Source organism: Lynx canadensis, chromosome C1 (assembly GCF_007474595.2).
Source record: "Lynx canadensis isolate LIC74 chromosome C1, mLynCan4.pri.v2, whole genome shotgun sequence".
NCBI classification, from domain to species: domain Eukaryota; kingdom Metazoa; phylum Chordata; class Mammalia; order Carnivora; family Felidae; genus Lynx; species Lynx canadensis.
In genome coordinates this window covers 169,987,972-170,132,150 of record NC_044310.1, presented here as the reverse complement: position 1 = coordinate 170,132,150, position 144,179 = coordinate 169,987,972, and the positions used below count along the sequence as shown (strand labels likewise).

The 144,179-nt window shown below is 36.6% G+C and overlaps 1 protein-coding gene across 1 annotated transcript; it reads right to left on the bottom strand.

The window, feature by feature from the left end:
* Positions 1–59,235: 59,235 nt before the first annotated feature.
* DNAJC10 (DnaJ heat shock protein family (Hsp40) member C10) lies at positions 59,236–112,736 on the bottom strand. Its single transcript, XM_030325057.1, has 23 exons — positions 112,307–112,736; positions 110,496–110,844; positions 108,887–109,052; positions 107,216–107,266; positions 93,971–94,053; positions 93,544–93,675; positions 92,820–92,913; positions 91,698–91,775; positions 88,164–88,207; positions 87,380–87,517; positions 83,483–83,572; positions 82,617–82,730; positions 80,040–80,154; positions 75,083–75,228; positions 74,672–74,788; positions 70,998–71,099; positions 69,807–69,962; positions 68,728–68,861; positions 67,599–67,652; positions 67,188–67,335; positions 63,781–63,900; positions 61,858–61,962; positions 59,236–60,533 (listed from the first exon to the last, which is right to left on the bottom strand). Exons 2-23 carry the CDS (start codon positions 110,697–110,699, stop codon positions 60,522–60,524), a joined length of 2,403 nt encoding a protein of 800 aa, XP_030180917.1. The 5' UTR covers positions 110,700–110,844; positions 112,307–112,736; the 3' UTR covers positions 59,236–60,521.
* Positions 112,737–144,179: the final 31,443 nt, after the last annotated feature.

Genomic DNA, 144,179 nt, shown 5'->3' with positions numbered 1-144,179 from the left:
TGACTAAAATAGATGAGACTTAGGCTGGAAACTTTTTTTTTTAAATAACAAACAGCAAACCTTATTTCTTTCTTCTGTCTCCCTCTATTCGTTCTGATACTGGCAAAGCAAAATGACAGTTGTTTTTTTTTTTTTTTTTAGATTCAGCCATTTATTTGATGTGAAAATTAAATTTTCCTTTCCTTATTCTTGGTCCTATTTCTACCTCACCTTCATAGGTAATGCATTTTATAGCTAAAGAAGAAATTTTTCTAAAAAATTAAAATTCTAATGGAACAAGTACAAACTCTAACTGGGTTATTAAAGATTTAATCAAGAATTTAAACTCTGATATTAATATTAGCTATATAATTGCATTATCAAGCCAATAAGAAAATAATAGTATTATTCAATAATTGAAAGTTATCCTGTACAGATCATTTGTGACTTATCAGTGACATTCTGCCAGTTTCACTGAGACTTAATTTTTGTTGGATTATCAATATAAAATTTATCCTTTGACTAGTTCCTGGTCCCACCTCCCACCCTCTCACAGAGCTTTCTTTCTCTTTTTCTCTTTCCTGTGTCTTAACACTCTCCCTATGGGTTATTTTTGCCTCCACATATAACCATACTCAAGATGTTCCCAAACTGAAAACCTTTAGATCCTGTCTACTCACTGCTGTATCTTACCTTGTCTTGCTTTCTCTTTTTTTTTTCCCTTCCTGTCTCCATTTCTCTTTTTCTCCACAGCCCCCCTTTCGTTTCCCCCTTCTCTCTTCTCCCACAATGTCTCCCTTTAATTCACTCATTAGGTAAGTACTGTTGAAGGTAGGGGTGCTGACAAGGTATCTAACATTGTAGTGAGTTCTAGAAAACAGGAATATACTGGAAAGACTGGGCTAATTGACATCATGGGGCCTAATTGACAAAGAAGACAAACATTCCATAAAGAAGCAGTCGAAGATCCTCACTTCACTTCTTACCTCATATCTGTTGCAACTTGGCTTGATGCTCCAGCCATCAATGACCTCTCAGTTCCAAAAGCAATGAACCCTTTTTGTTCCACTTAAACTCTGCTATGAAATTAAAAGTTTATCACTTTATTCTTCTGGAAACTTCTTTCTCCTTTGCTTTGCATCGCCATTTGTCAATGTTTTTCTTATTCTTTCTTTTCCCCCAGGGCCTTTTGGTAACTTTTCCTATGCTCATCAATAAAATGGGTGGCATTTCATGATGTTCTATGATTAGTCCTTTTATAATATTTCTTTTCTGATTTCCTGAGGCAAACCTTTCATTCATTCTGCTGCAAACAATGCACTGGGAATTACATATTCAACCATACCTCTTTCCTAAAGACGAGTTCCATCTATTTAACTGCTTGGTAGCATCCTGTCTCAAACTCAGCAGGTTATAAGTTGAACTCATTTTCTTTAAAACTGTGTTTCCTGGGGTGCCTGGGTGGTGCAGTTGGTTAGGCCTCTGATTCTTTGTTTTTTAATTAAAAATATTTAAAATTTTTATTTATTTTTTTTGAGAGAGAGAGAAAGAGAGAGAGAGAGTACATGTAATTGGGAGAGGGGCAGAGAGAGAGAGGGAGACACAGAACCTGAAGCAGGCTCCAGGCTCTGAGCTGTCAGCACAGAGCCTGACATGGGGCTTTAACTTGTGAATTGCTAGATCATGACCTAAGCTGAAGTCAGCTGCTTAACTGATTGAGCCACCCATGTGTTCCAAGCCTCTGATTCTTGATTTCGTTTCATGATCCCATGGTTGTGAGATCGAGCCCACATCAGGCTCTGTGCTGAGCATGGAGCCTGCTTAAGATTCTCCCTCTCCTCCCCTCTTTACCCCTTCCCCAACCCATCTCTGTCTCTAAAGAAAACAAAAACAAAAACAGAAAAACCCCTGTGCTTCCTGTCTCATTTTAGAGAATCACTGTACACACAATCACCTAAACTAGACTGGGTTCTTGTAAAGAAGAGCAGCAAGATTTTCAAGAACAGACTTTTATAGGTAAGACTCAGACTGAGATTTAAATGACAAGAAGGAGCCAATTACATAACTACCTGAAAGACAAAGTATTCTAGGCAGAAGAAACACAGTGCAAAGGCCCAGAGGTTGAGAGGATGATTCTGAGGAATTCACAGGACAGAAAGAAGGCCAGGGTGGATGGAGAGTAGTGTAGAAGAGGGAGGCCAGTGCCAGAGGAGGTTGAGAAATTGGCAGGGGTTGCATCAAAGTTGTTCTCAATTGCTGAAAAGGTTTAATTTTATTCTACATAAAATGGGTTGCCATTGAGGGATTCTTCAGCCAGAGAATGACATTTGATTATGCTTTATGAAGATTACTTCTACTCAACAAATAACAAATTGTGGAAGGGTAAGAGTACAAACATGATGTCCAGTTAAGAGGCTGTTCAGTAACACAGGCAAGAGATGCTGAGAATTGTAACTAGTAGTACAGTATTTCCTTTTCTTCCAGGGAGGAGGAGGCAGGATATATTTGGGAAGTAGCATTAAGAAGATGTGCTGACAAATTAGACAATAGAACCTGAAGTGAACATAGGCATCAAAGATTATTCCTGGTTTTTAGCATGAGCAGCTGTGAAGCCATTTTGCTGAGATAAAAAGAACATGGGAGAAATAAGAATTTGGGGCGAGGGGAAGGGAGATAGAGTTTTGTTTTGAATATGTAAAGTCTGAAATACCTTTAAGATCTCCAAAAGGAAATGTCAAATAGGCGGTTGGATAAATGAATCTGGAGCCTGGTAGAGAAGTGAGAGCTGGAGACCTAAACGAGAGAGCCATTGACAAATAGATGGTATTTGAAGTCCTGGGAATGTATAAGATTGTGCAACAAGTGAATGTAGGCAGAGCAGAGGACAGAAGGACTGAGGATGGAGTCGTGTGTTACACTGATGTTTAGAGGTTTGGTAGGAGAGAAGCAGGTGGACTAGAGACAGGGACAGTGAGGAAGCAGAACAGGAGAAGGTAGGGTCAACGAAGCCAGAGAGCAGTTTGCTTTACTAGAGAGTCATCAGTGCTACTGAGAGGTTAAGCAAATGGAGAGCAGAAAATAGAAGCAAATGGAGACCATAGGATAGTTTGTCAGTGACCTTGACAAAGCAGTTTTGGAAAGAAGGTAGTCCCGCCTTTGAAAGTGAGTTCTTCAAATTGCCCTGATATACTTCACTTGTATTCTTCTTCTCTAAGTTTACAAAAGGTTGTATTAACATTGTTATAGTCCTTTAAATAGCTAATAATAGACGGGGCGCCTGGGTGGCGCAGTCCGTTAAGCGTCCGACTTCAGCCAGGTCACGATCTCGCGGTCCGTGAGTTCGAGCCCCGCGTCGGGCTCTGGGCTGATGGCCCGGAGCCTGGAGCCTGTTTCCGATTCTGTGTCTCCCTCTCTCTCTGCCCCTCCCCCGTTCATGCTCTGTCTCTCTCTGTCCCAAAAATAAATAAATGTTGAAAAAAAAATTTAAATAAATAAATAAATAGCTAATAATAGAATTAATGAAAGCTTATTAGAATAGTGTGTGCAAAGGCATAGACACCTAGAAATTGGTATGGTCTTTCAGGAGCTGAGATGAGGTGAATATGGCTAGAGGCTATAGTATGTAGAGGAAAATGAAGGTGGAAGAGGATCAAAAAGAGTGAAAGTGAGGTTGGAACATGTAGAGAGGACAGATAAAAAAGGATAAAGTTTTATAGTTGTATAGTTTTTCATTGTTTTGTCATTTTCCTCCTATAGATCTTCTGTATATTTTGTTAGATTTATACCTAAGTATTTCATTTTTAGGAGTGTTAATATAGATGATATTGTGTTTTATTTCAAATTCGACTTGTTCACTGCTGGTATATGGGAAGTGATTTACTTTTGAATAGTAACCCAGTATTCTGCAACCTTGCTATAATTGCTTATGTGAGCTTTCTATAAGGAGGTATTATTTGTTGATTTTTTAGGATTTTATACATAGATGATCATGCATCTGCAAACGAAGGTGTTTTATTTCTCCCTTCCCAACCTGTATGTCTTTTCTTATTGCATCACCAGGACTTCTGTTACAGGGTTGAAAAGCAGTAGTGAGAGGGGAAATCCTTGCCTTGCTCCTCATCTTAGTAGGAAAGCTTTCAGTTTCTCACCGTTGAGTATAATGTTAGTCATAAATTTTTTGTCTAATTTTAAAAATGAGGTTGCGGAGCTTTCCCTCTATTCCTAGCTTACCAAGACTTTTTATCATGAATAGGTGTTAGATTGTTTAAGATGCTTTTTTTTTTTCCCCTGCATCTATTGATAAGATCTTGTGATTTTTCTTTTTTAGCCTTTGATGTGATGGATCACATTTACTTCTTTAACTTTTAATGTTCATCCTTAACTTGATTTTTGAATGTTGAACTAACCTACCTGGGATAAATCATATTGGGTTATGGTGTATAATTCTTTTTTATACATTGTTGGATTTGATTTATTAATGTTCTACATAGGATTTTTATATCTATGTTCATGAGAAATATTGGTGTGTAGTTTTTCTCTTTTAAATATTTTTTAACATTTATTTTTTGAGAGACAGGAGACAGAGTGTGAGTGGGGGAGGGGCAGAGAGAGACAGAGTCACAGATTCCAAAGTAGGCTCCAGGCTCTGAGCTGTCAGCACAGAGCCTAACATGGGGTTTGAACTCACAAACCGCAAGATTATGACCTGAGCCGAAGTCAGATGCTTAACCAACTGAGCCACCCAGGGGCCCCATTGGTCTGTAGTTTTCTTCTAATGTCTTTGGTTTGGTATTATGGTAATGCTGGCCTCACAGAATGAGTTGGAGAAGTGTTTTCCCTGCTTCTATCTTCTAAAAGAGATTGTAGAAATGGCATAATTTTTTTTTCCTTTCATGTTTGGCAGAATTCACCAGTGAACCTATCTGGGCCTGATGTAATCTGTGTTGCAAGATTATTGATTATTAATTATTGATTCAATTTCTTGAATAGATACAGGGCTAGGCAGTTTATTTCCTCTTGTGTGAGTTTTGGTAGATTGTGTCTTTCAAGGAATGGTCCATTTCTAGGTTATCAAATTTGTGGACAAAAAGTTATTGATAGTATTCTTTATTATCCTTTTAATCTCCATAGGATCTGTAGTGATGTTTCCTCTTTTATTTCTTATATTATTAATTTCGGTTTTCTTTTTATTTTAGTCAGGTTGGAAGCTTATCAACTTTATTAAATTTTCAAACATATTTGGCTTTTGAATTTTAAATTTTCTTTATTTTGTGTGTTCAATGATTGCTGCTTGAATTTTTAATTTTTCTTCTGATTATTTTAAAATTAATTTTCTCTTCCTTTTGTAGTTTCCTAAGGCAGAAGCTTAGATGATTGATTTGTAGATCTTCTTTTTTAATGTGTACATTCAATGCTATAAATTTCCAACCACTACTTTTGCTGCATCACACACATTTTATGAAGTTGTGTTTGCATTTTCATTTAGTTCAAAATATTTTAAAAACTCCTCTTGAGATAGCTTCTTTCACTCATGTGTTGTTTAAAAGTGTGTTCTTTAATTTTCATATATTTCAGAATTTTTCAGTTATCTTTCTGTGACTAATTTCTAGTTTAATTCCATTGGGGGTATGACAGAAGATATTGTGTGATTTATATTGCTTTAAATTTGTTAAGGTGTGTTTTATGACCTTTAATATGTTCCATCTTGGTGAATGTTCCATGTGAACTTGGAAGGTGTATTCTGCTGTTATTGGATGAAATAGTCTATAAATATTTATTATATTTAGTTGATTGATGGTGCTTAGTTCTACTATTAGTGATTTTCTCTCTGCTGGGTCTGTCCATTTCTCTCTTTTTAAAAAAATTTTTGATGCTTATTTTTGAGAGAGAGAGAGACAGACAGAATGTGAGCTGGAGAGGAGGAGAAAGAGAAGGAGGTACAGAATCTGAAGCAGGCTCCAGGCTCTGAGCTGTTAGCACAGAGTCCAATGCAGGGCTTGAACTCACGAGGCCTGAGATCATGACCTGAGCCAAAGTCGGATGGTCAACCAACTGAGCCACCCAGGCACCCCTGTCCATTTCTAACAGCAAAGTGTTAAAATCTCCAACTCTAATAGTAAACTCCTCTATTTCACCTTGCATTTCTATCAGGTTTTGATGCATGTATTTTGATGCTTTGTTGTTATGGCACATACATATGAAAGATTATGTTTTCTTAGAGAATTGACCTCTTTGTCATTATGTATTGCCCCTCTTTATCCCTGATAATTTTCATGGCCTGAAGTCTGCTGTGTCTGAAATTAATAAATGACTCCTGCTTTCTTTTGGTGTTAGAATGGTATATTTTTCTTCATCGCTTTACTTTTTTTCCATCAATTTATTTTTAATCTATATAGAATTTTATCTTTAAAGTGGGTTTCTTGTGCACTTAGCTGGCTCAGTCAATAGAGCATGTTACTCTCAATCTCAGGGTTGTAAGTTTGAACCCCAAGTTGAGTGTAGGGATCACTTAAACATAAACTCTTTAAAGTGGGTTTCTTGTGGTGCCTGGGTGGCTCAGTCGGTTAAGCATCTGACTTCGGCTCAGGTCATGATCTCGCGGTCCATGAGTTCGAGCCCCGTGTCGGACTCTGTGCTGACCGCTCAGAGCCTGGAGCCTGTTTCAGATTCTGTGTCTCCCTCTCTCTCTGAACCTCCCCTGTTCATGCTCTGTCTCTCTCTGTCTCAAAAATAAGTAAACATTAAAATAAAATTAAAAAAAAGTGGGTTTCTTGTCCAGTCAAGTCATTATGATGTATATCTTAAATTTCTATAGTGCAGTGTGTCAATTATATCCCAATAAAATGAAAAAACAAACAAACAAAAAGAACAAGTGTTCAGGATGTGGAGAAAAGGGGGGTGTCTGGGTGGCTCAGTCAGTTAAGCATCCGACTTTAGCTCAGGTCATGATCTCACAGTTTGTGGGTTTGAGCCCTGCATTGGGCTGTGTGCTGACAGTTCAGAGCCTGGAGCCTGTGCCAGATTCTGTGACTCCCTTTCTCTCTCTACCCCTCCCCTGCTCACGCTGTCTCTCTCTGTCTCTCAAAAAATAAATAAACATTAAGAAAAATTAGAAAAAAAAAGAAAAGAGAAAAGGATGTGCAGTGTTGGTCAGAATGTGAATTAGTGTAGCCACTGTGGAAAAACTGTATGGAGTTTTCTACAAAAGTTACAAATAAAACTACTTTATGACCCAGTAGTCCCATTTATGGGTATATATCCAAAGGAAAAAAAACCCACTATCTCAAAGAGGGGAGAGGAATAATAAAGTGAGTTTCTTGTAGACAACCTATAGAATATTTAATTATTGCCATAACTTTGTCTTTAACAAATTTAAGTCTCAGCCATTATTAAAGCATGTTAAGTGTTTAATAAATGTTAGAGTTAATGAGTGATGTTATTGAATTGCCATCAAAAATTTTGAATATCATTTTGAATGAATGTCATTACTGAATGAATATTATTAATGAATGACAAATGTCTTTAAAAATACTGGGTTTTTTTAATTGCTAGGTAAAAAAAAAAGGTATTGTGGTTATATTAATGAAAAGGACTCCTTACATGAAATACATGTCAAATATAGTTGATTCATTATTTGTGGATTCATATTTATGTATTTGCCCACTCACTAAAATGGGTTTGTAAACCCAATATCAATATTCATCATGGTTCCATGGTCACTCCCAGACATGTGCCGAGTAGCACAAAATTAGAGAGGCCTGATGCACATATTTCCAGCTGTCGTTGAACAAGGTGGTTCACTGCCTTGTTTCAGTTCTCATACCATAAAGAAGTGTCCTCATTGTCTATTTAGTGCCATGTTTTTCACATTTAAGTGTTTTTAGTTATTTTGCTGTTTCAAATGGCCTCCAAACATAGTGTTAAGGTGCTGTCTAGTGCTCTGAAGCACAAGGAAGCTGTGATGTACTGTGCAGAGAAAATACACCTAAAATAAGGTCATATATTGACCAGTTGTCAAAAATGTGACCTGAGGCTCTCAGGAACCTAATCCTATGTTCCCCTGGGAAGAATAGTTCAGTACTAGGTAACACAATGTGATGAATTTATAGAAAAAAAAACTACACAGAAAAGAGAGAATTGACTGTATTTACTGATGAAGTGTGAAGTGATGGGGGTTGCTTAAAGTAATTCAGGAAGTACAGGCAATTGGGTTGAGGCATAGATGAAACACACAGATAATGGGTTGAAAATTGGTAAAGCTGTGTGATGGGTATCTGAGGACTCAATACATTATTTCCTTTCTCTTGGTATATGTTTGGCAATTTCAATCAAAAAAAGTTGTCTTTAAATTTCATTATAAGTATTTAAAGACTGGAATTACAAATATTTTCATGAACATTTGATGTTTCCAGTCAATATCAGTACTTAACAAAATTTTCATAAAATTTTTTTGTCATCCTGTTTCCTCCAGCTTTATCCCATTGTGCTGTTAAAAGAGAAAGTGAGAAGAAGTTAGAATACAATCTGAGGACTTTGAAAATAGTGTAACTGAATTGCACAAACCCAAAAAATTATGTCTTGTAAGGTTCTGTCTGGCTCTCTAGAACAGTTGACACATTAAACAAGGTGCTGCCACAGCTGTTGTTTACATAGCTCTTTTGCCTACCAAGGACTTGGTGACATGCTGTGTTCTTTTGCTTTTCTGAGAATACAGAGTCTCTAAGGGAACTCTCCTGGTAAGCATTAACCCTTCCACACTGGGTCCAGCAGTAACTGACTGAGAGAGTTTGTTTAACTTAAACTACAGAACATTTTCTTCTTAGTTTTATGTGGACCTTGACCAAAAGTATAGAGGACAATCTCAGGACTGTCCTTGATAGATGAAGAATGTATAAACTAACCTGTAAGGTTGACTGACAGGGGAGAGGGTTAGGCCACCAGTTCTGTTTGTTTGTTTGTCGTCGTCATCATCATCATCATCATCATAATACAGAACTGAGAGAAACAGAGAAATACAGTGGAAAAAACCTGTAATTACACTTTGTGCTTTCTAATGTTTCTTGCCTGTAGGGTTCAAAATAATCTCCTAACATTAACTCAAACATCAGTAGCTCTGAGGTACAGACAGGACAAACATTATTGCCTTCATCTGAAAGATGAGGTTAAGCAGGGCGGGGAATTGATAGCCAAGATTAGGACTCAGAACTTGGTTGCTGTTCAGCAACCAGCAAAGTTAACTCCAGAGCCCCTACTCTCTGGGTGGTTCTTCCTTCCTCTCCTTAGTTGTAATCCAACCCTCACCACAGGCCTCTTGTGATCTCTCTTCTCTCATCAGTGAGGCCTTCCCAACTACCCTAAGTAGTGTCCCTCCATCCCTCACAGCCTCATCCCTCTCTCCCCTTCTCCAGCTTTGATTTCTTTTTGCCTTTATCATCTGGTACATTGTTTATTCCTTGTTTCCCTTCATTAACATGCTCTATGAGGGAATACTGCAATAGTGTGCATCCAATGTCTGCAGAGCCCAAAGTGGGTGCTGAGTAAATATTTATTAACTCCCTTCTTTTATTAAAACCTGTTTTTAGTTAAAATGCAATAGTTACCTCAAGGTGCTTGAGACAACTTAATATAAGGCCTCTTCTGGGGGTTGCTTTCATCATAGTAGGAGAAACCTTGCTGTGAGTTAGCCAAAGGAACAAAGCTCTAATTCGTAGCAACTGATAGTTTCAAGAAAGTATTTTTGCACAGCAAGAGATCCTTTTGATAATCTCTGGGCAAAGCCCAAGGCTAGTGTTCCCAATAGCTATCATCAGAGACAGAGTGAGAGGAAAAAAGTAGACGAGAAATAGACTTTGCGTAATGCACATCAGCGGTGCTGAGAAATCAGAGGGATGCTCCTTTAGAGGCCCAGACATTCACTCATCAAGGATAAAGCAAAGAAATCCTTCTCCTACTGGCTTATGTACTGATTAAGAGTTTCATGCAGTTTCCCAGTGGCAGTCTTTGAACAGTTAGGTGGTAGAAAGGGTGAATCTTTTCTCACAAACTCATCAGGACAAATTGTAATTAGGAGCAAATCAGAACATGATCATACTTCTAGTAGCTTCTAAAAGGTTGACGTGCCAGGTTCAAGCCTACTTAGATGCTAATCCATACTATGGTTACCGTGTAAGTTTATTTTTATAAAAATTAATACTTTCATATTGATTACTTGTAATTGATTCTTAATTGCTACATACATGTTGGCATTTTGTGTTCATCTGCTTTTGTTTACACCCAGCTTTGTTCAAGGAAGCATTTAAAAAGGCTTACATACAATAAAAATTTTAAATTGGTGAAAGAGGAAACCAGTATAAAGGAAACCCCACATGATTGGTACTATTATTCTCTCCATTTTATGGATGAAGTAACCGAGGCACACAGAAGTGATGGAGACTATACAGGTAATAAGTGGTAGAGCTCTGGAGCTCAAACTCAGCCATTCTGGCTCCACAATACTTTCCTGATTTAACAATGAAGCTGCAAGTGAAGATAATACACAAAGTAGAAATTGTAAGATCCTGCAGTCCTGCTAGAGACCAACCACAAATTTACCTCTAAGATTTTTGGCAGACAAGATCGAGAAGGAAAAATGGTCAGTTACATGATTCACAGTGTTTAGGAGATAAAAACAAACTAGTTGCTCAAGGGTAGCATAATTATTTCTGGTTGGGAGACCAGGAAGAAAATTCTCTTACAAATTCTCACAAAAAAGTCACTATGTAATGAAGTGGACACTATTCTCCAGAAAGGCTGTCATATTTTCATAGGGCTGTTTCTTACAACATCCTTCACTGTGTCATGATGTATAACTAACACCAAAGCCAAGTTCAGTAAAAAGCAATTCTACAGGGGTGCGGATTTCAGAAGATGTGGTCAGGTTTGTGGAGCTCTGCTGGTCTGGCTTAATTTAGGAAAACATTTTAGACTATTTAGAGGGAAGAATGGACCGTAGATCCTGCAGGCCACTGTCCATAATTATTATTTCTCTCAATTGAACTTTTGTAAAATTTCGAGTGGTAGTGAGTTGGAGGTTATTTCCTGACCAGGACCTGACTGCAGCTCTTCTGTGCTGCTGGTTAAGTGTGGAGATTTACCAGCCAACAGAGTTGGGTGAGGAAAAGATTTTTTGGTAAAAGCTGGGGACATGCGAGAATACTGTTGAAATAAAGGGCCACCCAGTCTGCACAGGACCAGATTCAAAGGAATAGAATCTGAGGCCTTGACCACCCCCAAAATATTAGAGCCAGAGTGACTTTGTGGAGATCAAAAATTTCCTCATAGAGAATTTCAATCTGGAATTCTTGAAAAAAAGTTTTATTGAAGAACCATTGACGTACATTATTGCATTAGTGTTAGGTATGCAGCATAGTGATTTCATATCTTTGTGTATTATACGATGGTCACCACAGCAAGTCTGGTTACTATCATCATATTACAACATTGTTATGTTATTGACTATTGCTCACTATATTCCCTATATTCCTTATGCTGTATATTACATCCCCATGTCATAGTTATTTCATAGCTGGAAGACTGCATCTCCTCTCCACTTATTTTGTCATCCCCCATCCTACTGTCCTCTGGCAACCATACACTTCTCTGTATCTATGATTCTGTTTCTGTTTGTTTGTTCGTTTGTTTTTCAGACTCCACATATAAGTGAAATCATAGGATATTTGTCTTTCTCTGTCTCACTTAATCCGCTTAGCATAATACCTTCTAGGTCCATCCATGTTGTCAAAGTGACAAGATTGCACTCTTTTTTTATGGCTGAGTAATATTCTGCTGTGTGCATACACCACATCTTTATTCATCTGTTGTTGGGCATTTAGGTTGCTTCCATATCTTGGCTATGGTAAATAATCTTGCAATTAACATGCGGGTGCATATACATTTTTGAATTAGTATTTTCATTTTCTTTGGATAAATCCCTAGAAGTAGAATTGATGGATTGTATGGTATTTCCGTTTTTTGTTTTTAGGGGAAGCCTCACACTGTTTTCCACAGTGGCTATGCCAGTTTACATTCCCACCAACAGTGCAGGAGGGTTCCTATTCTCCACATCCTTGCCAGTGCTCATTATTTCTTGTCTTTGTGATACTAGCCATTCTGACAGGTATGAGGTGATAACTCATTGTAGTTTTGATTTGCATTTCCTTGAAGACAAGTGATGTTGAGCACCTTTTAATGTGCCTATTTGCCATCTGTGCATCTTTGGAAAAAAAAATGTCTATTCAGTTCCTCTGCCATTTTTAAAAATGGAATTGCTTGGTTTTTTGTTTGTTTGTTTTTGGTGCTGAGTTTTAGGAGTTCTTTACATATTTTGGATGTTAACCCCTCATTGGATACATCATTTGCAAATATCTTTTCCCATTCTGTAGGTTGCCTTTTGATTTTATTGATGGTTTCCTTGACTGGGCAAAGTTTTTAGTTTGGTGTAGTTTCATTTGCTTATCTTACTTTTTTATCCTTGTCTGAGGAGACCTATCCAAAAAAATATTGCAAAGACCAATGTCAAAGAGCTTACTACATATATTTTCTTTCAGGAATTTTATTGTTTCAGATAATTAAATCTTTAATCCATTTTGAGTTTACTTTTGTGTATGGTGTAAAAAAGTGGTCCAGTTTCATTCTTTTGCATGTTGCTGTCCAGATTTCCAACACTGTTTATTAAATAGACTGTCTTTTTCCCATTCTATATTCTTGCCTCCTTTGTTGTAGATTAATTGACTGTAGAAGCAAAGGTTTATTTCTGGGTTCTCTATTCTGTTCCATTGACTTATGTATCTATTTTTGTGCCAGTACCATACTGTTTTTATTACTGTTGCTTTGTAGTATAGTTTAAAATCTGGGCGCATGATATCTTTAGCTTTGTTCTTCTTTCAGTTGCTTTGGCTCTTTAAAGTCTTTTGTGGTTCCATACAAATTTTACGATTATTTGTTCTAGTTTTGTGAAAAACGTCATTGGTATTTTGATAAGAATTGCAATGAATATGTAGATTGCTTTGAGTAGTACAGACATTTTAGCAATATTAATTCTTCCAATCCATGACCAAGCATTTCATTTATTTGTATCTTTTCATCAATCTCATAGTTTTCAGAGTACATGTCTTTCACTTCCTGGTTTAAATTTATTTCTAGGTATTTTCTTCTTTTTGATGCAATTGTAATTGTGATTATTTTCTGAATTTCACTTGATAGATTGTTATTAGGTTGTAGGTATGCAATAGATTTCTGTATATTGATTTAATATCCTGGAACTTTACTGAATTCACTTATTCTAATAGTCTTGGGTGGAGGCTTTAAGGTTTTTTATATATAGTATCATGTCATTTGTGAATAGTGACACTTAAAAAAATTTTTTTAATGTTTATTTTTGAGAGAGAAAGAGACAGAGGGGCAAGGAGAGAGGGAAACACAGAATCAGAAGGAGCTCCAGGTTCCGAGCTATCAGCACAGAGCCTGACATGGGGATCAAACTCAAGGGCCATGAGATCATGACCTGAGCTGAAGTCAGATGCTTAACCAACTGAACCATGCAGGTACCCCATGAATAGTGACACTTTTACTTCTTCTATTCCAATTTGGATACCCTTTATTTCTATTACTTGCCTAATTTGTGTGTCTAGGACTTCTAATACTAAGTTTAATAAAAATGGTAAGACAATCCCTATCTTTTTCCTGATCTTAGGAGCAAAGCTTTCAACTTTTCACTGTTGAGTATGTTAACTATGGGTTTCTCATTCATGGACTTTACTATGTTGAGGTATATTGTATACCCAATGTATTGAGATTTTTTCATGAATGGATGTTGTACTTTGTCAAATACTTTTTCTACATCTACTGAGATGATATGATTTATATCCTTCATTTTGTTAATGTGGTGTATCATGTTGATTGATTTCCAGATATTAAACCATCCTTGCATCTCTGGAATAAATTCCACTTGATCATGGTTTATGATTATTTTAATGTATTGTTGAATTTGGTTTACTAATATTTTGTTGAAGATTTTTACATTATGTTAATAAGGGATACTGGGCTCAAATTTTCTTTTTCTATAGTGTTTTTGGCTAGTTTAGGCGTCAGGGTAATTCTGGCCCCATAGAATGAATCAGAAGCATTAGTTCCTTATCAATATTGTGAAATAGTTTGACAAGGATAGGTATTATTCTTTAAATGTTTGGTAGAATTGACCTGTGAAGCCATCTGGTCCTGGAGCCATCTGGTACTGGATTTTTGTTTCTTGGGACTTTTTTGCTTATTGATTCAATTTCATTACTAGTGATTAGTCTGTTCACATTTTCCATTTCTTCTTGATTCAGTCTTGGAAGATTTTATGTTACCAGGAACTCATACATTTTTTTCTAGGTTGTTCAATTCATTGGCATGTAATTGTTCATAGTAGTCTTTCATGATCCTTTGCATTTCTCTGGTTTCATTTGTAACTTCCCTTCTTTAATATCTGATTTTATTTATTTGGGGTCTTTATTTTCCTTGGGGAGTCTTGCTAAAGGTTTACAATTTTATCTTTTCAAAAAATGAGCTTTTAGTTTCATTGATTTCTATTTTATTTATTTCTACTCTGATCTTTTTTTTTTTTTTTTTTTAGTGTTTGTTTATTTTTGAGAGAGAAAGAGAGCATTGGCAGGGGAATGGCAGAGAGAGAGAGAGGGACAGAGAATCTGAAGTGGGCTCTGCATTGACAGCAGATGGCCCAGTGTAGGGCTTGAACTCACAAACTATGAGATCACGACCTGAGCCAAAGTCAAACAGCCTCAAACCAACTGAGCCACCCAGGTGCCCTCTACTCTGATCTTTATTATTTTCTTATACTAACTTTGTGCTTTGCTCTTCTTTTTCTAGTTCCTTCAGGTGTAAGTTTAGATTGTTTATTTGAGATTTTTCTTCTCTTTTCATGTAGGTGTCTGTTGCTATAAACTTCCTTCTTTAAACTGCTTTTTACTGCATCCCATAGATTTTGGAGGATTCTGTTTTCATTTTAATTTGTCTCAAGGTACTTTCTTTGTTCCTTTTTTGATTTCTTCATTGGCCCATGGTTATTTAATTCCATGTTGTTTAGTCTGCATGTGTTTCTTTTTATTTTCCAGCTTTCTTATAAATTGATTTCTAGTTTCATAGTGTTGTGGTCAGAAAAGATGCTTGATATGATTTCAATCTTCTTAAATTTATTGAGACTTGTTTTGTGCCTCAACATGTGATTTATCTTGGAGCATGTTTCATGTGCATTTGAGAAAAATGCTGCTTTCAGATGGAATTTTCTGTATCTTTCTTTTAAGCCCATCTGGTCTAATGTGCCATTCAAAGCCAATACTTTCTTATTCATATTCTGCCTGGATAATTTCTCCATTGATGCAAGTGGAGTGTTAAAGTTCCCTATTATTGTATTACTGTCAATTTCTCCCTTTGCAACTGTGAATATTTGCTTTATATATTTAGGTGTCCTATGGTGGGTGCATAAATATTTACAAGTTTTATCTTCTTGCTGGATTGATTCCTTTATCATTATGTAATTCTCTTCTTTATCTTGTTACAGTCTTTGTTTTAAAGTTGATTTTATATTATATATTACTACCCCAGCTTTCTTTTTACTTCTATTTTCATAGACTATCTTTTTCTATCCCTTTACTTTCAGTCAATGTGTGTCTTTAGATCTTAAATGAGTCTCCTGTAGGCAGCATATACATTGACTTTTTTTTTTTCATCCATCAGGCACTCAGTCTTTTGTTTGGAGAATTTTGCCTATTTACGTTTAAAGTAATTATTGACAGGTATGCATTTATTGCCATTTTGTTAATTGTGTTCTAACTTGTATAGCTCTTCTCTCTTCTTTTGTTCTCTTGTGATTTGGTAACTTTCTTTAATGTTTGGATTCTTTTCATTTTTTATGTATCTATTACAGGTTTTGTGTATCAAACCACAGGTTTGTGGTTTCTGTGAAGTTCATATATAACAACCTATATGTATAGAAGTCTATTTTAAGTTGGTGGCTCTCTAGTTTGGATGCATTCTAAAAGCATTACATTTTTTACCCCCGACACACATTTTATGTTTTTGATGTCATATTTTATATCTTTTAACTAATTATTGTAGATAAAGTTTATTATACTTCTTTTGTCTTTGTAATCCTTATACTACCCTTATAAGTGTTGACCTGTTACCTTTTCAGTAGGTTTGCATTTACCATTGAGATTTTTCTTTCATATATTTTCTTTTTATTTTTTAAGAATATTTATTTATTTAGAGAGAAAGGGAAAGAGAGAGAGCATGCAGGGGAGGCGCAGAAAGAGGGAGAGAGAAAGAATCCAAAGCAGGTTCTGCACTGTCAGTGCAGAGCTTGACATGGGGCTTGAACCCATGAAGCAGGAGATCATCACCTGAGCTGAAACCAAGAGTCCGATGCTTAACTGACTAAACCACCCAGGTGCCACTCTTCCACGTATTTTCTTATTTTTAGTTGTGACCTTTTATCCATTTAAAGAACTCTTTTTAATTTTTTTTTTTTTTTTTTTTGTAAAGCTGGTTTAGTGATGATACCCTCATTTAACTTTTGCTTGTCCGGGAAACTCTTTATCTCTCCTTCAGGTCTTAATAATAACCTCATCAGGTACTGTATTCTTGGTTGTAAGTTTTCCCTTTCAGCACTTTGAATATATCATGCCACTGCCTTCTGGCCTGCAAAATTTCTCTTGAAAAATCAGCTGAGAGTCATATGGGGAAATCCCTTATATGTAACAAGTTGCTTTTCTCTTGTGGCTTTCAAAATACTCTATCTTTAATTTTTGATATTTAAATTATAATATGTCTTGGTGTGGATTTCTTTGGGTGCATCTTGTTTAGTACTCCCTGTGCTTCCTGGACGTGGAAATGTGTTTTCTTCCTCTGGTGAGGGAAGTTTTCAGCTATTATTTCTTCAAACAAGTTTTCTGCCTCTTTCTCTCTCTCCTCTTTCTGGGAGAAGAAAACTTTGCTAAGAAAGCTTTAGCTGAGAACTTTGCTAATCTGGGGAAGGAAGTAGACATCCAACCTCCCATTAAAACCAACAAAAGCAGGCTGAGAGCAAGATACATTGTAATTGAATTTGCAAAATACGGCAATAAAATAAACAGACTAAAAGCAGCAAGACAAAAGAAGTCCCTAACTTACGAGGGAAGATCCATAAGGCTAGCTGCAGGTCTATCCACAAAAACTTGGCAAGTAAGAAGGGAGTGGCACATATTCAATGTGCTACCTGGGAAAAGTATGCAGTCAAGAATACTCTATCCAGTAAGACTATCATTCAGAATAGAAGGAAAGATAAAGAATTTCCCAAACAAAAACTAAAGGAGTTTATGACCACTAAACGAGCCCTGCAAGAATTATTAAAGGGCACTTTTTGAGTAGAAAGGAAAGTCCAAAAGGGACAAAAGAACAGAGAAAAATCTCCAGAAACAATGACAAAACAAGTAATAAATGGCACTAAATACATAACTTTCAATAATTACTCTGAGTGTAAATAGACTAAATGCTCCAATCAAAAGACGTAAAGTGTCAATAGATTTAAAAAAAGCCCATCTAATGCTGCCTACCTGAGACTTATTTTAAACCTAAAGACACCTGAAGATTCCAAGTGAAGGATGGGGAAACATTTATCATGAAAATTGATGTCAAAAGAAAGCCAGAGTAGCCACACTTACTTTAGACAAACTAGATTTTAAACCAAAGACTGAAAAAAAAAGAGTGTCTCAACCAAAGACAGTGCCAAGAGATGAGGAAGGGCACTATATTTTAATAAAGGGACTATACAACAAAAATATCTAACAAATGTGAATATTTATGTCCCCAACATGAAAGCACCTAAATATATAGAACAATTAATAACAAACATAAAGGAACTAATTGATAATGTCCCCTACTATTTTTGTGTTATTAACACCACATTTACCGTAATGAACAAATCATCTAAGCAGAAAATCAACAAGGAAACAATGGCTTTGAATGACACACTGCACCAGATGGACTTAATAGATATATTCAGAACATTACATCCTAAGACAGCAGAATATATATTCTTTTCAAGTGCATATGGGACATTCACTAGAACAGATCACATACTAGGTCACAAATCAGGCTTTAACAAGTACAAAAAGATTGAGATTGTACCATGCATATTTTCTGATCATAACACTATGAAACTTGAAGTCATCCATAGGAAAAAAAAATGGAAAGACCACAAATAAAGAGATTAAACAACATGCTACTAAATAATGATGGGGTGCCTGGGTGGCTCAGTCGGTTAAGCATCTGACTTCGGCTCAGGTCATGATCTCATGGTTTGTGAGTTCAAGCCCCGCGTCGGGCTCTGTGCTGACAGCTCAGAGCCTGGAGCCTGTTTCCGATTCTGTGTCTCCCTCTCTCTCTCTGACCCTCCCCCGTTCATGCTCTGTCTCTGTCTCAAAAATAAATAAACGTTAAAAAAAAAAAGAATGAGTCAACCAGGAATCAAAGAGGAAATAAAAAAATACATGGAAACAAATGAAAATAAAAACACAATGGTCCAAAACCTTTGGGGTGCAGCAAAAGTGGTCCTAAGAGGGAAATAACTAGCAATATAGGTCTCCCTCAAGAATCAAGACAAATCTCAAAAAAAAAACAACCCTAACTTTACATCTAAAGGAGCTAAAAAAAGAACGAACAAAGCCTGAGGCCAGTTGAAGAAGGGAAATAATAAAGATTAGAGCAGAAACAAATGATATAGAAACTAAAACAACTAATAGAACAGATCAATGAAACCAGGAACTGGTTCTTTGAAAAAATCAATAAAACAAATTAACCCTTAGCCAGACCCATCAAAAAGAAAAGAGAAAGGACCCAATAAATAAAATCACAACAGAGGGAGGAGAAATAACAACCAACACAGCAGAAGTAACCATTATAACACAATATTATGAAAAACTATTTGCCAATAAATGGGACAACATGGAAGAAATGGGTAAATTCCAAAAAGCATATAAACTACCAAAACTGAAACATGAAAACATAGAAAACTTGAAACAACTTATAACCAGCAAAGAAATTGAATTAGTAATAAAAAATCTCCCAACAAACAAAAGTCCAGGACCAGATGGCTTCACAGGTCAATTCTACCAAACATTTAAAGAAGAGTTAATACCTATTGTTCTCAAACTATTCCAAAAAATAGAAAAGGAAAACTTCCAAATTCATTCTATGAGGATAGCATTATCAGCAAAGCCAGGCAAAGACTCCACTTGAAAAGAGACCTATGCAACCAACAGAATGGGAGAAGATATTTGCAAATGACATATCAGATAAAGGGTTAGTATCCAAAATCTATAAAGAACTTATCAAACTCAACACCCAAAAACCAAATAATCCGGTGAAGAAATGGGCGAAAGACACGAATAGACACTTCTCCAAGGAAGACATCCAGATGGCCAACCAACACAGGAAAAAATGCTCAACATCATTCATCATCAGGGAAATACAAGTCAAAACCACAATGAGATACCACCTCACACCTGTCAGAATGGTTAACATTAACAACTCAGGCAACAACAGATGTTGGCAAGGATGCAGAGAAAGAGGATCTCTTTTGCATTGTTGGTGGCAATGCAAGCTGGTGCAGCCATTCTGGAAAACAGTATGGAGGTTCCTGACAAAACTAAAAATAGAACTACCCTATGACCCAGCAATTGCACTACCAGGCATTTATCCACGTGATACAGGTGTGCTGTTTCGAACATGCACCCCCATGTTTATAGCAGCGCTATCAACAATAGCCAAAGTATGGAAAGAGCCCAAATGTCCCTCGATGGATGAATGGATAAAGAAGATGTGGTATATATATATACAATGGAGTATTACTTAGCAATCAAAAAGAATGAAATCTTGCCATTTGCAACTACACGGTTGGAACTGGAGGCTATTATCCTAAGTGAAATTAGTCAGAGAAAGACAAAAATCATATGACTCCACTCATATGAGGACTTTAAGTGACAAAACAGATGAACATAAGGGAAGGGAAACAAAAATAATATAAAAACAGGGAGGGGGACAAAACAGAAGAGACTCATGAATATGGAGAACAAACTGAGTGTTGCTGGAGGGGTTGTGGGAGGGGAGATGGGCTAAATGGGTACAGGGCACTAAGGAATCTACTCCTGAAATCATTGTTGCACTATATGCTAACTAATTTGGATATAAATTTTAAAAAATAAAAAATAATAAATAAATAAAAAGAAGTAAAAAACAAAAAAAAAAAAAGAGAGAGAGACCTATGGACCAACATCCATGATGAACTGATACACGAATTCAGTAAAGTCACAGGATGCAAAATCAATATACAGAAATCTGTTGCATTTCTTACCAATAATGAAGTAGCAGGAAGAAAAATCAAGGAATTGATCCCATTTACAATTGTACCAACAATTATAAGATACCTAGGAATAAACCTAACCAAAGAACTGAACCTGAAAACTGTAAAGCACTGATGAAAGAAATTAAAGATGACATAAAGAAAGGAAAGAGAGGCGCACCTGGGTGGCTCGGTCGGTTGAGCATCTGACTTCAGCTCAGGTCATGATCTCATGGCTTGTGGATTTGAGCCCTGCATCAAGCTCAGTGCTGACAACTCCTAGCCTGGAGTCTGATTCAGATTCTCAATCTCTCTCTCTCTGCACTTCCCCTACTCACACTCCTATCTCTCTCTTCTTCAAATATAAACAGATATTTTAAAAAATTTTAATAAAGAAATTAAAAAAGACATTTCATGCTCATAAATCAGAACAACAAATATTATTAAAATGTCTATACTACCCAAATCAAAATACCAACAGCATTTTTAACAGAGCTAAAACAGACAATCCAAGAATTTGTATGGAACCACAAAAGATTCTGAATAGTCAAAGCAATCTTAAGAAAAGTGAAGCTGGAGGCATCACAATTACGGATTTTGATTTATACTACAAAGTTGTAGTGATCAAGAAAGTATGGTACTGACACAAAAATAGACAAATAGATCAGTGGAACAGAATAGAAAACCCAGTAACAAACCTGAGAGTATACGTAAATTAATCTTCAACAAAGCAGGGAAGAATCTCCAATGGGAAAAATCTCTTCAAAAAATGGTATTGGGAAAACTGGACAGCAACATGCTAGAGAATGAAACTGGCCCCCTTTCTTACACCATACACAAAAACAAATTCAAAATGGATGAAAGACCTAAACGTGAGACAAGAAATCATCAAAATCCTAGAGGAGAACGCAGGCAGTAACTTCTTCAACATTGGCTGTAGCAACTTCTTACTAGATACGTCTCTTGAGGCAAAGGAAATAAAGGAAAAATATACTACTGGGATAAAAAGCTTTCACACAGTGAGGGAAACAATCAACAAAACTAAAAGAAAACTGATGGAATGGGAGGAGACATTTGCAAACAACATATTTAATAAAGGGTTAGTATCCAAAACCTATAAAGAACTTATCAAACTCAACACTCAAAAAATAATCCAATTTAAAATTGATAGAGACATGAATAGGCATTTTCCCAAAGAATATCTATAGATGGTCAAAAAAGCACATGAAAAAATGCTCAACATCATTTATTAGGGAAATACAAATCAAAACTATAATAAGATGTCACCTCATACCAGCAAAATGGCTAAAATTAGCACAGGAAACAGCAGATGTTAGTGAGAATGTGGAGAAAGGTGAACCCTCTTACACTGTTGGTGGGAATGAAAACTGGTATAGTTACTCTGGAAAACAGTATGGAGGTTCTTCAAAAGTTAAGAAAAGAACTACCCTATGACCCAGCAATTGCACTACTAGGTACATACCCAAAGGATTAAAAAATACTAATTTGAAGGGATACATGTACCCTAATGTTTATAGCAACATTATCAAAGATAGCCAAATTATGGAAAGAGCCCAAGTGTTCATCAACTGATGAATGGAGAAAGAAGATTTGCACACACACGCGCACACACACACACACACACACACACACACACTGGAATATTACTCAGCCATAAAAAAGAATGAAATCTTGCCATTTGCAATGACATGGTTGGAGCTAGAGAGTATTATGCTAAGATAAATAATTCACTCAGTAAGACAAATACCATATGAATTCATCCATATGTAGAATTCAAGAAACAAACAAAAAAAATGAATATAGAAGGGGAAAAAAGAGGAAAACCCAGAAACAGACTCTTAACTATAGAGAACAAACTGATGGTTATCAGAGGGGAAAGCAGTAGGGGAATGGGTGAAATAGGTGATGGGAATGAAGGAGTATACTTGTGGTGATGAGCACTGGGTATTGTATGGAAGTGTTGCATCAGTATATTACACATCTGAAACTAATATTACACTGTATGTTAAATAACAAATTTCAATAACAATGTAAATAGAAAAAGTATGGCTAAAAGTAAGTGACAATCCAATAAGATAAAGGGATTCCAAATGAAGACATTTTCAATGCATGAATCTTCTTCATACAGAAATTAAATTTATAAAATAAAAAATAAAAATAAAACCAAAGTAATAAATATATCAGCATTTTAATAATAAAATAGTGTAAAGAAGCTTAACCAAAAAAACAGTAATCCTTTATACCAGTCCTTTCCTTTCTTGTCTTACCAGACATGGCCACTGAATTTTTTTTTTGTTTTTACGTTTTACGCAGATTCACCAGTTTTTCATGTTTTGCTACATTTGCTTGATAATTTTCCCACTTTACATACAAATATGGAAATTGATAAAGATAGACATTAATTTTTGAACTACTTGAGTGTAGTTTTGTGGATTGTAGCCTTTTACCCTTAAATACTGTAGTATGTGTATTCTAACCGCAAGTTGAATATTCTTTTACATAACCACAATCCACATAAAAAGTCACTCTTTAATATTTTATTTAATTTATAGTTTATATTCCAGTTTCATCAATTGTCCCAGCAATGTCCCTTAGAACATTTGTTCTCTTTTAGTGCAAGATTAAATTGTATTTATTTGTTATTCTTCTTAACCTGTTTTTCTGAAATAATTCCTCAGCCTTTCTCTTTCACAGTGTTAACACTTATTTTTATATTACTTTAAAAAACTTTATTGAGATAAAATTGCCACACAACTAACTGTATATAAATTGTATGACTTGGTAAGTTTTGAAATATGTATACAAGTTTCCATATGTCCATTGTAATTTCTTCCTCCAGCCATCCACTGTTTCCCATTTTCCGTACAACTAGTGATAAGTTTTCTGCTATTTATATTTTTAGTCTTTTATATAAATGGAATGATGAAGTGTATGCTGTTTTCTTCCAGCATAATTATTTTGAGAATCATACATTGTTTTTATTGTTGAGAAATACTTCTTTGCATATTAGCATAGATTGTTTACCCATTCTCCTGTTGTTGGACATTTGGATTGTTTGCAGGTTTTTGCAGTTACATATAAAGCTATGAACATTTATGTACAAGTCTTGTGTGGACATATTTCCCTTCTAGGTGTACAAGGAAATATGTGGATTACATGGTAGGTATATGTTTGACTTCTTAAGAAACTGCCAAACTTTTCCTAAGTGATTGAAATATTTTACATTCCAACAGCGTTATAGAAGTGTTCCAGATCCTCCAACTTCTAGCTAACCTTAAATGGTTATTACTTTTTCTTTTCTTTTCCTTTTTTTTAAGAAAGAGAGAGAGAGAGAGAGAGAGAGAGAGAAAGAATATGAGTGGGGGAGGGGCAGAGGGAGCGAGAGCGAGAGAGAGAGAGAATCTTAAACAGGCTCCACACTGAACTCAGAGCCTGACATGGGACTTGATCTCATGACCCTAGGATCACAACGTGAGCCAAAATCAAGACATTCAACCAAGTGAGCCACCCAGGTGCCTCTAAATGGTTAGTCTCTTTAATTTTAGTTAAGTGCATAGAAATATCTCATTGTGGTTTTAAGCATTGCCCTAATAACTAATGACATTGAGTTAATTTTGTGTGTTTGTCATATATATATATCTTTTTATATATATGTATATGTCTTTTTATATATATGTGTATATATATATATATATATATATATATCTTTTTGGTTAAGTGTTTTTTCAAATATTTTCCTTGATACTGAGGTTTTTGAATGTTTTTCAATCTAAATTTGTCTGATTTCTTTTTTTAGATTTAGGTTATATGTATTCAGCTGGAATACTATAAAAGTAATATTTCCTTCTCAGAGCATCCTGTCTGGAGGCATACTTTATTTCTCTGCTCTACATTCATAATATCAACTCATCAACATGTGGCCGATTCTTTCCACTTCATAGTTCCTCTTTTCTTCCTTGGAACTAATAAGGAATCTGTGGGGAAAGACTTTGAGACCCTGGAAATTGTCCTGCTCTTCATCAAATTTCCCCCTGGATTTAGTATCCCTTGATGATTACTTCCTGAAAATGTTGGTTTTAGGGTCTCCTGGGGGGCTCAGTTGGTTGAACATCTGACTCTTGATTTTGGCTAAGGTCATGATCCTAGGGTTGTGGGATTGAGCCCTATGTCAGGCTCTGTGCTGAGCATGGAGTCTGCTTAGGATTCTCTCTCCCCACACCCTCCCCACCCCGCATCCCCTGCCCCTTTGCTCTGTTCACGCTTGCTCTCTCTCTCTCAAGTGTGCGTGTGTGTGTGTGTGTGTTGATTTTATGAGCACTCCTTCTACATTTATTAGTTCATATTCTACTCTAAGAGCCTGCTGATGTCTCTCTCTCACTCTTTCATGTGCACACTCTCCCTTTCTCCTCCCTTTTCTTTCATGGATTTCTTATGTTTTCAGTGAGTTAAAATTCATTACTGTCCTTATACTGATGCCCCAGATTTGGACAGGGTGTGACCTCTCAAGCTACCTTATGTGTCCTTATGAGAAAGGCCCTCATCATTTTTAAAAAAATTTTTTGTTCATTAATTTTTTTGAGAGAGAGAAAGCAGGGGTGGGGGCAGAGAGAGAGGGAGACACAGAATCTGAAGCAGGTTCCGGGCTCTGAGCTGTCAGCACAGAGCCCAACGTGAGGCTTGAACTCGCTAGCTGTGAGATCATGACCTGGGCTGAAGTTGGATGCTTAACCTACTGAGCCACCCAGGTGCCTGGCCCCCATCATTTTTTGATCACTCCTTACTTTGTCACAGAAAGATGTTCTAGGCTTACCATGTAACTTTCCTGTTGCAGCCCTGAAATTAGTCATTTTTCTAAGTGGAGAATGATATTTAGAAACTAAGATCTGAACAGTACATGTTCTTATTTCCACTAGCATGTAATTGCTTCTAGGCCTTTTAAGGAGATAGAGCTAGGAAACCTATTCATCTATCATTTATTAATGAACTGGAAAGTTTAATAACTACCCAGTGGGGGAGGGGCAGGTAGGGATGGAAAGCCTTGATTTTTAGCATTTGCCAATTTTCAAGGTATAATCACTCCCACTGTGGGTGGTTTCAAGCTACCATTATGAAATCACTAAATGTGTCTGTGGAAAGAAATGGACGATTGACTTTCATGAGCCAGTAGAAGTGAACTCCAGTATACCAACCTAGATAATCTAGTTAATCTATCCAATTGCCTATCTATCCACCCATGTACCTAATTCCAATCCAACCCCACAGGGTTTTTTCTTGACTTCACTCATTCCATATTTTAGCTTCCCTTCTTCCATAGTGAGAATCTTGTCTCTCAATAACATTAACATGTGAACTCATTTGCTCATTCCTACCAAATACAAAGAATTATTTAAGAATGGCTACATCCATATCACTATCTAAAACAAACCAGTTAAAAATAGTTCAAGATTTATTTGCATTTCCCCTAGACTGTATAGTTGAATCAATTTTTTAAAGTTCCTACAGGAGTGCCTGGGTGACTCAGTTGGTTAAGTATCCCACTCTTGGTTTTGGTTCAGGTCATGATCTCACAGTTGGTGAGTTTGAGCTTCATGTTGGGCTCTGTGCTGACAGTGTGGAGCCTGCTTTGGATTCTTTCTCTCCCTCTATCTCTCCCTCCTGCCACCCTCAAAATAAATAAACTTAAAAAAAAAGTTTCTAGGATTTGTTCTCCCTTCTCCTTCAATTCAGTTATGTAGTTTATTTGAAGTATATTTGGGTTCATTTATATTTGTATTAATTTTGAGGGTTTTCATTTCATCTTAGACAATTCTATTTTTTGAACATGTGGAACATTAACATGATTTCAAAAGTACAAAAAGGTATACTCGGAGAAGGTTACTGTCTCCTCTATCCATTCTACCCCATTCTACCATACCTCATTTAGGTCTCCAATTACCTTAATTTCTCATTCATCCTTCTTGTGTTTCTTTTTGCAAAAATAAACATGTATATTCTTAATTCCTTGTCTTTCTTAGACAAAGGTAACATAATACAGATAATCTTTTGAAGTTTGCATTGTTGTCTTTATAATATATCCTAGAAATCACCCCATATCAGCTTATTATAAATCTTCCTTTTAAAAAAAAACAAATTTTTTTCACAGCCAACTAGTGCTCTATTGAGTATACACTATAGTTTATAAATTCGGTTTCCTATATGTGAGTATTTAGGTTGTTTATAGTATTTTGAAATTACAAATAATGCTGTAGTGACAAAATTTGTGCATATCTTCAGTGTAGATTTTCTAGGAGTAGGGTTGCTGGGCAGAAGACAAATGCAAAAGTAGTTTTGGTATATGCTGCGAAACACATTGTTTTATGTTTATTTACTTTGAGAGAGACAGAGCAAGCAAGAGAGGGGCAGAGAGAGGAGGAGAGAGAAAGAATCCCAAGCAGGCTCCACACTGTCAGTGCAGAGCCCAATGTGGGGTTCGAACTCATGAGTTGTGACATCATGACCTGAGCGGAAACCAAGAGGTGGATGCCTAACCACCTGAGCCACTTGAGTGCCCCTGCTGTGACATACTTTTTAATTAACTTCCCTATTGTAATTCATCCTCAGATACTTAGCATGCTTATGGCGCTTTAAAATACATTAATTTAGACATTGACATTTGATTTCTCTTACAATAGGTGAGGATTTAGCACACCCAACACCTCTTTTCTTCCTCCTCCTTTCTTCTACAGTCTTATCACTGCTCTCTGACCTAGAAGGAATGTTATCTTTTGTAATTTCCCCTAGACTCCTCCTGAAGTCGACACAAATAGTATGCTTGCAGTGTCATTGCAGCCTTAAGACAGATCCCCTAGCTTGATTTCAGTAGATGGCCCTATAGTGTCCCAAAGCTGCTGATGCTGGTTCAGCTTCTCCACTGGTCAAGTATTACCTTCAAACACCTTTTTTTGCTCTCTGCTGTAGCAGTGTCACAAACTGGAAACCCCAGGTTGGATCTGGCATTGTTTGACCTTTATAATATTTTTTAATGCTTTTTAAATTTTATTTGTTTTTAAGCAGGCTCCATGCAGAGGAACTCCCCAACAGAGGGCTTGAACTCACGACCCTGAGATCAAAAGTCAGATACCCAACTGATTGAACCACCCAGGCACCCTAATATTTTGTAATATTTTAAAGTAGTTGACAACATTTGAAACATTTTTCATAAAAATCCAGACTCTCACTTTTCTTGGGAAATTGAAATCTCTAGGTCTCGGTTTCTACATGCCCATAATATTTTGGAGCTGAGAAACTGCTGCCCCATTTAGATAGGGCATGTACTAACGGCCCTCACTTATTTCACCTACTGGGCTATGTGACTTTGCAATCCCTGAACTACAAAGTCTCCCTTCTCTCTGGAAGGTAAGGACATTAGTCCTTTCCCTTTATCCAAGCCAATGTATATTTTATATTGTTAAGCTGAAAGTCAATAACAGTATTTGCATTTTTATGAAAAATTTATTTGCTTTATAAAAAAAACAGCCCACTGAAAAGCCAAGTGGTAGGCTAGAATTAGATTTTCTTACTCTGTAGGTTTACTGGCATCATCACTTAGAGGAGAGTCTGAGGGCATTCTTCAATTCCACATTTATTTCCTATGTACCCAAGTTTTTCTCAAGCCTACAGATACAGATGTGCCCCAGTACTTCCTCCTTATTACTAAGAGACTTCTTTCCCAGGTCCTGTCTTTCTGGCTCCAATCCAACCTGGATCATTTTTAGTCTTTCTTGCTCCATTATTGTCCTGTGATTGTGCTTCATTGCTCTATTGAGTTAGAGCCATTGTTAACTGGATTTTATGTATCTTTGTTTAAGACTTCATTCAGTGGAGGCATACTGTTAACTAGCCACCTAAGAAAAAAAATCTTCATTGTCTGCCTGCTATTTGTGCCTGGGTAAGCGTGTATGGAATTTTAGATTTAAAAATTTCTTCTCAGAACTTTGAAAGGCCTCCTTCCACAGTTTCCCAACATATCCAGAGTTCTAATTACATTCGGATTCTTGTTCTTCTGAAGGTAGCTGTGTGTGTGTGTGTGTGTGTGTGTGTGTGTGTGTGTGTGTTTCTTCAGAAGATTTTAGGATCTTCTGTTTGGTTCTAGAATTTGACAATTTCACTTTGAGTAAAAGTTTAAAATGACCTGCAGAGCCCTCTGTGATCTGCCTTTTTACTCTCAGTTTCTCCTCAACTCCTATCATTCTCCAACTACGTTGCTCCACTCTGTGGGAGGCTACTGTGAACTTGAACTTGCCAAGCATTTTTGGAGCCTCTTCTTTGGCTATTCTTACTTTGGATATTTTCCAGCAGCAAATATCCCTGTGGCTATGTTTTTCACCTCCATTGATGTCCTTTTCTCCAGGAGACCTACCCTGCCTACCCTGTTTAATACTGATACTCTCTTGCTGCTGCCCCTGCACACTTGATTCCTCTTCCCCGTCCTGCTTTTTTCTTTATTCCATAACCTATCTCCTTCTAATATGCCATAACATTTCCTTCTGCTAGGACTTTATTGTCTGTCTCTCGCTGCTAGAATCAAATCCTCATGAGGTCAAGAAATCTAATTTACTACCTGAAATACATAGAACAAAGCCTAGTCTCATTTAAGTGCTCAGTGAATTTTTGTTGAACAATATGGGTTCATGTTGACCTCATGCAGCTGGCTCATAAATGACATCTATTCAGGCAGGCCAAAGGAAAGGTGACAAAAAGGATCACAGTGTCCCGTTAGTGGAAGAGTTGAACCTAGCATCTACTCACTTTGCAATTACAGGCCTGCAATTTATCAAGAAAGAAACTGGGATGCATTTTAAATAGACTGCTATAAGCCAATTGGCCTACAATCTGTGGGTGTAAGGAATTGTTCTTTCAAGAAATGAGATAGGTGAAACAATCCATTAGATGGGACTTTTTCAGATATTAACTTGAAGTGCCAAATAGGAAGCTATCGAAGAAACCAATCAACTCTACCAAGGTTGAGAACAGCCCTAATGAAAATTTTTTAGGAAATAAAATTGAATAGGTCCTTTACGTTATTTTTGGACTTTAAACTTTTCTCCTGTTCCACACCCTCTAAACCCCCCTTACAAAGATCACCAGGAACACTAGTATAATTTTAGTTAGTTCAGTAAACAATATACTTCAGTTAGTGCATTTAATTATAGTGAAAACTATGAAAGATTATAGCAGACTTTGAAGAACAATTGTTCATTGATAATTTATGTATATTTGTGAAGATTGCTTATAAGTGGACTTCTACACCTATTTTTCTTTTATTCATTTAATCTCCAAATAAATATTGAGTGCTGAGCCCATGTCATAAAAAATGAACAAGATACAGTCTTGGTGTTCAAGTTTCATCTAGTCTAGGTCAGGGAAACAGACAAATAAACAGGCCTAAACTTACAAGGTAAATGTTTGAATCTAATTTTCTGATTCTCTAGAATATCGTTTAGGAGTATTGATATCAAATTTAAAATTTGTGCCTTCTACACTTTGCAAATGCAAAATATAATTTAAAACACTTTAAACATTCACTCTTAAAGTGCACTTTTGACTTTTAAACATCTGTTCTATACCCGTGTTAGAATTAATTAAAATGCGATACTAAAAATTCTAACTAGAAATCTTATTGCTTAGTTATGATGATTAAATTCCTGTTTTTAAATTGTCTTATATATATTACATTGGAATGTCTTGAAACACTGCATACAATTTGTATGCCTGGATGCTGATTTATTAATCAGAAAAGAAATGAGAGGAAAAATAATGTATAGTTTTCAGTAAACAAAGTACAGCACTGTAAATATATTTTCCTTCTGATTTTTTAAATAAAATTTTCTTTTCTCTAGATTTATTGTAAGAATACAGTATATTAATACATATAACATAGAAAATGTGTTAATTGGCTATTTATCAGTAAGGCTTCTGGTCAACAGTAGGCTATTAGTAAAGTTAGTAAACAAAGGTTATTCAAAGATTTTTCTTTTTTCTTTTTCTTTTTCTTTTCTTTTTTTTTTTTTTTTTTAGAGAGAAAGAATATGAGGGAGAGGGGCAGGGGGAGAGAGAGAGAGAGAGAGAGAGAGAGAGAATATTAAGCAGGCTTCACACCCAGCACGGAGCTGGACACAGGGCTCAATTCCCCAACTGTGAGGCCCCATATTCATTGATTTTTTTTTTTTTTTTCTGACTGGGGTCAGGGGGAGTTGGTGTCCCTGGATCCTTCATTGTTCAGGGGTCAACTATAGTCATTATTGGTGCCAGGTTTCACTTGTTGAGAAAAATTTCATTGGAGAGGCCAGTTTGAATAGTGTCTTGAATATAAGACATGGAATAAAATCAAGTTGGAATAAAAACCAGTTATATACTTGGTTCTGCTAACAGGTATAAAATCATCATGGGCAAATCTGTTTACCCCAACATAGTGTCGGGATACACATTGGCTTCTAGCTGGGCTGAACATTCAAGATGTTTATGTGTCTTTAAAATTTCACTGGATTGCAACTCATTAGATACTAACTTGGGCAAAATAGTATTGAAAAATACTGTGTATAAATGGCCACCTGAACACATTTCTCTCTTAAATGCTAACTCTGGAGGTTGGGGGAAGATTTTTTATGTTAAGGCTTATTCACACCAAAGCATTCCAGCTTTTGTCGCCAAAAAATTATGATTCAGTAGGACTGAAAACTAGGCTGTGGAGTTTCTTTAATTGGAGAATTACTACTTGGATTCAGTTTTTATGGCTTGATCCCATCATGGATGAATTGGCCTCTTCTGACAGAACTCATTTCATGTAAGGTAGATCTGTGTGTGGGTATTTATCCAGTGGATTTATAGAGTTTATACTTTATCCCAAAGAAAGAATGTTAAAAATATTTACTTGAAAACAAATCAGAAAGTTTAAAGACTAGAATAGAAGTTTAAATACTAGAATAATGAACAAGGGTAGAAAGAGACAGGAGAGAAATGAATATGATTAATTGGAAGAAGTAGAAAATAAAGGCAATGTCAAGAAACAAATCATATTAGCAGGCAGTGTAACTGATATATTAAGCAACTAAGGTTATTTGATATTTGGTGCTGGAAAGTATAATTATTACTGTTGTAACCTGAGAGAAGGGAAAATATGCTTCATTAAATAATGGCTTTTACTTTTGCCATTTTATATACCAGATTTAAATGCATGTAAGTATTCAGGTCTATAAAGCCAAAGTATTTACATTGCAAACTTTTCAAATTTCACATGCAGGAAGTCATGCAAATTAAGTGAACAAGCTACCAAGTATTTAGTACCCGAAAGTATTTCAGTGGCTCTTGAAGGTTATAAGTATAAAACACATTTCTTTTGCTCTTGAAGACCTAACTATCTTGGAAGACAACATATGGAATAATTGGAGAATAATACAGGGCTGAATAAAAGCTAATGCTTTCTTATAAACAAAAACAAAGCTATGTGGTAGAGAGTGAAATATTTTTAGAAATTTAGAAATCAATATAGAATAAGGAAGTCAATAAAGACTTCATAAAGGAAGATGGAGTTTCTATTTCAAGGATGAGGTGAAGGATGTAAAAGGGATCCAAGTGGGACAATACTATGAAGCAAGAATGAAAATATAATTTAGCTAACTTCTCATAAAATATTTTGGTATGAAAAAGTAATAATTAAAAAGCTGTAAATGTGCAAATCAAAACCACAGAGTATCACCTCACATTCATGAGGGGGCTAGTATGAGACAGAAAATAGCAAGGGTAAGTGAGGATTTACAGAAATTGGAATACTTGTGAACTGTTGGTGGGAATGTAAAATGGGGCAGCTACCATAGAAAACATTATGAGATTCCTCAAAAAACTAACAATAGAATTACCATATGATCCAGCAATTCCAATTCTAGGTTTATATCCAAAAGAACTGAAATCAGGGCATCAGAGATATTTGTATACTCATGTTTATAGCAGCATTATTGACAATAGCCAAAAGGTAGAAGCAATCTAAGTTTCCCTTAATGGATAAAAGGAAAAATAAAATGAGGTACATAAATATAATTGAATATTATTTAGCCTTAAAAAAGAAAGAAAACTCTGTGGGGCACCTGGGTGGCTCATTTGATTGAGCGTCCAACTCTGATTTTTGTCTCAAGTCACGGGATCAAGCCCTATGTCAGCCTCCATGCTCTTGTGGAGTGGCTCTCTCCCTCTGCCCCTCTCCCTGACTTTGCTCTCTTTCTCTAAAATGAAAGAAAGGAAATAAAAACTTTGATACATACTACAATATGGATGAATCTTGAAGACACGCTAAGTGAAATAAGCCAGTCACAAAAGCACAAATAGTGTACGATTCCATTTATATGAGATACCTAATGTAGCCAAGTATATAGACACGAAGTGTCTGATTTAGAAGTAGGACTCACAGTTCTAGGAATACTGAGGGGTTAGGCTGAGGCTGGTGTTTAGGTGAATATGTTCTCTAGCTGATTCCAGCTAATAGTTTTTTCAATGAAAAAGATTTTTTTAAAGATAATTCTTTTTTGGCTGGAACTTTACCATGTGCATCAGCTACCACCCCTGTTTAATATTTTGTATTGCAAAATGAGACAGGTGAACATTATCAAATTACCACTATCACTAATTCTTCCAAACCCCTGGTCCCTATTGCAGACCTGCTCCTCATTCCGACCCTTTCATTCCCACTATTTCCATTGGAGCTCTCATCTCCTGATTTGAGTGGCACTATGAAGAGAACTTCATAGTAACTAAAAATAATTATTCACAGACTGTTGTGAAATCTGAAAACGATATTATAGCAAACATTAGGTGTTTGAATCCTTCTCAATTTTCTCCTCTCAAACCAAAGGAATTTCCTCCTTGATCACTATTAAACTTACAGGACTGAGTTTGTGCCTCCAACTTGGGGCACTATGGCTTACCTAAGAATGTCTCTGGGCCCAATGTGTATAGGTGCATCTGTACCTCACACTGGGATATGAAAGAAATCCTGAGCGTTGTTCCTAGGTTCTCTGGAGGATTGAATTCAGGTAACATCAAGAGGAATAATGGGCTGTACTCATTAACACAGGGAGAGGGTAGGAAGACTGTACATTCTAAGGATTATGGAAGCACATTCAACGCCAGAGGAAGGTCTGTGCTCTGCCTTGGAACACAGAAAGGAATTAAAGGGGCAAGGGGTGTATATTACAGATCAGAATCCATGCGAGTCCATTTCAGTCATTAATTATATAACTATGTACTGTTGTATCTATAGTGCCTGTGGTGTACCATGTTTCTTAAATAAGCATTATTATTCATTAGTCTTCAGAATCATCTGTACAATTCACAAAAGTCTCTTAAAGAGCTGTTTAAAGGAAAGCCTTGTTTCTTAGAAATACAAGTTTTCATATAGAAGCAGTACTGTGATAATAACACAAAGGTGTTGAGCTGCAGAGAGAGAAAGAGATTGATTGATCCAGGACAGGAAAGAGCAATTTAGATTAGGACAAAGCATCCCTGAGATGAGCAACCACTGATGGTGGCTCTTTGAAGCCGTGGTATCCATCCAGGATGCTGTGGTATATCCATCAAGGACAAGTGCTAAGGTGCTGCCAGCCAAAGAAATGGTCCTTGGGAACAGGAGGAATGGTTACTTTAGGACCATGGTGTGCCCTGCCTTTTCAGGCAGATTCAGTTAGATTGCCTGTGCAGAGGATGGTGAACCTTTGTGTATAATCAGTCTTTAGTTTTGTTAGTGTGGGTTGACTGGAAAATCTCTAGTTAATTCTGTTGGAGAATTCAGTCTTATGACCTGAGGAGGAAACAGGATCATAATTTTCAGGCATTCTGATAGCTGGAGCCAATTACATAGGCTCTAAATAGTGAAATGGCTCTCAGGTTCCAAATTGGGAGAGAGTAATGAAAGGAAAATAAATTGTTCATACTCTCTTCCAAAGTAGTCCTACTTAGTGCCAACCAATTCCATTTTTATTCTGTAATTTTCCTACCTCTCCTAATACACTGATTTACCTGGCAAACAGATGATTATAAATTTGTCATTTGGAGTTCTGCATAAAATTTCAATAACATCTTAGTTATAAAGACAACACTTTGCCTTTTAAAAGCTAACATTAGTCATTAAGCTTTATTATGGAAACTTTCAAATAGAAAAAATAGAATTACATAATCAACCCCTATTTATCCATTATTCAGCTCCAATACTTAGGATACAGTCAATCTTGTTTCAAGAGGTGTTAACAACCACCTCCAATCCCTGGATTATAATTTTTTTCCCTCCTCTACATCACCTCCCTTCAATGTCCCAGTTAGGGATTATTTTATTTTAAATTAAAATAAATTTTTTTTAAAACTCATTTTTGAGAGAAAGAGCATGAGGAGGGGATGAGCAGAGAGAGATCTGAAGCAGGTTCTGGGCTCTGAGCTGTCAGCACAGAGCCTGACCGACACAGGGCTTGAACTCGAACTGTGAGATCATGACCTGAGGCGAAGTTGCCCGCTTAACGGACTGAGCCACCCAGGTGCCTCAAATTTTATTTTATTTTAAAGTTTGTTTATTTAGTTTGAGAGAGAGAGAGAGAGAACAAGTGAGGGGGGGGGAGAGAGAGAGAGAGAGAGAGAGAGAGAGAGAGAGAGAGAGAATCCCAAGCAGGCTTTGCACTGTCAGCGCAGAGCCTGACATGGGGTTCAAACTCACAAACCATGAGATCATGACCTGATCCAAAATCAAGAGTCTGACACTCAACCAACTGAGCCACCCAGGTAATCTGGTCAGGGATTATTTTAAACAAATTCCAGACATTGTTATTTTGTAAATATTGTTGGCACACCTGAACACCATTATTCCCTCTTCCCAAATAATATTTGGTTAATATCAAATATCCTGTCAGTGTTCTAAATATTCTCAAATGTTTCATAAATTTTTTGTGGTCTGTTTCTTCAAGTCAAAATCCACATAAAGTCCACACATTGCCTTTGACTGATACGACTCAAAAGTGTCTCTCTTTAATTTCTCTTTTAATGTAGAAGTTACTCTGTCCTCTTTTTTTCTTAAAAAAAATTTTTTTAGTGTTTATTTTTTTCAAAAAAAATCTTTTTTAATGTTTATTTATTTTTGAGACAGAGAGAGACAGAGCATGAATAGGGGAGGGTCAGAGAGAGAGGGAGACACAGAATCTGAAACAGGCTCCAGGCTCTGAGCAGTCAGCACAGAGTCCAACCCGGGGCTGGAACTCATGGAACGCGAGATCATGACCTGAGCCGAAGTCGGACGCTTAACTGATTGAGCCACCCAGGCGCCCCTTTAATGTTTATTTTCGAGAGTGAGAAAGAGAGCAAGCAGGGGATGGGCAGAGAGACAGAGAGAGAGAGAGAGAGAGAGAAGGAGACACAATATCTGAAACAGGCTCCAGGCTCTGAGCTGTCAGCGCGGAGCCTGATGCGGGGCTTGAACTCGAGAACGACAAGATCATGACCTGAGCTAAAGTTGGACATTCAACCACCCAGAGCCACCCAGGCACCTCTTTCCTCCTTTTTTCCCTTACCTTTTTCTTTTTTTTCCCATTAAGAAAACTTATCGAGGCTCCTGGGTGGCTCAGTGGGTTAACCTTCTAACTCTCCATTTTGGCTCAGGTCATGATCTCATGATCTTGAGATTGAGCTCCCTGTTTGGCTCTGTGCTGGGCATGGAACCTGCTTAAGAATCTCTCTCTCCCTGCCCCTCTGCCCCTTCCCACTCCTGCGTGTATGTGATCTGTTTCCTACCTTCCCCCACCCCGCTCCACTCTACTGCCGCGCAAAAAAGAAACTATGTCGTTTATCCTGCAAAATCCTCACATTCCTGATTTTTGTTGCTTGCATAAGTTTTTCTTAAAAAGACATGTTGTCTCATTTTATCTACATGACTACTTGATTAACTAGTTTTGTTTTTTGGGTTTTTTTTTTGTTGTTGTTTTTTGCCATTTAGCATATGAGTTTATCAGGATATGGAGAGATGAGACAAGCAGTTTGTCCAAACTTAGAGTTACTAAGTAGTTGAACCAGGGCTAGACTGTAGGAAACCCATTTGTTTGACCAGAGAGCTCTTTTTATTCAAACAGTGGGCCTCATGTTTCATAAATTATAGTAGTAGTAGAAATACCAAAATCTCTGAGGAGAATTTTGAATATTTAAAAAATGAGGTATTATCAGTATAATTTAATAAATGTTTTATGGCTTCTTAAAAGTAATCCATGTACACTTAGTTATCCAGGCACCATTTTTGTGACTGGGAATCCAATTAGGCCTAATATAGGTCCGTATGTTTATCTGTCTACAGTAGTATATGTGCCTGTAAGACCTTCTTGAATTTATTCTTTCATATCATTCATTCATTTACTTATTTTTGGCTTGTTTGCTATACTAGACTATACATTTTGGGATTCAAATTACAGTGTTAGTTTCTTTGCAATTTCTTATGGTCAAATGTACATGACTGATATTCAGGATCTTGATAGTGAAAAACAAAGGCAAATTGGGCTGTGTAAGTCTCATTCACTTCTAAGGTAGAAACAGCATTTTCTAGGAGTAATGAATTATCTTCTATGTCTCTGCTTATTTTTCACTGCCATCTGCTGGTGCCTGATGTTGCTTTTCACTAAAATCTTTTAGGGAAATTTATCAAATGGACTTCTACAGAGAAAAAAATTATGAAGTCATAAAAATCAATTGAGAAAATGCCCATTGAAGGAATAATTGCTTTTTTGATAGGTAAAGCTAACTTAAATATACAATAGAAAGCACTAACTTCTAAAAAGTGTCGATTATATCTACTGCAATACTCCCTAAGTATTATTATAAGGGTTGTGAATTAAACATACAGACAATCACCTACAACTTTTAGGCATTAAAATATTTATAACCTCTGGCCAACAATTCTTAACACAATTGAATTGCTGACAAATTAATTTTAAACAGATTTAACAATATTGTACAACACTTGTGGTTGTTAATTAGAGTATACACTTTGTGTGTTAAGTTCTAAAAACAGAGGAGGACATAAGAAAGCCCTGGCTTATCCTCAGAGAAGATAATTGTAAATTATGGGATGGGGGGGGAGATGGAAGAAATTTCTGATCATTTAGATTTTTTCTAACTTTATTTTTTTATTTTTTATTTTTTTAATATGAAATTTATTGTCAAATTGGTTTCCATACAACACCCAGTGCTCATCCCAACAGGTGCCCTCCCCAATGCCCATCACCCACTTTCCCCTCCTTCCCACCCCCCATCAACCCTCAGTTAATTCTCAGTCCTTAAGAGTCTCTTATGGTTTGGCTCCCTCCCTCTCTAACTTTTTTTTTCCTTCCCCTCCCCCATGGTCTTCTATTAAGTTTCTCAGGATCCACATATGAGTGAACACATATGGTATCTGTCTTTCTCTGTATGATTTATTTCACTTAGCATAACACTCTCCAGTTCCATCCACATTGCCACAAAAGGCCATATTTCATTCTTTCTCATTGCCAAGTAGTATTCCATTGTGTATATAAACCACAATTTCTTTTTTTTTTTTTTTTTAATTTTTTTTTCAACGTTTATTTATTTTTGGGACAGAGAGAGACAGAGCATGAACGGGGGAGGGGCAGAGAGAGAGGGAGACACAGAATCGGAAACAGGCTCCAGGCTCTGAGCCATCAGCCCAGAGCCCAACGCGGGGCTCGAACTCACGGACCGCGAGATCGTGACCTGGCTGAAGTCGGACGCTCAACCGACTGCGCCACCCAGGCGCCCCTAAACCACAATTTCTTTATCCATTCGTCAGTTGATGGACATTTAGGCTGTTTCCGTAATTTGGCTACTGTTGAGAGTGCTGCAATAAACATTGGGGTACAAGTGCCCCTATGCATCAGCACTCCTGTATCCCTTGGGTAAATTCCTAGCAGTGCTATTGCTGAGTCATAGCGTAGATCTATTTTTAATTTTGTGAGGAACCTCCACACTGTTTTCCAGAGTGGCTGCACCAATTTGCATTCCCACCAACCGTGCAAGAGGGTTCCCGTTTCTCCACATCCTCTCCAGCATCTATAGTCTCCTGATTTGTTCATTTTGGCCCCTCTGACTGGCATGAGGTGGTATCTGAGTGTCTTTTGATTTGTATTTCCCTGATGAGGAGCGACGTTGAGCATCTGTTCCTGTGCCTGTTGGCCATCTGGATGTCTTCTTTAGAGAAGTGTCTATTCATGTCTTCTGCCCATTTCTTCACTGGGTTATTTGTTTTTCAGGTGTGGAGTTTGGTGAGCTCTTTATAGATTTTGAATACTAGCCCTTTGTCTGATATGTCTTTTGCAAATATCTTTTCCCATTCTGTTGGTTGTCTTTTAGTTTTGTTGATTGTTTCCTTTGCCATGCAGAAACATTTTATCTTGATGAGGTCCCAATAGTTCATTTTTATTTTTTTTTTAATTTTTTTTTTTAATTTTTTTTTTCAACGTTTATTTATGTTTGGGACAGAGAGAGAGACAGAGCATGAATGGGGGAGGGGCAGAGAGAGAGGGAGACACAGAATCGGAAACAGGCTCCAGGCTCTGAGCCATCAGCCCAGAGCCTGACACGGGGCTCGAACTCACAGACCGCGAGATCGTGACCTGGCTGAAGTCGGACGCTTAACCGACTGCGCCACCCAGGCGCCCCTGTTCATTTTTGCTTTTAATTGCATTGCCTTTGGGGATGTATCAAGTAAGAAATTGCTGCGGCTGAGGCCAGAGAGGTTTTTTCCTGCTTTCTCCTCTAGGGTTTTGATGGTTTCCTGTCTCACATTCAGGTCTTTCATCCATTTTGAGTTAATTTTTGTGAATGGTGTAAGAAAGTGGTCTAGTTTCATTCTTCTGCATGTTGCTGTCCAGTTTTCCCAGCACCATTTGTTAAAGAGACTGTCTTTTTTCCATTGGATATTCTTTCCTGTTTTGTCAAAGATTAGTTGGCCATACTTTTGTGGGTCCAATTCTGGAGTCTCTATTCTATTCCATTGGTCTATGTGTCTGTTTTTGTGCCATAGATTTTTTCTAACTTTATACAAAATTTATCAATAAAATAAATTCAAAATTTACTCAATGTTTATTGTAAAATAGGTTTTCTTTCTTTGTGTTTTGAGCTTTTTATGTTTAACAGAATTGAATTAACTTTACAAAGCCCTAATATGGTGATTTAGATTTAGACTTTTGATATATCCTATTATTGAGTCTTGTGTTCTTTTGTGACTATCCTAGGGAGAAAAAATTGCTGAGGTATTTTTAAAAACAACAGTATAGTTGACATATTAATATCCTCAGTTTTTTTTTAGTAAACTACATGAGATGTTCCTGTTCTAAACCTGGACATTTTATTATATAAATTTACATATGAAGTTTATAAATCATTAAAAAGTTTTTCAATCCTATAGCAAAATAGAAAGGAAAGGATGTTTAAAATACAGAACTAAGGAGAGTAAGCTGGAGACTAGTTAACAGAAGTCTAAATTTACTCAGAAACAACGGAAAGATGGTGCAGACTTTACCTTTATAATTTTCATGGTAACTAGAGAAAGAGAACATACGTGTTTTATAAATTAACTAGTTAGTCATTTTAACACATGTAGGATAAATTGTCTTATTTTCTTGTGTTACTGCCTCCATTGGTGATGGCTCCTGATACACATACACACCCACATACACATATATTACATATATATATATATATATATATATATATATATATATATATATAATACATATATAGTGTCAGAGCCAAATACTTTATCCAAAGACCTGCAACAGATACTTCAATGCATAGGTGGGTCTCTTTGCAGGTTAACTGGCCTCAGAACCATGTTTTTATTGCCCAGAGTTTTATCGTTTTGTAATATGGCCACAAAGGATTTGAGTTTTTTGAATACTGATTTGATATCTTCCAAAACCCAGCATGAACTCATTAAAAAATGAGATATAATGACATATAACATTGTATCAGTTTTAGGTGTGCATCATAATGATTTGATATATGTGTGTTGTGAAGTGATCATCATAAGTCCAGTTAACACCTATCACCATACATAGTTGAACTTTTTCTCTTATGATGAGGACTTTTAAGATTTACTTTCAGCAACTTTCAAATAGGCAATACAGTATGGTTAACTACAGTCACCATGCTGTACATTACAACACCAGGACTTATTTATTTTATAACTGGAAGTTTGTACCTTTTGACCACATCCACCCATTTCAACCCCCTCTTCCCTGCACCCTGCCTCTAGCAACTACCAATCTGTTCTATGTATCTAAGATTTTCTTTTTTTCCTAATCACATCAATTTGATATATGACATTTGCATAAATTTAAATGTGTTACTTTGATACATTTGTATATTGTAATATTACTGCCAGTGTAATGATATATATTACATTATTATAGTACAATATTGTCTATATTTACCTTACTATGCATTAGATCTCTATACCTTGTTTAGTACCTGTTAGAAGTTTGTACCTTTACTTTTTTTTTATTTATTTTTTTTAAATTTTTCTTTTCAACGTTTTTATTTATTTTTGGGACAGAGAGAGACAGAGCATGAACGGGGGAGGGGCAGAGAGAGAGGGAGACACAGAATCAGAAACAGGCTCCAGGCTCCGAGCCATCAGCCCAGAGCCTGGCGCGGGGCTCGAACTCACGGACCGCGAGATCGTGACCTGGCTGAAGTCGGACGCTCAACCGACTGCGCCACCCAGGCGCCCCAGAAGTTTGTACCTTTAAATGACATCAGTCTTCTTCCTCCACCTCCCACCACCTGATCCACCAGTTTACTCTGCTTTTTTACAGGTTCCTTTTTACAGACCTTTTTACATTACACACATTTAAGTGACAATCACATATTACTTGTCTTTCTCTATCTGACTTATGTCACTTGCCATAATGTGCTCAAGTTCCATCTATGTTGTTGCAAATGGCAGGATATCCTTCTTTCTCATGAATGAGTGATAATCCATTGTGTACATACACCACAGCGTTTGGTCCATTTATCTGTCGACAGGCACTTAGGTTGCCCTCATATCTTGACTACTGTGAATAATGCTGCAATAACAGAGGAATGCATACATCTTTTTGAAATTCTCATTTCCTTCAGTACATACCCAGATATGAAATTGCTAGACGATATGGTAGATATATATTTCATTTTTTGGAGAATCTCCTTATTGTTTTCCATAATGGTTGGACAAATTTATATTCTTGAAACAGTGTATAGGTGTTCCCTATTAACCACATCCTTACCAGCGCCTGTTTTCCCTTATCTTGATGACAGTCATTCTAGCAGATGTGAGGTGATATCTCATTGTGCATTTCCTTGGTGATTAGTGATGTTGAGAATCTTTTCACATGTCTCTTGCCCCTTTTGATGTCATCTTTGGAAAAATTTCCATTTAGTTCTGCCCATTTTTAATTGGATTTTTTAAAAGTTGAGTTCTTTATATTTTGGATATTAACCCCTTATCCTATATATGGTTTGCAACATTTTTGTGCCATTCTCTAGGTTGTCTTTTCATTTTGTTGTTTCTTTTGCTGTGCAGAAGCTTGTAGGTTTGATGTAGTCCATTTATTGGTTTTTGCTTTTGTTGTTTGTGCTTTTGGTGTCATGTCCAAAAAAAAAAAACCATCATTAAGGGCAAGAATGAGGAGCTTCTTCCCTATGTTGTATGGCATCAGATCTTATGTCTAAGTCTTTGATCCATTTTGATTTAATTTTTATGAGTGGTGTGAGATAGAGGTCCAATTTCATCGTTCTGCATGTGTTTCTCCATTTTTCCCAGTACCACTTGTTGAAGACGTTATCCTTTATTCATCGAGCTCCTGGCTACCTTGTCAAATATTAGTTGACTCTATATGTCAGAATTTAATTCTGGGCTTTCTTTTCTGTTCCTTTGGTCTATATGTTTGCTTTTGTGGCAGTACAATACTGTTTTTGTTACCATGACTTTGTAATATAATTTGAAATCAAGAAGCAGAATTCTTCTGGCTTTGTTCTTTTTTTCTCAGGATTGCTTTGACTATATGGGATCTTTTGTGGTTCCACACAAATTTTATGATTGTTTCTTCTATTTCTGTAAAGAATGCATTTGGTATTTTGATGAGTATTGCATGGGATCTATAGATGGCTTTAGGTAGTATGGATATTGTAACAATATTTATCCTTTCAATCCATGAACATAGGATATCTTTCCATTTGTTGTGCTGTCTTCCTTTTTTTCCAGCAAAGTCCGGTAGTTTTCATTGTACAGATCTTTCACTTCTTGGGTTGAATTTATTCATAAGTATTTTATATCATAAATGGATTTTTTTAAAGATGATTCATCATTAGTGTACAGGAATGCAATTAATTTCTGTATGTTGATTTTGTATCCTGCAACTTTACTGAAATTTTTACTTTTTTTCAGCAGTTTTTTTACTCTTTGGAATTTTCTATATATAACACATATCATCAGCAAATAATAATAATTTTATGTCTTCCTTTCTAACTTGGATGCCTTTTATTTCTTTATGTTGTCTAGTTGCTCTAGCTAGAACTTCCAGGACTATAGTAAATAGAATTGTGGGATTGGGAATCCTGACCTTGTTCTGGATCTGAGAGGAAAAGTTTTTAATTTTTTTCCATTGAATATAATGTTAGCTGTGTGTCAAATATGGAGTTTATTATGTTGATGTATATTTTTTGTATACCCAGTCTTTTAAGAGTTTTTATCATGACAGAATGTTGTATTTTGTCAAATGCCTTTTCTGTGTCTATTGAGATGATTATGATTTTTGTCATTTATTTTATTGATGTGATCTATTATATTTATTGATTTGTGTATGTTGAACCATTCTTGCATCTCAGAGATAAATTCCACTTGGTCATGGTGTATACTCCTTTTAATGTGTTCTTGAATTCAGTTTACTAATATTTTGTTAAGAATTTTTGCAAGTATATTCATTGGAAATAGTGGTCTATAGTATAGTGGGTTTTTTTTTTCTTGTGGTGTTCTTATCTGGTTTTGGTATCAGGCTAATGCTGGCTTCATAGAATGAGTTTGGGAGTGTTCTCACCAACTCAGTATTTTGGAAGAGTTTGAGAAGGATTGGTATTAATTCATCTTTAAATGTTTGGTAGAGTTCCCTTGTGAAACTGATCCTGGAGTTGGGTTTTTAATTTTTTTTAAATTTTAATAGATTTTTTTTTATTTTAGAGAGAGAGTGTGAGGAAAGGTAAGGGGCAGAGGGAGAAAAAGAGAGAATCTTAAGCATTCTCCATGCTCAAGCAGAGACCGATGTGGGTGGGGCTTGATCCCATGACCCTGGGATCCCATGACCTGAGCCAAAATCAAGAATCAGATACTCAACCAACTGAGCCATGCAGGTGCCACTGTGTTGGGTTTTTGATTACTGATTTAGCCTCTTTAATCATGGGTCTGTTCTAAATTTCTTTTTCTTCAGGATTCAGTCTTGGTAAGTTGCTTATTTCTAGAAATATATGTAGTTCTAGGTTATCTCATTTGTTGGCATGTAATTGTAATAGTTTTGTATGACCCTACGTATTTCTGTTGTATCAGTTGTAATGTCTCCTCTTTAATTTCTAATTATAGTTGAGTCAAATTCTTTCTTTTTTTGTCTTTATTTTATTTTATTTTATTTTTTTAGTATAATTTGTTGTCAAGTTGGCTAACATACAGTGTATACAGTGTGCTCTTGGTTTTGGAGGTAAATTCCCATGGTTCATCGCTTACATACAACACCCAGGCTCATACCAACAAGTGTCCTCCTCAATGCCCATCACCCATTTTCCCCTCTCCCCCACCCTACCACCATCAACCCTCAGTTTCCTCTGTACTTAGAGTCTCTTATGGTTTGCCTCCCTCCTTCTCTGTTTATAACTATTTTTCTCCTTCCCTTTCCCCCATGGTCTTCTGCTAAGTTTCTCAATTTCCACATATGAGTGAAAACAGAGATATCTATCCTTCTCTGACTGACTTATTTTACTTAGCATAATACCCTCCAGTTCTATCCACATGGTTGCAAATGGCAGGATTTCATTCTTTCTCATTGTCAAGTAGTATTCCATTGAATATATAAACTACATCTTCTTTATCCATTCATCAGTTGATGGAAATTTAGACTCTTTCCATAATTTGGCTATTGTTGAAAGTGCTACTATAAACATTGGGGTACATGTGCCCCTATGAATCAGCACTCCTGTACCTTTTGGATAAATTCCTAGCAGTGCTACTGCTGGGTCATAGGGTAGGTCTATTTTTAATTTGTTGAGGAACCTCCACACTGTTTTCCAGAGTGGCTGCACCAGTTTGCATTCCCACCAACAGTGCAAGAGGGTTCCCATTTCTCCACATCCTCGCCAGCATCTGTTGTTTCCTGAGTTGTTCATTTTAGCAACTCGGACTGGTGTGATATCTCAATGTGGTTTTGATTTGTATTTCCCTGATTATGAGTGGTGTTGAGCATCTTTTCATGTGCCTGTTGGCCATCTGGATGTCTTCTTCCCATTTCTTCACTCGATTATTTGTTTTTCAGATGTGGAGTTTAGTGAGTTATTTATAGATTTCGGTTATTAATTCTTTACCCGATATGTCATTTGCAAATATCTTTTCCCATTCGGTCGGTTGCCTTTTAGTTTTGTTGACTGTTTCCTTTGCAGTGCAGAAGATTTTTATCTTGATGAGGTCCCAATAGTTCGTTTTTGCTTTTATTTCCCTTGCCTTTGGAGAAGTGTTGAGCAAGAAATTGCTGTGGCTGAGGTCACTGAGGTTGTTGCCTGCTTTCTTCTCTAGGGTTTTGATGGTTTCCTGTCTCACATTTAGGTCTTTCATCCACTTTGAGTTTATTTTTGTGTATGGTGTAAGAAAGGGTATAGTTTCATTCTTCTGCATGTTGCTGTCCAGTTTTCCCAGCATCATTTGCTAAAGAAACTGACTTTTTTCCATTGGATACTCTTTCCTGCTTTGCCAAAGATTAGTTGGCTATACATTTGTGAGTCCAATCCTGGGTTTTCTATTCTATTCTATTCCATTGGTCTATGTGTCTATGTTTGTGCCAATACAATACTGTCTTGATGATTATAGCTTTGTAGTAGAGGCGAAAATCTTGGATTGTGATGCCTCCTGATTTGATTTTCTTTTTCAATATTAATCTGGGTATGTGGAGTCTTTTATGGTTCCATACAAATTTTAGGATTGTGTTTTATAGCTTTGAGAAGAGTGCCAGTGCAATTTTGATTGGGATTGCATTGAATGTGTAGATTGCTTTGGGTAGTATTGATATTTTAACAATATTTGTTCTTTCAATCCATGAGCATGGAATGTTTTTCCATTTCCTTGTGTCTTCTTTAATTTTCTTCATAAGTTTTGTATAGTTTTCAGCATACAGAGCTTTTACATCTTTGGTTAGATTTATTCCTACATATTTTATGGTTCTTGGTGCAATTGTAAATGGGATCGATTTCTTGATTTCTCTTTCTGTTGCTTCATTATTGGTGTATAGAAATGCAACCAATTTATGTGCATTGATTTTGTATCCTGTGACTTTGCTGAATTCATGGGTCAGTTCTAGCAGCTTTTTAGTGGACTCTTTCAGGTTTTCCATGTAGAGTATTATGTTGTCGGTGAAAACTGAAAATTTGACTTATTCTTTGCCAATTTGGATACATTTTATTTCATTTTGTTGTCTGATTGCTGAGGCTAGGACTTCCAACACTATGTTAAACGATAGTGGTGAAAGTGGACATCCCTGTTGTGTTCCTGGTCTCAGGGGGAAAGCTCTCAGTTTTTCCCCACTGAGAATGATATTACCTGTGGACTTCTCATATATGGCTTTTATGACGTTAAGGTATGTTCCTTCTATCCCGACTTTCTTGAGGGTTTTTATTAAGAAAGATGCTGTACTTTGTCAAATGCTTTTTCTGCATCTATTGATGCATCTATTGCATCATATGGTTCTTATCCTTTCTTTTATTAATGTGATGTATCACATTGATTGATTTGCGAATATTGACCCAGCCCTGCAGCCCAGGAATGAATCCCACTTGATCATGGTGAATAATTCTTTTAATATGTTGTTGAATTTGATTTGCTAGTATCTTGTTGAGAATTTTTGCATCCATGTTCATTAGGGATATTGGCCTGTAATTCATCTTTCTTGTGGGGTCTCTGGTTTGGGAATCAAGGTAATGCTGGCTTCATAGGATGAGTCCAGAAGCTTTCATTATGTTTCTATTTTTTGGAACAGCTTGAGAAGGATAGGTATTAACTCTGCTTTAAATGTCTGGTAGAATTCCCCTGGGAAGCCATCTGGCTTATGACTCTTATTTGTTCGGAGATTTTTGATAACTGACTTAATTTCTTTGCTAGTTATGTGTCTGTTCAAATTTTCCATTTCTTCCTGTTTGAGTTTTGGTAGTGTGTGTGTGTCTGGGAATTTGTCCATTTCTTCCAGGTCGTCCAGTTTGTTGGCATTTAATTTTTCATAGTATTCTCTGATAATTGTTTGTATTTCTGTGGTGTTGGTTGTGATATGTCTTTTTCATTTATGTTTTTATCTATTTGTGCCCTCTCTCTTTTCTTTTTGAGAAGTCTGGCGAAGAGTTTATCAATTTTGTTTGTTTTTTTCAAAAACAGCTCTTAGTTTCACTGATCTGTTCTACTATGGGTTTTTTTTTTTTTTTTTTTTGGATTCTATATTGTTTATTTCTGCTCTAATCTTTATTATTTTTCTTCTGCTGCTGGCCTTGGGGTTTCTTTGCTGTTCTGCTTCTAGTTTCTTTAGGTGTGCTGTTAGATTTTGTATTTGGGATTTTTCTTTTTTCTTGAGATAGGCCTGGATTGGAATGTATTTTCCTCTAAGGTCTGCCTTTGCTGCATCCCAAAGGGTTTGGACTGTCGTGTTTTCATTTTCATTTGCTTCTATATATTTTTTAACTTCTTCGTTAATTGCCTGGTTGACCCATTCATTCTTTAGTAGGATGTTCTTTAACCTCCATGCATTTGGAGGTTTTCCAAACTTTTTCCTGTGGTTGATTTCAAGTTTCATAACATTGTGATCTGAAAATGTGCATGGTATGATCTCAATTCTTTTATATTTATTGAGGCCTGTTTTGTGACCCAGTATCTGGTCTATCTTGGAAAATGTTCCATGTGTATTTGAGAAGAATGTATATTCTGCTGCTTTAGGATGAAAAGCTCTGAATATATCCGTCAAGTCCATCTGGTCCAGTGTATCATTCAGGGCCATTGTTTCTTTATTGATTTTCTGCTTAGGTGATTTGTTTCTTGTTGTAGTGGAGTATTAAAGTCCCCTGTAATTACTACATTCTTACCAATAAGATTGCTTATGTTTGTGATTGTTTTATATATTTGGGGACTTTCAAATTGGGTGCATAAACATTTATAATTGTTAGCTCTTCTCGATTGATAGACCCCGTAATTATGATATAATGCCCTTCTTCATCTCTTATTACAATCTTTAGTTTAAAATCTAGTTTTCCTGATATAAGTATGGACTCTCCAGCTTTCTTTTGACTTCCAGTGGCATGACAGATCTCCATCTCCTCACTTTCAATCTGAAGGTGTCCTCAGGTCTAAAATGAGTCTCTTGTAGACAGCAGATCGATGGGTCTTTGTTTTTTTATCCATTCTGATAGCTTGTGTCTTTTTATTGGAGCATTTAGTCCATTTACATTCAGCATTATTATTGAAAGATATGGGTTTAGAGTAATTGTGTTATCTGTAGGTTTCATGATTGTGGAATGTCTCTGGTACTTTCTGGTCTTTGCAGCATTCCACTCACAGGGTCCCCCTTAGGATCTCTTGCAGGGCTGGTTTGGTGGTCATGAACTCCTTCAGTTTTTGTTTGGGAAAGCCTTTATCTCTCCTTCTATTCTGAAGGACAGCCTTGTTGGATAAAGGTTTCTTGACTGCATATTTTTCCTATTGAGCACATTGAATATCTCCTGCCACTCCCTTCTGGCCTGCCAACCTTCAGTGGACAGGTCTGCTACTACCCTTAGGTGTCTACCCTTGTAGGTTAAGGCCCGTTTATCCCTAGCTGCTTTCAGAATTCTCTCTTTATCTTTGTATTTTTCCAGTTTCACTATGATATGTCGTGGAAAAGACCTATTCCTGTCACTTCTGAAGGGAGTTCTCTGTGCCTCCTGGATTTGGATGCCTGCTTCCATCCCCAGATTGGGGAAATTCTCAGCTATAATTTGTTCAAGTAAAACTTCTACCCCTTTCTCTCTTTCTTCTTCTTCTGGAACTCCTTTGATACGGATATTATTATGTTTCATTGACTCACTTAGTTCTCTAATTCTCCCCTCATGGTGTAGTACTTTTTTATCTGTTTTTCTCAGCTTCATCATTTTCCATAGTTTTATCTTCTATTTCACTTATTCTCCCCTCTACCTCTTCCATCCTCACTGTCACCACATCTAGTTTATTTTGTACCTCATGTACAACATTTCTTAATTTGTCATGACTATTTTTTAGTTCCTTGATCTCTGCAGCAATAGATTCTCTGCTGTTTTCTATGCTTTTTTCAAGCTCAGCAATTAATCATATAACTAGTATTCTAAATTCTTGTTCCATTATATTGTTTATATCTGTTTTGATCAATTCTTTAGCTGTCATTTCTTCCTGGAATTTCTTTTGAGGAGAATTCTTCTGTTTCATCATTTTGGCTAGTTTTCTATCCCTTTTATGTTTTAAAAGTTTGTTATGTGTTTCTGTTTCTGTTCCTTATGTGCTTTAAAAGCTTAATATAATGCACCTGTAAGCACTACTATATTAAAGAGGGGTCATACACTGTCCAGGGTCTGGCCCTTCAGGAGGTGTTTTTGGAGTATGTTACATACTCTTTGTTGTTGGGACTCTGGTTGCTTTATCACCCTACTCGTAGTGGTGGTTTGGACCCTCTACCAGGTGTGTTTTGATTTGTTCATTGAAGTATCCCTGGAAAAAAAATTAAATAAGAAAATAGGGGGCAGTGGTAGAGGAAGAGGCCTTAATCCATTCAAAGAGAGAAATGACAGGGGTGGGGAAAAAATAAAATAAAATAAAATAAAATAAAATAAAATAAAATAAAATAAAATAAAATTGACAAGGCAGAGAAACTATACAACTTAATCCAGAGACAGGGAAAAAAAGAAGGAGATACATAACAGGTATAAAGAGAATAGATTAAATATGTCTGCTTGAACAAACCGACAACCAGAATAACCAGACTAGAGGAGGGAAGAAATAAGAGGAAGAAAAGGAAGAAAAAAAAAAAAAAAAAATATATATATATATATATATATATATATATATATATAATAAGAACTGATCAAGAATTAAATCAGAAAATGCAAAATTTGCTGGGTGCCTTGGAACCGGTGGCTGTGCTGGTCTAAAGTGGGGCTGTCTGGTTGGTGAGCCTCAATCTTGCTCTGGTAGATACAGGGTTACCAGGCTTGGAGGGGCGTGGTTTGGTATAGGCTGGTCCCGCCTGCACTGTAGCCCCTTGTCTGTTCCCTGAAGCTCCACCTTGTTGGTGATGGGGAGAAAAATGGTGACACCCCAGTCTCTCCTCCCTGGACCGGGTGTCCCAAACCACTCCGTTCAGGCGGTCCTCACAGTGCTGCACCCTCGAACAGGTCATTTTTTTTTCTTCATTCTACAGTCTGCTGCCTCTCAGGCACTCTGCTGGGATTCAAACCCTGATGTCTGAAAGGATCCCGCTCCACGCACCCTAGTTCCAAGGTAGAGCCACTCTGGCCCGCCAGCTAAAGGCCTCTGGCTCCTCACAGCGCCACAAGGGCGGAAACGAGGTGGTTTGTCCTGCTCCAACGACTCCCGTGCCTCCCTGGCGCTTGGCTGGGATTCAACTCCCCCCCCCACCCGAATTGTTTTAAAGGATCCTGCTCTGAAGGCCGCAGTTCTGGGGAAGTGCTGCCCCATGCCTCTGATGGAGGACCTCTGGCTGGCGGGTGAAGGCAGTCTTTGTCCTTGGACCAGCTATATACCTTCCTCCCACAGCACTCAAAGGAGGGGATTGCTTTTTCTGACTACGAGCTGTACCTCTGAGCTAGTTACCAAGCCAGGGTCTGGCTCCCCTTCTCCCCAGGCACGTGAACAGGGCAGCCGGCCCCAGTCTGGAGAAAGCCCCACAGTTAGAAACTGGATCTTTCTCCGTTTCTTCTGATCCCGGGTCCAGGGTTTTTCTCTTGTCCAAATACATTCCTACACTTCCACAGCCTCTGTTTCTTTTCTTTTTGTCTCTCCTAATTTGTCTTTCTAATTTCTGCCCTCCGTGCCTATGCTGCCTATTTTATCTCTCCCAGTTCGCAGTCATGCACCTATGGCCTGCCAGGTTGTCCCCGTGGGCTCTTGGAGATGTCTCTGTCACTCTGCAGCACAGACTCTTGGAATTCCAAGTCCTCTGGCCTCAACACTGCTGTGTTTGAGAGACAAGGGAACTTCAGGTCCCCCTACTTCTCTGCCATGTTGACCATTCTCTCGAGACTTATTTTTTTCTTAATCTAACTAAAGTCTTGTCAAATTTGTTTATCTTAAAAAAAATTTTTTTTTACATTTATTTATTTTTGAGAGACACAGAGACACAGAGAGACAGAGTGTGAGCAAGGGAGGGGCAGAGAGAGGGAGACAGAATCCGAAGGAGGCTCCAGGCTCCCAGCTGTCAGCACAGAGCCCGATGCAGGGCTCAAATTCATGAACTGTGAGATCATGACCTGAGCTGAAGTCGGATACTTAGCTGACTGAGCCACCCAGGTGCCCGGAATTTGTTTACCTTTTTGAAAAAACAGGTCTTAGTTTCATTGATGCTTTCTTTTGTTTTTCTGGTCTCTATTTCATTTATGTCTGCTTTGATCTTTGTGATTTCCTTCCTTCTGCTAGCCTTAGTTTGTTCTTTTTTTTTTTTTTTTTGTTCCTGAAGGTGTAAAGTTAGGTCATTTATTTCGGTTCTAATTTTTTAATATATGTGTTTATTGCTATAAACTCTTTTTTCAGAACTGCTTTCACTTCATCTTACAAAATTTGATATGTTGTATTTCCATTTTCATTTTTTTTCCAGATAAATATTTATTTCTCTTTGATTTCATCTTTGACCCATTGGTTGTGTAAAAGTGCACTGTTTAATTTCCACATATTTGTAGATTTTCTCACTTTGCTCTTGTTGATTTCCAATTTCATACCACTCCTGGTCAGAAAAGAAAGTTGGCGTTATTCCAGTCTTCTTACATTTGCTAGGATTTGTTTTGTGTCCTATCATATTATCCATCCTGAAGAATGTTGTATGTGTACTTGAGAAGAATTTGTATTCTGATGCTATTGGATGGAATGTTCTCACACATTATTCCATTCCAATGTTTCCTTGTTGACTTTTCTATCTGGAAAAGGTCTATCCATTGCTGATAGTGGGGTATTGAAGTCCTCTACTATTAATGTATAGTTGTCTATTTGTCCTTTAAGATCTGTTAGTATTACCTTAATATATTTCAGTGCTCAGGTGTTGGGAGCAAATATATTTATAATTGTTGTATCTTTTTGATATATTGATCCCTTTATCATTACATAATGACCGTTGTCTCATTACCATTTTTGGCTTGAAGTCTATTTTGTCCAGTAAAATTATGGCTAACCCAGTTTGTTTATTTGTTTTATTTCTGCTTGCTTAGAATGTCACCTTCCAGCCCATCACTTTGAATCTACGTGTTTTTAGAGTTGAAATAAGTCTTCTGTAGACAGTCTATACTTGGGTCTTACTTTTTTACCCATCTATCCACTGTGTGCCTTTTTTACTGGTGAGTTCAGTCTAATCATACCTACGATGGTTGTTGATAGTAAGGATTTGCTACTGCCTTTTGCCTCTTGGCTATTTTGTTTCTCCGTTGCTCGTTTTCCCTTTTTCTTTATTTCTTTTTTGATGTTTATTTATTTTTGAGAGAGAGAGCATGAGTGTGTGTGCACAAGTGGAAGAGGGGCAGAGAGAGAGGGAGACAGAAGATCTGAAGTGGGCTCTGCAGCGACAGCAGAGAGCCTGATGTGGTGCTCGAACATACCAACGGTGAGATCATGACCTGAGATGAAGTCAGACACTTAACCATCTGAGCCACCCAGGCACCCCAAGCCTCCTCCAAGGTCCAAAGTCACCCACATAAGATGCATAGATGGATGGATCTCCTAGATATCCTGGAATGCTTTGTATAGGTGCTTTTGTTCAGTTATGGATGTCAGATTAGTTGTAAATCATAGGAGAGAGAAAAACAAGGAAAGACTCACATTGCCATGATGCTAATGTCACCAAGTTTGTTTTTTAATTTCACATAGAATGAGACGATAGGGTATTTTCCTTTTTTTACCATTTTTTTGAACTTAAGTTTTAGTTAACATGCAGTGCAGTATTGGTTTCACAAGTAGAATTCAGTGATTCATGACTTATATACAACACCCAGAGCTCATAGTAAATGCCCTCCTTAATAGGTATTTGTCTTTTTATGTCTAACGTATTTTACTTAGCATAATGTCCTCAAGGTCTATCCCATCAAATAGGATGACAAGATTTCCCCTTTTATTGTGGTTGAATAATATTCCATTTTGTGTATATGTATATACACACACATATATATATATGTATACGTATATATATGTAGACATATATATACGTATATATATGTGTGTATACACACACATATATAATGTAGTATATACATATATATATATGTAGTATATATACTACATATATATAAAATGTAGTATACACACACACACACACTACATTTTCTTTACCCATTCATCCATCAGTGAACACTTCGTTTGTTTCCATGTCTTGTGCTATTATAAATAATGCTGCAAAGGAGGTACAAATATATTTTCTAGTTAGTGTTTTTGTTTCCTTCAGATAAACACCCAGAAGTGGAATTATTGGTTCTTGTGGTAGTTTTTAATTTATATTCATTTTTACTGCTTTTGATTTACTGTGATTTTTGGTCTTTTCTTTCCACTCAAAGAGTCCCCTTTTATATTTCTTGCAGGGCTGGTTTAGTGGTCATGAACTTCTTTAATTTTTGTTTGTCTGGAAATTCTTTGTCTCTCCTTCTATTCTTAAATGATAGCTTTGCTGGATAATCTTGGCTGCACATTTTTCCCATTCCACACTTTGAATATATCATGACGCTCCTTTCTGGCTTGGAAAATTTCTGCTGAAACAGCTGTTCATAACTTTATGGGGTTTCCTTTGTATGCAGCTGTCTTGTCTTGCTGACTTTATTATTTTTTTCTTTATAACCATATTTTGCCATTATATGTCTTATGGATATAAGTCATATGTCTATATGGATCTGCTTCTGCTGATTTTGTTGGGGGTTCTCTGTGCTTGTTGGTCTGGATATCTGTTTCCTTCCCCAGATTAGGGAAGTTTTGAGCTATTATTTCTTTAAATTGTCCCCTTTTCTCTTCCTTCTTCTTTGGGACTCCTACAACATGAATGCTATTACATTTGATGGAGTCACTGAGTTCCTTAAGTCTATTCTTCTTTTGCATAATTCTTTTTTTTTTCTCTTTGGTTCAGCCTGATTACTTTCCATTATTTGTCTTCTAGCTTATTGATTCATTCTGCTTCTTTAACACTTTCCACAAAGTATGATTCTCATTTTGTCTATAGAGCCCTTTATCTCTGCTATGTTATTTGTGTCTCTGTATTAATGGTCTCACTGATAGTCTCCACTCTTTTCTCAAGTCTGGGTAGTATCCTTATAATAATCATTGTTTTACACTCCCCATCAGGCACGTTACTTGCATCTGATTCACTTAGATCTCAGTCATAGCCTTGTCCTGTTTTTTTTTCATGTGGAAAAATTCCTCTGTCTTCACATTTTGTGTTTCTGTGCCTGTTTCCCTGTGTAATGAAAGTCAGCTATGTCTCCTCTTCTTGAGGGTAATGGCCTAATGAAGGAGAGGTCCTGTAGTGCCCTGTATTGTAGTATCCCTTGTTCCCCAGGACCTGCTGCTCCTGGGAATGTCTGCAGTGTGTGTTGTCTGTGCTCTGCTGTTGTGTCCTGACTGCTTTATCCTCCAGGCCAGCCATCTGCAGAGGCTCTGCCTGTCTGTTGTAGGTTGTGTTTGGTCCCTGGCCCAAATGTGGTGTATTTTAACTAGGTGTGCTCTGGTCTATTTGTGAAATAGGAAATGTCACCACTGCCACTGGAACCAAGGCCTTGGCAAATTTGTGTTGGGAGTGTGGCATTGGCAGGGGTTTGGGCCAGCCTTCTTGGGGGAGATCCCCACCATGCTGGGACTCAGACAAGTATGACTGGGAAGGGTGGTTCCACTAGGGTGCAGGAGACAGGGCTTGGTGTAAGCAAGTTAGGGAACAAGTTCCCTGGGTACTGCACTGGTTCCCACAGGTAGCCCTGTGCTTATGCTGAGTGGTGAGTGAAGGAAATGGCTCTGCCAGCTCCTTTATTCCTGGAGAGGTCTCTCTGTGAAGGCTGCCTCTTTGCTGCATGGTCAAAGATAAACTAACCTCCCTATTATGTGCCCCGTGTTCTCATTAGATCGCTGTTTCCACACTGTATGTCCATAGGCTGTTTGTCCTTCCTTTCCTCCAGGAAGTAGTCCCAATGTCCTCCAAGCTTTCCCAGAACCAAACACACTAACCTTTAACACTCCAGGCTTTAAGTCCCATTGGTTGTAAGAACTCATGAAATTCAGGCCTTCTCACATTCCAAGCCAATTGCTATGGGGATTAGTTTTCCCTGTGTGTTAGTCTCTTGCCCTTCCCTGGGACTCTGGCTCCCTCCTTACTGCAACAGCCACAATCCATTTCTCTCCCAAGCTGAATCTCCACACTTCCTACCTTCTTTTATGTGGCCTCTTTTCTACCTTTAGTTGTGGAGCATTATCAGTCTTCAGATTGATTTCTGGGGTGTTTAACGACATATGATAGCTATGTCATTGTGTTCATGGGACATGGTGAGCTGAGGGGACTGCTACTCTGTTGTCATCTTCCCCTCTCAGATTGTTCCTTTTTCTTAATGTAGGTTTTTGACCACTATAAACTTACACTGGAACTGCTTTTGTTGCATCCCCTAAGATTTGGTAGGTTGTATTTTTATTTGTCTCCAGGTATTTTGTTTGACCAATTGATAGTTCAGTAGCATGTTTAGTCTTCACACATACATCATTTTTCTCGTTTTTTTTCCCTTGTATTTTACACCATCAGAAAAGATACTTGATAGGATTGAAAACTTCTTAAATTTATTAATATTTGTTTTATAGCCTAACATATGATCTATACTGGAAAATGTTCCCTGTTCATTTGCAAATGTCTATTCATGTGGTCTAATGTTTTCTTTTTGATTTTCTGTCTAGATGACCTATCTACTGATGAAAATGGGGAGATATACCCTATTATTGCTATTTCTACCTTTAAGTCTTAACATTTGCTTTATATATTTAGTTGCTCCTAATTTAGGTGCGTAATTGTTGGGTTGATCCCTTTATCATTATACAATGAGCTTGTCACTTATTACAATCTTTCTCTTAAAGTATATTTTGTCTAATAAGCATAGCTAGATCAGCTTTTGGTTTCCACTGGTAACTTCTTCCTTCTCTTCACTTCTGAGCTAATGTGTGTCCTTAGAGCTGTAGTGTTTCTAGTAGGCAAGCAGATCATTGGGTCTTGTTTTTTTAATCCATCCAGCTATTCTATGTATTTTGAATGGAGAATTCATTTATATTTAATTATTGATGGGGAAGGCCTATCATTCTTATTTGTTCTCTGGCTGTTTTATAGTTCTCTTGTTCTTGCTCTCTTGCTGTCTTGTGAGTGTAGAGATTCATTTTATTCTATTCTCGTTAACTTTTGTGCATCTATTACAGGTTCTGCTGTGTGATCACCATGAGTCTTACATAGAACATCTTTATATATATCAGTCTGATGCTAACAATTAAATTTTACCCTCCTACAAAAACTACCCTTTTACTCCTTTATTTGATGTCCGAATTTAAGTCTTTTTAGTATGAACAATTATAGTTTTACCTTTGTCTTTCAAACTTTATACTAGATTTATAAATGATGGAACCACCAGCATCACATTAGAGTACAGTGATTTTAAGTATATACTTTGGCCAGTGAGATTTATATTTTCACGTTTTGTATTGACTAATGCCTTTTCATTTCAGTTTGAGTCCCATTAATATTCCTTGTAAGGCTTGTCTAATGGTGATGACTTCCTTCAGCTTTTGCTTATCTGGAAGACTCTCACTTTTAATTCTGAAGGACAGTTTTCTGGGTGTTCTTGGTTGGTAGTCTTAAAGTTTCCTCCTTGTTGTGATATTGCACCAGGGGATGGGGTTAATGATGAGATTGTGCCATAGCTTCTCTTGCTCACTCCAGTGTGTGTGTGTGTGTGTGTGTGTGTGTGTTCTCATTTACCTGATGTGTAAGAGTCACTTGGCTGGTGTCTGGATTTCTTTCAGAGGGAATAGTTTTGTACATATCTGTATGTTCAGTGTGTCCATGGGAGAAGGTGAATTCAGGAGCCTATCTATCTCACTACCTTCTGTTGGAACCGATACATATATTTTAGTATTTTACCTCCTCACATAAAATGTTTGGAATAGCAGTTATTTAATGAAGAGTTCTCTATCAGTAATTAACATGGAAAAATTTTTCATAGACATTAGCACAGATCTTTTTGAATAGGTCTTTTGATCTTTTTTGAAGAGGACAGCAGGTACTAAACAATGATCAAGTGATCAGACAATGCAATGAACTGATCAAGATACCATATCAGCTAGTCTGGCATCAGCCTCTAGCTGTACTTTGGGTTAATCACCTTTCACAAAATGGATCCAACTCCTTCCTAACAAGGGGACTGGGTGACAGGATATGAATCTAAGTGCAAATCTACTGTTAAATATAAAAGAGACTCAAGTTGTGAATTACTAACATTTTTAGATATGATAATACAGTTCTATTTAGTGTGGTGGTTGACCTGTCATTACTCTTACTGAAAATAAGGTATTCACCAGAGGAATCTGGGTGTATTTAAAAGTTTCAGTATATGGGGTGCCTGGGTGGCTGTTGGTTAAGCGTCCAACTCCGGCTCAGGTCATGATCTCGCGGTCCGTGAGTTCGAGCCCCGCGTCAGACTCTGTGCTGGCAGCTCAGAGCCTGGAGCCTGTTTCAGGTTCTGTGTCTCCCTCTCTCTCTGTCCCTCCCCTGTTCATGCTCTGTCTCTGTCTCAAAAATAAATAAACGTTAAAATAAAAAAAAAAAAGTTTCAGTATATGTGGAAGTAGCATATTACTACAAAGATCATTTCCTTTTCATCTTCAGAATCACTTATAGGAATCACTATAGAAAACTTAAAATGCACTTTGTTAATTTAAACTTTGTACTATTGAACAGTTAGGATGGACCAAATAGGTCTAATTTAAGACATTTACCTGAGTTTGCTAAACCTGTGGACTAATTATAAAAAAATTCTCTTAAAATGGCTTAAAAATATTACCTCATTAAAGACTTACATAAATGTAAATGTGTCCCATGGGAAACAACACAGCAATTCTGATAACTGTACCTAAGAAAATGCCTGCTTTGAATACTGTTAGAAAATGCAAAAATTTAAGGAAAACTTTTACCATATAAAAATAATCTCATTTTTTTATCTTAATCATATACTTTAAGTAAAAACGATATAAAAGACCTTAAATAAAATTTGGGTAATTGGAATAAGTAAGCACATTAATGTAAAAAACACAAACTCCAAATTTCCTATAGTCACATATTTAAATGTATCTAATTTCCAAGTACAGATGCCTGATATAATACTCCCTGGTGTGCCAGATATGGTGCTGTGATACCCAAGGCCAGCTGCACACAAAAATGGTGTTTCTGAGAGAAAGGGCATGTTTTATCAGGCACTCTTCAGAGTGCTCCACTTACATGGCTGTTAAAACCTTTAATTCTGCCAGCTGTTTTCGACACTGAGATGACTGTAGACAATAGCCTCCTGATGGATACTGTAGGATATACATATATATACTATTTAACATGACTACCAGCAGCCCTGGCTTTAGAGCCAATTCCACAGGCACATACTTAGACCAAGTTACAGGATATATATTGTTTACTAATTTTTTTTTTTTTTTTTTTTACTGCCTAAAATGTTTCTTAGTAAGTCTGGAATTATATGTATGGGTAGTAGTTTAGGTACCTTTAAACCTGTTTATGGGTTCACTGTCAGAACTGTGAATTATAGACACACGGGAGACAGGGACCATCCCTTGGATTCCTTCTACATATGCTTCACTGTCCAGCACAGTGGTATTCAAATAATTGGTACATTAATTCAATAAATATTTACCAAGACTTCTTTAGGTCTTCGATTTTGACATTCTTATAGAAGCAAGCCAATTTTGAAAGATTTCTAGGCAGTGAAAATTTAATAAGTGAAAGACACTTGCCATTACTGATCATAATTCAGAAAGGTTGAATTAAGGTTAGAAGTGGTGGGTGTTCTGAAACTGCCCACGTATATGATGTGGAATCCAAGGTTAGGACTCCAAGGATACAACTGAAGCAAAGTAGGAGAGAATATGAGGGATTGGGTTAGATTTGAAAATAAAATCTGTTTTTGTAGAAATTACAGTGATAAAATTATGAGGAAATATTGGGGAAGGAGATAAAGTAACATTAAAAAAAATAAAACACTTCCAATATAATAAAGTAGAATCCTAGTAAGTTTGAGAAAACTGTTGTTGTTTAATTCACTGACCTCTTTTGATCAGAATTTTTACCATTCCATAAACTCTCAACTGTAACTAAATTACTGCACTTTACTGACAATGTTTTGTGAAAATGCGAGCAAAAACTTCTTGGATTCTTTTAGTCTGAACAACCGAGAAATTAAAAGATCCCATCCTTAGATTTATATAATTGATTTTCTTAAAAAAATAAGTTCAGTTATGACAATATTTATCTGGAAACAGCAGCCTCCAGCAGCAAACTAACAATTGGAATAACCACAATGTCATCATGAGTCATAGTGAAACAAGCCTGCACACTTTTTGTATCTGAGTAACAAATCAGACAAGAGTGAAAAACCTCAACTATGGGGAAGGCAAATAGAGGATCTACATCAAAACAAAGTCCAAAAGGCAAAACCATAAATATTAGAACAATGCTTCAAAAGTCAACTGCTATCACAGGGAAAACATTTATGAAAGCAATTCAGAAAATAAATGAACATAGATCTTTAAAATATAGAACTCTAAATACTGATATATTTGGGATACTCTACAGTGCCCAGTTAATAGCTATAAATATTGTTTTCCTCGGGTATTTCTAGATGCTGTAGAAATCTATTGGATTTATTGTTAAAAATTTTTTCTCAATTGTGAAAAATTAAAATCAGTTCTTCAACCTTTAGAAAGAAAAAAGAAAATCTCTTCACTATAATACAGCATGAAAATAGGGTATCTGCTTGCCACATCATGTGTTTTTTTTTTAAAGAAACTATGGTCAGAATCCATTTCACACAATCTTTAAAACAGGTAACTAAATGCCAAGTTTTTCTTTTCAGGCCAGCCACAAAACTTGAGGGAATGGATCCCAGACATATATGTACATGACAGAGCAGGCTGCTGTTTGAGCCAGCCAGTTTTAGTATCATTTCCAGGGGTCAGCAATCTATGGCCCATGGACTGAATGTGGCCTGGCCTGTTTGTGCATGGCCCTGAGCTAAGAACAATTTTTAACTTTTTAAAGGGTTGTAAACAAAGCAAACAAAGGAATATGTGACAACTGTACATGGTCTACAAAACTTAAAATATTTACGATCTGGCCTTTTACAGAAAAAGCTTGCAGACCTTTCATTTATACCAATGTTGTACAGAATTCAGACAGTGCAATTACAATTCCAATGTTCATTTATTCCGACCCAGAATGCAGCAACGTCCTAAAGAGGTCTTCTTGATGTCATTTGTTAGAATTCCTTTTCTCTTTTTTCTTCATCTTCATCATCATTAAAGTTCATCCTACAATAATGTAAAAGTGATTGAAAGAAAAAAGTATGAATTTACATTAAAATGTTGGTTAGTTTATAGTACTTTATCTTTTAAAAAATAACTATTTAATGGATCACCACATGAAATATACCTTGCCTAAATGTAACAATGGAAAGGAAAAGGGATATCTCTTAGTTCTTACCTGCTCATGCAGATACTATCAATTACAGTTTTACAGTCATATTTTGGTACCTTTCTAAACTGAATTTCAATTCTGATATTCTGGCTATGACTAATAACATTTTGTTTCAAATGCTTTTTTTTTGTTTTTTAAATTTTTTTAATGTTTATTTATTTCTGAGACAGAGAGACAGAGCATGAGTGGGGGAGGGGCAGAAAAAGAGGGGGACACAGAATCTGAAGCAGGCTCCAGGTTCTGAGCTGTCAGCACAGAGCCTGACGCGGGGCTCGAACTCAGACTGTGAAATCATGACCTGAGCCAAAGCTGGACGCTCAACCGACTGAGCCACCCAGGTGCCCCTCAAATGTTTAACTTAAGATAAAAGTCACACTTTAAAACCTCTTGAGGAAGTGAAAATAAATCAAAACACCAGAAAAACATTTTTGTTCCCTAAACCCAAGGAAATAATTGTAACCATCTCTTTCCTATCTTTTAGATTTGGATAAAATGTAACCCTTGATATAGGATGTAAGGCTTTTTATACTGGAGTGTGCAGTTCTAATATGGTTCTATAAAGCCAGACATCTCTAGCCCTCTCCAGAATATGCGCTGGTTCTTTTGTTGTTCTTTCACCTTATAGGGAAACAATCCAAGAAACTTCTATGTGATTTTATTAAGTTCCACTCAGAAAGCATTCCAGCATTCACGGACTCTTTGGTCTGTTTGTATGTCCTAGAATGACAATGACTTAAAAAAGAAAAAATGAACACTTCTTCCAAAGAATAGCAGAGGTTGCACTGTTTGACTGATAAAATTCTAGGAGGGGCTGAAATGAGTATGGGTTCTGATACATCCTGACTATACCAAAAGAAAATCTGCTATGCAAAGTATGTCACGAGGCTCCAGTGTATTTATTCCTAACAAGTCAATACTTTATTTACATTTTAACAAAATCTAAATAATTTATGGCTATAGTTCACTATGTTTTAAATGGTTGTACTTGTGCAAATTTCTGCACTTTTCAATATACAGAGGTTACATTCTGATTGTCCTATTTTTGAATTAAGAAACTTCAACTTTACTATTTTTTGAAGCTTCCATTGTACCTGTTTATTGATAAATATAAGGTACAGTATAAAGCTGGCTGAAGTCAGCTCTAGATTTAGTCCTTACCTTATCTCTCTTTCCATGATTTTGAAGATTTTTCAATTTTTCATATATTAAGGTAGCAATCTCTTTTGCATCTCTGGTATCTATTTGCTCTCCCCAAATGTTTCTCTAAAATAAAAAACATTCTTCTTATAATCTTTTAGGTGTCTAATCAAAACATGACATTTGCATCTAAGAAACTTGATTATTCCTTAAAGTTCTAAATGTTTAAAACTCAAACTTCTTCAAGGAAATAATGCTACAAAGCAGTTAACTCATAATTTACTTAAATATGATACTGTTATGAACACATTTAAAGTATTTCCTTGGAAAAAATGCATTGCCAGCTCTAACTAATCTAATCTAATTCAAAACAACTAAAATATAAAGAAAAGCCATCCCCCAGAGGACTCAAATCATTCTAATCTTATACATATGTCATTGGCACAGTTAAAATCCTGACCAACTACAACACTAGAAAGTAATGTGTATCTCCTGGTTTTCATCTGCCCACAGTAGGAAGGTGGCTGAAAAGCAGTGAAGGGGGCAGGTCAATATATCAAGCTTTACTTTGGATCTGGAGTCATTTGCTTCCTGCTTCCTAGTGGGAACTCCACACTATCTGTTAAGATCTTGCTTTTGTGTGTACCTGCCCACCTGGTTTGTACTGCTGTTAACTGCAATCATTATTCTGCTTTGGTTTTCAAATCTGGTCTGGTCTTCTGGATGCCACCTGTCTTGGTTTGTACAGGGATATCTTGGTGTCTAATGTCCTCGGGGCTCCTCTAGACACATGGTAACATCATCTTTTCAAAGAGCTCCTTCTATGGCCAGATAGAAGCTGTGACTGCTCATTATATTGATACTTTGCTTACATCATTCTACCTGAGACCCCTACTTATGCTACCCATTTCTCAGCTATTCTGAGAATTAGAAAGCAGAGCTAGTGATTCCAAAGGGATGAAGTGAATTCAGATCCTGATATAAGCTCCTTTACTCTCACTGAGATGTTTACCCTAGGCTGTTCTTAAGACAGAATTAGCCTCTTGGACCAATCAAAGTCCTTCATTGAAACATCTAGTTGACAATTCTAAAATCCATCTAATTTCTTTAACTCTATTTTAAAATATAATTTCCAATAACCTGACATGTTAAGCTGATATTCCTTCTCAAAAAATATATTTATTTGAAATGTTTTACCATAAAACATGAATACATGGCAAATCCTTATTTATTTAATTACAATTCTATTGTCAAAAATATCATTCTTTTACTCAGGAAGATAGCAAAAGTCCTGAGTATTTTCAGTTAGCAATTACAGTGGTTGAAAGATATATGCATTTATATAAATGATAGTAGAGGTTATCGCCTGAGTTTTAAGATCCATTGGTAAATGTCTAATTTTCTTTTTGGGGGAAAAAAAAAAAAAAGCATATTGTCAGTGGCCCAAAGAAGGGAGTTGTGATCAAGCCATGGACCCAACTTTTATTTTGCAGTCTAAACCACTAATAAATATTCCTCAAGACAAATGTTCAGGTATTACTTCAAAAGTATGATAGTATTCTTTTAATTTTTTCCTTTCCTGGAAAAAATAATAATAAAGGTAATATGTTAATTGTATAAAAGTAGAAAATATAGAACTTCACAGAATATAATTATGTTGACTTCTCCACTCAGAAAAAACTACTCTAGTATCCTGCTATGTGTCTTTAGTAGTTTCTGTAATTCACTAGTATAAAAATTTTAAGGAGTGGATCATATCAACTTTGAGACAGAAAAACCTTTGAAAATCACTTGATGTATATGTGAAAAGAAGCTTCAGTAATATGCAATAAAATAAAACATGACAAAGGGAGGAGAAGCTAATGAAAACCTTCACACTAGTAACAAACCTTTTCAACTGGGTCTGCTAAAAGAAAGGCACATACGGGAACGCCAAATACATACCTTTGCTTTTTCGTAGGGATAAAATTTAACAGTTGGATAGGCTCTGATACCAGCTTTCTGGCATGTTTGAGCATAAGCCTGACAGTCTACTTTTCCAGCTTTCACTTTTCCTTTAATCATCTGAAAAGAGAGAAGTGGGGTTTGCCATTCACTGTGGCATAAACTATTTTGGCAACCACAAGGCAACATGATACTAAAATTTTCACATCTTTGTAATAATAAAGACTTATTTCAAAAACGTAAGTTTTAATCCTTTCCATAATAATAAGATTGCTTCCAAATTTTTTAGTGGCTCTTATCAAGAAAAACTCCTTCCTGGTCCCCATACCTTGTCCATCATACCACAAACTCCCGATTCTGTCCTCAAACGCCTTCTCCCATTCTCTGGTCTCACCTGCTGAGGTAACACTCTTCATTTTGCAGAAGGCCGTCGACACCTACATTCTCCAGTTCCTCTCTGTCAGGTGTCTTACATGCTCTTTGGGGTATGTGCATGTGGTCAAAACAGGATTCTTTTCTTAATTGTACTGGTTCCTCTAGCTACCTCCTTGCTTCTCTTTTTGAGGTTAGTCTTTCATTGCTTTTCCTCCCTCATCATCTCATTTATCAACAGATTTTAGTCTAGCTTCTGTTTTTACTGCTCCCTCCACTGAAACTGCTGTAAGTTCTGCAGTGACTACTTGACCAAACTGAATGGACACTTTTCAGTCTTAATGGGTAACTGACATCGCTAAACATGCCTTTCTTTTTTCTTTCTTGGCATCTATCACTATTCTCTCTTGGCTTTCTTACTCCTCAGGCTGTACTATCTCATTTCTCGCATGGGGACCTCTTTCTACACCTGCCTCTCAAATTATAGTATTTAATCACAGTTGCATCTATGGTGAACACTTTTTTCACTGTGAGCAATCTCCCAAGGGAGATTTTATATATAAATGTGCCGAGATGTGCTGCTCAGCCCAACCTCCCCTGATTTCACACTCACCTATGTACTGGCCTGGTTCAACTAAACAAGCATCCTGCACAGATGATTTCTAACACAGGTCCTTTCCCTTTACCTACTCTTCCTTCTGTCCTACTATTCCCTCATTCAAGCCAGGAACTAGGGCCATCTTAGACTTCTTTCTCTGTCACACTTACCATAATTAATTGGACATTAAGTCCTATTCTTTTATCTCTTTTACATTTGTCCCATTCTTTCTATCACCATTACCTTCATCCCGGTTCAGATAACATCTCTCACTTCAGGACAATTAAAATACCTTTGCTGCCTCTAGTTTTGTGGCCAATGCCGGCTTACTCAAGAGGGGTTAGGGCAGCAGCAAAGCTGCATGCAGAAACACACTTATACTGAAGGTCAGAGAAATTTACAAAATGTTTATCTTTAACATTAGTTGACTTGTATCTTCAAATGCTTATAAAGGAACACCATATTGTTTCTGGTGCTCTCATATCGTTCTCTGGCCTTGCTGGCCTGTGTACAGTTCCATCCAAAGTGCTCTTTCTAAAATGTAAAATGGATCCTACCATATCCAATAGTTTTTCCCTAGTGCTTATACAGAACTTATTCTGAACAATATGAAATCACAAAGAAAGAGGACCAAACCTTCTCCTCCTCAATTATTTACTAAGCCTGAATTTTTGCCATTCCCCTTCTGTCTTTACACTCTGGTAGTCTGGACCAACAGTGAAGTTGACCGAACATGCACCACTCTCTTGCATCCCTGCATCTCTGCAAATACTGTCCTCTCTAGCCAAACTCCTGGTCATGTGCCAGACTCCTGGTCATGTTGTAATTCTCATCTCAAATCCCAAGTTTTTGGTGGAGCCTTTTGTCTTTTCCTGGCAAGATTCTTTCTTCCTCCCATGTCCTTGCTCCCCTCTCATTTCACTAGAGCAATGATCCTGCTGTATTAAATGTATTTATTTGCATGTTATCTTCCCACTAGAATAAAACCTCAGACATGTAACTTTTGTCTTTCAATTTCTATAGCTCTAGTACTTACCGTAATGCTTCTCACCTAGTGCTTAGGATTTGTTGAATGATCTTTTTCATATTTAATAACTTTCTGGCATATCCAAGATATAGGTGTGTTATAAAATATATAACTAAGCTAAGTTTTTCAGTATACAAGGGAATGAAAACATTTTGTTAGAATTACTGGAGAAAAAGGAAGCACAAGAGGAAAAGAAAATCAATTAAGCAGGAAAGATGAAGAACTTATTTGAAGGATGATCCAATAACAAATAATCTTTCATGACACCTAGGAGCTTTTAAGTCCCTTTGCTAAAAAATCCTGATGGGTTAGGATTGTCAGCCTTTGCTTCAGACTGGTGAAACTGGAGCTTTCTCATTATAAGTGAGTGTTTTGTAGCCCAGGCAAAGCTCCCTGAAGCAAGAATGCAAACAATCTGGATTAGGTCATTAACAGGATGATGGGGACAGAAACAAGAAAAAATTAGACTGTATTCTGTTTATGCATTCAGTTAAATTTTATAAGCATTTCCTGAGTTAGACTCAGATAAGACCTGTACCTTGCCCTCAAGAAGCTCCAGTCTTATGGAGGAGATAGATATCTAAATATTTATTCACTGTGTAAGTACACCAAATGGAGTACAAGACATCAAAGTGACACTGAGAAGGACAGAGAATACAGAAGTGCCAATGTAGCTGGATTTTGTAGGATAAGGAGAGAAAGATCCAGATGACTACTAACGAAAAGGCATTTTAGAGAGAGGGAACAGTATCTGCTCAGCAAACCTGGAGTATTTTGCTGTGTCTGAACTGTGAGGTGTGGGGTGGTGACAAAGATAAAGCTGAAGATGTAGGAAGGGTCCCACCAGAGACCTGCAATCAAGGTTGTAAGTCAAGAAACTTGGCTAACAGGAAGCCAGAGAAGGCAGTATTTTAGAAAGATCAGCAGGGCAGAACTGAATAAGGCAGACTGGCAATGTGAGACTTGTTAAAAGGCACACATGAGAAGTCTGGAAGAGATGAAGAGGGCTTGAAGAGAAAGGCTAGCAGAGGACATGACGAGGAGATGACAGATTTGAAAGGCACTTAAGAGGCAGGACCGGATCTAGTGATGGGCTGGTGGGCAGCAGAGTAATGGTGGAAGAAGGAAATAGGGAATAAGCAAGAGAAATGAGTTGTCTCTAATGGTTAGATGATGTCATCCATCAAGATAGAGATGTTAGCCAAAAGTATTAATAAAGAAGGAAGAAATCTACCACAAAGATGATACTCATAGAAATGAAATGGGATTTTTAAAAAATTCACAGGAAACTTCTTAGAAAAAAAGAATCATATATACCTTTACCTAATTATTTTATCTAATTTTTAAATAATCTAATTTTTAAAACATGCATGTAACTACAACTTACTTATATAGATAGACAAGACTTACCCTAGCCAAAAGCTCAAACTCTGGAGCAAAATTTTGGCAAGGTCCACACCAAGGAGCATAGAAATCAACCACCCAGTGATTTTTCCCTTGTATAACTTTTTCATTGAAAGTCTGAGGCGTTAGATCTATGGATGCTTGAGGTAAAAATCTGTGGCAAGGGATCAAAATTACTTTTCATTATATGAAACCAAGGAAAACATCTAAAATATAGCAAAAGTTTCTAAGTTAAAACTGACTTCAAAGAATGACTATAAAGCACAACCCTATCTTGGTAAATTATAATTCTTTACTAAGTAGTTTAAAATGTGAGAGCCTTAAAAAAACTTACAGTAAATTTAACTGCAGACATAAGACGAAGGTAAATAGCACTGAATCTATTTTATGCAATGATGCATATTTTTAATTACTCACCCTAGACCCCAAATCCTCAGGGAATAAGCATCTCTATTCCAACCATTGTAACTACTGAAAGAAGAGCAAATATGAAAGTTGTAAATACTATTTTCTATTATTGGATATGTTCAGAAAACAATCTCATTGCAGCAGTTTAAAAGTTTGACTACTTAGCATCTCTCTTCTCAGTTACACCTAGCTACAAACGCTGCTTACATGGCTTCTCAAATACATTTTTCTCTAGTCTTGATGTTTTTTTGTGCTCCAGGTAGTCCTAAATGTTTAGCTGCCTGCTGGACATCTCCTATAGGAGCACGGGAATGGTGAAACTCAAAATGTCTGAGACTTCAGTTTCTGAACATTTACTCTGGTTATTATGTCTATCAAATTCCTACGTACTTTTTAAGACCCATGTCAAAAGCCACCTCATAAATGCAGCCTTTCGTGATTTCCTCTCATAGTTGTGATCCTTTCCTTCTTTGAAATTCATGGTCTGTTTTTACTTTTCAAAGAATATTCCTTATATTCTGCCTTGCACTAGAGTTGTCTACCTCAAATACCATGTGGTGTTGTAGAAACAAGTATGGGCACTGACACAGACCTGGGCTGAAACCCCAAGCAGCAGTGTGACTTGGGAAAGTTAATGAAGGTCTGTGGATCAGTTTACTCATCTGTAATAATAGGAAAGGGTAGTAATTCTTATTTCTCAGGGTATATGTGAGGACCAGTGGAAATAATGTGAGCAAAGGATCAAGTACAGTACCTGAAACCAAACACTGACTTAATAAATGTTAGTGCTTCCTCTCTTTATCTTCCTCTATACTGGAGTGCCAGCTTCATGAACATTGGGATTGTTCAATTCTTTTTTTTTTCATCTTCTGAGGTTCTCCTTAGCACACTATCTTAAAACATGGTGGACTCCCCAAAAATGTTTGTTGGGTTAACTTTTATTTAGTTAAGATAAACAAATAAATAAGCTTTAAAAAAAAAAGTTATTTATCTCTACACCCAACATGGGGCTTGAAGTCATGACCCCAAGATCAAGGGTTACATGCTCTTCTGGCGAAGCCTCTAAGATAACTTTTAAATTTTAACTGTCTAAATAAGTGGTTATAATAAATGTCTTTAAATTTTAGGCAACACTTACTGATACTGAAAAGCTTTATTTGATTTTTGGGGAAAAAATCTTATCTCAGGGTATCTCCGAACATTTTCTTGGGCACAAAAAGAATGATACTGTTGGCAGTCTATACTGCCTACATTGATCAGTCCAGTTAATGTCTATAAAAGAGAAAAAGGAGAGATAAAATAGATCAAAGTGATTACAATAAAACTACCTCCATAACTATGTTTACAATAGAAAAATCATCATTTTGAGATGGTTCTTATATTATTTACCAGTGATTTTCACCAAATAAAAATGGGTAAGGGTTTAAAACATAACAGAATATATATAGTAATGAACTGAAAATGTAATGTTGCAGTTAAGACCTTACTACAATTACTGCAGATTAAATAACAGATTTTGTACCTTATGGGGGGAAATGAAGTATTTCTAAAACTTAAGTGTTAGAAACCAGGAGCTAATGAAGACCTCTGCAATGGTATTTCAAAGAGTTATTTTTCAAATAGAGACATGCATTGCAGCACACTGACTCATGCCTGAATTTAAAAATTTTACTGAGAAGAGCACAAAATTGTATTATCTTAAATGTTAAATACTAGAAATCACTTTTAACTCTTCCGTTTGTTCATTTTTTCTTAGAAATATAAAAGTTGATTTCATTTTCCATTCTCATATTGAAATAACTTTTCCTCAATCTTTCATGATTTATAACACTATGTCTATTTGTAGGAAATCTTAAAATTCCAAATGTTTTACTGATCAAAGCTATTTTTTAAGTCCCACAATATTGTGAAGAAACTGTATTGTTAAGCTCTAAAAATAAAGGAGTAGAAAAATTTTAATAGAAAATAAAGGGATCTTTGGGTTGACTTTGGCAGAAATTTGGTCAGATACATACCAAACAAGTGACACAGGAAAAAGTAAGGGTAGATTATTCTATACCATTCACCTATCAGACAGAAACAGTTGAAATATAAGTGGTGTAATTAAAGCTATTGGGAGTGATAATCTAGAGGTGAGTTCATCTCCGTTTTAAAACAATTCTGTTAAATACACATTAATGGTAAATGTTAAGATTTAAATAAACTACTGTACTATACCCGGGCCATTCTTTTCCACTCTGGCATTAGAACTTGACATGGATGACACCATGGAGAGTAGAAATCAACCATCCAGACTTCATCATGTTTTCTTTGTTTAACTAGTTCACTGAAAGTGGTGGGTGTCAGGGAGATCACTGAAGGATTCATAAGATCCTAAAGAGAATTTAACTTTCATTATAACTGATATAAAAAGGTATTGATACATTCTTGGCAAACTGTTATCACTTAGAAAAGTTCCTGGTTTATTTTTGTTTCTGTTTTTAATTTTAGAGAGAGCACAAGTTGGGGAGAGGGGCAGAGGGAGAGCCAGAATCCTAAGAAGTCTCTATGCTCAGCGTGGAGACCAACACGGGGCCCGATCCCACAACCCTGGGATCATGACCTGAGCTGAGATCAAGAGTCGGATGCTCAACCAACTGAGACACACAGAAGCCCCCCAAAATTCCTGTTTCTGAAGAATCAAAATATACTTATTTATATTTAAAATACAATCTAAAGTGAATTATTTTAAAAAGGACAAGTGATTCCTAATTAATTTAGACTTTGCCCATTAATCTTCTGAAATCAAGGTATATTTTCTTACTATTATGTACCATTAAAATCATCTTAGGTAGGGAAAAGAGGCAACTGTATTTAAGGTGATAGGAGATGGGACAAAAAGCTTAGAGGTGCCTAGATGTCTACAAAGGCCATATAGTTCTATTCTAGAACCAATGAGTGGTTTGGAAATAACCCTCTAATTATTACTGAAAAGCCTACTATTCTATTTTCCTGACAGTCTGAATGGAGATACTGCACAACTTCCCTAACAGCTCACTTGCTCCAAATACTGTTTTAACAAAGCTTTAGTCTACAATGATGGGGTAATATTAACAAAAGTGTTAGTTAGCTTCACTGGGGAAATAATAATAAATAATACAGCACAAAATGAAAAACTATTTTAAAAAAATTTAGGGGCCCCTGGGTGGCTCAGTTGGTTAAATGTCCAACTCTTGATCTTGGCCCAGGTCATGACCTCATGGTTCAAGAGATCAAGCCCTGCATCAGGCTCTGCCATGACAGCATGGGGCCTGCTTGGGATTCTTTCTCTTCTTCTCTGCCCCTCCCTCACTTGCTCGCTGTTTCAAAATAATGATTTAAATTACCTCTACAATTGACAATACTATAAATTAAATTAATTTAAAATACCTCTATGAATTCCAAGATCTGTTCAGCAGAGTGATGTCCTTCATATTCATGAACGTTGGACTGGTTGAATACCACTGTTGTTGGATAAGCCTGAATGTTATACTGTTAGGAATGAGAATACAAATGAAAGATTTTATGCATTTTACCTATTGGTTTCAAATTCATAACCAGCTTGCTTTTAAGTAACAACATTTAAAAAGTCCATTGCTAAATTGCTGGGTTATTGCAAAATTTTAGCCTGGCCAAATTTGGCAAAGAAAATGGATTTACAGTTGCACTGATAAATTACCCTTTTTATAGCTACTCCATCAGCCACAGAATCCACGGGCAATGAAACACTGAAAAGTGAGCAAGGCTAATTATGAGTGTGGGCCCTTTTGACTCCTGAACCAAGAGGATAAGGCTGTAAAGAGCAGGCTAATCTCTGGCTTGAGTCTTTTTGAAACCATAATATTCCAATTTGTCTAGAAGAAAATAAAGGAAGCAAAGGAGCAAGGATATAATGTGTATACAACCATATTTTAAGGAATTGTGACTCATTTCCTAAGAATATGGTCATCTTTTATTCATCATTCAAGGTAGTTTTTATAGTACAAAATACTGTAAGTTCCTCCTCAGAGTAACATCAACACTGGCCCAGGAAGCATTTCTTCGAAGTTTTAACTTTTCTTTTTTTTCTTTTTTTATTTTTTTAAAAAATTTTTTTTTCAACGTTTTTTATTTATTTTTGGGACAGAGAGAGACAGAGTATGAACGGGGGAGGGGCCGAGAGAGAGAGAGAGACACAGAATCGGAAACAGGCTCCAGGCTCTGAGCCATCAGCCCAGAGCCTGACGCGGGGCTCGAACCCACGGACCGCGAGATCGTGACCTGGCTGAAGTCGGACGCTTAACCGACTGCGCCACCCAGGCGCCCCTTAACTTTTCTAAAAGTTAACAAGTCTATCTTGTGAATTTACTATAGCTAAACTTTGCATCCTTAAAGTTGATAAGCACTCAGTAGAAAATTGGAATTTTCTGAAATTGACTAGGATTAAAAAATAATTTTAGGAAAAACAATGGAAATATTTATCAAAATTTGTAAAATGAGTGTAAATTCAAATAACTCAGATATAATTGTTGTTTTGTTAATCTACTTAGTGATTGATTAGCATGTGTTGGGAATCTTTTTAGCACTTAAACATGTAGTTTCTAGTCTATTCTCCACAACAACTAATTACTCATTAGTGAGTAATGACCCCTGGCCTCTACTGCAGGTGAATTTGACACCACAGTTTTAAATCCTTACATTTTACTCAATTATCTAAAGAATATTTAATAGTTTAGATAAAAAGAAAAACTAGAAGAATTCAAATTAAGATAATTATTGTTTATCACATTAAGTTTGTATCTTGCTTAGCATCTTTTCAAAGTCACATATAAGACATTCAAAACCAAAGGCCTTATTGTTTAAACATAGTTCAGTTAAATTTCAAACAGAATGAAGAGAGAAATCATCTAACAAATACCCACACATCCCCTTCCCTATATTTAAGGAAGATTAACTTCTTTATCACACTGGTATTACTAGAAGGTCTTTTTTCTTTTTTTTTTTAAATTTTTTTTTTTTTTAATTTTTTTTTTTCAATGTTTATTTATTTTTGGGACAGAGAGAGACAGAGCATGAACGGGGGAGGGGCAGAGAGAGAGGGAGACACAGAATCGGAAACAGGCTCCAGGCTCCGAGCCATCAGCCCAGAGCCTGACGCGGGGCTCGAACCCACGGACCGCGAGATCGTGACCTGGCTGAAGTCGGACGCTTAACCGACTGCGCCACCCAGGCGCCCCGAAGGTCTTTTTTCTTGATCCTATTTGCTTTCCTTCATGAAAGTAGGAGCAATCGATGTCCTCAAATAAGTATATGTCCATTCTACTGATGTGTTCCTCCTTTGCGGTATGTTTATGTATCCCTGGGCAGTATAGTAAAATGTTTGAGCACTTAAAAATTTTCTGTAATTCTGTCATACTCTGTAAGCTATTATGCACTTGTTTTTGTCACCTTACATTGTATTCTTGAGACTTACCCATGCTGGTAAAGATAGACCTAGTTTAAATGCTCTATGATATTACATTGTGTGACTGGATAATTTATCAACATACTTGTAATGTCAGATTTCTAAATTTTTGTATATTTGATGGATTGCTGTAATTTGTACTTTCCTGATGACTAGTGAAATGCAACATTTTTTATGCTGGAATTCTTTTTCTAAAAAAAAAGTCTACAAACTTTCTTATTTTGTCTATTTAAAAAAATTGATTTGTAGCCTTGAAATATTCTGGCACTAATGCTTTATCAGTTACATGTACTACAAATAGTCTGTTGTCTTAACTTCATAGTGTCTTTTTCTTTGGTAATAGTTTTAACATTTAATATAGTTAAAATCATTCACATTAATTTTTACCTGTGTGTGTGGACTGAGAGATTACTCCTCACACAGATGCCATAAAGATTTCACCCTACATTAACTTCTACTATGTTTTTAAAACCTATTGTTTTCTTTTCCCTTCCCTTTCCCTCTTTTCTCTTCTTCTATCTTTTTAAAAAAGTTTCCTCTTATAAAATATTTAAAATGCACACAAAATCAGAGAGCAATAAGTTCTCAAGTACTCTTGTAGCTACAATCATCTGCTCACCACACTTATTTCATCTATTCTCCCTTCCAACTCTACCCCTACACCAAGATTATTCTAAAGCAAATTCCAGATGATTTATCATTTCATCCATATTTCAGTCTATTTAAAATATAAGGACTTTCCCTGAAATGCAACTACACTGTCATTTTAATATCTAAAAATGAACAATTCCTGATAATTATCAGATACCCTGTCAGTGTTCAAATTTCCCCAATTATTGCTTGCTCATTTTTTTGCACTTGGTTTGAGCAGCATCCAAACAAGAAGACCTAAACACTTCATTTGAAGGATATGTCTTTTGAGTCTCTTTAATCTCTTCTGCTTTTCAGTGTCATCTGTCCAATAAATTAGGTGTTTGTCCTGTAAAATCCTCTACGTGCTGGGACTTGAAGAGTTCATGCCCATGGTGTCACTTAACATGTTCCTCTATCATTAGATTTCCTTAACACTGATGTCACAGCTTGATTTGATTTAGGTTTCATATACTTGTTCCAAGTATGTTTTATAAGTGGTATTATATACTTTCATCATGAGGTATATAATTTCTAGTTATTCTTGGAATGAAGAATGAATATTAATTAACCTAAGAATATATTTTTATGTATACAAAAGTTTCAAAAAGCTTGTTCATTTTTAAAATTTCTAGCTACTAACTACACTTAGAAGAGAATTATGAAGAAAACCTAGAATAAAACTATAGACTGCCAAAAGTGATATTACATCAAAAATTATAAAGATTTTAAATACTTGAATGACCATGTATTTTATCAAATAAACAATATTTTCCCAAGTTTGATAAATAAGACCATGTCTACATTCAATTATGTTGTCTACTCATGTTTTAATCCAATCATAATTTTATATTTTGTTGAAATTATTTGTTCAAATAATGTTACTCTTCTAAATGTAGATATACATTTGAAAGAGAGCTTTTGTCAGTCTAACTTAAAAACTATTTTATAAAAATGTTGATTAGAATAACTATTTAATACTTAGCCTTACCATGTTACAGAGTCCCTCGTGAACCGTACAATCTAGTGTACCAAACTTGAGCTGACCATAAAGATGCTTTGATGCTTTTCGTAACTCTGGCAACAAAGCTCGACATGGTGGACACCACTACGGAAGAAAAAAATATTCATAAGTGCTGAGCTAAATGAAACAAAAAGCCACATTTCTGCAACAATCAATATATGCTAGATAAATCATACTTAGTTGTAAATCGTGTGTGTGTGTGTGTGTGTGTGTGTGTGTGTGTGTATTTTATCCCTAGAGGGGCAAGTACAACCCTGCTCTCATAGAAGCAATATGTGATAGTGCCCAAAATTGAGTAACACAATTCTAGTGTTCAAGATTATATAGCAAATGTCTTTTTGCTGTGACAAGAGAAAATTTGAAACACTGACATTTGACAGATAAAAATAACTTACTGGTGCAAAAAAAATCAACAAGCCATGGTTCCTTGTCATTGGCAGGAAAATTTTGAGGTCCAAGTGTGGTAACATGAGAATTAACACTTTCTTTGGCAAAGGCAAGTATATCGTATAGAATCTTCTTTCCTTTGAAAGCGAATAAGAAAAAAATTAAAATTCACGTACTGCCTTTCTATCCATAGAAACATTTCAAAGTTTTTAGACTTAAAATATTAAAGAAAGGAAGATAAACTTATTGACCAAATTGATTTTGGTGAGGTTTCATCCTCAAAGGCAGAGTAATCACTTCATTGCAATATTTGTTGTGTTCTTTAAAAAAAAATTTTTTTTTAATGTTTATATATATTTGAGAGAGAGAGAGACAGAACGCAAGTGGGGGAGAGGCAGAGAAAGAGGGAGACCCAATCCGAAGCAGGGTCTGAGCTATCAGCACAGAGCCCAACGTGAGGCTTGAACTCACAAACTGTGAGATCATGACCTGAGCTGAAGTCAGATGCTTAACCGACTGGGCCACCCAGGTGCCCCTATTTGTGTTCTTTATGCTTACCCGAGCTATTACTGTTGCCTAATTACTAAACGTGTTTCTTCCAACTCAACCTCCCTTACGAATTCAAAACCTGTATTACCAACTGCCCAGGGAAGATATTTACGTGGATGTCATGTAAACATTTAAAATATATTAAAATCGGAGTTATTCCCCCCCAAACTTGCTCCTTTTCTCACCTTCCCTATGTTGGCATTGGCATAATCATCCACCAGGTGCCTAAGATTTCCCAGAGTGATACTCGCCTTCTTTCTTTGCTGGTGTACCATGGACCAAGACCAATTAGACTAGTGCCTAAATTCCGTCTTGCCTATTACAATAACCAAGCTGGTCTTTGCGTACTATCTTTCGTAACTAATCCATTTTTTCATTGCTACCACAGTTAATTTACAAAAACATTTGTCTGATTACACTGTTCCTTGCTGAAAGGACTTTGATGATTTACTATTGCCTAAAGAATATACTCTTTGGTTTGACAAATAATGATTTTCTCAATTAGCACTTGGTCCGTCCATTTTCCCATGTGCCCTTTGACTTATTCACTTAATTGGCAATATTAAGTCAAATACCTATTATGTGTCATCCTTGTTTTAAATGTCATAGGGCATGCAAGAATAAAGATACAATCCTCAGAGAATTCACAGCACAGAAGAAATATTTTCACAATTATTTAAATACAATTATAAATGATACCACATTCTCCTGCTTTTTTCTTACTCTGTAGCTGCAGCTTCTTGAACTGGTTTACACATTCCTCTATCTTTGATCATCCTTAGGGCCCTGATCTTGTCTCTCTACTCACTCTTCCACAAGCTCATTCTCACTGAAGGCTTCAACTATCGTTGATATGATGATTATTTACATCTACCTTTTTCAGCCCAAATTCCTCTCCTGAGGCCTAGGCCTACATTCAGCTACAGATTGGTGATGTCTACTCCCTATCAACTCCTCCCCTCAGTGTTCTCTTCTTCACTCAATGGTACAGTCACTCAATTGCCAAGTGAATGTCAGAAACTTGGGCTTCTTTCTCTTACTTCCCCACATCTAAACAATTGTCAAGTTATACTGACTTTATATTATAAATACTGACTTTGTATTTAAAGGTTGGTCCAAGTCCCTTCAACCACATTACCATTATTTAGATAAGGCAGCCGTCTTCTCTTAGATGAATGACTGTATCAGGTTTCTATCTGCCTTCCCTTCCTCTAATTGTGCTTCTATCCATTCTAGGTGGCCAGTTGCTTTCCTAAAATGTAACACTAGTTAAATCATATGTCTGCATAAATCTGAGAGCATTTGCTTTGCCCTCAGGATAAAGTCCAAATTCCTTTGCCTGACAGATGATACACAGAATTTGGAACTCTGAGGCCTTCTCCAGCCTCAAGTCTCAATCCTTTCAAACACTCAAAATTCCATCTTGAAATCCTCCTTTCTAAGAATGGATGAGGCTCTCTCTTATCTCAGAGTCTAAGAGAACTTGTGCTGGTTCCTGTGCTTGGAACATGCTTGCTACTCTTCATTTGGTCAACCATTACTTACACTTTAGATCTTGACAAAGAGATTGCTTTCTCTTACCTCAGAAGATTGTTCCTCCTAAGTGTAACCCATACTTAGCTCTGGTGGTAGCCAGTCTCCAAGGCAGTCCTCAGTGACTATTACCTCATGTATTCACACCATTGTTGTAACAGGGTACAACAAATGGTGGATATGATGGTGTGTCCTGTCTGACATTACATTACATAATAGATATTGTTGTTACGTCTGTGTATCTCTCTCTGATCATTATTCTGGGAGAAGCCAGCTGTCATTCTGTGAGCAGCCCTACAGAGAGATCCAAGTGATAAGGAACTGAGGCTTTTGGTTGACAGCCAGCAAGGAACTAAGTCTTGAAGCCAGCTGTGCCAGGAGCTAACCGTCCCCCCATAAGTATGACCACAGCAGCTACGGCTGGGTCTCTCACCTAGTCCACCAGCATACCCACAGCAAATGTGGCTCAGCCCAACACACGCAGCCACACAGGGGACGCCCCCCTTGAATACCTGGCTCTGGTGGCCAGGAGGGATTGGGCTTCTGGGCCCAACAAGACACTCTCTACAGAAGGCCACTCCTTCTAGACCAGATGTAACTGATCTACCTAAAACACAAAAACAAACATGAAGAATCAGGCCAAATGAGGAGACAGACAGAGATAAAGTAGTCATAGAAATATTTAGTAGTTTAGTGGAAGAAAAATCTGAAAAATGCCCATAGTTGAGATGCTACATTTGGCACACTAGAAACGAAAACTATAGGTGTTGTTTACTTTTGTTCACAAGACCCTTAAAGTCTGCACTAACCTGATATGTCACCAGCATTCTTGCTCAAACACTAAAATAGCAGAAAAAAGTGAATTATTTTATTTTTTTAATGTTTATTTTTGAGAGATAGAGCACATGTGCATGTGCGAGAGAGAGAGAGCATGAGTGGGGGAGGAGCAGAGAGAGAGATAGAGACAGAATCTGAAGCAGGCTCCAGGCTCTGAGCTGTCAGCACAGTGTCTGACACGGAGCTTGAACCCACAAGCTGTCAGATCATGGCCTGAGCTGAAGTCGGAAGCTTACCCGACTGAGACACCCAGACACCCAAAAGTGAATAATTTTAAAAAGAAGAGTAAAGAGAATAAAGCAACTAAATATAATTCAAAATATCTTTCTCCAAAAGAAACCTGTTTACTAACAAAAGCAAAGTTATTTATAGTGAGTACGTTTATACAAAGCAAGGTAAAAAGAACCACAAAAGACCCCAAAGAGCCAAAGCAATCTTGAGAAAGAAGAACAAAGCTAGAGGTAACATGGTCCCTCATTTCAAGATACACTACAAAGCTGCAGTAAACAAAGCAGTATGATACTGGCACAAAAACAGACACTTAGTTCAAAGAAACAGAATAGAGAGCCCAGAAATAAACCCATGCTTGTATGGTCAATCTCTGACAAAGGAGGTAAGAATATACAATGGAGAAAAGACAAGTTTCCTCAGTAAGTGGTGCTGGGAAAACTGGACAGCTACATGCAAAAGAATAAAACTCAACCACTCTCTTGTACCATACACAAAAATAAGTTCAAAATGGATCAAAGACCTAAATGGGAAACCGGAAACCATGGAAGTCCTAGAAGGAAACATAAGTGGTAATCTCCAACATTACCTTAGCAACAATTTTTCTAGACCTGTCTACTATGCAAGAAAAACAAAAGCAAAAACTATTAGGACTACACCAAAATAAAAAGCTTTTGCACAGTGAAGGAATAAAAAGAAAAAAAAAAAAAAAGCCAAGCTACTGAATGGGAGAAGATATTTTCAAATAACGTACTTAATAAAGGGTTAATATCCAGAATATATAAAGAACTCCTACAACTCTAAACACACACACACACACAATCCAATTAAAAATGGGCAGAGGACCTGAAGAGACATTTTTCCAAAGAAGACACATACATAAATGGACAACAAACCAATGAAATGATGCTCAACATCATTAATCATCAGAGAAAGCAAATCCAAACCATGATGAGATATCACCTTACACCTGTCAGAACAACTAATACCAAAAAGCAAGAAATAGAGTTGGCAAGGATGTGGAGAAAAAAGAACTGGTAGGCAAACAGTATAGAGGTGGAAAACAGTATAGAGGTTCCTCAAAAAATTAGAAATAAAAATGCCATACAATCCAGTAATTCTACTGTTATTTACCCAGAGAAAACAAAAACACTAATTTGAAAAGATATATGCACCCCATGCTCATTGCAGCATTATTTACAATAGCCAAGATATGGAAGCAACACAAGTGTACATCAATAGATGGGTAAGAGGATGTGTATATACACATAGACAACACACACACAAATGGAATATGATTAGTAATCGATGAAAAAGAAGGAGATCTTGCCATTTGTGACAACACAGATGAACCTAAAATGAATGATGCTAAGTGAAATAAGTTTGAGAAGACAAATACCATATGATTTTACTTTTGTGGAATCTAAAAAACAAAACAAAGTAGAAACAGACTCATAGACACAAAGAACTGGTGATTACCAGAGGGGAGATAATTGGAGGGATGGGTGAATTGGAGTGGGGGCTAGACTTCCAGCTCTGGAATTAAGTAAGTCATGGAGTACAGAGCAGGGAATATAGTCAAAGGTATTATTAATACCACCATACAGTGACAGATGAGAACTACACTTGTGGTGAGCACAGCATAATGTACATAGTTGTGGAATCACTGTTGTATACCGGAAAGTAATGCAATACTGTGTGTCAACTACATTTCAGTTAAAAAATAATTAAAGAGGTAGAAAGTACAAATAAAAAATTATTTGAAAATACATACACATTTTTATCATTTTTCCCTTCTTACCATGATGAATTTCATATTCTTTGGTTCCTTGTCCTTTAAATACTGCTAGACATGGCTGAAACACATAGAGATTACTACAGATGTCTGGTGCAGAGGAACAGTCAAACTTGCCAACCTAAAGGAGAAATTTAATTTGATGAAAACAAAATCTTATATATTCATTTTTTAAATATTCATAAAGAAATGCCATTGCTCTAACAGTTTCTAAACAGAAGTTAACTGGCCATGAAAATAAGAGATAGAAATAATTTACATTGAACACTGAAACTAAGTTTAGTGAAGGAAAAACAAAGCCTCCTAGAGAGTTCAAAAACTTGAGAGAAAATATTCTAGAAAACATGAAGTTGCTTAAGACATCCACTCTTCTAATAATGCAGAAGACACTTATATAATCTTGGAGTGGGAGAGATAGAAAACTTTTTAAGACCTCAAAAGCAGAAATAAGAAAAAGGTTGACAATTTCATACAGTGTGAAAGAAAATTGCATAAAGAATACTAACAGGCAAATGATAAACCATGAAAAAATATTTGCAAGATTTTAGAGGATCCACTAAGAAATAAAAAGATAAATCTCCTTTCAGAAGAAAGAAAACAGGCCAGAGACAGAGAGAAAATAGAAAAATTATGATTTGTTAATAATCACAAAAGATTTTTTCAACCTCACTAGAAAGCAAATAAATGAAAATGAATATTATTAATATATCACTTTTGGCTTATAAGAATGGTGATTACAAAAAATGATACTATCATGATTGGCACAGGTGTGGAGAAATGGCTACTTACATGTTGCCAGTAAGAATACAAAACGATATAAACATTATGGAGGACACTGGTAATGAGGACAATTAAAAAAAAAAATCTTGATTAAGAAAATTCCTCATACTGCATTTTTACAGTATGTATTTTTGACATAAAATAGAAAAAACATAAGATGGATCTGTTAAACAATTATGGTGTAATCATATAGTGAAATACTACCTAGTCTTTAGGGATGATAGTATCTATATGAAGATAAATATAGATATTTATTATCATATCTATATTCATCATCTATATTTATCATCAAATATCTGTATCATCATATATATTTAAATATGATATTTATCATCTAGTTAGCATAGATTAAATATCTAAATATATTTATCATCATATATATTTAATAATATATATTGATCACCATCCCTAAAGGCTAAATTCATATATATATATATATATATATATATATACACATACACACACATATACATATATACATATACATATGCATAATAAGAAAAGCATAAGGGGCCTTATAAGGCATTTAAGAAACTACATGATATCGTCAAATGGAAAATTCTACAAAGGAGAATATAGTAGTTCCTCACTTATCAGTGGTTTTACTTTCTGTCGTTTCAGTTTCCATTTGTCCAACTGTAGTCCAGAACACAGGATTCTCTTCTAAAGCACTGTCAGGTCGGGAGTAACTTAACAACACACCATGGTGCTTACATTATTCACCTCACTTCATTTCGTCATGTAAGCATTTTACGGTTTCATATCAATTCACGAGAGTACAGTACAGTAAGATATTTTGAGAGAGCCCATATTCACATAACTTTTATTTTAATTATCCATTTTATTATTATTGTTAATCTCTTACTGCACCTAATTTATGAATGAAACTTTATTATAGGTATGTATGTATAGGAAAAAACATAATATACACAGGGTTTGGTACTCTCTGTGGTTTCAGGCATCCACTCGGGATCTTAGAACATATCTCCTGCAGATAAAGGAGGGACTACTGTAATAGTGAATCCATTTTTATTTAAAAAGTTCATATATAAATTTACATGTATGTCTATCACAATGGCCATTACAATAAGTATGTATGTGCACATATATCCCTATGCCCACATACTACAACATATGTAGAAAAAGTCTGAGAGGTTACACAGTAAATTTTTTAGGAGAGCCATTAATAGTAGTGAGAATATGGGTAATTTTTAAATATTTGTTTTAATTCATTTTGTTCTTTATATATCTTAATTTTTAAACTATGATTACAAATTAAAGAAATACAAATTTTACTTTATTTTTTAAAAATGTTTATTTATTTTGAGAGAGTGCATGCGTGCATGAGAGGGGGAGGGGCAGAAAGCAAGGGAGAGGATCCTAGGCAGGCTCTGTGCTAGTGCAGAGCCTGACACGGGGCCCGAATTCCTGAACCATGAGATCACGACCTGAGCAGAAATCAAGAGTCAGATGCTTAGCCGACTGAGCCCCTCTGATGCCCCAAGAAACAAGAATTGTAAAAAGGAGAAGACATTCTTCTATAGTATGCATTTCAGAAAAATTTTCTGATACAGATATATCACATGCCAACTATCCAAGAGAAATGAAAGTTAACTGCTTTTAGATATCGCTGTTGGTTTTTAACAGAAAAACAAAACTACAAAAGAAGAACAAAAGCATTTAGGAGTTTCTTAACCTAGAATCTCAAATAAACATTTTTACGTTCCTTAAAATATAACTTTATATATTAAATTAGTAGGAAAGCACACTAGCAGAAGGCTAGGCAGAATACATTTTCCTTACTTGAATATGTTCACTTTTAAGTAGAGTTTTTAGTTTCTTCAACTCAGGATCGTTTGAATTTTCATGTTTTCCAAAATTAAAAAATAAGAGCCACCGATGATGAGCCAATCGATCCTTAGAAGTGATAAAAAGGGGGGAAAAAGTGAAAAATAATGTCAGAGTCAAGAAATTCTAAGGGTTCTAATCTTTATTTCTTTGACCTAAATTTTAGCCACCTACCCATTACTTCAAAATACTGTCTAAAATTCAGACCCATTTTATTGTGTATTTCTTTGCAATAATGCAATGTAAATCAATCTTCTATTAAAGAAGATAAAAATCACTAAGTTATAAAATCTTAAAGCAGACAATTGTACCAAAAAATGTATCTAATTTTAATGATACATAGCTAAAAATTTGGGGGTAGGGAAGTAAACTGTTTTTAGGCTTAGCAGTTTGGTAGGGATACGACTTGGAAGGCTCTGGGATCAAGAAATAGAAAAAAAAAAAGTTGATTCTACTGCAAACTGAGTATTGCTAAAGCTGCTTAACTCTCAGTGAACAATATAAATAGTTCTATAAGCAAGAACATAAAATTCCAAAACAGATCCACAGCTGCTTTGTGATAAAAAATCTTGACTTTTCTGACACTCCTGCTGAAAGACGTCATTCAGGACTGGTTAAGTTTTCCTGAACTCTACACTCACCATGAAGTTGCAACTCCGGCAATTAGAGTTTAATATAGAATAACGGATATGTATATGAAATCCTTTGAAACTGCTACTTTCTGTCTAGTGATGAATGAGACAAATGCTGATTTTAAAATGTTAACATGTGAAATGCTACCAACATTTACTACCATTTATCATTATTAATAGAAATATTACCTCTAGTGTATTTGCCGAAAGTAGTTCAAAATCTGGAAGATTATGCATTATTTCCAAATATATTTCTTTAGCATCCAGTGAATGAAGGAACTAAAATAAAAGAATTATACTGTAATCTTTTTAATCAACACCCATTTATTTTAGTGTCCTTTTTTACAGAGAACTCTTTAAAAAAAAGATCACAAAAGTTAAAAAGTTTTTAAGCTATTTATTCTAAATGTTGTATTTTTAAAAAAGTGTACCATAGTTTGCCAATCATTAAAAAGCTGTGTAACTGGGCTGTTTCTTAAAAACACTGATGTAAAATTACATTATATGGAATTTTCTGTTAATTGTGGTGCGCATTCTATAATAATCTTTTTTTTTTTTTTAATTTTTTTTTTTCAACGTTTATTTATTTTTGGGACAGAGAGAGACAGAGCATGAATGGGGGAGGGGCAGAGAGAGAGGGAGACACAGAACCGGAAACAGGCTCCAGGCTCTGAGCCATCAGCCCAGAGCCCGACGCGGGGCTCGAACTCACGGACCGCGAGATCGTGACCTGGCTGAAGTCGGACGCTTAACCGACTGCACCACCCAGGCGCCCCCTATAATAATCTTCATGATAACGTGGAGTAACCTCTGAATTACTGGGGAAAAACTGTATCATGTTCAGATTAATTTTAACGCTCATCATGTCTTGTGGAAGGCCAATGCTTTATAAACTTTACAACTCAAGTAGTACTTGAAAGATCTGAAACTCCAGTACAAACTTGTTGGAACTACCATGGTGTTCAGAGCTTAACTGTGCTCAACATGGGAGTAACCATTTGGATAGAAATGACGAGTACAACATAATAGAAAATGGTTTTTTCTAAGTTTCTTTCCTTAAAGCTTGTTTTTCTTTTCTTAGATTTTTAGCATATTGTTAAAGATCTATATGAAATATTTTCTGTTACCAAAGGGCTTACAAGGCCCAAACAAACCTTTCATGCCATGGTACTATAGTTCATTGACATCAGTCACATTTATTAGGAAGGTTTTACTAAAAATACTCCTATAGCAGCTTATATAAACATGTAAGTGACTAATCCAGTAGAATCTCGTTATAAACCTGTTTGTTGTAGAGTAAAACGTGGTACTTACATTTATAAAGGATATTGTCTAACCTCTGAATTTCTTCCTTCCTCCCTCCCCTCCCTCTTAAAAAAGTTCTTTATTCATTATACACAGAACATGTCTCCTATAAAATATACACATAAATCACTTTTTAAAAGTGTCATTTGGTGACCATTTTCTCAATTACAGAACACACTAAATCAGTTGGGACAATAACTCTGTCTGCCTCAAAATAACCTAATTATAGCACCCAAAGTCCTCTTTATATCTAATGCAAAGTTACAAATTTGTTTTTGGGATTATTTCCCAATATGTGTTCGAGGACACAAAATTAATAATTTAATATTACCTAGTATAATACAGTCACTGCACAATAAATCAGTTTATTACAAACTGAATTTTTTTCATTATTGATGGAATGCAAACAAATACTGGGTACTTTTAAATGGCAGATAACCACAAAATTACCTTTGATAATGGCATTTTGGGTTTTAGAATTACATTAGGATATGAATGGTGTAAAACATTGTTATAAATAACACATCTTAAAACAATGGGGGCCATACTGTAGTGACTCGCTATACTGTGTGGACATTTATCAAATTAAGTGAATTTTCTACCCAATTACCCAGTACAATTTTGTTGACAATAAGGACTCAGTAAATAAATGTTTGCTGAATATACGGGTTAGGAAAGGGGGAAAAGATGGATGTCAAGTACTATAACTGAAATTTACCTGGGAAGGAGAGTGTTTAAAGAAGATATAAACTACATATGTAATACAAGTAAATAAACTCAGAGGCCAACAAAACAAACCACCAAGCAGAAAACACTGTTGCTAGAATACATAAGGCAAGATTTGCCAATAGTGAAAACGGAACGGTATTTAAAGAGATAACCAACAAGATGTTTATGTTAGACCATATGTTTTCTCATAGACCATATGTTTTCTCAATCAATTCACTTTGAGACAGACCACATTTTACTTTTTTAAAAACTTGAATGCTTTTAAGAGAGACAAAGACTATTTAATTCATCACTCTCTGTTACTACAGTATTACAGTATTTCCAGAATCACTGATGTATGTCTCCTAGGGTTGCATCTGAGCTTGCAGTTTTATATCAAAAAGCAGAAAGATCTCACTAAAACATGAGACTGTGGTACTGACGGCAAGAGCCTATGTTAAGGGAAGAGGCATGCTCATACACTGTGGCACAGTATAAACAGAAATTTTCTGTAGGGGAAATCTGGCAAAACAAAATTAAAATTGCCATGGCTATTTCATCTAAATAGGTAATTGAAGAAGTGCACAAAGATGAACAAACATTGTTCATTACAACACTGCTTATAATCATGAAACAGTAGGTAACTTAAATATCAAGAGAGCACTGATTAAGTAGGTCACATTTAGTCAATGGATTGCTACTTAGGGATTGTTGATATGTATATATATCTCTAGCACATAGCATAGGCATTATATATATTGTCCACTTACATGCCAGATAATCTTCTAGGGATATGACATATAACAGAAAAACATCCAAATTTAAAAATGTACCGTGGGAGTAAAATTAAAAATAAAAAGGTAAGATATTAGTGTATATTATAAGGTGATAAATGCTCTAATAGCAGTGGGAGTGGATTTTAGAAAGATTTTAAAGAGCCACAGATTCTCCTGACATAGGTTACAGAATATGAGAAAAATAAGAATTGAGAAGGACTCCAAAGTATTTGGCCTGAATGATACTGGATGGGGTTTTTATCAACTGAGATTGGGAAAACTGTGGGTAGAGCAGATTTATGGGAGAATACTAGGAGTATAGTTATAGCCATCTAAGTTTGAGACATCAATTCATATCCCAGGGGAGATGTGGAATAATTCAGGCAGTAGGATATATATATATCTGGAGTGGAGGCCAGAGGTCTGGGCCACAGATAAAACTGGAGAGTTGTCAGCATGAAGTCATAATTCAGGTATATGTAAGTAGAGATCTGGAAGAGTATTTATCAAGATTTGATGGTGCTGGTCTGTGGGTGATTTGGTTTTAGTGAATTTTCCATCTGTCTTTATACATTTTTTTTTTTAAAGATACTATTTTTAAGTAATTTCTACATGCAACGTAGGGCTTGAAGTCACAGCCCTGAGATCAAGAGTCACATGCTCCACTGACTGAGCCAGCCAGGTGCCCAGCCTGTATACATTTCTATACCCATTAATGAATTTCAGTAATGAATATGTTATTTTTGTCAACATCAAAAAAGCAGAATTAAAATACAGAGACATAAACTTATGAAAGTTTGTCTTTTATTATTTTCTTTTGAGGTTCTTTAGGGATCTATCCAATATCCCATTATTTATCTCAGCTTCTTGATAACTAGCTTGAACCTTGGTCTCCTCATTCATAAAATTAGGGAGGTGAACCATACTGGTGATCTCCATACTAAGTGTATACCAGAAAATCTAACAGGGTGCTTTAAAAAAAACAGATACTGACTCAGAGCCAAACCTACAAATGATCTATATTTTAACATTAGAAAATACACACTTAGATGAAAACCAATGAAAATTCATACAACCTAAGAATGTTTTCCACACTTTTGGGCTGTAAATTTTAATGGTTGATACCATTGTAAAAAATAATCCTTATAAGTAGATTTACCATTAAACAGAATCCCAAAAGTTAAATATTTGTTCTAAATAACATTATAAATGGACTCGTTTCCTTGTTTACAAAATGGTGTATTATGTTTGAATGTGTGTGCTCACCTATATGTAAAGAAATTAAAGTAATTCATACCAAAACACTGCTTTTCTCTTTGTTATTTAATGTGGCGCCAGGAGGAAAATAGGCAGTAGTACTTGTCGTAATATCCAAACTTTTACAAAGGTTGTCCTGGGTGGCACAGTCCATCCATCCTATGTTAACAAGACCATCCTACAATGGAAAGCAACAAAAAATAGGTCGCGTGTAAGTAAAAGTGAAAGTTCGAGGGATTTACCTTTATTCAGAAAGCCCCAACTTTTGTACTTTAAATTTAAAACTTTCAAAAAAGTTTACTTGGAATATAAATGATGCAGATTGGAGTAACAGGATTAATAAAGTTGGTCTAATAGATAAAAAAATTATACCTAATATACACAGAAAACATATTGAGCGCACAGAGATCTTTCACAAATTTCCTGACAAACTCCCAGGCAGCAAAGGGAACTTCAGTAGTGTTACAGTATCAACAACACACATATTATGTCCTCAACCATAGCATGATGAGAGCTAAATATGCAACAAAATAACAAAACATAACAGTACAAAATACAATTTGGAGATGATACGAACACTAAATATAAACTCCTTTGTTTAAAGAAGAATTCATAACTAAATTACAGAATATTTGAAGTGAATAAAAGCACCAAAATTCTAGTTAGGAAAAGAAGTTTTATAGCTATGAATACACTTATCAAAAAACAAAATTTATAAATAAGGGAGTTAAATGTTCAAGAAACTACAAAGAAATATTTGGAATCAATTTTTAAATGTCTTTCTTAACATGGCCATATAGTTTTGCAAAATAGCTGATGCTTACCAACATGCCACTGAGCCTGAGTCGTGTCTGTGAAGTTAAACAATCTAGGGAGGAAAAAAAAAACTATGACATAATTTTAGCTTTATTAAGTCTATACTTCCTTTTGACTTTCCTTCCACAAACTACCATGTTGATTCTAAGGCAACTGACTGGACTCCAATGGTAAGAATGACACATTTACTAAGTTTCATACTACACATGTGCATATACACACACACAAGCACACACGTGCAATACGCACTCTCACACATTTTTCCATTCTCTCCTGTTAATTTCCCAAGGTTTCTAGTTAAAGAGAATTGCTTTTGGATCTTACTCTCAAATCTGCTCCTATCAACAATCCCCTTTATCAAAGAGATCTCATGATTTTGGGGAACTAAAATGTCACAAATCTATATGATAAAAACTAATATAAAGAACCTTTAAAATATAAGTCTTTTATTTATTTAATTTTAATTACAGTAGTTAACACACAGTGTTAATTTCAGGTGTACAATATAGGGATTAAACAATTAGTGTTTATCATGGTGTACTAAAGTGGTTTTCTCAACACTGTTTGTTGAAGGGACTGTCTTTTTCCCGTGTATATTCTTGCCTCCTTTGTCACAGACTGAGCATATAAGCATGGGTTTATTTCTGGGTTCTCTATTCTGTTCCATTGACCTATGTGTCTTTTTTGGTGCCAATACTACATTGTTCTGATTATTACAGCTTTGCAGTATAGCCTGAAATCTGGGATTGTGATACCTCCAGTTTTGTTCTTTTTCAATATTGCTTTGGCTATTTGGGGTCTTTTGTGGTTCCATACAAACTTTAGGATTATGTGTTCTACTTCTGTGAAAAATGCTGTTGGTATTTTGAGAGGGATTGCATTAAATTTGCAGATTGATTTGGATAGCATAGGAGATTTTAACAACATTTGTTCTTATAATCCATGTGCATGGAATATCTTTCCATTTGCTTGTATCATCTTCAGTTTCTTTCATCAGTGTTTTATAGTTTTCAGAGTACAGGTCTTCCCTTAGTTGAGGGAACTAAACTTAGTTCCCTCCTCCTTAGTTGAGATTATTCTTAGGTTATTTTTTTTTTTTTTGGTGCAATTCTAAATTCTTAATTTCTCTTTCTGTGGCTTCATTATTAGTGTATAAAAATGCAACAGATTTCTGTATACTAATTTTGTATCCTGTGACTTACTGAATTTATTGATCAGTTCTAATAGTTTTTTGGTGGAGTCTTTAGGGTTTTCTATATATAGTATCACATCATCTGCAAACTGAAAGTTTTACTTCTTTCTTACCGATGTGGATGCCTTTCATCTCTTTTTCTTGTCTGACTGCTGTGGCTATGACTTCTACTAGTATGTTGAATAAAAGTGGTGAGGGGACATCCTTGTCTTGTCCCTGATCTTAGAGGAAAAGCTCTTAGTTTGTCATCATTGAGTGTAATGTTAGCTGTAGGTTTTTTGTATATGACCTTTATTATGTTAAGGTATGTTCCTTCTAAACCTACTTTGTTGAGAGTTTTTATCATGAATGGATGTTGTACTTTGTGAAATGCTTTTTATGTACCTACTGAAATGATCATATCTTTATCTTTTCTCTTGCTGATGTAATGTATCACACTGATTGATTTGCTAATGTTGAACCACTCTTGCATCCCAGGAATAAATCCCACTTGATCATGGTGAATGTTTTTTTTTTTTAGTGTACTGTTGGACTCGATTTGCTAATATTTTGTTGAAGATTTTTGCATCTATGTTTATCAGAGAGATTGGCCTGTAGTTCTCTTCTTCTGTAGGGTCTTTTGGTTTTGGTATCAGGATAATGCTAATCTCACAGAACGAATATAGAAGCTTTCCTTCCTAAAATATTATACAATCTTAAAATAACTTTGTCTTGGGGCGCCTGGGTGGCGCAGTCGGTTAAGCGTCCGACTTCAGCCAGGTCACGATCTCGCGGTCCGGGAGTTTGAGCCCCGCGTCGGGCTCTGGGCTGATGGCTCAGAGCCTGGAGCCTGTTTCCGATTCTGTGTTTCCCTCTCTCTCTGCCCCTCCCCCGTTTATGCTCTGTCTCTCTCTGTCCCAAAAATAAATAAACGTTGAAAAAAAAAAAAAAATAACTTTGTCTTCATTTTCACGGAAGCTCTTAAAATATGAATATTGGGATACAATGAGACAGATTTAGAAGGAAACTGTAGCACCACAGAGCCTATAAAGACATGTAAAATCAATTTACCTGGGATGAAAAGTAAAAGAATATCAGAAAGTTTAAGTTTTCTTAATATGTGGAATGAACAGAAATTTGTGCATTAGGCCAAAATGGAACAAAATCCCTCACTGTTAGACTAAGGGTTATTTTTGCTTGAAGGCAATACCTTCCTAACATGGGTCTTACAGGATAGGGTGAGTGATTCATTTTAGCTGCAAGGCAATTCATTTGCAACAGAACAGTATAAAGCTGATAGGTAAAGTTTGGGTTAAAGACCCATGTTAGGATTAAACGTATAAAAACATGTTAATGAATTTTGTAACACTGGGCCAATCTCATTGTTTGAATGGAGTTTGTGGTTTGGTACATGGGGTACTGAATTTTCAAGTTAATTTACTGGTGGAAAGGTTCCTAGAAATGGAAAGTTATCATCTTCAAATATATAATTTTATAAGGCAAACATATATACGTTTTTTATATGTTAAGTATGAAGAAAAGTCCATAATACCAAAAAATTATTATTTGGGGAGGGTTACATCTGTCAACAACTACAAGTGGGGGAGGGGCAGACAGAAAGGGAGACAGAGGACCCAAAGCAGGCTCCACACTGTCAGAACAGGGCCCCGATGTGGGGCTTGAATTCATGAACTACAAGATCATGAGCTGAGCCGAAGATGGAAGGTTAATCAACTGAGCCACCCAGGCGTCCCAATGACTAATCATTTTTGCAAACTGCCAAACACATCTGTGGCTATCTGAAGGTATAATTATAATGAGTGTAATTAAGCTGGAAAACTTGTCCACCAAACAAAGTTATAAATGAAACTTTAACAAATTAATAATTTTATAACAAGTGTAAAATAACAAAAAAAGGTAGATATTCATTAAATAAAAAATTATGCTCAGATATATATTATAGTTTGAAGTACTGAATAATCAATTATCGTAGCATACTTAAGACTGACACCTAGTCAAAGGGTACAAGCTTCCTGTTATAAGATTAACAAGTTCTGGGAACGTGATGTAGAGCATCATGATTATAACTAATACTACTATATTATACACTCAAAAATTGCTAAGAAAGTAGATTTTAAATGTTCTTAACATGAAACAGAAATTGTCCTTATGTGACAGGTTGGAGATGTTAGCTAATGCTATGGTGGTAATCATTTTGCAATATACGTAGTATATCAACAGGTTGTATACCCGTAAGTTACACAATGTTATAAGGCAATTATATCTCAATAAAACTGAAGAAAAAAATATTGCCACCTAAAAATTAAGTGTTATGATTTCTTCAACATAACAAAGTAACAAATAAAATTACCTCCTCCTTTGGAACAAAAAGTGATCAGCCAGCCAACACCAGCAGCAAAAGCAGTTTCTATGGAGTTAACAAAATTTCCTTAAAAGAAAATAAAGCAAATTACCTATTTTTTGAATTCCGGAATTCATAAAAATCCTCTTGAAGCATGTCAAATTCCTACACTAACTCTCCATTGTTGTCATCACATAAAATCTAAATTCATCATTTCATTAAGAAAGAAACTAAAACTGGCAACCAAGGCCCCTGTGGTCTGAGCTTTGTCTGCCCATTCAGCTAGCCATGTCTCCCCCCAGGCCACTCCACTCACTGCCCATCTTTTTGTCAGATTCATGATGAAGCACTGCCAGTTTACCAAGTTCACAGTGATCTTTAAAGGTTTCATTTTCATGACAGGTTGGGTCTGACTTCATTTTAAGAAGTCTTTTCTAACCCTTCCTCTTTTCCACATCTGAGTTCTTTTATGTTCTTCATGTTTCTCTAAGATTGCCTCTATCATAGTAGTTACTACATTGCATTTTAATGGTTTTACTCACGCTTTACTTGCTAAAATAATGAGGCCCTTGAAGCAGGGATTATATATTTTATTACTGCAGCCCTAACATTTAACACGGTTTCCAAGACGTAACTTGTATTTAATGAATGACATAAACACCTTACTAGATAGATGTGAATACTACCATTTCATGGGTAGCACAGAGTAGTTAAATAATCCACCTAAAGTCACTTGATAAGTCAGAAGTCTAAGATTAGAAGTAAGAGTTTTTAAACTTTAAAATTACACTGGATGGGCAGGAAATGATGGCCTGATGCAGTACACTTATGAGAACAATAAAACACTTCGTTAACTAAACATTCAGTTCTACTATGAAAGTTGTTTCACCTCACATCACATCATATTCATTTCCCACATCTTAACTGTTTGTTCTGTACAAATAAGATTCATTTGTTAAATGCCAATTATTTAGCAGAGGTCAGAATAACAAAATTCCCTTCTAAAAAACATGGAAAAGATACGTTAAAATTTCAATATGACCAAAATGTTAACCCTGTTACTGGAGAAAACTTAAAATACCATTTTCAAAGTATCCTTGAAAATAAAACAAATGAAGAAAATAAAATTACCTGTCCATAATTCTGTCACTGTGCTTCTAACATGCTGCATGGCAAAATTCACCAAACTTTCCTTTGATCTGTCACCATGATATTTCACTGCGGCCTATTATTTTTTTTTTTGTAAAAAGAGAAGCATCTTTTACTATTTCTTTTAAAAATTCACTGAAAGTATTACTGAATACTTTTAATTGTATATTATTATTTTTTTTTTTAATTATTTTTTTTTTTAACATTTATTTATTTTTGAGACAGAGAGAGACAGAGCATGAACAGGGGAGGGTCAGAGAGAGAGGGAGACACAGAATCTGAAACAGGCTCCAGGCTCTGAGCTGTCAGCACAGAGCCCGACGCGGGGCTCGAACTCACACACCGCGAGATCGTGACCTGAGCCGAAGTCAGACGCTTAACCGACTGAGCCACCCAGGCGCCCCTGTATATTATTTTATATACAATAAGCACTCTCTCTCAAGAGTACAACATTTATAATGGTTAAATTGTGTTAAGACAGAAACTGATGGCAAACATTTAATTTTGAAGTAAAAAAGGTCAAAGTAATGGCAGTGAATGTATTCATAACATAATCCAAAATGTTTACTATGACTAGAGCCTAGGTAGATGGCACCTAAAATAGGATTTAAAAACCAAAACATTCTACAAAACGACATACTGGTTTTTCACTAGTATTTTTATCATTAAGGTTCCAAATGAAAAAAATGCCAACTTTACCCCTTACCATTCCAGACCTAAAAATGAAGAGGCTGGGATAACTGTTGACTCCTTTCATTCGGCAAAGCATTCTATCATCGCCACAGTTAACAGCACCGATTCGAAGTAATCCATCTACTTCTTTAGCAAAGTCTCTCCACTATGAGAAAAAATGAACAAGTATTTCTCTGATAAGATAATCTGTCTTTGCTTGAACACTCTCCAAGCTATACATTTTTAAAGGAGAGTATTTTTATTTATTTATTTATTTATTTATTTATTTATTTATTTATTTATTATGTATTATTAGTATTTTAAAATCATACAAGTATGCAGTATTTGATAATTGATAGTTATCATTACTATTAATAGAAAAAAATCCTCATACATTAAAAAAGCACTCAACAGATTAGAAGTAATAAAACTTTAATAATCAGGATGTAAAAAATACATACTGTGGGAGCTAAATCATGGCAGTGTGAACATCCTGGGGAGTAAAAGTTCACAAACCACAGTTCTCCAGAATTAACAGCAGCATCTAAAGTATAAAAAACCAAAACAACTTAGAATTATTTATTAAAGGTTTCTACATACTTTAAAGTTTTGTTAAGATCAGAATGAAAAAGGCAGGCCTATATCTTTCATACTGCCTTTGTCATTTTCTATACAAGTTTTTCTATAAAAAGAGAACAGACTACAGTTGACCCCTGACCAACATGGATCTGAACTGTGTAGTCCACTTATATGTGTATTTTTCTGATACAGTATAGTACTGTAAATGTATTTGCTCTTATGATTTTAATAATTTATTCTCATTTACTATAAATATATAATACATAACATATATGAAAAATATATGTTAACTGTTATGTTATTGGTAAGGTTTCTATCAACAGAAATCTATTAATAAGTTTTGGGAGAGTCAAAAGTTTTATTTGGATTTTCAACTGCAGAGGCAGGGGGCTCAGTTCCCCCAACCTCCTCATTATTCAAGGGTCAGCTGTATATCAGCTATCAAACTGACAATACCTTAAAAAAAAAACTTTTAAGCACATACTTGAATAAAGAGTGACCCTGAGCTTCAGGACACTTGTCACCGTGAAACTGTGAAAAGAGGTGGCACAAGGCATCAGCAGCCAAACCTCATCCAGGAGTTTGTGTGGATGAGAGAGATGAAGAAGAGAAACAGTGAGAGATGGGGACTGAAGTTCATCTACTATCTGCAGCATAGCTTAAATACCTGTGTCAGTCAATTCCAACAGCTACTTCAAATTCTGAGGGGATGAAAGACGAGAACTACACAATATAGTAGGACTGTGGGGATTAAATTTAAACTTTGCCCTTAAGTCATTTACCTTGGAAAACTGTATTATTAAAAAGTATTAGATCAAGGTTTTTAACAATTTAAAACAAATATGTATTTGTTAAGCTAATGGATCTGAATACCACATGATATCCAGCCAACAACACATTATGCATTATAATCTATAAAATGACCGATGCAAACTCTTAGAGAACACAGGCAGTAATTTCTTTGGACACTGGCTGTAGCAACACTGTTCTACATATGTCTCCTAAAGCCAAGGAAACAAAAGCAAAAATAAACTACTGGGATTACATCTGAATAAAAAGCTTTTGCATAGCAAAGAAACCATCAACAAAAGAAGCAACCTCCAGAATGGGAGGAGATATTCACAAATGATATATCTGATAAGGGATTAATATCTACAATATATAAAAAGCTTATCCAACTCAACACCAAAAAAGCACACAATCTGATTAAAAATGTGCAGAGAATCTGAACAGATGTTTTTCCAAAGAAGACAGACAGATGGCCATTAGCCATATGAAAATCACTAATCATCAGAGAAAAGCAAATCAAAACCATTATAAGATATCACTTTACACCTGTCAGAACAGCTAGAATCAAGAAGACAAAAAATAACAAATGTTGGTAAGGACATGGGGAAAAGGAACACTGGTGGACTGTTGATGAGAATGTAAATTGGTGCAGAGGGGATCCTCAAAAAATTAAAAACAGAAGTACCATATGATCTGGTAATTTCACTACTGGGTATTTACCTAAAGAAAACAAACACACTTATTTGAAAGATAACATGTATCTTTTTGGTTATTGCAGCATTATTTGTAACAGCCAAGATGTGGAAGCAGCCCAAGTATCCATTGACAGATTAATGGATTTAAAAATGTGGTGTACATGGGGGTGCCTGAGTGGCTCAGTCAAGCATCCTACTTCGGCTCAGGTCGTGATCTTGCAGTCCGTGAGTTCAAGACCCACATTGGGCTCTGTGCTGATGGCTCAGAGCCTGGAGCCTGCTTTGGATTCTGTGTCTCCCTCTCTCTCCGCCCCTCCCCTGCTTACTTTGTCTCTCTCTCAAAAATAAACATTAAAAAGGAGATCCTGCCATTTATGACAATATGGATGAACCTAGAGGGCATTACGCTAACTGTAATAAATCAGAAAAACAAACACCATAGGATTTCACTTTTATGTGAAATCTAAAAAACAAAACAAATGAATAAACAAACAGCAGAATCAGACATATAAGTACAAACAGACGGTTTCCAGTGGGAAGGAAGGTGTGAGCAAAGGGCAAAATGGGTGAAGGGAAGTGGGAGATACAGGCTCCCAGTTATGGAATAAGTCACAGGAATAAAAGATAGTTGTAGAGAATATAGTCAACAGTGTTGTAATAGAGTTACACAGTGACAGATGGTAGCTACACTTGTGGTGAGAGCAGCATCATACAGAGTTGTTGAATCACTTTGTTGTATACCTGAAACTAATGTAACACTCTGTGTCAACTATACTCAAAAAATAAACAAAAACTTTTTTAATCCTGTAAGGATGCACTCTAACATTCAAGGTAAAAAGGCAAAGACAATTTGCTTTTGGTATAAGTGTTTCTGTATAATTCCATTATCAAAATCAGTTATTAGTAATTTTAAGTAAGTTTCATAAATTATGTAATTATAGTAAGATACCAAAATAAACATACCATTTTATTTATTATTATTTTACTATTTATTTTTGAGAGAGACACAGAATGTGAGTGCAGGAGCGGCAGAGAGAGAGGGAGACACAGAATCCAAAGCAGGCTCCAGGCTCTGAGTTGTCAGCAGAGCCCCATGCAGGGCTTGAACTCAGAGACCGCAAGATTATGACATGAGCCAAAGTCAGATGCCTAAGTGACTGAGCCACCCAGGCACCCCTCAAACATACTATTTTAAATATGCATAACTAATTTAGGTTAGATAGAAACGCACAAGATTCAATGTTTACCTTCAATTTTAAGACACATGGACCTATGGAAAAAAAAAGTTAATCTGTATATTACAGGTAAAGTGTGTAATTTAGGATAAGTTGTTCCATGGCAATGTTTAGAAAGTATGACCAACAGACCACTCTAAGTGGTTGAAATAATTGCCACCCTGACTTAGGCCCCCAACTGGTAATAATTTAGGTGAAATTTAAATACACTTAGTGCAAACTTTAACAGAAATGGGATTATTTCATTAGCTATAAATAACTGATGAGGTGGGTATTTATATATGAAAAGATAAAGTAATGATTAGACAAAATAGGACTGTTATAAGTCTTCAATAAAAATATGACATATAACAAATCTGAATGGCATTTGACACAAAACCTTGTTCAGAGGGAAAAAATGTCTATTTGGTACTTCGTTTTCATAGAGCACTTCTATCATGTTTGCTCGGTTCCCACTCTTGTTGACTAAGATTAAAAATATTCTTGGGGCGCCTGGGTGGCGCAGTCGGTTAAGCGTCCGACTTCAGCCAGGTCACGATCTCGCAGTCTGTGAGTTCGAGCCCCGCGTCGGGCTCTGGGCTGATGGCTCAGAGCCTGGAGCCTGTTTCCGATTCTGTGTCTCCTTCTCTCTCTGCCCCTCCCCCGTTCATGCTCTGTCTCTCTCTGTCCCAAAAATAAATAAACGTTGAAAAAAAAAAAATTAAAAAAAAAAAAATATTCTTAATGCCATGTTATTAAAGCTCAATGGGATGTTTTTCCAAAAACCCAGCAACATAGAATAAAACAAGTATATTTTAAAACGTGACACAGCTAATAACTTTGTGGCCCAGAAAAATGTCAAAATAGGATGAGGTCACAAAGAGAAGAGATAACAGAGATAGATCTAAGAGTGAAAAGCATAAATTACAAAGAGAAAACTAAAGTATAGGGTATAGGTCAATAAGAAAACATTGATGAATAACTCTTAGGCTAATAGGTTTATTTCCCTTAAAAAAAAAAAAAAAGAGTAGCACAAGCATGGGCTTTGACATGAATTTGAGCGCATGTCTTGTCTTGTACTGTGTCAGTCAGGAAAGGTTAAGCTACAGAAAACAGATGATTCCAATTATGTCATGGGCTGACAATAAAGGTTTATTCTACCATCTATCACAATCTTATACTAAGTTGGCTGCAACGCTCTTCCAAATCATTTCACCGCTGACCCCTGGCAGGGAGAAGGCTCTATTTTGAACATTCTTATTTCTCACGACAGAGCAAAATGGTGAACATATGCTAGCTTTTAAAGCTTCTGCCCAGGGGGCACCTGGGTGGCTCAGTCGGTTAAGCGGCCGACTTCGGCTCGGGTCATGATCTCGCGGTCTGTGAGTTCGAGCCCCGCGTCGAGCTCTGTGCTGACAGCTCAGAGCCTGGAGCCTGTTTCAGATTCTGTGTCTCCCTCTCTCTGACTCTCCCCCGTTCATGCTCTGTCTCTCTCTGTCTCAAAAATAAATGTTAAAAAAAATTAAAACAAACAAACAAACAAAAACTTCTGGCCAGAAGTGACATCCATCACGTCTGTTCACATTTCATCAGCTAAAGCAAGTCATATAGTCACGCCTGAGTTCTACCGAGTGGGATGTATAATTCTCCATCACAAAGGAGCACCTCAAGGATAAACAATCAACATAGATAATTAAAATAAAATATACCACAAATACCTATTAGCTGAACTTAAGCATATGTTTTCTTCCTGAAATGCAGTTTGTAATTTCTGAAAATAAAACTAGTAATATCGAGGACTGTTGTGAGGATTAAATATGATAAATATTAATTGCCTGGAATAGGAACTTTTGCTCACTAATTATAGCAGTATTTTAATATCATTCTCTTCTACTTACCTACAAAACATTCTAATATGACCACATATTAGTTGACAGGACTTTGTTGTGACAACTCAGAAAGAGGCAGCACAGGGCCTGCTGGCAGACAGCACTCTTTTGAAACAACAACAGCTCTATGACACTACACTTTAAAAAAAAAACTTTGCCACAATTTTTGTCCCTCAGAATGAAGCCTTTTAGAGGATATTTAATTTTTCATTGATTCATTTTATTGACTGAGGAATAATTCACTCCCTGATATATTATGGAAAAAAGGTAGAAAATGTAGTATATTAGTTAAAGGAAGTTTGTGTAATTGTTTCCAATGCTAGAATTTCCTCATTCTTGGTCCAAGGAAAAGGGTTCCCCCCCAAAAAAAAAAAAAAAAAGCCTACATCGATGAGAAGCAATCCAGTATAGCCCACATTCCTGAGATTCTTCAAAACCTAACTAAGGATCCAGTTATTGCACCTACTCTAGCAAACAAGGCCCAGAATATTCAGAAATTCACCCTTTATGGGCTGTGCTTTGCATCATTTCCAACACACTGAATGGAAAGTTTTGCTAGATGCCCTTATACCTTGTGTTAACTAGCGTAAGTATGTCTGGTTCATGATAAGAAGACCCTGAAAATAACACTAACTACTCTCCAAAGAAAAGTTTTCTGACAAACTCTAATTGAACAAAATCCTAGATTTCTCTTTATTAGGAAATGATGGGGATGTAAAAAAAGAAGAAAAAGGAAAAAAGAGGCAGAGGCGCCGTGAGCTCCTCTGTCATTTCTTGAAGCATTTCTTCCAAAGGATGCCTATACTGTGTAGGCACTACTCAGAATGACTAGTATAAGTGCAAGATGTCCTCTGCTCCTGCAGATACTGTCTAGAACCTGCTTATCATGACAGATATCATATTCTTCTGTGACATATAAAAAGATAATATGCACCATGTTCAAGGGGAAGAAGAACATTTTTAAAGCTTTCAAAGTAAGTTTATTAAACACATTTTCTCTTCTGTACTATAGTTAAGCATTCTGGAGTTCACTCCTGATAAAAGTGAACTATGTAATTTGGACTGACTCTCCCAATACAACTGCAAAATTGGACAAAATATAAAAGATTTCTGTTGAAAGCATCAGAGAATTACCAATGTAGTAAAGAATTAGGGGGCCAAAGTATGGGAGGAGGTGGAAATCACAGAGCCAATGTTAGAAAAGGTAGTTGATAGGCAAGATACTGAGCAGAGTTTTCAATACATTCAGGAGGCTAGAGGGACAAAAATGGGAGTGGACACATAGAAGAAAGGGTCCTGTGAATAACGATGAACTGGAAAGTGACCAGTCCTCTCAAAGTCCAAAAAGCTCAGCTTTTCAATCACAGTCCCTGCTTGGATAAAGCTGATCTGAGATTGTTAGTGACCTCACCCTAGAAGATAGCGTAACTCCTCTCAAGAGACAGAACATACATAACTTTAAAATATCTTTGTAATTATACGTGTGATTAGTTATACAAAAGACAAGCCTGAGTAACCCAAACGAATAGAAATGACTGGTAATAGAAAGAGACCCACAACCAAGAAGGCTAATGTGGTATTTATACAAGTACAAATTGATACTACTCTCTTGCCACCTCACCTCAGCTTCTTCAACTAAAACTTCACTCAGGACCAGCTAGTCTCACCCCAGTAACACACAAAGTAGTATCAGACATGAGATGCAATGGCAACAACTACACACTGAACCTATCAGTATTATTTATTGCTTTTGAAAACCTACCTCTAAGGTTTTGTGGCTGTATTTTTAGCTACTCCTTGGGGTTCTATATGAAATATTAGCAGTTAACTGTTCCATAGTGACACACTGAAAAAAGTTTGAACCCATATACAGTGTACATCAGGGAAGTCTCCCCTTCCTGGGTGGGCTCGTTAGCTTGCAAGTTCTGTTCAGTGCCTCCAACTATATCTCCAAATCCAGTTTTCTGCCCCATTGGTCCACAAAACACTCACTGGCAGACTAACAGATGACTGATAATAATAACCATACAGGAAGGCTATAGGTTCCTACAACTACACGCAGCTCATACTATCAGTTCTGTCTACCAACAATCTAAAATAATCAAAGTTTCTTCAATCTCCTTTGGATGGAAGGTACGTTTTCTATTCATTCCACTCAGAACTTGTTCAAGCGTTCATGTGTTGAGTCTATGGACAAAGTGATGTACTAGATAGCTCTGTGTAGGCTGGAGCTTATAGACAGGATGTAAAAAATAAGAATAAAATTCTTGGTCAGAAGAAACTGTTCAAAATCAAGTAACTATAATATGTATTTTTATAATGATGTATGTGAGAAACATACACATACATTTATTGCAGCTAGGTGCTATTTTTCATTTCTAAATTAGAGATTATAAAACAAAACAACTGAAATTTGAAATAAAATATACTGATCAAAATAGAAAAGAGTAAACCTATTTCATTATACTTGTACAAACTTTGAAAAGTATAAGACTAATCCAGTATTTAAAATTTTCTAAAATGCAATGGAAAACTGCAATAGAACTGTATTTTTGTATCCATTTTCACATAAATCAAAGTCAAAAGAAATCTGCTTCCAAAATAACCACAAAGTTACCCCTAACTCTGCAATCCAAAAGCTCCCAAACTGGAAGTTTGCAAGTTCGCAGCAAGCTCCCCGGGCTTCCAAACCTGTCCTGACCTGATCTGGGGCTATGTATTACTTTTACTTTTTTTTTTTTAGTATACATACTTATGCATTTCTTGGCAGAAATTATAATGTTTTAGGAATGCCTAGGTGGCTGAGTCGGTTTATCTCGGCTCAGGTCATGATCTCACGTTTCTGATATGGAGCCCTGTGTCAGGCTCTGTGCTGACAGCAAGTGGCCTGCTTGAGATTCTCTCTCTCCCTCTCTCTCTCTCTCTCTGCTCCTTCTCTGCATGCGCATGTCTCTCTCTCTCTCTCTCTCTCAAATAAATTAAAACACTGTCTTAAAAAAGTATACTGCCCCACATTCTGCAAAGAACATTATTTGATACATGGTGTATTCTGTGAAAATTATTATTTAAAAAAATTAAAAATCTGTTTTAACATGTATTCATTTCTGAGACAGAGTGCGAGTAGGGGACAGGCAGAGAGACAGGGAGACACAGGATCTGAGGCAGGCTCAGCTGTCAGCTCAGAATCCACAAACTGCGAGATCATGACCTGAATCGAAGTGGGACGCTTAACTGACTAAGCCACCCAGGTGCCCCTATACTGTGAAAATTATTAAAGGGTAACTTCACTGGAGTCAGAGACTAGAATGAGGAGCCATACCTCTCAGCATCAATTACAGGAAGAATTGTCAATTACAGACCCCAACAGAATCATCATCAACAGAAAAGAATCATCAATTATAGGCCTCAACAAGAAAAGATGTATTTGAATTTCCTATAAGAAATTGACTATTTCTACATATCAGCCCGCGAGAAACTGTCATTACCCTGAACTCTTGCTTTCCTCCAATGGATTTTCATTCAGAACCCCTCCCAACTTCCTCCTTCTCCATAAAATAATGTTCTTCTCCTGTTTATTGGACCTTGCCTACAATCTCGCCCTAGCTTGCATATCCCAAAATGCAGTTCTCTGCTATTCCTCAATAAACCCATTCTTTTGCTAGTAAAACAACTATTTTAATGTTACATTAATATTACTTGGTGATCAGCCATGGGATCCAGACAGGACCCCCAACAACCAGGAGACTGGTGAGCAAACAAGTGCAGGTATCCACAGAGCCAACTGAGCATACTGCTTCCTTACAAACCTGGAGTTTGAGGTTAACTTTTTTCCTGGATTTCAAGTTCTGTTCTCTGTGTTCTAAGCTCTCCAAGCTTTATTCAGGATTTGTTTCAAGGCTTTGTCCTTAAGAGTACTTGTTTGGCCTTTGGTCCAACTCCTTTTTTAGAACCAGACCGCTCCTGTTGGAACTGTGTCGACCTTTGGCTCAACTCCTTTTTGTGACACACCATTTCTATAGAAACTGTTTTTGTTGGGAAAGTGCTAGCCTTCGGTCACCTCTTTTCTGGAACTGGACTGTTCCTGTTGAAACTGTGCTGGTCTTCAGTCTGATTCCTTATGGAATCAGGCTGTGTCTATTGGAATTTTTCTTTTTGCCTTAGAAAAAAAACCTCTAAGAAATGGGATCCCAGTCATCAAAATGTTTTTCTAGGGCACCTCCACTTCTAGGACCCCAGCCGGTTTTATGTTTAAAACTACGGTCCTTCCTCATGCCTATTTCTAACTAAATGGACCCACTTAACTAAACATAATTTAGAACTTCAATGGCCATTACAGTGAACTTTTGATTTCCTTAAACCAACTTTTCTCAAAACTAAATTGGATAGACATGGCTCTACAACTGTCAAAACTGAATGAGATGTCTACATGGATTGGCATTTGGAAGCATCCAAACGTTATCAGGAACCTAAAATTGCCTCTATAAAATATAATTTCTACACTAACTGAGGCAAACAACTAAAAAAAAGACAAAAGGGTTCCAAGGCCTCCCTTCCCCAACCCATCTGGTCTCAAGACTCCTGGCAGCCCCCCTCCTGCTCAGGCCCAACTCCATTGCCATCATCCTCCCTCATGCCTCACCTCTTCTATACCCTTGGTTTCCTCATTCAAATTCTCTCACTGAACTCCTCTTCCTCAGAATCTCTCCCAGCTCTCTCCTCTCCTAAACCTTTTAAAATCTGCCCCATTAGAGACTTCTGAGGATCCAAATAACCCCCAAATTTCTTCTGTTCCCTGGACTAAGGCTGAATTCACAAGCCATAGTTAAAGAGTTTCCTAAAGTGACTGAGGACCCCCATAGATTTGCTGAAGATTTTAGCAGTTATTCAAACTTACCAACCTGGTTTCTCAGATATATATCAGTTAGTCTACATGCTTGTAGATGAACTGGGCCAGGCCAAGGAGTGGAGAAACTAGCCCAGTGGAAACATCCTGAAAGGGATTCAATCACACAAACAGATCCCTAACTTTTGGCAAGACATTAGAACACTTGGCTGGAAACCTCCACGGAGAAATAACAGTGGCCTTTCCTAGGCCTGTTGATTGGAACTAAATTTAGGCTTGCACAAAAGCCTGATGAATCTATTCATGACTATTACAATCATTCAAACTGTCCTTAAAGAAAATTCTGATCTTGCTGTAGATGTTGAATCCACACAGGTAGCATTTATGTTTATTAGCAGGCTGAACTGGGGTCTTTCTCTTTTAATTAAAAGAACCAAGATGAATGTGAAACTATGTCCACTCTAGATTTAATTTGGCAAACCAGCCTGCTTGCACCCTAGACAAATTACCTGAAAGACTGCTAAAATTCTTAATTTTCAACTCCAGCAAATGAAAGCCCCTAAGCAAAACCAAAAATCTCCTACTTTCTATTACTACAAAGAGCCAGGACATTGGAAAAAAGATTGTTACCCTCTTAAATGCTTCAGACATCTTCAGCCCTCTAGCCAGCCTTTCCAATGTCCTCCTAATTCCCAATGATGGGACTCCAAGGAACTACAAGTGGTCTTCCCAATCTTCCCACTTAATCAGGTTGGGGAAATGACTCTCCAGATTGGGAATGCATTTCTCTCTGTCCTTGACACCAGAGCTACAGTCTGGAAGCTCCATCTCACTGCTATGAAATAGACCTGCTTCAGCATACTGAAACAGTTCAAACAGTGGGGGTCTTGAATCAACCTCTGCAGGTTCCTATCTATCATCCTATCACCTTTTGTCTAGGCCCTTTAAGGAGTACACACTTTTTTCTCCTTAGTTCTGCCACCCCATTCAGTTATCAGGCTGAGATTTCTTAGAAAATATTATGCCAGAATTCCTTTCTCCCAAAAGGGGGAAATAATTTTACAATTTGACACTGGTAATTAAAATACCCAACCAGGTAAGTTAAACGACCCTTCAACATCTTTTATTAGATCTGATGGTACCACAGCGGAGCCTGGGGACAATGATCATTTGTTCCTATTGGATCGGCTACCATCCTCTTTATGTGCAAGATCTTCCACTGATACTGGCAGAATCTACAGTGCATCTCCCATCAAGATTCAAACAGATCCCTCAACCCCCTCCCCAGAATTAATGAATACCTTAAAGAAGTCCTTCAAGGCATCCAGCCCACACAGAAGATTACAAGGCTCAGGGTCTCATTATTCCCTGCACTAGTGCCCATGACATCCTTATTTTACCTATGAGAAAACTAAATGGCCAAGAAAGGAGGTTTGTTCAGGACCTCCAAGCAATAAATAACATTTTTATCACTTGGCACCCTGTTGTTCCTAACCCCCATAGGCTACAGATATCTATTCCCACACGAGCAAATGTTTCACTACTATCTATATAGTACACTTTTAGTATTCCAGTTGGTAAGGCTAGCCAATTTATTTTTGTTTGTATTCTGGAAGAACAGAAATATACCTGAACAATAATGCTCTAAGGTGTCACAGAGAGTCCTTCTCATTTTTTCCAAACCTTAAAAGCTGATTTGGATGACATAGTTTTCTCAGGTTCTACTTTGTTACATTTGCTTCTCTGCTGCCCTTCTCAAACCTCTTCACAGGAAGACAATACCTACCCCTTAAAACTTTTGGACATGGACATAAAGTCTCCAAAGAAAAAATGCAGTTTGCTCAAACTCAGGTTCTACACTTAGGGTGTAGACAAACAAAACCAGGGAACAAAACCTGATTTCAGAATAAGGGCTACATTTGGATTCTGGGAGGCTTCATTGCATCCTGACTTCCCTCAAATAGAAAACTAATATTTAATTACAACGTTTTCTTGGACTGACTAGCCAATGTTGAAACTGGATTCCAAACTTCTCTCTTATAGCTCAACCTCTATATGCTTTACCAAAAAAAAAAAAAAAGACAAACCTGACTCTATTATTTGGAAACACCAAGCACAGCTTTTAGGACTTAAAAAAAACAAAATAAAACCTGATGAAGTCCCTCGCTTTTGGACACCCAACTTCCCTTTTTTCTCTTTGTATGTGAGAGAGAAGGGAAGACTGCCTGCACTTCCCAAACCTCTGCAAAAAGGGGAAAATCTCTTCTTCTGATTATGGCCTTTCAGAAACACCCTCATGATTCTGTGATCACATTAATTCTTTAGCTGCTTTTTCTGAAGGATTAGAAGCTTTGGAATCCACAAGTCTTTCTTTCATTTGATTTATTATCTGACTCTAAAACTCTTATCTAAATTCATGGCCTCTCAATTTGCAACCTTACAGGCTGTATTATTAGGTAACATTTGTTTCCAAACAGTTCTTTTGAGATAACAATACTGTTTTAATACATTTTTCAGGTTTTGCTATTTTTTTTTTCAGGTTCTGTTATTTTTTGCAAGAAGTTCATTAGCTATTACTTCATGTTTATACTTGCACAGTATCCTCCCAAATGCACTTGGTTAATTCAGTGTGCTTTTGCAGTATTCACCGTTTTGCTTTCATGGCCACTTTAAGTGGGGACTTCCAGAAGGCATCCATAACTTTGCAGGGAGAACTTTTCTCCCTGAAGTTGGAGTAAATGCCAATAAATATTTTTAGTTAGCTACTTTCAGATCTCGGGTCTTGGTTTAGAACCAAGAATTTTGTTACTTCTTGTTTTGCATATATCTTAAGTTTTGTATTTTGTTGTCTGCCAATCTTTTGTAACAATCATGTACCCAATAAAGAAATGATCTCCAATGTTTACGATCTTTATAAATATGAACTATACATGAGAAGTGCAGGAGAGTTCTCTTTCCTCGCCTTCCTCATTAATGAAATGAGGCCATAAGTGGTTTCTAACTGCTATGTACCTTCCTGAAAGATCCTTCTTGGCATTGAGGAACAAAACCATTAAATATGAAATAACTGACTCTTGATTAGGTATACTTTCAGAAATAGATCTTGATCAAAAGGGGGAAATGTAAAAATTAATTCAGGAAAACCTCACTAAAGTGGACTGGGAAAGTGAAAAGGTGGAAATCACATGACTCAACGTCAATTACAGGAAAAACTATCAACTGCAGACCCTAACAGAAGAATTATCAAAGGAAAAAATGATCAATTATAGGTCAGAACAGGAAAAGATGTACACTGAATTTTTATAAGAAATTGACTACCCCTGCAAATCAGCTAATGAGAAACTGTCGTCACTTTGAATTCCTGCTTTTCTAATGGACTTTCATTCAAAACAACCCCTCTAACTACTTTCTCCTCCTCCTCCTCCATAAAAGAACATTACTTTTATTTGCTAGACTGGCCTTTGGTTTTGCCATAGCTTGTGTGTCCTGAATTATAATTTTCTGCTATTCCTGAATAAACCTATTTTTGCTAGTAAAACTATTATATTTAAAAAGTTAACAATACCATATTCAAACACATTCAAACAATACCACAATCAAAAAATTTTCTACATTTCAAATATGTCTGTCCTCAAGAGTTTTAGGTAAGAGACTGGTCTTGGACCAGTTTTAGAAAATCATATGCCCACAAACTTACCAAACTCTCTTCTATCCAATGTTATGATTTCAGGATCATCATCATAAATACCTAATTTAAAAGTAAACATTATAAAATTAACAGTTTATCATAAAAATAAATTACCACATAAAAACAGATTACTTAGGTCTTGTTTTAAACACCAAAAATCAGATTACTATACTAAATGTCAAAGTTGAAGAAAGTGCAATAAACAGAAAGACCAAGAGTAAATATACCACTGGTAATGCATCTAAAGAATGATAAAAAACAAAAAATTAGTTTCCTGATATGGACTGTTGCAGCTATGTTTGGGGGTTCCCAATACCCATAATTTCATCTCCACAGAAAATTTCTATATTATTTTTTAATTTTTTATTTTGCAATAATTATAGACTACCAGGAAGTAGTAAAAATAGCACAGACTTCCATGTTCCCTTCACTCAGCTTCCCCTAATGATGACTTATGTAGTTTTAACAAAATCTAGGAAATTGACACTGATACCTTACTGTTAACTAGAGACGTCACTTCCTTTTCTGATTATGTTTTTTTTTTTAAATAAATAGTATCACTAAAGTATTTCCTACTGTTAAAAGTCTTATTAGAATGTTTATAGAGACAAAGACCAACTTAGTTAATATAAATATTACTTATCGTAATTAAAACCAGTGTGAGAAAATTTGTTTCTATATAAGATACCAAAATAATACTAGTGATGGATATAAACCAGGTGTCAGTAAACTTATTCTGCAGAGGCCAGTTAAACAGGCCTTGTGGGACACATGGTTTCTGTCACAACTATTCAATTTTGCCCCTGAAGTGAAAGAAGCCACAGATAATATGCAAATAAATGAGCATAATTTTATTCTAATTATCATATTCTCATAATTCTATGATTAATTAAAACCTTACAAAAACAGGTGGCTGGCCAGATTTTAGCCCAGGAAATGTAGACTACTGATATCAGATATATACTATTGAGCTGCAGTGATATATTAGAAAATACTATTTTGAAGGAAAAAAAAAAGGCAGTCTTGAGAAACAAATACTCCAGATATGAATTTAAAATATTTTATGTAGTCTAATATAAAAGCATACCTCAGTTCTTAGTGTGCATTTGAGGCTAATCAATAACGAAGAGAAATACCGGGTAAGCAAATGCTCCCTCTAGCCTTGCTGGATACCTGTGTTTACTTTACCTGCCCTTGATTTCTTTAACTTGCTTCCTCCCTCCACACTTCCCTCATTTCTTATTCCTGTCAACACGTCAATCCTATTATTAATAAGGATTCCACAAGAGAAGGATGGCATTTCTACTGAACTGACCACTATTAAACTTAAAGGAAACTTAGATTTCCTCTAAAGGAAACTTAGATTTTCTTGGAAAATATGATGCTTTAAAAATACCAAAAGGCTTTAGGATTTAACATCTACTGCAAATATTCTTTTTTTAATTAAACTACAATCCTTATTTTAAAAGTATCTAACAAGATCATAACCAAAATACCTTCACATCTGTGCAGACAATATCTACATACCACCTGACTTTCCTTTTGAACGCAGCTCCCATGTTACATTAAACAGTCAAGGTGACACATATTAACTGCCTATGTTAAGTGGTGAAACAAAATTAATTTTCTAAATTTACTCAAATAAAAAACAAAATTTCACAGAGTATCATATCACCTTACCAAAATCATAACGATAATAATTCCAGCTTTCATATTGGCCACCTTCTTGATTATCTGCAAGTCCCTTTTCTCCATATTTGTCATACTTTTTCCGCAGATCTTCATCTTTGAGTACTTCATATGCTCTATTTATTTTTAAAAAATCACTATGTGCGTTTGGGTTATTCTATTAAAATATTAGACATAATAGTTGTTTCAGATATGTGATCAAGTATCTCCAAAACCGCTATGAAGTTTTAATTTAACCTTGAAATTTCTGGGAGAACAGACAGCAAAATAAGGAGGAAGAATACAGTATGAAATGGGTTATTATGGATTGAAATTAGAAAGTATTTTGAAGAACTATAATCTTCCAAAAAAAAAAAAAAAGAATAAGAAAAGAACAGAGAAATGAGAATTGAGGCCTCAAAAAGCTGAAAGATATGGCCCTACAATGTAAGTCATTCCTTACATGAAATGCAATTGAGAAAAACTAATAAAACCTTGAAACCTTTAATTTTGTAAATATTATTTTTTATCCCAAAACAATTACAAAGAAATTTGTAGGTAATTTTTCTATTTGAAGCAAAATCAACATATTAACCAAAAACAAACAAACAGAAATGTCCCCCAATCCATCAAATGATTAAATGAGACTAGTATCAGAGTAAAACTCAAAACTGGATTGGAAATGTTCCTCATTCGTTACTCTTTCACAGAACTGGTTTTTGAAGAATGCTTTCATCTAAATAATAATTAGGTGTAAAAGGTCTACTATCTTTCATATGGAAACTTAAAAATCATATTTCTGAAATTTTAAAGAAAAATATGAAAAAATAAAAATTCTAAATATAATAGAAGGTAAATCTCCAGGGAAAGATAACCAACTAACAAGTTTTAGTGAAATATTGATTCTACTGCTGAACTTTATGCAATCAAAATAAAATAACCCTCTTTTAGGCATTTTATATAGAAAACAGAAAATTATAAACCATACCTTTCAAATCCTTGAGGAGTTAAATCTCATTAAAATAATTAGATACATTATAAAAAATACCATAAGTATTAAAACTAAATTAGTTTTGAAAGATGATGTAATTGAATACATAATCAAATATTTATGCCTGGAATTACCTGGATTTGGCTGCTCTTAAGTTTTCATTTGTAATAATTTCTGACTCTGGTGTGGGATTTGTGCATGGAGAAAACAGTACAAGTTGAAGCATGTTATTATTAGTTATTACTGCCATTTTTTAGCAAGAAACTTCCAAGTTCTAAGGGAATAATTTTCCTATTACAGTTATAAAATACTTGTTCTTAACTTACTTTACTAAGAAAACTACTTCAACTACCCCATAGACATTATCGTTGGTTTTGGAATTAACATCTGTAATGGAACTGGTACAACTCAGTTTTCAAATTAACAGGGAATTGCATTTTTGATATCAATATTCTTTCACACTGTTCTCAACCAGAATATTTTGCTGCTTCTGTTTTTTAGTACAGAAGCTAAATTGTGACTTTTGACATGTGATTGTTTTTAAGCATTTTGAGCACTTAAAATTTGACTACGTATCAAAACTTCACTGAAATACATGAATCAGATGTATTTAAAGAGAAAACTACCTACCGGGTTTTTATCAGGATGTAGCTTCAACGCCAATTTCTTAAAAGCTTGTCTTATTTCTCTACTGCTTGCAGTTTTGGATACTCCAAGTAAACTGTAAAAATCCTGATCTGTGCCCACTAAAACGGCCATATACACTATTAGAAAACACAGAATGACCCTTTTCAAGTCTCTGACGTAGTCATTTTTATTTAACCAGACTCCCATTCTTTTTCTTACACAAGTTCTGATTTAAGTGAACATTAAGATACACGCTGGTTCCAACTGATAGAATATGCAGGTTTGAGAACTTCTGTTCACATTACTCCCAGGGCGAATCAAGCATCATGAAATTTCCTCCCAAAATGTCAATCTAAAGAGAGGAAACAAGGTAGTTAAAAATACATTGAAAAAAACAAACAAACAAAAAAACCCAGCAATAACGCTGTTAAATAACATGGCCAGTAATACAAGCTCCATTTGATGGCAAATCAGGGTGAGTGCCCAGGCTCTATTCTTTGGGGGCCCCTTCACTGCTTCCATATTCAGGTAGCCAGATTTGTGAAACCACTCAAGATAGGAGGTAAGTGTAAAGGGTAGTGTGCGGTTGTAGTTAGCTAGAACACTTTGAAAACAAATTCAATGATTTGCTCTGATCAGCACCAGAACACAAGTCTGGGGAAAAAAACGTTTCCTTCCTTTTCTATCTAGCTTAATTAAGCACAGCTCTTTTGTAAAACCACTTCCTTTTTGGCCACTTCTTTACCACTGTAAGGCTACATCGTTTTCATTTTAATCAGATTTCACTTGTAGAAAATTTCCTTTGGAAGGACTAGGGAGTCCTTTCAAAGAGTATTTTTCATACACCTCTTCCAACAAGGGCAGTGAACTTACACTGTTAGACAACATACTTAGTATGGCCGGTTTGTTCCGAATTTTCTCAAAAGGTCCTTACACTACATGTAAGTAGGGACTACTTTATATAAATAGTCGGATAATAACTACAAGTTAACAGTAATTTTATCGCAGTTTACATCTAAGATAAATAAAAATGAAAAGGAAACAAAAAAGGAGAAGGAACCAGTTATTTTAACATGCTCACCTGTGTAGGTCAATAATCTCCACTTCATCAGATCACAAAAGATACCAAAACACTTTGAAAAATCTAACCTTCTTAGCATTGTTTCTCCTTTCTTCATTTAATCCTAAATGTCTAAATCTTCTCCTTACCTGCGAACGGTCTTTGGCTCATTTCTAACTTGTTTCATGCAACCAAAACATAACTTTGTAAAGCATAGTGATGGAGAGTAACAAGTATCAGACTAAAAAACTAGAGGAAAATAGAGAACACATTCTCCAACACCACTATGGGACAAGTGGTGTTGCTAGCGGTCGTTCTCAGTCAGCGTGGGTGTGGTTGACTTGATCTCCGCCAAGCTTCGGGGACAGGTGGAAGCTGCAGGTAAAGGCAGTATGAAGGATTTCTGGCTGCCATCACCCCAGAATAGGATGCGGGGAGAGGGGAAAGTTGGGGAAGTCCCGTGAAAGAGACCAATAAGTGCTGCTGGTGTGTGAAGTCTCCGGCCGGGTTAGGGTGAAAAGAGACTGAGTGCGGCTTAAGTGAGAGAAACTGTAGCAAGACGTGAGGAGACGAGGTCAGAAGGGTGATGATGTAGATAATCAGAAAAAGATGGGGAGCGAGAACACAAAACCCGTCGCAGGGGCAAAGAGGAAGGGAGGGGAGACTGAGGTGCACAGGCATTGCGCTCTCCCTTCCAGGAGGGCCCAGGCCGCCGCCGGCTCCTACAGAGCCCCGGGCCCCGGCCCATGCCCACCTCAGTGTAGCGGGGTCGCCTCCTGCAGCTACTCCCCCATCCTCAATTCCCGGCGGCGGACCCCACCCGGCCGAGCGCAAGCTGTGCGCGCGTGAACAAAGCGCGCACTCTCCGACCGCCGGGCCGCCGCGCTCGGGATGGGGGAGGACGAGCCGCACCGGCAGCAACGAGCGCTGCAGTTCCAGTCGGCTCCTCGCGCCCCGGTCCCCACGGCGAACCGGGGCGGGGCCTGGCGCGGGGCACTGTGGGAAAGGCGGAAAGGACGCGGCCTGGGAACACCCGCAGCAACTCGGCGGGCGCGGCGGCAGCTGGGTGGGGAGGGCGGTTTAGCTTTAGGTTGACGTGGCCATCAGCGTTGAATCCGGCTCCGGCTCCGGGTCCAACCCGGAGCTGAAAAACCTGTTCAACCCCAGAAGCCCGCGCCCCCGCATTAAACCGGCTGGCGCACGCGGCAGGCCGGACGTAGGTTGAGGGAGCCCGCCCCTTCCTTCTCCCGTTGCTATGGTGACAGGGAAACCTGGGAGGCGGGTTTAGGCGTGCAATTTCCGAGTGGCCATATTCTTAAAGGGAAATTAGAGCTATAGAGCGTTTTTCGGGTTGGTGGGTGGGTGTGGCAGAGAGGGGAAATTTTGTGGATAAAGGGGAGCTTTATCTAGCGGGCTGAAGAGTCAGTAGGAAACTTGGGAGAAATAAAAATATTTGTGTGTGTGTTAGAACAAACATTTGAGCAGTATTGTCTGGTTTCCTAGTCATTCACGCTAGAAACTGGGGAGTTATCCATACTTCTCTCTCTCACCTTTACATTTAAGTGGTTTGGTACAAAAACTTCAGCTTTGATCTGCGGAACACAGAACAGTAGAAGTAGCTACATTTGCAACCATCAAAAGAAAAAAAAAACATTGTGAGGATGCCTGCTTAAGACATTAACCCTAATATGAAATACGTTGTAATTGGTAACAATTTCATGGGTAGTAAATCAAATGTAAGCTTATAAAAAACTGACTGAATGGGATCCCTAGCTGAACTAATACATTGCAAGAAAGAGAAGGAAGGAGGTGAACAAAGGCAGAAATATTAGAAGAGCCTAATGTAATAGTAAATATGTGGTAGGAACTAGTCTAAGTATACACGTATTAATTCAGTCCTCCAAATATTCTTATATTATTTTGACTATAATTATATCCATTTCACAATTGCGGAAACAGGTAAATATGTGATAGACCTGGGATTCACACTTAAGCAGCTTGACTCCAAAGACTGCGCTGCTAATCATTATGTCACACTGTGTGTGTACCAACAAAATCTTTAGAGTAAATTGGAAAGCAAAATAGAAAACTGGCGAATCAAGCAGGGAGCTGATCACAGTGGGTTTTATGCTATGATGAGAACATAGACTATCTTTTTGGTAATGAGGAAGCCCCTTAAAGCTTTTAAAGTAAGGGACTCAGGCTATATTTTAGATTGTTCTGGTAGCTTTTGGAAAGTGAATACAAAGGGAACCAGATGAGAAAGGAAGAACAATTAGAAGAGTGAGTGCTAGAGAAAGTAAATTTGGCAAGAAATGGTTATTGCTTGGATATGGGAAATAAAGGAGAGGAAGGATCTAAGGTTAGTTCTGGTTTAGGTAGCTGAATACATGCACTGAATGAGGATCGGGGGAAAAAATAAAGGGTTCTGATTTGGATATATCTATTTCAAAGATCCTAGATTATGTCCGAATAAACATATCTGGCCTAAATCTCATGGGGAATATTTAGACTGAAGAAAAAAATAGGAAATTATCAAATAATCTGTGGTAGTTGGAGCCATGAGTATAAATAAGAGTACCCAGAGAAAGTATGCAGAATAAAAGCTGTGAGCCAAGCATAAAATCTTGGGGAATTCTGACACCTAGAATTTACACAGCAAAGGAAACCATCAACTAAATGAAAAGACAGCCTTTGGAATGGGAGAAAAATATTTGCAGGTTATATATCTGATAAAGGGTCGATATCCAAAAAATATAAACACCTATAAACTCAATAGCAAACACCCCAAACAATTTAATTTAAAAAATGGGCAGAGTAGGGCACCTGGGTGACTCAGTCAGATGAGTGTCCAATTTAGGCTCAGGTCACGATCTCAAAGGTTTGTTTTGTAGGTAGGTTTCATAGCCCCATGTTGGGCTCTGGGCTGACAGCTCAGAGCCTGGAGCCTGCTTTGGATTCTGTGTCTCCCTCTCTCTCTGCCCCTCCCCTGCTTGCACTCCGTCTCTCTCTCTCAAAAATAAACATTAAAATTTTTTAAAATGGGAAGAGGATCTGAATAGACATTTTTTTAAAGAAGACATATTGGTGGCCAAGAAGCATATGAAAAGGTGTTCAGCATCATTAATCATCAGGGAAATACAAGTCAAAAACACAATGGGATATCACCTCATACTAGTCAGAATGACTATTATCAAAAAGAGAAAAAAAATAACAAGTGTTAGTGAGGATGTGGAGAAAAGGGAACCCTTGTACTGTTGATGAGAATATAAATTGGTGCAGCCCCTATGAAAAACGGTATGGAAGTTCCTCAAAAAATTAAAAATACAACTACCATATGATCTAGCAATTCTACTTCTGGGTATTTACCCTAAGAAAATGAAAACACTTATTAGAAAAGATCTATGCACCCTCATGTTCGTTGCAGCGTTATTCACAATAGCCAAGATATGGAAACAACCTAAATGTTGATTGATAGATGAATGGATAAAGAGAATGTAGTATATATGTAAAACAATATTATTTAGCCATAAAAAAGAATGAAATCTTGTCATTTGTGACAACATGGATAGATTTTGAGGGCATTATGCTAAGTGAAAAAGCACATAAAGAAAAAGACAAATACTATTTGACCTTACTTACATATGGAATCTAAAACACACACACACACACACACACACACACACACACACACACACAGAACACCAAACTTATAGATACAGGGAGCAGATTGTTGATTGCCAGAGGCTGGGAGTAGGGGGTGGGTGGGATGGATGGAGAAAGTCAAAAGGTACAAACTTCCAGTCATAAAATAAATAAGTCCTAGGGATGTAATGTACAGCATGGCGACTGTAGTTAATAATATTGTAATGCATACTTGAAAGTTACTAAGAGAATAGATGCTAAAAGTTCTCACCATAAGAAAAAAAATTCTGGGGCGCCTGGGTGGCTCAGTTGGTTGAGCGTCCGACTTCTGCTCAGGTCATGATCTCACGGCTCATGAGTTCAAGCCCTGCGTCGGGCTCTGTGCTGACAGCTCAGAGCCTGGAGCCTGCTTCGGATTCTGTATATACCTCTCTCCTGCCCCTCCCCCACTTATGCTCTGTCTCTCTCTCTCTCTCTCTCTCTCAAAAATAAATAAACATTCAAAAAATTTTTTTAAAAAAGAAAAAATTCTGTGACTATGTATGGGATGGATGTTAATTAGACTTACTTTGGTGGTCATTTCACAACATATATAAATGTTATGTTGCATATCTGAAACTAATATTTCAATTATACCTTAATAAAGAATTTACAAATTAAAAAGCAGAACGTAAATTCTATGACAGAATTAGTGCAGGTGCAGAGAAATAAATAGATTCAAGAAAAAAGTAAGAGGATATATATATATATGTGTGTATATATATATATACATATATATATGTATATATATGTAATTTGGTGATGAATTGGTCATGGTAGGGTAAGAGAAAGACATTTGAAGACACATTTCTACTTCAGATAATTGACATCAGGGATGTCCACCTGCTTTAGGGAAACCAAAGCCTTACCAGCATCAGTATAATAAATCAAAATTTGATACCCTTGTTCTATCATATCTGCATGAGATATGTTATAACAAGGGGACTGTTTTCATTTCTTTTTTTTTTTATTCCATCTGGAGCATTGCTACTCATCTTTTAAGACCTGTTCATGTTTCTTCTAAAAAATAATTTTCTGTGAGCCATTCAAGCATATTTGAGGATTTCATCCATTATTATTGCATTTATCATTCCATATAGTAATTATGTTTCATTGGTTGGTCTATTATAATGAATTCTTTCAGATCAGGAATTAGATTTTATTTACTTTTTCCCTCAAGGTCTAGCTAGAACAGTGCTTGGTGCCTATTCAATGCATGCATTATGATGGAATGAAAAGTCAATATTTATCATGTGCAAAGAGGAAAGAATGGACCTTTGTTCCTAAAGTCATTATCATCTGGCCAAAGGCGAGGGACATGTAGAACACACATTCACATGTAGAAATATAATATAAAAATAAATATCAAATGAGTGGTATAAACAATAAGTTCTATAAAGACTCAAGTTGGGGCTTAATGGCTCAGAATCAAATGAGGGTGCAATATGGGTGTTTCTTAATTTCAAAAAAAATACATAATAAATTTGGAGTTTCAGAACCAGGTAAAATCTTCAAGGTGATGGAGTGCATTCTTTAAATTTGTAGGGGAGGAAACTGTGGCCCAGGAAAGTTGATGAGTACTTGCCAAAGACACTGAAATGTAAATGCATGAAATGAGAATATAACCCATGTTTCCTGTCTTCCCAACCAGTGTGAAATGATAATGATCATCACAATAAAACTTACATGTGCTTTATATGTCCTAGACACTCTATCAAGCACTTGTATTAACACATTTAATTGCCATAACAATTCTGTGAGGTAAGTGCAATTATTACATCAATTTTACAGATGAAGAAACTGAGGCTAGAAGAGGTTAAGCTACTTGACCAACGTGACCCAGTTAGTAAGTGGTAGATGTTGGATTTCAACCTGGGTGGTCTAGATCTGGAGTCTGTAAGGAGCACCACAATCAATTAATTGAAATATTTTCGACAGCATTTATTTAAGCTAAAATTAGGTGTTATTTCCATATTTTTTTTCAAAACAACATAATAACCTGTCACAAGTGTTTCATTTTGGGGGTAAATTGCAATAGCTTATTAGACCAGATCAAATATGTAAGGACACAATAATTGATATCTTAAAATCACCTACAGCATCCACTAATGGAATTGGTATTTGATATATGTGTTGAAAATATTTGAATTTGTGTTTGCTTATATTTCCGTGATGATTATAATTTCATATTCTCGTCTCCAACAAGTAGGTCAAACTTTAGCTGTAGTTAACCTTTCTTTTATGCTTGTTTCCCTACATCTCAATTATTCTGAGACTACAGTTTTTAGTGTTAAAAAAAAAGTTATGTGGTAACTAAGCCCTTAAACTAAAAGTCAAAATAAAGCAGACAGGAATGTACACACGCATACACATGTGTGTGTGTGTGTGTATATATATATATATATACACACACACACACACAAACGCACATATGTATGTGTATTTTGTAAATGATGGTTTTTCTTGGCACTAATTCCTACATAAATACTTGCTAAATTGAAATGAAAGCAAATACAAAGCAAATATGGGTTGACAGTCCCAAATATGGGAAATATTTTGTCTTTCCATTTTACTCGATAAATAATAGGGGGCCAGGAGATCAGATTATCAATTGATAAAATGTGCCTGCCAGCCTACCTACATCCCAGGTTTTTGGAGATAATAGAGAAGTTTATTCAAAAAAAAAATCCACATCATTGTTGCAGAACAAGTGCCCTCTTCATTGGACCAGAAACTTTGAGGAATCCCTGAAATGTGTATCGACAGAAGAAATCACTGAGTAAAGCACAAGGAAAAACACTGTAAAATGTGAGAATGGCTCTGGCTGTTTGTGACTAATGAAGAGAAGGACATGGGAATGAGGGAGCTTATAGGTGTCTTTTGGTTGAGTCACTGCATTTAGGGTAGCTATGCAGGTTGTCCCCTGTGTGGGATGTCCCCAAGACCATCCCCAGGCTTGACATTTCACTAGAATGACCCATTGGAATAAGAATATAATTGTACTCATGGCTGCGATTTAATACAGGGTAAGGGAACAAAGCAGAATCAGCAAAGAGAGGAGGTTCACAGGTTGAGTCTGGAGGAAACCAGGTGGAAGCTTCCAAGGGTCTTCTCTCAGTAGAGTCACATAGGGGACACAACTCCAGCAGCGAGTTGTGGCAACACGTGCAAAGTGCTGTGACCACATGTGCAAAGGGTTGTGTTCAAGGGAAGCTCAGTAAAGACTAAGTGACCAAAATTTTTACTGGGAGCTGGGAATGTAGGCATCCTTTGCTTAGCATGCACCAAAATTCTAGACCCCCAGAAGGAAAATAGATTTTCAGCACAGACTACATTGTTTTTAGAGTTCAGCCACAGCAAGCCATTCAGGAAAGGTGTCCCCGCCCCGCCCCCTCCTCCAGAAGTTATCAGCCAAATTCCCAGACACCAGGCAAGGACCAACTTTCCAAGCAAGACTTTCCAAGAACGAAAATCTCAGGTTTACTATGATAACTTTTTTCTAGCTTCCTCTAATACTCTACTCCAACCAATCAAGTAGTGCATAGTGGAAGCATCTTCTGCCAGACAGGTAGAGTGAGGAAATGAGCATTTTCGAGGTGTCAAGGAAAGACCCTAGTTTGCTAAGATGGAAGAAGATGCCATATTCAGAAAATTAGCGATTGGCACCATTCTCCCAGCAGCACATTTTCCCTTCTTTGTCAACACAAAGGAGATCGTATAGTGCATAGTAATAGCAAGGGGAGTTAAGGAGTGTACGCAGAGTGGGCTATGTGCATCCCAAAATGTACACAGTTGATTTTCTGGGAGTGGGCACAGGGAGAAATTTTTTTAATTCCTTTCTTTTTTTCTTTCTTTCTTTCATTCTTTCTTTCTTTCTTTCTTTCAGGAGGAATTTTTAAAAGCTCTTTTATTTTTGAGAGACAGAGAGAGAGAAAGGGTGCAAGCGAGAAGGGGAGGGGCAAGAGAAAGGAGAGAAAGAGAATCCTAAGCAGGCTCCGCACTGCCAGCATGAGCCCCAGATGTGGGGCTTGAACTCACAAACTGCAAGATCATGACCTGAGCCGAGACCAAGGGTCAGTCACTTAACTGGCTGAGCCACCCAGGTGCCCTGTTAACTCTTTATTTAAAAAAATTTTTTTTTTTTTGAAAAATTTAACTTGTATTACTAGAATGTCAGCTACTTGGAGTCAGGGATCCAGAACTCTGATCATGACAGAGAGGGGCTAGTGTTTTCCCAATCAAAATCCCCACAGCACTAGGACTAGGGTGCCTTTTCTGAATCTGATGGGTGGCCTTCTAAATCCCTGGGTCCTTGCCCAGAATGTGATAGGCAATGGAGGACCTGAACAGCTACGGCTTCTTTCTCAGGAGTTTTATCACAGGCCTGGTGTGTTTGATGTCTGGTTGTTTGACATTGTTCACTCAACAGTTGGCACAAAAAAACAGGGCATCTGGGCCAGCATACCAAGGTCTGCAGATCAAAGACCTACTCTAGAAATGGGAAAAGCCCAAATAGGGCAGTGTGACTAGTTTCAAGGATTGGGAAAGATAATTACTAACATTACAAGAACTAGTCCTTTGAAGTCTCAAGTTTCTTAAATAATAAATTTGCTGAGAATGCCAAGATTTGGGGACAAAGATTGCCAATATCCCATGACTGTTATTAAGGGCTTTGAGGGAGTTGCATAAGATGTGACACAGAAGAAGGGTGATCCGGAACTGCAGGTGAAACTACTAGTTGAATATTCTGGTGGGTGGAATGTGCAAAGAATTTTAGATACAGTAAGACCAAATAAATGGACCATTTCTCTAATCCACTTTCTATAACTAGAGCAGTGAAGGTTGTCATGTAACCAGCATAAACAGTGTTCTGTCAACACTATGTAATATGAGATAGATAATGCTTTTAGGTCACTATGTAGAGCAAGAAAAGGGGGAAGTTTAAAGTGTGTGGCCATTAGTATCATCCCATCTGCTCCCTGCTTCCATGAAAGTGATAACCTTAAATCAGACCGAGTGATAACCTTAAATCAGACCAAGTGAACTAACAGAATTTCTGGGTTGGCCTCCATAATGAGGTTACTCCTTGGAAGGCTATGTGTTTATGGCATTTAGATAAAGGGGCCAATGGCACAAAAACAGACACACAGACCAATGGAATAGAATAGAAACCCCAGAACTAGACCCACAAACGTATGGCCAACTCATCATTGACAAAGCAGGAAAGAACATCCAATGGAAAAAAGACAGCCTCTTTAACAAATGGTGCTGGGAGAACTGGACAGCAACATGCAGAAGGTTGAAACTAGACCACTCTCTCACACCATTTACAAAAATAAACTCAAAATGGATAAAGGACCTAAATGTGAGACAGGAAACCATCAAAACCTTAGAGGAGAAAGCAGGAAAAGACCTCTCTGACCTTAGCCGTAGCAATCTCTTACTCGACACATCCCTAAAGGCAAGGGAATTAAAAGCAAAAGTGAATTACTGGGACCTTATGAAGATAAAAAGCTTCTGCACAGCAAAGGAAACAACCAACAAAACTAAAAGGCAACCAACGGAATGGGAAAAGATATTTGCAAATGACATATCGGACAAAGGGCTAGTATCTAAAATCTATAAAGAGCTCACCAAACTCCACACCTGAAAAACAAATAACCCAGTGAAGAAATGGGCAGAAAACATGAATAGACACTTCTCTAAAGAAGACATCCAGATGGCCAACAGGCACATGAAAAGATGTTCAGCGTCGCTCCTTATCAGGGAAATACAAATCAAAACCACACTCAGGTATCACCTCATGCCAGTCAGAGTGGCCAAAATGAACAAATCAGGAGACTATAGATGCTGGAGAGGATGTGGAGAAACGGGAACCCTCTTGCACTGTTGGTGGGAATGCAAATTGGTGCAGCCGATCTGGAAAGCAGTGTGGAGGTTCCTCAGAAAATTAAAAATAGACCTACCCTATGACCCAGCAATAGCACTGCTAGGAATTTATCCAAGGGATACAGGAGTACTGATGCATAGGGGCACTTGTACCCCAATGTTCATAGCAGCACTCTCAACAATAGCCAAATTATGGAAAGAGCCTAAATGTCCATCAACTGATGAATGGATAAAGAAATTGTGGTTTATATACACAATGGAATACTACGTGGCAATGAGAAAAAATGAAATATGGCCTTTTGTAGCAAAGTGGATGGAACTGGAGAGTGTAATGCTAAGTGAAATAAGCCATACAGAGAAAGACAGATACCATATAGTTTCACTCTTATGTGGATCCTGAGAAACTCAACAGGAACCCATGGGGGAGGGGAAGGAAAAAAAAAAAAAAGAGGTTAGAGTGGGAGAGAGCCAAAGCATAAGAGACTGTTAAAAACTGAAAACAAACTGAGGGTTGATGGGGGGTGGGAGGGAGGGGAGGGTGGGTGATGGGTATTGAGGAGGGCACCTTTTGGGATGAGCACTGGGTGTTGTATGGAAACCAATTTGTCAATAAATTTCATATACATAAAAAAAATAAAAATAAAACTGAAGAGAAGCTGCATTAAAAAAAAAAAAAGATAAAGGGGCCAAATGGTAGCTGCTAACCAATCCCACCCCACCATGATCCCAGACTTGACTGATGATTCATTTATTAAAGCTGTGCAATTGCAGATGCTCACATAACACCGTTAAAGCATTGAGAGTATAATACAGTTTACTTTGGGGCTATCCAAAGACCCTCCAATCAGACATGGATTACACTTTATGGCCCAGAAAATAATAAGCTAGGCCTTCCAGCATAGGATCCTATGACTATTGCATGCACATATCATCTGCAGAGTGTGTGGCAATAAAGTGCTGGAACAGGTGCCTAAAAAAGACAAATTTCAATAGTCTGTTGCTTACCATGCCATTGGTAGACTGGCTGGACCACCTACGTAATGCTATATCTGCCCTAGTACATCTCCTCAAAGATTTATCCATTCTTAGCCATGTTTCAGCAATCCAGAAAATTGGGACATGGAAGTATCTGGAGTGGAACAAATACAGTGCAGGACCTCAGCCTACATACAACTTCCCACAAACTCTCCTTTTCTTTCCTACCCTGACTTGATCAATTAGTTAAGAAGCCCAGACTGCATCTTATGTGAGTGGGTGGGTAGACACCAACCTAGATGCACTGTTGTGGCCCCTCTCTCTACCTTGTCCCTTGTTATATTGCACTTCTAGATGCAGACATTGCACTTCCGCACTTATGCAGACACTCTATTGTGTGGTCACTGCAGTTATCACTCTTATGATACATGTACTTATTATTAGCTCCATGAAAGGTGGGAGAGTGTGGTGACAACAGGGAAAGTCCTAGATCCCAGAGAAATTGATTTCTGGTTTGGTGGGTCAGATAACAACTTATAACTGTTTGAATTGCATAATCATTTGGTAACCCACAGTCAGGCATTCACTCTCCTCCAGGGTCTAGCAGAAAGCTGAGGACTACTTTTATGTTGATAATTGTTACGAAAGGACACCATTGCCATGTAAACTCTAAAGGCCTAGGCTGTGATTTTCCTAGTGGGGCATATTAGAAGCACCTTACAGTATTTCAGTCTGCCACAGGCATTTCAGTATCATTTAGATCTATTGCTCATAAGGTTCAAGAGAAAGAACCATTTGCATCACAGCTTAGATCTACTTATTTCAGACTGTTTCTTAATTCAGATCCATCAAAAACTGGCCAGTCTCATGAATTACTTGGCAAATTAGTTGAAGTAACACATCTATATATTGTAGACACTGCCTCCAAAATTTGAGAAACCACCCAATGTTGAATCTTTTCCTTCCATGTTGATGCAGCAACCCATACCTTTATGCCACTTACACTACTTATACCATTATAACTTATATCAACTCATACCATTATACCACTTTAAAAGAGATATTACAGGGCGCCTGGGTGATTCAGTTGGATAAGCATCCAACTTTTGGTTCCAGCTCAGGTCATGGTCTTGCAGTTCGTGGGTTCAAGCACCACATCGGGCTCCGTGCTAACGGTGTGGAGTCTGCTTTGGATTCTCTCTCTCTCTCTCTCTCTCTCTCTCTCTTTCTCTCTCAAAATAAATAAATAAATTAAAAAAAAAAAAAGGAGATATTCCATCATGTCCTCGACCACTGGACCTCTAGAAATCTTACCAATATGGCAGGGTCCTGAAGTTTATCTCCTATTCTCTGGCGTATGTATGGACTTGTTACATTCTGCTTATCTGTTCCAAATCAATATAGTGGATCTGTATGATGGTCTTAGGATATTGGAATGACTAAAGTCCCTCCAAACCATATTATGACAGTAAGAGTTTTAACATAGTCCTGGAATAAGGTAATAGAGATATGCTGTTGGTGGTGCCAGGTACATGGAAATTGTTTCCGTTTTCTCTTCTGTAACTAAAAAACCCAACATTTAGTAGGTTAATTATTAACTGCATACTAGGTGCCAAAGATTGTGCTAGATTTTTTTTTTTCAGCTATGAAAATATATTTGAAAATGTAACTTTCTTTAGCATTATCATTTTATTCTCCAAGAACCAATGACTTTTGCCCTAGCCCAAAAGGCAAGTTAAATGAGAATATGTTAGGAATCACCAGTCCTGCATGTCTCAGACTTTCAGTGGTGCTACTAATGTTTGAAATTCACCCTGAGGTGTAATTTTCCTTTTAGTTTACTTTCTTTTTTTTTTTTTTCTTTTTTTTTTCAACGTTTATTTATTTTTGGGACAGAGAGAGACAGAGCATGAACGGGGGAGGGGCAGAGAGAGGGAGACACAGAATCGGAAACAGTCTCCAGGCTCTGAGCCATCAGCCCAGAGCCTGACGCGGGGCTCGAACTCACGGACCGCGAGATCGTGACCTGGCTGAAGTCGGACGCTTAACCGACTGCGCCACCCAGGCGCCCCTGGTTTACTTTCTTTGTGTCTGTGTCAAACAGTTTCAGATACTTCAGTTTGACCCTTTCTAGCATAAAAGCTCTACCTTCCCTCAAGGAACCAATGCTGGGATTTTGCTTGTTACTAAGCATATTTATATTATACAATCTAGGACAAGGGAAGTAACCATAGGATGGTTTTACATCCTCTTAGACTTACTATTAGACTCAGGCTAAACTCTATGAACCCTACTGTGCTTAGCAGATTATGGTGGCATTTTGGGTTGCTAGGGATCAACAAAAACTCAGAATTACTGTCTAAAAATTCCCAGAAGGTCTGGTTTGTTTTCCTTTCCCAAGGGAAGTGTAAGTCTGGACAAGGACACTGGTTCCCCTGGGGCAGGCTAAAGGGGGAAAATTCATAGTATATTCCTGTTCTCATGTTGCAAGGCTCTCTCTCTCACTTGAAGTCTGGGAGTTGGTTCAGTCTGGGAGCTAAGGAAGTCTGTGAATCTCCACTATGGTAACTTATTTTTCTGTCCAGAATATCTAGACGTTTTTCTTCTATATCTCTTAAATAGTAAATAGCTGCCTATCATTTACATTTGTTGGGACCCTATAGTCAATGAGCCATTGCTACAATCACTGAAGATCAAAACACTTTATTTTAATTCCATTTCTGTAATAATTGTACCCTCCTATCCCTGCTAGTTTAACCCTATCACCTGGGCTCTACAGTTTTGGGATCTTATTGTTCTCAATGAAATCAGCAACTCATTTCTACTGCAATATTCTCCACCATCATTTCTGCCCAATAGAGGATAGCTAACACAGAGCTCTTTAAGGATGTTACTGCCCCTCTCCCAATGTATTTGTTAATACTTTGGTTAAGTTAATGTTCTTTTGTTCCTCCTGAAGGGATGGTTTGGGAGTGGCAGGGTAGACTGAATATCATAGATGCATTTCAACTTATCCGTTTTCCTGAGCCTTTAGACTTCTTCCTCTATAGTATTCCAGGAAAGTTCTGACATTTCGACCTCATTAACTACAAGAAATCATTTAATCTAGGCTTCATTTAGCTAACCTAACAGATTATTAACAGGTGCTGATGCCAAAATATTAGACATGATACCCTTAAGTGAGTGCACTTATGTCAGTGAATTTGGCCCTACTGAATAGTATATTCTAGACTTCTTGGTTTAAATAGAACTCATTTTTCTACATGCTTCCTGGGCTCTGGTCAATATGAATTGGAACTTCTATTATTTTTAAAATTTTTACATTTTTCTATGAAATTTAAAAAATGGAATAATTTTGATTTATAGAAAAGGTACAGCGATAGTACAGAGAGTTCCTGTATATTCTTCACCTAGTTTCCCCAAATATTTACACCTTCCATAATCATGGGACATTTGTGAATCTAATGTTTAAAAATTGGTACTATACCATTAACTCTACTACAGACTTTATTTGGATTTTGCCAGTTTCTGCACTAATAATTGGCAGTTCTTCTAACTCATTTTGTGTGCACACTATTTCTTGAGGAAGCAGGTCTTGTACTGCTCCATCCGGACTATGTTGGGCCTTGAATGAATAAGATCTAGAATGTTTTGGGCCTAGAAAGAATAAGAAATGGTAGGGATGAGTTCTGGGAGCATCATTGTGAGGAGCCCAAAATATCCAATATATAAGGGTAGAAAAAGAAAAAGAAAGCTTCAAAAAAATTCTTATTTCACTTAGCATAATGCTCTGTTCTCTAAGTTCATCTATGTTGTTGCAAATGGCAGGATATCCTTTTTTAAAAGGCTAAATAATATTCCATTGTGTGTTTGTATGTCTGTGTGTATGTGATATTTTCTTACCCATTCATCCATTGACAGACACTCAGGTTGTTGCTATACCTTGGTTATTGTAAATAATGTTGAAATGAACATGGGAGTATATCTTTTGGAGAAAATTATTTCTTTTGTATATTCATATATCCAGAAATGGGATCGTATTAGTTCTATTTTAATTTTTTTGAGGAGCCTCCACACCATTTTTCATAGTGGCTGTTTCAGTTTATATTCCTACCAAAAAGGTTCCCTTCTCTCCACATCTTTGCCAACACTTGTTATTTCTTGTCTTTTTCATAGTAGACGTCCTAACAAAAGTGAGGTGATATCACATTGTGGTTTTGATTTGCATTTCCCTTATGATTAGTGATTTCAATTACCTTTTCATGTACCTGTTGGCCATTTGTATGTCTTCTTTGGAAAAATGTCTATTTAGGTCTTTTGCCCATTTTATGAATTTTTTTTAAATTTTGTTTTTATTTTTTAGAGAGAGAGAGAGAATGAGTGTGAACAGAAGGGAAGGGCTGAGGGAGAGAGAGAAAATCCGAAGTAGGCTCTGCGCTATCAGCACAGAGCCTGAAGTGAGCCTTGATCCCATGAACCACAAGATCATGACCTGAGCTGAAATCAAGAGTCATGTGCTTAACCAGCTGAGCCACCCAGGCACCCCTGCTCATTTCATTATTGGGTTAGTATTATTATTATTTTTTCGCTAGTAAGTTATGTATCTTGTATACTTTAGATGTCAACCCCTTATCAGAGATGTGGTTCGCAAATATTTTCTCACTTTCAGTAGACTGTCTTTTCATTTTGTTCATGGTTCTCTTTGCTGTACAGAAGCTTTTTAATTTGCTGTAGTCCCACTTGTTTATTTTTGCTTTTGTTGCCTTCACTTTTAGTGGCAAATACAAAAAAAAATTTCCATGATTGATGTCAAGGAGCTTACCACTTATGTTTTCTTCTGTAAGTCTTATAGTTTCAGGTCTTAAATTAAAGTCTAATCCATTTTGAGTTAATTTTGAGGTATGATGTAAGATAGTGGCCCAGTTTCATTCTTCTGCATTTCACTGTCCAGTTTTCCCAATATCACTTATTGAAGAGACTGTCCTTTCCTCACTATATATTCTTTGTTTCTTTGTCCTAAATTAATTCACCATACATGCATGAATTTATTTCTGGGTTCTCTATTCTGTTCCACTGAATAGGTGTCTGTTTTTATGCTAACACATTACTGTTTTAATTACCATAGCTTTGTAGTGTAGTTTGAAATCAGGACGTGCAATGCATCCAGCTTTGCTGTTCTTTCTCAAGATTGCTTTGGTTATTTGGGGTCTTTTGAGGTTCCATACAAATTTTAAGTCTTTTTGTTACTATTTCTGTTAAAAATGCCATTGGAATTTTGATAGGAATTACATTGAATCTATAGATCACTTTGGATAGTATGAACACTTTCTTAAAGCTGTTTAAAAAATTTATTTATTTTGAGAGAGAGAGAAAGCAAGCAAGCAGGGAAGGGGCAGAGAGAGAGGGAGAGAGAGAATCCTAACCAGGCTCTGCACTGTCAGCATGGAGTCTGATGTGGGGCTTGAACTCATGAACTGTGAGATCATGACCTGAACCGAAAACAAGAGTCAGACCCTTAACGGACTGAGCCACCCAGGGACCCCTGGATAGTATGGACATTTTAACAATATTAATTCTCCCAATCCATAAGCACAGAACATGTTTCCATTGATTTGTGTCTTCAATTTCTTTTTTTAATGTTTTATATTTCTCAGGATACAGACCTTTCACCTCTTTGGTTAAATTTATTCCTTAGTACTTTATTCTTTTTTTTTTTTTTTTTTAATTTTTTTTTTTCAACGTTTATTTATTTTTGGGACAGCGAGAGACAGAGCATGAATGGGGGAGGGGCAGAGAGAGAGGGAGACACAGAATCGGAAACAGGCTCCAGGCTCTGAGCCATCAGCCCAGAGCCTGACGCGGGGCTCGAATTCACGGACCGCGAGATCGTGACTTGGCTGAAGTCGGACGCTTAACCGACTGCGCCACCCAGGCGCCCCTATTCTTTTTAATTCAATTATAAATGGGTTTTCTTAATTTCTCTTTCTGATAGCTCATTGTTAGCATATAAAAATAAACTGATTTTTATGTCTTGATTCTATATTCTGAAAATTTGCTGAATTCATTTATTAGTTCTAACATTTTTTTTTTCGATGGAGTCTTTAGGGTTTTCTATATATAATATTATGTCATCTGCAAATAGAGACTTCTATCTGCAGATTTTACTTTTACCTTTCAAATTTGGATGACTTTTATTTCTTTTTCTTGCACAATTGCTCAGGCTAGCACTGCTGGTAGTATACCAAATAAAAGTGGTGAGAGTAGCCAAACTTGTTTTATTCCTGATTTTCAGGGAAAAGCTGTCAGCATTTCACCATTAAATATGACAATAGCTATGGATTGTCATATATGGCCTTTATTTATGTTATTGTGTGTTCCTTCAACACTCAGTTTCTTGAGAGTTTTTACCACACAAAAATGTAGAATTTTGCCAAATCCTTTGTTGGTATCTATTGAGGCGAGCATGTGATTTTTCTCTTTCGTTAATGTGGCATATCAAATTTATTGATTTGTATATGTTGAAGCATCTATGCATCCCAAGGAAAAATCTCACTTGATCATGGTGTATGATCCTTTTAATGTACTGTTTAATTAGATTTGCTAATATTTTCTTAAGGATTTTTGCTTTTATGTTCATCAGGGATACTGGCCTGTGGTTTTCTTTTCTTGTAGTGTCCTTGTTTGGCTTTTGTATGAGGTTAATAATGGCCTCATAAAATGAATTTGGAAGTGTTCCCATCACTTTAATTTTCTGGAAGAGTTTGTAAAAGATTATTGTTAATTCTTAGAATGTTTGGTAGATTCACCTGTGAAGCCATGTTGTCCTCAACCTTTTTTTGTTGTTGTTGGGAGGTTTTTGATTACTGATATGACGTTCTTACTAGTAATGGGTCTGATTAGATTTTCTATTTGTTCATGGGTTTGTTTTGGTAGGTAGTGTGATTCTATACATTTCTTCTAGGTTATTTGATTTGTTGGCATATGATTTCTTCACAGTAATTTCTTATGACCTTTGTATTTTTGTGTTATCTGTTGCAATGTCTCTTCTTTCATTTATAATGTAACTTATTTCCTTTATAAAATAACTTAACATTGTATAATACAATATAACTTATTTCCTTTATAATATAACTTACTATATTATTAATATAATATAATGTAATATAACATTTATAATATAACTTATAAAGTTATTTTTCTTGGCAAGTCTAGCTAAAGGCTTATATATTTCCTTTATCTTTTCAAAAAAGCTGCTTTTAGAGCCATTGATCTTTTCAGTCTCCATTTCATTTATTTCTGCTCTGGTATTTGTTATTTTTTTTCTTTTGACTAATCTTGGGCTTTTTTTTTTCTAGCTCCTTGAGGAAAGTTAGGTTAAGATCTTTTTTGTGGGTATAATGTAGGCATTTATAACTCTGAACTTTGCTCTTAGAACTGCTTTTCATCATCCCATAAATTTTAGTATCTTGTGATTCCTTTTTTATTTGTCTCAAGGTCTTTTTTGATTTCTCTTTTAATTTCTTCTCTGATCCATTACTTGATTAGGAGAATGTTGTTTAGTCCCCACACATTTATAAATTTTTCAGTTTTCTTCTTATAATTGATTGCTGGTTTCATATCATTGTGGTTCAAAAAGATGCTTGATATGCTTTCAATCTTCTTACATTTTTAAGAACTGTTTTGTGGCCCCACATATGATCTATCCTGTAGAATGATCTATGTATTAGAAGAATGTTACCTGAGATGATCTATGACTGTTGGACCCCAAGTGTACAGCTGTGGGAATTGCTTCTGCACCATTAAAAACTGCTTCATTTTTTTGCTATAGTTACATGGGACTTGTGAATGCAAGTTCTGTTGGCTATTAGGGCTAGGTGATTTGGTGGCCTGGCTTTTGGGTTGCAGCTATAAAAGTTGGGGTGCTAGTTATATAAACAAATGCCTTCTAGGGAGATACTAGGGACTTGATTTTGTTGTTGGAATGAGCTGGATGGTAAAGGTGGGTGATGTGTCCACTAGTTCCCCCAGTCTCCACGGAAGATAGCAGCCAGTCCCTAGATGCATGTCAAAGTAGAAGCTGGACCCTGAGGCAACAGCTTGTAAAGTATGCAGTTAGATCCATTTTAGGGAACAACTGGGGGATGGGTGTTTTTGCCTGCCCCCTCTGCTTTGAGCCTTAGGGGAGCTGTGGCAAGTGGTCATGTACACACTTGTTAAAAACTGTTTCTTTGTTAGCTACAGTCCTGTGGAACTCATGAATGCAAGCCATGTTGGTTATCAGAGCCTAGCAATTTGAGGTCCCATCCCTCAGGCAGCTGGGAAAGGGGGGGCCTCCAGACATTTGTACAAGCTCCATCCAAAGAGATACTGTCAGCCTTGTTTTATGGTTGGAGCAAGCCATGAGAAGTGGGTGCCTTTGCCTGCTCCCTCTGCACTGAGCCCTGAGGCTGATAGTTGTGGTGAGTGTTCATGCACCTTTTAAGAATTTCTTCTTTGCTTTCCTTCATCCCATGGGTCTTATGATGCATGCTCTATTGGCCCTCAAAAGCCAGATAACTTGGGGTCTTGTTCTTTGGATGGGAGTCTTAAAGTTGGGTGTTAGATGTATGACCAAAATTCTTCACTTCTCAGGGAGAAGCTGGAAGCTGGGGGTTCCCTCCTATTTATATGGTGCCATGGCAGGGTGGAGTTTGTGGTGAGAATGTGTCTCAGCTTTTCCTAGCCATCTTGATGTGGGTATGCTCTCATTTGCACAATATGCAGGAGTCAGTCAGTAGTTTCTGGATTTCTTTCAGAGGGAATTTCTGTGTGTAACTTTGGTGCATTTCTGGGAGGAGCAAAGTTCAGGAGCTTCCTGGGTCATCATCTTGATCCTTCCTCCTCTTTTAAGTTCTGAGTACTATTTTATCCCATAAATTTTGATACCTTGTGTTTTTATTCTCATTCAGTTCAAAATATTTTCTAATGTCTCCTATAATACTTCTTTGACCTATGGGTTATTTAGATGTAACAAGGAGAATACACTAGTGTATATATGGAAGAATTTTTGTGAAGAAGTGAATGGACCATGGCAGAAGTGATGTGCTTAGGAATAGAGCCTGACAAATAATAGTTGTTATGCATCAGCTATTATTTTTCACCTCCAAATTTACCTTTGGGTTTCCTCATTCTGTTTTAAGGAGGGTCTAAATTCTCTTATCTCTGCTACTATAAACCCTGCTTACTCTTTCATACCCCTTTGTTACTACTAGTGTGAAATAGGAATGCTTCAAGGGCCCAGATTTTCTTATAGTACTAATATATAATTGGTTTGTTTAATTAACCAGACTCAGTGAGTAAGATAGAACCGCACTTTCTTTTTCTTTTTCCTTCTTTTTTTAAGTTTATTTATTTATTTTGAGAGAGTGCGTGCTCGCACACACTGGGAAATGGGAGAGAGAGAGGAATAAAGAATCCCAAGCAGGTTCCACACTGTCAGCACAGAGCCCAATGTGGGAATCCATCTCTCGAACCATGAAATCATGACCTGATCTGAAATCCAGAGTTGGTCGCTCAATCTACTGAGCCACCCACGTGCCCTGAGCCACAACTTCTTTTTGTAACTTTTGCTTGCTGCGTGCCCATTAAAATTCTGTGCCCAGAACAAGAAAACAAGAAAAGAACACAGGTATATGTTTTGTTGTTGCTGTTGTTGTTTGTTTGTTTTTATTTTTTTTTTAATGTTTATTTATTTTTGAGACAGGGAGAAACAGAGCATGAACGGGGGAGGGTCAGAGAGAGAGAGGGAGACACAGAATCTGAAACAGGCTCCAGGCTCTGAGCTGTCAGCACAGAACCCGACACGGGGCTCGAACTCACGGGCGGCGAGATCATGACCTGAGCCAAAGTCGGACGCTTAACTGACTGAGCCACCCAGGCACCCCTGTTGGTTTGTTTTTAAAACCTTGTTGCTTCATTGATTGTCTTTTTCAATCAGAAAAGCTTACTTTGTCTACCTTGGAATGCATTACTCAGAACCAATTTCAAGTTAAATGACTCTCTCCTTCTCAATGAATTTATTTATTTATTTTTAAAAAATGTATCCATTTATTGGTTGAGAGAGAGAGAGTGTACATGTGCACGCATGAGCGTGAGCAGGAGAGGGGCAGAGCGAGAGGGAGAGAGAGAATCCCAAGCAGGCTCCCTGCTGACGGCAGGGCTTGACTCACCAACTGGGAGATAATGACTTGAGCCAAAACCAAGAGTTGGATGCTCAATGGACTGAGCCACCCTGGTACCCCTCAATGAATTTATTTTATACCTAAAAGAATTTTTTTTACTAAATGGTGTTTCCAGACCATTTCCTTTCCTTTCCTTTCCTTTTCTTTCCTCAACATTATAAAACATCAAACAGAACTTAATGTGCCTCTTGCCCAAACTAATACATTCAAAGTTAAGATTACATGAAAATGTTAGAACTTCAGCTGCCACACTAATATGCTGCAAAAGACCATCCTCCATGTTGAATCTGGATGCTAAAGAGATAGGACAAAATCCTGTGTCCCTAAATGAGGGAATAGAATTTCAGGGAAGGGAGTGGACACTGAAGGGCTCTTTGAGATTTTTAAACACTGAACCACTGTTCCTGTTTGTCTAGGTATAAGTGTCTGACCTGGTGATGAGACCTTTTGAACTTTTCATACCTTAACAGCCGACCTCTCACATTGTGATATAGGTTTCTACCTGTTCTCCACTGAAAAGTTTCAGTTTCTAGAATAGACTTTTCAACAAGAGCTTAGTATTAGATTAAAAAATTCTGTTGGCATGCCTGAGCACAAAAATCTGATCTGTTCTTCTCAACAGCAGTGATTACTTTGGTGCAGTTATTGCATTTATAAGAAAGTTTTATAGCATAGTAGTGAAATCAGCAATATTCTGCAGTTAAATATTACTGTTTAAGTCTACTGCCATAAATTTTTCACTTGAAGACTTCGTCCTCATCAAGATTAATTTACATCCCAAAGACCTAATCTACTCCTTGTAAAAATGTCCTCGTTGATGCCTTTTCCTTCATTAATTATTAATGTTAATTAGTTGAATAACTTTTTCTTAAATTTACAAAGCTAAGGGGCAGATTGTCACCAAGTTCTTGGCAGCAAACATACTGTCACTCTGCCTGTCCTCCTGTCTCATTATTATTGTTTTTGTTCAATTCGTAAAAATGCCACTGAGCCAGCGAAAGGTGCCATCCACTAATAATTAGGCAAAATGAGCTGCCAAGGAAAAATATCTTTCCAGGGAATAAGACTTCATATAGAATTTCTGTTTGAAACTATCATACATGATATTTGGTCCTAAAGATAACTGGAGAGTTTCATTTTTTCTATATTCATAAAGTAAACACAAACTTTTATTTGATTTTTATTCTGCTTTATCAGTTTGACAGTTGCAAAAGCAAGAAAACTACAGTTTGCCACATTATCTAGGACATATCTGAGAAAAAAAAACTCTTTAAATACTTCAATTAATCATCAGAACATGAAGTATGATCTAGGGACTCTTGGAGACCCCAAATTCTTTCCAGATATCCAAGGAGGTCAAAGCCATTTGTATGATAATAATGACATGTTAATTATTTATAATTGCACTCATAATAATAGTAAGATTAAATTGTATATAAATGATTTTTATAACAGTGGGATATTAATGTGCTTTGCTCATTGTTACAAGTGTCCAGTGAAGTTTTCTGGAGGCTATGTGATGTATCATATCACAGTAGATTGAATGTAGAAACAGGTAGGAAAATCTAGCTCTCATTTATAAGGGACAGACATTAAAAACTCTTGTAGAAATGTAGAGTACTATCATCTTCATTAATTTTTTTTAGGGAAAGTTTTCATAAACATGTTAATACATAATGGATCTATTATTTTTAAAATGAATTAATAAATATTTTAAATTTCTGTTTAATTTCTAATGTGGTAACTATCAATAGACACAATGGACACACACACAAAAAAACGTTTTAGAAGTCCTTAATAATTTTAAGGGTGTAAAAAGATCTTGAGACAAATGTTTGGGAATGACTAATTGATCCAATTGCCAAGAAAACTCCCTACTTTTATCATTATATCCTGAGAATTGTGCACTTGAATTTTAGCCTAACATCTTTAATCATTTTAATGACTTCAACTCCATTTCTAGTTCATGTTTTCTATGCCCCCATCCACCCCCAATTCTAGATTCACTGTGAGGTCAATTACCTTAGATCCTGAATTTAGAGTCCTGAATACCTGCAGTAACTTGGTGACTTGAGAGGCAAAATTCCTTGAAAGGTATGAGAAGATAAGAGTACAAAGGGTGAGCTTCAAAGAACTGTGATTTTATAACTGGTAACATTTTCCTTGTAACTCCTATATTCATGTAACCAAGGCAATAAGAACTGACCAGAGCTAGAACCTTACCATTTATGGATGGTCTATAATATGTTAGATATTCTATTAGCTACTTTGTTTTTTATTTTTAATCCTACAGTTTGGAGCTTTGCATAATTGACTCATTTCATGGGTGAAGAAACCTAGCTTTGGAAATGATTTGTTCAAGGCAGCACAGATAGTTTGCCGAGTGAGGATTCCCTTCCAGTCCGGGTGAACAAAAGGTATCTTTCAATTCCTTTTTTTTTTCCTTTAGATTTTACAATGAGGGAGATCTGGAACATAATAGACATTTAATAAATACATTTTTTTTTTTGTAGAATGGAGGCATAGATTTGACCCAACTTAAGAGTTAAGTTCTGCTTAGCAGTTTTAGGATTCTTTCTCTTTTCTCTCAGATCATTTCAGCTCTCTGATCAGAATCAGAATTTCTAACTGTTCCCTCTGCTCATAAAACCATTGCAATCAGAGATCTTTTATCATGGAGAGTCACTGACCTTTCAAGGGCTGAAAAAATTAATGAGTGAAGACAGGCCTGTTTCTTCCAGAATGTAAATTGGAATTAATCTAAGAGGAACTTAAAAATAAATTGCCACTGGAGACTGAAGAGCTATTAGAAATAAAGATCAAGTACCAAGTAGGATTTTTTACATAACGTGAAATATACATCTTGAATTACTTCCCCACACCCTCCCCTTCAAGGAAATTCTATCTTGCTTTCATTGTCTATTTAGAACAATTTGGTTGTTCAGTTCTGCTTTAACAATCAACTTAAAGTACATGAACAGTTTCATGTCATTAACTTTCATCTCTATTTGCCATTATAATTTAAAATCTTAAAAAGTAATGGTTATCCTTTGAGAAAGTACTTTGTGTGACTTTCCTATATCTGAAAGATCACAAGGAAAAGAGTGAATAATTCACACAAATCCAAACTGATATATTTTAGCTGCTATTTACTCATTTTTTTTCCAGCAGGAAAAGACTTTAACTTAAACCAGTTACATCAACAGTAGTAGGGGAGTAACACCAGCCACGTTGCCAATAGTTTGTTTGTTTGTTTATTTATTTATATTTTTATTTCTTTTTTTATTACTATTTTAAAAAATTTATATCCAAGTTAGTTAACATATAGTGTAATAATTATTTCAGGAATAGAATTTGGTGATTTATTCCCTACATATAGCACCCAGTACTCATCCCAACAAGTGTCCTCCTTAATGCCCCTTGCCCATTTAGCCCATCCCCCCAAGCCCAAACCCCTCCAGCTACCCTCAGTCTGTTCTCTATATTTAAGAGTCTCTTATGGTTTGTTCCCCTCCCTGTTTTATATTATTTTTGCTTCCCTTCCTTTATGTTCATCTGTTTTGTATCTTAAATTCCACATGAGTGAAGTTCATATGATATTTGTCTTTCTCTGACTGACTTATTTCACTTAGTTATATACTCTACACTCTAGTTATACACTCTACACTCTAGTTGTACCCACACTATTGCAAATGGCAAGATTTCATTCTTTTTGATTGCTGAGCAATATTCCATTGTATATATATATCACATCTTCTTTATCCATTCATCAGTCAATGGACATTTGGGCTTTTTCCATACTTTGGCTACTGTTGATAGCACTGCTATAAACATTGGGGTGCATGTGCTCCTTTGAAGCAGCATTCCTGTATCCTTTGGATAAATATCTAGTAGTGCAAACGCTGGGTCATAGGGTAGTTCTATTTTTAATTTTTTGAGGAACCCCCATACTGTTTTCCAGAGTGGCTGCAACAGTTTGCATTCCCACCGGCAGTGCAAAGGAGACCCTCTTTCTCTGCATCCTCGCCAGCATCTGTTGTTGCCTGAGTTGTTAATGTTAGCCATTCTGACTGGTGTGAAGTGGTATCTCATTGTGGTTTTGATTTGTATTTCCCTGCTGATGAGTGGTGTTGAGCATCTTTTCATGTGTCTGTTAGCCATCTGGATATCTTCTTTGGAAAAGTGTATATTCATGTCTTTTGCCCATTTCTTTACTGGATTATTTGTTTTTTTGGGTCTTGAGTTTGATAAGTTCTTTATAGACTTTGGATACTAACCCTCTATCTGGCATTTCATTTGCAAATATCTTCTCCCATTCTGTCAGTGGTCTTTTAATTTTGCTGATTGTTTTCTTCACTGTGCAGAAGCTTTTTATCTTGATGAGGTCCTAATAGTTCATTTTTGCTTTTGTTTCCCTTGCCTCTGGAGACATGTCAAGTAAGAAGTTGCTGCGGCTGAGGTCTAAGAGGTTGTTGCCTGTTTTCTCCTCTAGGATTTTGATGGTTTTCTGTCTTACATTTAGGTCTTTCATCCATTTTGAGTTTATTTTTGTGTGTGGTATAAGAAAGCGGTCCAGGTTCATTCTTCTGCACATTGCTGTCCAGTTTTTCCAACACCGCTAATAAAGAGTTTAGACTCATTCAAGTAAAAGCGATTAAGATAGCATATGAAAATAAGTTCAGAAAAATCTAAAAAATTAAGAAAATAACTTTTAAAAGTATTTTCTGATTTGGGGCACCTGGGTGGCTCAGTTGGTTAAGCGTCCGACTTTGGCTCATGTCATGATCTCGCGGCTTGTGAGTTGGAGCCCCGCCTCGGGCTCTGTGCTGACAGCTCAGAGCCTGGAGCCTGCTTCAGATTCTGTGTCTCCCTCTCTCTGCCCCTTTCCAGCTCACACTCTGTATCTCTCTCTCTCAAAAAGAAAATAAACATTAAAAAAATAAAAAGTATTTTCTGATTTAATATCAATTTCTTCTATATTTCCTTATTTAGAAATATTTTTATAGCTTTTATAATTATGAAAAATAAGATGAGTGTCTATTTTCTCTGACCTCATTTATTAATCTGTTGTACATATTTTATGATGTGTATCACATTTAACTTCCTGTGCACATTTTCCCCCTCCCCCGCTAGCGTGCAAGCTCATAAGGCCAGAGAACCTGCTGTTTCTTCTTTGCCTCCCTCACCAAAAGCAGTACTGTGCTTTGCATATTGTATATGTCCAATAAATATTCATAGGAATAAATTATTATTCATCACACATGCTAACGTTTCTCTCACAATTTTAATCTTAATTCTATATTGGTTTCTTTAGAGAAATCTAGAATCTAGAGCCTCAAATTTAATTATCTTGCTTAGATTTTATTTCTTTCTTTATTGATTTATATTCTTTAAATGAGTGTTAACATAAAGTGCAGGGAACCTCCTAAACAATGATTAAAACTGGTATTATTAGTATTGTCTCTGTCAATTACTTTCGCTGGCATAAAAGTTCTGTTCTTTGATCATACCGTGGAGATTGCATCTCCTGTCATATCTTTGAAGATGGCCTCGAATCACAGAAGACTGAAAGTGAATAGGTAATGTCAGACAGATCTAGTACTCTTTGTCATTTGGACACAGGTTTAAAAGATGAACATACCTCACGTGTAGGATGAAATAACATATAACTAAAACCGGGCAGAAAGTAAACACAGTATTTGTGTCGGGAAAGACATATTTCCTTTAGTGAAAACTAATGAGGCTATGCATTCCATGGATTACTTTTTTTTAATGGGAAAGTCCCCCAGAACTAAGTTTCATATGTCGTATTTTGGAGACATTTAGGGACAAGAGTGAGGTATCCTCACACTGCAGCCAACCTGAGTAAGCCACTGATGTTTATATTTTGGGAAACATGACCTACTATAAAAGTGCTTGCGTTGACAAGAGGAGTGATAGTACAGTGGCAAAGAAAAGTAGTTTTCCTCATGAGAAGAGAAAGTAGGAGAATAAAGGAATAAAGCCTTGTCTGTCTGTTTGTTTTTTCAGGAGAGACACAGAATCAGATGACCAGCAGTCTAGCAGCAGCCTGAGCACCGTGATCAAAAGCAGGGTCACAGGAGAATGAGACAGACTTGGGTTTGAATCTCAGGTGTGCCGTTTTAGTCCTGGACAAATCAGTTAACTCCTTTTCTCCTTATCTGTAAAATAGTCATAATGATGCTGTCAGAGATTCTTTTGAGAATTATAAAAGACCATGTTTTTAAAAGGCCTGGTACATAATAAACATTCACAATGGTAACAAAGGAAAAAACAAACTTGTTCTTTCTATAGAAACATTCCTTAAGCAGAGAATGGTATTTCCTCATGCTATTTTAGCTTAGTAAAAATCTCTCTTTTGTTTTTGTTTTTTTTGAGAGAGAGAGAGAAAGAGAGAAAGAGAGCAGGAGGGGGGGCAGAGGGGGAGAAAGAGAATCTCAAACAAGCTGCATGCTAAGCATGGAGGTGGGGCTTGATCCCATGACCCTGGGATCATGACCTGAACCAAAATCGAGAATCAGATGCTCAACCAACCGAGCCACCCAGGTGCCCTGAAATATCTCTTAAGAACCTGCAACGGTCATCAAAAAGTACTCTAATCTAAGAAACCACCTAGGTTCCATTACTTTTTTGAAGATGAATTCATTCAAGTCAGATAAGTATCATGCAGTGTAAAATCATACGTACATCTGTATTCTTGATTTTAATTCAGTTTCTTGTAAAATATATCACACTCATCCAAAGCAGCAGCACTTTATTATCCCCTCAGGGAACTGATGGAATCAGTTTTCAGAAACTAAAAAGTAAGAAAAATTCAATCCTGAAATTTGGCATATGTATCAAAATGCAGCACATTGTGAGTCTGAAACAATCAGCAGATCATACCCATTTCCTTACTGAGAAAAGAAAGAGTGACTTGCTTCCTGATTGTGGATAGTAGTGTGGGTAGCGGGTAGTACAGAGTTTTATGTAGAAGCATAAGTTATCCTGATGAATACAATTCCCGGTCTGGGTTCCTCTGGGGAGGTTCAGGGTGAGGGCTGTGGAGCCTGAATATTACCACTTATCTCTTTATCCTCAAGTTATAATTAAAAATTAATAATCGGGGCATCTGGATGGCTCAGTCAGTTAAGCATCTGACTTCAGCTCAGGTCATGATCTCACAGTTTGTGAGTTCGAGCTCCATGTCAGGCTCTGCACTGAGTATGGAGCCTGCTAGGGATTATCTGTCTCCCTCTCTCTCTGCCCCTCCCCTTCTCTCTCTCTCTCTCTCTCTCTCTCAAAATAAATAAATAAATAAAATTCTTAAAAAAATGAATAATCACAGATATTTGAGTCAAACAGGGGTCAAGATTCCAACATTTTTACTGATAATGGGCTATGTCAGGAATAGACATACAGTTTTTTAATATTTAAGAATAATTGCAATATATTACTGCCTAGTCCTCCTGTTAGTTGATAGTATTGCCAAGTGCCTGAAGAGGTTCCTTTGGAACTAGAGGTCGCAGGGCCAAATACACTATGTTCTCATGTTCTCCCACATGAGTATATTTAGCGATGAAATCAGCTTGAAATGAACAGTGAGAACAACCTTAAAGGGGAGATGAGGTCATTGCCCAGCAGTTGTATCCCTTCATTTTGGTGATGGGGTGTGTCTTTTGCTCACTGTGTGCAAATGTCTCTGGGCTTTAAAGGGAAAATTTTTTTTCATGATAGACATAGGCATAAAAAGGAGTAGAAAAAGAAAAATTGCTTGTATGCCTACCATCCCAACATAATAACTATTAACACATTTAGTTTTTACAAATCTGCCAAAATATTGAAAAAATAGTTTTATTCTTTTTACTCTAAAATCATACTATAAGTATTTTTAATGTTATAATCTTGATAAATATATATTTAATGACAGTGTAGTGCATAATATTTTACTAAATGGATTTAGCATAAGTTATTTAACCAGTCACCCAATGGTTATTTTCAGTTTTTAAACTTGTTTTTAGATTTCCCTTTGCTAATGTAAATAATGCTGATGTATCATTCTGCATAGAATCTTTGCTGCTTCATATTTCTTACCTTAAGATAGATTCTTAAGAGTTGAATTTTAGGGTCCAAGGTATATTTAGGGTCAAAGTATACTCCCACAAGACATTTTCAGTAGGGGGCAAAGAACTTTCTCCTAATAAAAACCCAATCAGATCTCTAATATCCGGCACCTGAAGGTAGTTCTGAGAAGCTGTATTTTAGGAATGGCAACAGGGCATATAAGACCTGTATATGGAAGTTGCATTCTGTCACTGATAATAACCACCACTGTTACTAAGAGAAAATGTTGACCTTTGCTGCTCTTCTGATGCAGTAGAGGAGTTTAACAGAAAAGAACATATTTTCAACTTGATAAATTCTTTAAGGAGAAAAAGGGAAACTAGCATTTGTTGAGTGCCTTCTTGGTCCAGGCACAGTGCTTCCATTTTTATATGTATTATTGTTGGAGTTACATGGTAGGGTTTGTTGCCTCGATTTACCCCTCATCTTTTTTCCCCTTATGGTTGTGGTCAATAGAATATAGTATCAGAGACCTGAGTATAACAGTGCTCCAGATTTTAGCCATATTACTGGTAAAGCTGGATTAAAAGGTGTGAAACACCTCCATTTTCCTTCCAAACCTAGACTTTGGAATCCATAGGACTGTCACTTATCTACTTGCTTACAGGTGAGAAGCTGGAGTTGAGAAAGCAGGCTCTCTTGGCCTGCTTATTTAAAGATTAAAAACACAGGTGCCCATTGTGTAAGAGAACAGGAGAGCCCCAGAAGACAAAAGGCAGTCTCCTGTCCACATGGCAATGTCTTTTGGTTACTTTGGACCAATGGGGAACTGCCTTTCTGTAAACCAATCAGGTCACCCAATCCTCCTGTCCTGACGAGGGAGGGGTATAGAAAACGTGTCCTCGTGGAAATGTGACAAAGGGAACTAGGATCTGGATCCCTTAATTTCCCAAATTATTACAAATAGTCTTCAAAAGAATATTATAAGGATTGGAATCCTATTTGTCGGTAAGGAAACGGAAATTCAGATAAGTTAAGCAATTCTCAAGTTCACATAGCCAGGCAGCAAGTGAGCCAATGTTCAAACCCAGACCCCAAGGCCCACATTCTTTTCATTGAGCTGTTGAGCACTATTGTCTTCATGAATCTCACCGCACCGCTCTCCCATTCTCATTTTAATAGAGGCTTTTTAAATATGTAATGTCTTACAGTTGAGAAGCAACTCTGATGGTGGGAATTTCAGACCTTTTGGTAAACCAGATGAATTGAGGTTTGGGTCAGTTTGGCCTTTGGCATTTCTCAAGTGATGAATCTATCTGTAACTTTCGGGACAGCTATAGCAATCACAACTCTATGTAAGGAGACTTCCTCCTGTTAGGAGAGATCTCTCATCTTTTGGTCCCACACTGCAAGACCCTGACTGCTCTTTCACCTGGGTTATTTCCCATGGATTATTTATGCATCTAATATGTGAGGAGGTGACATACATTCTCCTCTAGACAAAGATCAGGCTTGCTTACTGGTTGCTGTACAAGCAATGCATTCCCTAAGCTAAGTGTTCCTCAGGTGCAACATAAGCCCACTAGATGCACAGCATCCATTTGAGCTCATTGTATCATTATATTGTATGATACCAATATAAAAATAGACATATATATCAATGGAGTAGAACTGAGAGTCCAGAAATAAACTCATACATTTATGGTCAATTGGTTTTCAATGAAGGTGCCAAACAGTTAAATAGGGGCTGGGACAGCCAGATACCCACATAGAGTAGAGTGAAATTGGACTCTTACTCACACCATATACAAAAATGAACTCAGAATGGATCAAAGTCCTAAATGCAAGAGCTAAGTTACATATATAACTCTTAGAAGAAAATATAGGTATAAATCTTTGTGAGTTTATATTAGGAAATGGTCTTCTAGATATTTGGATATAATACCAAAAACTGAGGCAACAAAAGAATAAAAATAGATAAATTGGACTTCTTAAAAATTAAAAAGTTTGACTCTTATCAAGAAGATGAACAGGGGTGCCTAGATGGCTCAATTGGTTAAACATCTGACTCTTGGTTTTGGCTTAGGTCATGGGATGATCTTGTGGTTGTGGGACACAGCCCCACATTGGTCTCCGTGCTGAGCATGGAGCCTGCTTGAGATTCTGTCTCCCTCTGCTTTTTGCCCTCCCCTGCACATGTGTGTACTCTCTCTCTCAAAAATAAATAAATATTAAAAAAAAGATGAACAGACATTCCATGAACCCTGCCCTTGGTGGGGGGGGGGGGGGGGCGGGTGTGCTAGAGGGTGCCTCCTTAAGCCAGAGCTTGGAACAGACTTTCTCCTGGCAAAGTGAGTTCAATGGCTGAGATAAGGTATCCCAGCTGAGAGCCTCATAACCCAATTCAGACTACTCTTCTCTGTAAAATAAAATAAATGAAAAGAAAGAAAAAAAATGAAAATGAACAGACAACACCAAGAATGGGAGAAAGTATTTGAAAAAAATATATCTGATAAGGGTCTAGTATCCAGAATATATATAAATAACTGTTACAGCTCAACAATGAAATGGCAAATAACCCAACTAAAGAGTGAGCAAAGATATTACTCCAAAGAAGATCCAAAATGGTCAGCAAGCAATTAAAAAAATGCTCAACATTATTAGCCATCAGGGCAATGCAAATAAAGTCAGAGATACCACTTCACATACACTTGGATGGCTGAAACAAAAAAGATTAATAACAAATGTTGACAAGGCTGTAGGGAAATCAGAACCCTCATTTCTGGTGGGAATGTAAACAGATGCAGTTACTTCGTAATGGTTCCTCAAAAGGTTAAAACGTTGCCATATCATCCCATAATTCCACTCTTAGGGATATACCTCAAAGTGATGAGAACATACATACATGCACAATCTTATACACAAGAGTTCATAGCAGCATTCATTATAGTAGCCCCAAAGTGGAAACAATCCAAAAGTCTTACCAATTGATGAATGAATGATAAAATGTGATATATTCATACAATGGAATATTTTTGGGCCATACAAAGAAGTTCTGATACATACTATAACATGGATAAACCTTGAAAACTTTATGCCTAGTGAAAAGGAGCCTGACACAAAAGGGCACAAATTGTAGGATTCCATTTAGATGAAATGTGTACTATAGGCAAATCCTTAGAAATGGAAGAAGCTGCCGAGGGTAGTGGGGAGTGACTTTTAATGAGTATGGAGTTTCTTTTTAGGCTGATGAAAATGTTCTGGAATTACATAGTGGTGATGGATGAGTAAGCTTGTGAATTTGCTAAATATCACATAATTGTACAATTTAAAAGGATGAATTTTATGGAATGTGAATTTTATCTCAATTAAAAAATGAAACATCAATATTAAAAACTGTTCCAAGCCACAGTCCAGAAACAGATGAGTTGGATAAATGGCAATGACATGACAAGACTTTTACTTTTTCCCCCTAGGAAAGGAATTTTGAAAGAGAGCTGGAAAATGGATTTATGAAAAAACTAATAAGTAATCTCTGATTAGGTAAGATATAGTCATAGATCTCTAGAAAAATATAAATTATCTGAAATGGCCCAAGAAGAGGTAGACATGTTTGCACTGATTAGTGTGTAGGAAATGGGAAAGGTTTTTACAGATAATCATAAAAAGTCACCAGGTCCAGATTGCTTTATACCTGAATTCAACCTGACTTTCAAAGGACATAACTCCTCTATTATTAACTATTTCAGACCACAGGGTTTTTAATAAAATTAAAAACTAGTTCATGTGTGCATG

What these genes read in the sequence shown, in the direction of transcription:
- DNAJC10 (XM_030325057.1), bottom strand. Translation starts at nt 110,699, where the DNA reads ATGGGAGTCTGGTTAAATAAAAATGACTACGTCAGAGACTTGAAAAGG. An exon ending in TTTCGGCAAATACACTAGAG is followed by an intron (nt 82,731 to 83,482) that starts GTAATATTTCTA and finishes ATCACTTCTAAG; the next exon opens with GATCGATTGGCTCATCATCG. An exon ending in CTGAGGATTTGGGGTCTAGG is followed by an intron (nt 67,336 to 67,598) that starts GTGAGTAATTAA and finishes CCCTTGCCACAG; the next exon opens with ATTTTTACCTCAAGCATCCA.